The sequence below is a fragment of the Haliotis cracherodii genome, unplaced genomic scaffold (assembly GCF_022045235.1).
Source record: "Haliotis cracherodii isolate W230 unplaced genomic scaffold, xgHalCrac1.p SCAF_1, whole genome shotgun sequence".
Lineage (NCBI taxonomy): Eukaryota > Metazoa > Mollusca > Gastropoda > Lepetellida > Haliotidae > Haliotis > Haliotis cracherodii.
Genome location: NW_027266264.1, coordinates 34533277 through 34652913, shown reverse-complemented (window position 1 = coordinate 34652913; position 119637 = coordinate 34533277). Strand labels below are relative to the sequence as shown.

General features: G+C 38.9%; 3 protein-coding genes and 1 pseudogene across 11 annotated transcripts; 2 read left to right on the top strand and 2 right to left on the bottom strand.

Annotated features, from left to right (window-relative positions):
- Positions 1 to 12934: 12934 nt before the first annotated feature.
- Positions 12935 to 58474, bottom strand: LOC139476594 (protein argonaute-2-like). Of its 9 annotated transcripts, none has more exons than XM_071259425.1 (23): positions 58366 to 58474; positions 53347 to 53379; positions 51232 to 51321; positions 47991 to 48038; positions 47261 to 47471; positions 46034 to 46154; positions 44750 to 44931; positions 44332 to 44468; positions 41591 to 41725; positions 41004 to 41091; positions 40375 to 40458; positions 39710 to 39773; positions 39029 to 39100; positions 36868 to 36915; positions 35794 to 35916; positions 34431 to 34564; positions 32967 to 33151; positions 32031 to 32190; positions 30344 to 30434; positions 27999 to 28193; positions 27075 to 27311; positions 25819 to 26018; positions 12935 to 19606 (listed from the first exon to the last, which is right to left on the bottom strand). In XM_071259425.1, exons 1-23 carry the CDS (start codon positions 58385 to 58387, stop codon positions 19498 to 19500), a joined length of 2769 nt encoding a protein of 922 aa, XP_071115526.1. In that variant the 5' UTR covers positions 58388 to 58474; the 3' UTR covers positions 12935 to 19497. The 9 variants fall into 9 exon arrangements, with proteins under 9 accessions (XP_071115526.1, XP_071115527.1, XP_071115522.1 ...); XM_071259426.1 differs by lacking the exon at positions 35794 to 35916 and adding an exon at positions 35318 to 35440; XM_071259421.1 differs by lacking the exon at positions 30344 to 30434 and adding an exon at positions 30884 to 30974 and having other exon boundaries at positions 41004 to 41104; positions 41592 to 41725.
- A 4997-nt stretch (positions 58475 to 63471) lies between these two features.
- Positions 63472 to 69606, top strand: LOC139455499 (uncharacterized; annotated as a pseudogene).
- An 11482-nt stretch (positions 69607 to 81088) lies between these two features.
- Positions 81089 to 89898, top strand: LOC139455488 (solute carrier organic anion transporter family member 2A1-like). The gene is made up of 9 exons (XM_071237041.1): positions 81089 to 81815; positions 82135 to 82221; positions 83159 to 83371; positions 84834 to 84998; positions 86001 to 86184; positions 87105 to 87252; positions 88213 to 88370; positions 89258 to 89322; positions 89543 to 89898. Exons 1-9 carry the CDS (start codon positions 81089 to 81091, stop codon positions 89896 to 89898), a joined length of 2103 nt encoding a protein of 700 aa, XP_071093142.1.
- A 7487-nt stretch (positions 89899 to 97385) lies between these two features.
- On the bottom strand, positions 97386 to 111012 carry LOC139463888 (solute carrier organic anion transporter family member 2A1-like). The gene is made up of 9 exons (XM_071245306.1): positions 110286 to 111012; positions 109836 to 109922; positions 109247 to 109459; positions 106338 to 106502; positions 104778 to 104961; positions 103904 to 104051; positions 101749 to 101906; positions 98788 to 98852; positions 97386 to 97675 (listed from the first exon to the last, which is right to left on the bottom strand). The coding sequence occupies exons 1-9, from the start codon at positions 111010 to 111012 to the stop codon at positions 97386 to 97388; spliced, it is 2037 nt and encodes a 678-aa protein (XP_071101407.1).
- Positions 111013 to 119637: the final 8625 nt, after the last annotated feature.

Genomic DNA, 119637 nt, shown 5'->3' with positions numbered 1-119637 from the left:
TCTTCACTCAAGGATTGAACTATGTAATAGATGAGCTTCTGTACCTGTGGTATACTATGGGTTAGGTGGTCCAGCCGCCAATCTCATTAAAATCAGATCTAAACAAAGTTTAGCGATAGCGATAACTAAGATCTGATTTTAATGAGATTGGTCCAGTCGCCTAAGGTGCTGTCATATGGTGTGCAGAGTAGCGTCCCTTGGGCACGTCAGAAACCTTTGATTGTAGGTTCGAATCCTTATTCATACCCAATATGTTTCTAAGTTTGTCAGCTCCATACCATGCTCTGGGTTTTTTAAAAGTGGTAAATCCCTGTGACCTGCCTCACACGTTAAAATTGGCTCTAACTGGACTACTGTTCAAAACGGCGTTGAACCCATTCACTCACTGTGGTTTAGTAACGAAATATACTGCCGTTTAAGCTAATATGGTGCCAGCAAATATGAAGTGAAGTTTGAACACGGTGACATTTTGTCAGTTGGGAGTCAGTATATACTCCGAGTAGTTGTGTTCCTCGTAATAAAGAAGTTGACATCCATGAATTCTCTTCCCTATCAAAGACTGCCTTTGAGCACGGACTTGTATAACCTTTTTATAGGTCCGTGCTTTGAGTAAGTCTATATACGATTTAATAGAGCTAGACTCCCTCATATTCATAGTACGATATCATTTGTGTATCATATGAATACGAATAGAATTCTATACTACCTATCAGTAACATAAACATGTCCAGTAAAACAATCTTTCACAGATGCGTGAAGTCTCCGATATCATCGTTTTGGGCAAAATCGCGAAAACGCAGACAAGATACATTGCCCAGTCGACTGTTCAAACCTAGCCGTGTCGTGTCGTGTCGTGTGCAAATTACTGTGCAGCTTCCGGTATTTTCAACCAGTTGGGCAACAGGGATATCTGAGAGTTGTTTGGGTAAGCCTTGAAATATGAGAATTTTTTCAATTTAATAATATATCCAATCATTAATTTTACTTTGTGACATATGGTACAGTCATTATGACGTGTCTTACAATAAATTCGTCATTGATTGTATGTGTTATTCCGGCAGTGGCTGCATGATAGGCTACATTGTTGGTCGCACATGCCGTTCAGGTTAAATGTTATTTTTATCGACAAACGTCATTGCCGTTCTAACAACGACGTGAGAAGCTAATCTTCAACCACTTGCGTGTGAGTTTTATGATCAGATGATATACAACTATTTTATATACCGCCAGAACCACCTGTACAAATCCCACAACAATCACGTTCTTGCTCTTGAGTAATAATATGGCTATGCTTACAAACCTCCCTAACCATGAGCATACATGGCTTACAATGATTACCTCTTCCTATTAACTTTCAAATAAGTGAAATCACCTCAAATTGTTTTCACCAACAGTTTGTTTTTAATTCGGCCAAACGCACATGAGTAACATATAAGCATAATAAGATCATTGTGAAAAGGATCTTTCATATGTTGATAATTATGTGATGTTTTCGTTTCTTTACTGTGTAACTATTTCTGATTCAACATTAAGACATAATCAATAATTTGTATATTCAATACATTATGTACATTAAATCTAACTTGTCAATAGAACAAGTATTATGCAAATGTATAGTCATAGTGCTCTGAAGGTTCTCAGAAATAAAGCTTTTTTAAAATGAAATGCTTCCATATCTAAAGTGTCACATGAGAGGAATATTTTACCATGAAATTATTCTCTTGCACATGCCACCTAAGACTAAGAATAACAACATGAACAAAGTGTCATAATAATTATATTTGTAAGATAAATTATTTGATTACTTCAGCGTTTTGTTTACAATTTGATTGCATAATTGTGTTGAAATCATGTGTCTTAACACTTAATAACACTTACAGTTAAGGAAATAGACGATTTGGGAGTTACTTCATAGAACTTGAATATAACATGAAAAAGGTTGAAATATCCAGTAATATTTTTAAAAACTCTGAATTAGTAGTATTTTAGTGGCTCTCAGACTCTCAAACAATACAAAAGGAAGAAAGCACAAGCAACACTGTACAGTTCTGTCTTTATGTTATATTTTTTTGCTGCTCAATGTATTTTGAGTGAGTTCATAGTAAAAAAGTAAACTGCCATGTTTGTCATTTTCTTATATACAGGTTTCTAATTTTGGCATTTGAGTATTACCGTATTTGACGTAATAAGCGCCCAGGGTGCTCTCAAAATTAGAAATAGGGGGTTCTTATTAGAATATTATTTTGGTTGAAAAAAAAAACAGAGTTGAAAGATCGTAAATTTCGTGGTTTTTGCTGACAGCCTGAAATGCTACAAAAGAAAAGTCTGTGTTATATAAAGTATTATACAGGACAGATATATTTTCCAGAATTTAATTGCCCATAATAAAGGGGGCATATAACACACAAGTGTGTATTAGACACGAATAAATAAGTCTTGTGTACATTGATCAATCGGAAGGGGTGCTAATTTGGATTGTTCACTACCCAATATATATGCAAATATTGCCGTGGGTGCTTATTAGAGCAGAGCGCTAATTATGTCGAAAACGGTATGTATATGTTTGATTAATTCCATCATCGTTTTGTATACCAGCATGTCAATTAGCATATTATTGTTGTTTCATGATTATTTTAACTTGAGTTCAGTATTAACCAGAAGGCAATCTTCTTGCTGTTTCTTAGCGGATAATTGTAATACTAACCATCAAGTTACATATTATCAGTATCTATAGTAAGGCAAAACTGTCAGTAATCATGGTAATACATCCGTATATCATGTGTGATGCTATTTAAAGTTACATAGTTAAGGCAACTTCCCAGCATGCCTAGGTACGAGCATGCGCAGTAGTGTTTCAATGTCAGCCATCTTGCACATGTTTTGTAGACAATGACAAGCAATCCCACCTCCATCACCTACCCCTGTCCATGTATATCCTTGTTTTACATTTATTTCATGCTTCTGGATTCGCCCTGAAGTATTCACTTATTTGTCATGTTTGTATTGGGTTACGTATGTTGACCCCCTGCAGTCATAATTTGGGATAGGATGCATTGATGCCTGTTGTCAGAACACAGGTCATGCTTGACCTCCATGTCTTTATCATCGAATGCGTTCTATCCCTAGAATGATAGATGTGTAGTCAATTATCGAAACAGTAATTCTCTGTATCACTCTTGACAATTGATCCCAACAGCTTGGGCCTGACTGATGCTTGGCCAGGTACACAAAAGTGAGGTACATGTAGTCGATTTGCCTATGTTAACCAATGCTTGGGAAGGTTGTCAGTTGTGCAAGGCTGATGCTCAGTCATGTACATGTACCAATAGCATTTGCATTCATATATACAGTGAGATATCCCTTACGCCAAACTTTCTTATGTATGTATTATCTTGAATATGTCTCAAGTATAAAATCATTGTTGCAAGTTTTGTGTTGTATTTTCGCTATAAATCAAATATATTTGCAACAATTATCATGATCATAAAAATCATATCACCATACTATCAAACATTCATTAAATTTCATGCATATGTCACTTTATTTCACAATATGTTGTGAATGAATAGGTTTTTATAGGCATTCTGTTCTTAAAACCATGGGGGGCACGGGTGGCCCAGTCGTCTAAGGCCTTGCTGTGCAAAGCTGCATCCCTTGGGCACGCCAGAAACCTATGATTGGGGGTTCGAATCCCTGCTCGCCCCAATTATGTTTCTAGGTTTGTCAGCACCATACCCATGCTCGTGGGTTTCACTAAAGTGGTAAACGTCTGAGACCTGCATCACTTCGGGCTTTCCCATCACATTAAGCTGACATGTCGTGATATAACTGGAATACTGTTAAAAGCGGTGTTAAACCCAACTCACTCACTTAAAACCATGATAATAAGATGTGATAGCATAATTTTTATTGAGATAGTGTACATTGCAGTGATTTGGTCAATTGTTACATGTTATACAGTCTCACACACTTTTGTTTAATATGAAATATATAGTCTCAATACTCTCATGCTATTTGTCAATTAATTCTGGTGTTGCTGAACCTACACTTCTCATCTCGCTACATCAGTTTTCTCATGACAGAACTTTAAATGTGTAGATTGATGCCTTTATTAAATAAATTTGTGCATCACCATGATGTGACACAATGAAACATGGCAGGTTGGATAAGCAGGAGAAGTGAGCCAGTCCATCATGTTAACCAAAGGCATTTTCTACTGACAAAATGCCCGACGAAAGACACCATCTACGAGCACCAGAACAAGGCCATGTTCATGCTCATTGCAGAAATCAGTGCTATAACAAATATTTTTGAAGTAGTATTTAAACATGTTTTACATATTGTTCAATAGTAAATATGAGTATTAAATAAACTTTTGTTATATTTGGACATGTTAGTATCTATATGATCACCCGTTCTCCTTAAATAACTTCTATTCTGTCTCTTGTAGGTTTGACATTTATGATGATACTGGGTAATATATGGGATCAAGTACTCGAAACTTTGAATTACAGATCATGCAGATGATCAGATTTGGATGCTTAAGTCCCTTGCCACTAGCTTAATCATTAGGATGTCAAGGATTCATTCACAAATGTAACAGATGATCAGATAGTAGCTTGTTTGTTACTATCTAATGACAACGTTTAGCATTTTTAACTTATGTGTCAAACCTAACCTTACTTCCATGGGGGCGGTCGAGTAGCCTAGTGGTTAAAGCTTTCGTTCGTCACGCCAAAGACCCGGGTTCGATTCCCGACATGGGTACAATGTGTGAAGCCCATTTCTGGTGTCCCCAGCTGTGATATTGCTGGAATATTGCTAAAAGCGACGTAAAACCATACTCACTCACTCCTATACTTCCATGACCTCAGCTTGTTTCAGAGAATCATTGTACATGTTGTTCAGAAGCTTTCTAAGCTTATTGATCTTTGCCACAATGCAGTTTCTTTTCTTTTGTGTTTTGACAACAGGTGTAATATCAATGATATAATTAAACTTGTTAATGTTATTATTGATTTTGTAGGACGTGTAGGATGAGATGTTATATTCTACCAGTTGAGAATTTCAGAGTTAACTTGTGAATATTTCTAAAATGAGATGAGTAGGCAGCTCTTTGAGGGGCAAGATAATAACATGCAATCGATGCTACTTGAACATGTTCTATGACCCGATAACTGACTCAGATATTTTGATAGATGCCCAAGATCCTCTATCACTAACTGACGAAGACTAAGATCTCTTTGGATCCCTTTCTGTCATGTTGCTGAGCTCTCATATATGGCTCTAAGGGAGGGTAAGGCACACTTGCAGCCTAGATGTCATTAAAAGAACTCTTTGCTTGTTTTCACCCTGTGGGAATTCCACGTTGGAATAGATACCCTGAAACCTATGCTTGTTGTACAAAGTGAGTTAATAAATCAGTTGGTTAGACTTGGTGACTTGGTTGATAGTGTTGTTGATCCATCCCTGGTTGAAAAGAACATTGCACATGATATAAATCACTATTGTTTCTGTTTAGACCTATTTAAAGTACACCTTCAAATTGATGGACTGTTGTGGTGTGGCAAAAGAACTAACAAACATCATGTGTGCAAAAACTGATCACTGCTAGATGACTGATGAGTGATAAAAGCCGAACCAACATTTAAATACAAATCAAAAGTGCATATGTTAAGGTATTAAGATGATTTCATTGTTGAAATTTGTCACTGCTCGGCATTAGAAATTGGCATTAGTCCTGTAGTCCTTGCCAAACTGACCAACAGTTAAGGTATCATAAGGACTAGTGGATATTTGCCATTTTTATGGGTTTTGCTCTAAGTTACCATTTATAAGGACTAGTGGACTAAACATGTTTCTAATGCTGCTGCAACATAACGTTTCAGGCACAGTCAGTTTGAGGAACCATGGCTCGTGGTCAGCAGAAGATTCAGTCTCAGCAGAAGAATGCCAAGAAGCTACAGGATGCCAAAAAGGGAAGTGTTGATCAGAAGAAGGCTGCCATGAAGGCGTTGGTGCACACATGCACAGTGTGTAAGGTGGGTGGTACTGTGGCTGTAACACGGGTGGGGGATACAACCAACATAGATGGCATCAGTTTGCCATTTCCACAAGGGGGAAGGGGTAGCATTTCCATATGGGGGATTGGGTCAAGTTAGCATTTCTTCTATTGTGGAGGAGGTAATTTATTATTTCTTTGAGGGTAGAGGAGGTTAGTTTAACATTTCGCATGGGTGGAGGGAGGATGTGTTTCAAAATGTACGGTCTGTTTAAGCAACACCATAGAATGGAGGATCTGTTTATATGTAACACCACAGAAGGGAGGGTCTGTTTATATGTAACACCACAGAAGGGAGGGTCTGTTAATGAGTAACACCACAGACTGGAGGATTTGTTTATGTGTAACACCAGACTGGAGGATCTCTTTATAATTAGCACCACAGAACATGCAGAAGGGAGGGTCTGTGTGAGTGACACAATGGAATACACCAAGGAATGGAAGGTCTGTTAATGTGTAACACCACAGAAGGGAGGGTCTGTATGAGTGACCCAGTGGTATACACCAAGGAATGGAAGGTCTGTTTATGTGTAACACCACAGAAGGGAGGGTCTGTGTGAGTGACCCAATGGTATACACCAAGGAATGGAAGGTCTGTTAATGTGTAACACCACAGAAGGGAGGGTCTGTATGAGTGACACAATGGAATACACCATGGAATGGAAGGTCTGTTAATGTGTAACACCACAGAAGGGAGGGTCTGTATGAGTGACACAATGGTATACACCAAGGAATGGAAGGTCTGTTAATGTGTAACACCACAGAAGGGAGGGTCTGTGTGAGTGACACAATGGTATACACCATGGAATGGAAGGTCTGTTTATGTGTAACACCACAGAAGGGAGGGTCTGTGTGAGTGACCCAATGGTATACACCAAGGAATGGAAGGTCTGTTAATGTGTAACACCACAGAAGGGAGGGTCTGTATGAGTGACACAATGGAATACACCAAGGAATGGAAGGTCTGTTTATGAGTAACCCCACAGAAGGGAGGGTCTGTGTGAGTGACCCAATGGTATACACCATGGAATGGAAGGTCTGTTTATGTGTAACACCACAGAAGGGAGGGTCTGTGTGAGTGACCCAATGGTATACACCAAGGAATGGAAGGTCTGTTTATGTGTAACACCACAGAAGGGAGGGTCTGTGTGAGTGACCCAATGGTATACACCATGGAATGGAAGGTCTGTTTATGTGTAACCCCACAGAAGGGAGGGTCTGTGTGAGTGACCCAATGGTATACACCATGGAATGGAAGGTCTGTTTATGTGTAACACCACAGAAGGGAGGGTCTGTGTAAGTGACACAATGGAATACACCATGGAATGGAAGGTCTGTTTATGTGTAACACCACAGAAGGGAGGGTCTGTATGAGTGACACAATGGTATACACCAAGGAATGGAAGGTCTGTTTATGTGTAACACCACAGAAGGGGGGGTCTGTGTGAGTGACCCAGTGGTATACACCATGGAATGGAAGGTCTGTTTATGTGTAACACCACAGAAGGGAGGGTCTGTGTGAGTGACCTCATGATGATAGAAACAAAGTAGTGGAAACAATTGCCTTACTCTGGTCCTGATGATGATTTTCACAGATAATGTTTACATTGTAACTGACAAGCAGGTCAGCTGGTGTTGTGCATTCACTCACTCCGGTAGAACGCTTGTAGAAACCGTTTAGTGTTGTCCTGTATGATTTATGAGATTTTTGTGTTATTGGTTATTGCCCATTACAGAGGAGTTTAAATGAGCACTAACTGACATTTCAATATTTCTTTATCAACTGTGAACAGTCCAGTTGCTTTCAGCTCAGACCAGAGTATACGACAATTATGGGATTCATTGGTGGCCTTGTTGTCTTAGGCGTTGCAATGCCAAGTTGCATCACTTAGTCATGCCGGAAGCCTTTACATCATGGATTCAAATCCTTGTTTGCCCTGATCATGTTTCTAGGTTTATCAGCACCATACCAGTGCTCGTGGATATGTAAGATGTACAACAGTAGAAACAGTTTTAGTCCACTAATCCTTATAATGATAAGATAAAGCAAAACCCTTAAAAATGGCAAATTTCTACTAGTCCTTATGATACCTTAACTATTGGGCAGTTTGGCAAGGACTACAGGACTAGTGCGATTTTTCTGCTCACTTTGAGGTTTTCCTCCCATGTCAAACTGACATGCTGTGATACATTGTATAATCCAGACCTGATGATGTCCCCCTAGTTTATCAGTGACTTAACCTCCATCCACAAACCCACCCCTTCATGTAGAGCTCTACAATTAGGAAACAAACTGATTGAGATGTCTTCTTTTATTTCTAGTCCCAGATGCCAGACCCTAAGACGTATAAGCAACATTTTGAGAGCAAACATCCCAAATCTCCTCTGCCAGATGTACTAAAGGATCAATGACCTAAGGCAAGTGACAATGGCCACATGTACTGAAGGAGATAGATTGATGAACAATGTAGATGAACAATGTAGGTAGTTACACTCCAGACAAACATTGCACATTGGGCCTTGTCTGAAACAATAGTCTACTATCTATTGCTTTCTGATGTTTCAGGGCATTGTTTTGCAGTTTGGGGAAGCAGTTATTTTCCTTGATCATCCAGTGGATTTGATCTCCTTTCAATTAGGATAAATACCCTGGACCCATTTACTTCCACAGCTTCATTCAGGAAGTGACTGACATCTCTTTTAGAAGTATCTTTGGACCACCTCCGTGGTTTAGTTGTAGTGCCTGGAGAGCGGAAGGTCGGGTGTTCGATCCCCGGCCGTGTCATACCAAAAGACATTAAAAGATGGTACTTGTTGGTACCCAGCCTGGTGCTCTGTGTTAAGGGGCAAAAACAAGACTGGTCGGCTAGGCGTCAGTTTACTGTACTGTACTATACTGCAGGTCACTATGTAAGTGCAGTAGTCTCGGACGCGACGTTAAACCCCAAACCCAATTTCACCTCACCTGTTAGTAACTTTACATAAAATTTCTCTTGCTCATGAATTTAATTTGATTGGACGTCTAATTTTTGAGATTGCATATTTTGAGTATGACACAAGATGAAGCTTTATGGTTAATGGTTCCAGGGGGTTTATCATGTTGGACTGGACATTTAATTATCAAGGAGGGGGGGGGAACTAAAATCCCAATCAGTTGTACTGTTTTGCAAATCTTGGATGGTGTTCAATGGCTCGAGAGTAACATAGGTGGCCCAGTTCTCTTAGGGGCCTCAATTTGCTGTACAGAGTAGCATGCCAGAATCCAATGATCGTTGGTTCAAATCCCAGATTTTTGGTTTGTCGGCATCATACCCATGCTCACCAAAGTGGTTTATATCTTAGACCAGCATAACTTTGTGCTTCCCTTCCACATTAACTTAAGTACTTAAGTACTGTTCAAAACAGGTGTTTCAAAACCGTCATTCACTCAATGATTCTGTGTATTTTGTAGAATAATTCTGTGTTATCTTAATTCTGATAAGGATGTAACTAAGAGGCAAAACCTGCAGTGGTACATTTGATGTAGAGGGAGTTCCTTACTACAAGGAAGAAGAGGTTTATTCACTTTTTTGGTTTATCTGTCTGAGTTGTGTCCTATTTTTTCTTTCAGAGTCACCTCAAGCGGAAACAATGGATGTGGAGAGATGACATTTTGTCAGATTTAATTTTCTTTGTAGACTTTTACAACAGATTCAACACAAGCCATTTTGTCAACAGTTGTCAACATTTTCAACAACGGTTCCATAAAACTTTACTGTATCATGCACACTTGAGACAATTATGGGGACTTAATTTATGTGTACAAATAAATCATTCTTGTGACCATTGTGGTGTTGTTTACTCTTAAAGGGGCACTGATCTAACGCAATTCCCCGGACTGGTTGTTGCCTTTGTTATTGTTTTTCCCCCGTGAGTACCCGGATGATACGCAACGCAACTGAGCGTGACCAGAGACTGGGCTACCGTCTGCAAGGACAGTTAAATAAACTTGGAGGCTGGAGGCAATATTTGTTTTACACATTTTTGCATAAACACTGATTGGTTAACTGTGATCTATACAGATTTCGACAAAGGGCGCATGTTAATTAATTTCTTCAGCCTAAACAAACAGACAAAAAGAACGGCGGAGCTCATCGGATGTCGTCATTTGGAAATACCCATAATGATAACACTATTAGTTTAATACTAAAATTAGTATCCATGCAGTGAAAGCATTTTCGGATTTCGTCATTTGGAAATACCCATAATGATAACACTATTAGTTTAATACTAAAAAAAGTATCCATGCAGTGAAAGCATTTTCGGATTTCGGATTGCGTCGATAATACGATTACTACTCCCTTGTTGTCATCCACGTTTTCTCGTATAACCCTACACTTGTGTATTTGTCGTCATTCACTTGATGCTCAGTTAATGAATTTATTTACAGGTACAATTAGTGGTAGCACCACTTAGATTACCTGACAAAGGTTCCCATTTGGCATTTATTGTGTCTGGGGTAATTATTCAATCTAAATCCAGGTTTGAAGTAAGGTGAAATGTGTGTTGTGTAATATGCACGTGGCAGACCAACAAGAGGTGAATGATCAGTTGATTTACTTTTTTTTGTAAATCAACGGATCGTTCCTAGTGATCAAAGGATTAACAGAAAATACGTTGATTGATTAATCACTGTTATCTTGCACAGCGGATATGTCAAAAGTGAGTGTTTACATAGTTGTCACGTGGGCTTTCTCAGCCGACACTTGAGACTTGACACCTATGTGAAACACCTGAAACAATCCAAGTGATCAGTTGAGAAACGAACACGGGTTATAATATCCCGAAACGATATATATCTTTTAAAATATTTGATTGTTACAGAGACACTTGACATCGAATAATTTTCTTTGTACAGCTACAGACGAGTGGGATATTGTTCCTTTGTGTGAATATTCACAGATACATTCCTCGAACAGGGAAGCTGCATAAAATTTATACACATAAATTTGGTAGGTTGTAATTATGGTATTTGCTTCCTTTATTTGCTGTAGCATTGAACCGATTCGGTCTTGTTTCTCTACGCCTTGGTTGGGAAATTCTTCAATGCGCGATAGACGTTGTTTTCACAGGTCTTTTCCTTTGTAAGCGTGCATATATTATCGTCAATTTGTAAAATGTGATTCTCTCAGGCAATTTATAAAATGTGTAAATATTTCAGTCATTTTGACTAAAAAATCTGTCCAGATTGATTAAGACGATCAAAAGGGCCTACAAACATCACAACAGATTATTACCGGTATGTAGGATTAGAAGCCAAACAACATGGAAATGTATTTTTTAACGTAACATCTTCAGTCTCTTGGTGATGACATTAAACATAAAAATGTTTGGAATTCGTTATCATAATAATACAGATGGAAATGTGTTTCAGTCACTTTGTAAAATAACGGAATATTTAGGCGTTGAATAAATTTGAAAATGTTACACATTGACAGCAAAAAAAAAAAAAAACTATAAAAAAAGCTCAGGTGAAATACTTACTTTGTGTTGCAAGTCAAAATAGTGTAAACGAAAATCGCAAAATTACCAAGCAGGTGACTTATCAAGACTTCGTCACCATTACCGATGCTACCCACAAAGATACCTACATTTCCTTATTATCTCGAAAACTATTTCATTTTGTTGATCAATGTGACCATACGCCCTTATTACTACCAATAAAGTTACTAATGCGCATACGAATGGCGCTACAGAGGTCGCGAACTAGTCTAGATTTCTGCTATAAATCCGGGTACTCACTAGGAAAAAACAATAAAGGCAACAACCAGTCCCGGGGAATTGCGTTAGATCAGTGCCCCTTTAATCATGTTAATGGTGGATGTCAGCATTTATGGTATCCCAAAATCTTGTTTTACAAGCTGCATTATCAATGGACTTGATAAAGATACCAGGACCTGCACCGAATTACATTGGCTGATGGGTTTACCAAAAGGCAACCTGCTTGCAAACGCCTTTAATGTGCAGCATGTAGGGCAGCTCACCATGTTCTAACAGTTAGGTATATATTTTTTTTTAAATCTCAAAGAAATATACCGGTACGTATCAAAACAAGGTTCTTTGAATATTGACCCTTGTCTTATGAACCAGTTCAACAATTAAGACTTCAGGGTCCTTGTTTCTTTACTTATGTTCGATTATCAAATGTTTGTTCGGGTCACTATCATTGGAATTACTAAAAGGTTGTTATGCTTAATGTGGCGGTATAAGAGCTAGCACCAATGTTTTCACATGGAAATGATCTAGCATCTGATAGGCTGAGGGTCAAGATCAATATACAGGATGTAAACTTCTTAGCCAGATAGCTGGAGGAATGGCAGTAGACCCAAGTATTATAAAAAAAAAAAACCCATCTGGTCAGGGGCGGTGGGGTAGCCTAGTGGTTAAAGCGTTGGCATGTCACTCCGAAGACCCAGGTTCAATTCCCATCATGGGTACTATGTGAGAAGCCCATTTTCTGGTGTCCCCTCCTGTCGTGATATTGCTGGAATATTGAAAAAGTGACAGACCATCTCGTCAAGCATTGGGTGAAATCCATTCTGGAATCTGGCAGTGATGTCATGCTACTTCACTATTTCATTGCTGAGAGGTTAATGAAGCCAACTGACCCTGAATGCATTAGACTAGAAGCGTATTAACTTCCTTAAGGTTGGTCCTCATGCTTGTCATTGACAGGTAGACTGTTTCTTGATCAATCGTTGGATTGTACGGCCCAAACTGATTGTTTTCAGGCTGCAGTCATGTCACATTTTGCAACAAACCTAAAATGAGAGTGAGCAAAGAATGCACCTTGTCCAACCAGAATCCTTAACATGACAAGGACAAACACGATCATAGTTTATAAACATTTATTGACAATGAATAAAAGCTTCGGGTGGAGTAAGAAGCACACAAATCTACATTATCATCATAGCAACAGTCACATGATACCGCAATGGATAACGTGACCGTGCCATTAAGCAATGAAATATTAAATATGTTTTTTGCCATGGCAACAAGCATGTCACATGGCACTGTTGTCAGCAATGAGAGGCAGCACCAAGACTGGACTGTATTAAAGACTAACATAAAACAGTCAAAACCATCTTGTGAAGCACTTGATAAAATATCAAAGCTACATAAAAACATACAAAGGAGATCTGTATAAACGGAACAAATTGGGACCCTCGGTTTGCTTAATTTTCAAAAGCGCAATGTTACGCTGGTATAAAGATAGAAAAAGCTTGATTGTTGTAATAGGCCCTACGTCTACATGGAATGTGAGCAGACCTTTCAGGGGGCATTCAACAGGCACAGGTGAAAATTCAAGAGCTTGGTGATAAAGATTATTAATTAAAAATGCAAAATTGTTAGCAATATTCTCCCTTTTGGAATTCCCAAAATACATCTTAAACAGTTTATTGTACATTTTCGTATGAAATGCCTTTGATAACAGGACTGTACTAAAATAATCAAAGAATGAAACGGATGAGCTTTTGCACTTATATTATATCATATACAATAACACATTAGAACAGCTGAGAGATTTTGTAAAATGATCAGCAGAGGGGAGAACTGTTGACCGTATTTCACCATGCACCTATTGTAAACCCAGACATCCCTAATGATATGCGTAGCTGTCCTCACAACCAATCAAAATCTTCCAAACAATGTGAGAATAACAACTGGCTTTCACTACACAACCTTCTCCCGACACAAACATATTGCTAAGTCCAGATGTCATTCATTTGCTTCAAGCTCTTATAATCTTAAACTTGCTCAAAACTGAAAAACAAAGGCAAGCCATATGAAATGACTGGTTCACTTCACATTTTGATATTTTAGAAGTAAGGCATCACAAAATTATACATGGTGATGCCTACATAGGCATGAAAAGGTGAAGAAATCTCTGAACAGGTCTAGATTATAAGGCTAGTTATTCACAAAAGTGTGCAACTTGACTTTAGTGATGTTTCTGTACAATGTTTACATTCAATGCTTTAAGTATAGTTTATACATACTTCGACAAGACACAGAAGGGCATTCAAACAATACTTTCATATGTATTATGTATATATAAATATATTCAAGTTTTACAAAGGCTAACTTTGCCACAATGTTTTTGGTCATATGGAATTTGTCCTTTTTTTAGGAGTAAAATTTTGACTAAAAAATGGGTATTAAAATACTTCCTTTAAAAGCAGATTAACTTCTCAGCAACTTCAAATGAGGAAATGTGTTAAGTGGGGCACAAGATTGGCAAGTACAGCTCCCAAAAAGGATTAAACCAGATTAAATGACACCTTGAACTCCTGTTATCTTAACATCAGCTGTGATTGCATACCATTCATTGTACTTGACATCAGAGGGGGCCATCAGCTGCCACACAGTCTACATGATCTGATATGAGATAAGATATGGGGCTGATCTCAACAGCACAAGTCACACCCATAGAATTAATTTCCTTGTATATAAATATGTACAAATGATCTGGAGATATGTGCAATTACCCATTTTTATCAATACTAAGATTACATGCAAGCATGTTCTGGCAATATTGCTTGAAATTGTTCACCTTCATAATTACCGAATTACTCGTGAAAAACACTCAGTCAAATAGCTTGATCTTGATAAGAGTTGAGGCTGTCAGATCTATGCTTGTCATTTTTGAGCCGTTTTTGCATAGTACTGTATGAATTACATATCTCTAAACATTGCAAGCCAGACAGACTAAATGTTAAATGCCACCATGAACATGTCAACTGCAATCTGGAAGATACCCTTAAGGGATAACATTTATTTTAACACGACATATTTGTTCAATCTTATTCACATGCTTATTTCCCCCAGAGATTTTCAGCTATGAAACCATGACCATTCGTGTTTGCCATGAAAATGAAATGGTTCTTGCCTAAATCTACAATCACAAAAATATATCATTTTGAGGTTGTCTCCTCAAAATAAAAGTACACATTTAATCTAAATCGGCTATGATTTCATTTCTGAACATTAAACAACAATAGCAACAGATTATACCCTCCTAGAAATTTGGGTTTGAAAGCAATTTATCAATAATTTCTTAAAAAAATAGTCTAATCTATGTACATCAACATTTAACAAACCTTTCCAATATCAAATAAGTTTCAGAGCCATAACCTTCAAACAATCCTGGGAAAAGAGGGGGGTGGATTTCAGAGGCATTCTCTTGTGATAAGCGGTGGTACAGAGATTCCTTGGGACATGACAAATAGATTAGTATCAGGTGGATTAAAACATGGGATGGATGCAGATTACACTAAATAATTTCTTAAAGTTGGGCTATACACAGCAAAAGGCACTGTAAGACTAACTGGGAGCAATGCCACTATACAAAATGGCCCATGGGACATGTCAATTTCATTGGCTGTTTTCTGTCTTGGTAATCATATTTGATTGGTCAGTTTGGTGTCATGTGACTGATATGTTCAAATATCTGGCCAGTTTATATTGCACAAGACAACACACAACAAAAACAAATCAAGGAATGGTCAGAGAGAAATGCTTCCGTCATGATTATCCTGATGTTCTTATGTCATCTGAATTACCTCCCTTTGACAGACTGGGATTCCTTAATGTTTGATTCACTGATGCAGATAAAAATCAAACTTACAAATAGTCTATACACCAACACAAAACAGTCCATAAATGAACATATACAACCAAACAACATCTTAAATCAGTACCACTAGAACTTCAACAGGTACTATTAACACATTGATCTGTGTACAAAAAGTGCAGCTTACATCATTAGGTATAATGCCTACAGTACTTGTATCTCGGAATGGCAGAAATTGACTTAAGTGCATTGCTACATGGGTGAGTGATGTATTTAATGAACAGAGCGCATGTATGTTCACAATGACTCAACTTTTATTGGATATATGGTACCTCTTGTTCCCCGCTTGCCATATATCACTATTGTGACATTCTGGAAGAGCTTGAGTACATTAATGAAAAGAGACGACTCAATCTGGCACTGATTATTGCATAGATGCCCTTGCAATGTCCACTAGTCATGTGATGCATATCTCAGTCATGTGACCAGCAGTATTAGGCCAACTAAATGAGTGACTAGAAAATATGCAGGTGTTGACAAGAAGTTGACAAAACCATAAAAAGTTAGCATGTTAAGTGATGTGAACTTAGGACTAACTGAAGAAAATAATAATATAAATAAAGGTTACACATTTCACAGCAACCCTTTCCAAAGGAATAACTTGGAGCACAATGTTGGATAAATCAGAAGTGACTAATACTAGTTCTAGGGAAACTCAAACCTTACCAAGTACATTTTGGGACTAAATAACCCACATCTTCATCATTTTGCAATCGAATTTTGACACAAATCATATTATAACTTACCGTTCTAACAAATGCCTATCAAACAATTCATCAGTTTAAGGAAACTTATGAACACTACTACTTCAGGTCAATATGGAATAACGGTCGCAGGTTCTTCAAACCAACAGCAGTAATAAGCAGTTATTTTGTCTACTTGTAAAAGAATAGTCATTCAGGAGGTTTACATAACTACTTGAGATGAATAATATGTTATAATAACCATTGGGTATTTAAACCAATAGCAATAAGCAGTCATTTAGTATCAGTTCGTTGAAGAATAATCAAAGACAATCCCAGACAATGCCTGCATTGCTTTGGCGAGATCCAAATTGTCATGTTCCTCACAATGGTCATGGAGGAATGGCTACTGGAATTGTCATTGCACTAATCATGTCACAGGGACTTGTTAGCTAGTTTAAAGGTGCAAAATCATGTATGGCTTTGAGTGATACAATCAAAATTGCGATTTCAAGTTGATTATGTATGAATGAAGTTGCTACAAGCACACCTGATCTGGTGTGAAATATTTTGACAAGAGGACATTTCTCAGAACAAGGTTGTAGAGAGTTGTATTTGACATGTAAGTCTCTGATGTACCAGTTTTACAAAGTGACCTAAGTATAATGGTTTGTCTCATTTCAATTAAGAATCATTTTAAGTAGAAAACTGACTTTGGAAACTACTCAGTTGACTGACAGAATCTTGTGTTTAGCATGGGTCTAATATGCAGTTGGTTTAACTAAGATGACTTGAAGAGTTCTATAACCAGCCTCAAAATCACAGCCTTGCTATTGCAGAAAACTAATCATACTAGCCAAGCATCATTATGATATGCATATACCAAATATTGCATGCAAGAAAATCGTAGCACTTATCTGCTGAATATAATATAATTCATCTTTAATTTACAAAGCAAATGTACAATTGTGCATGGTGACAGAATTCAGTAACATCTTTGATAATCTAGGATATACATGAGATAGGTGGAAAAGAAAATACATACCTACCCACAGGGAAATGGTACTCATTAGGGACTAAGTGGATATGTGTTGATGAAAATAAAAATGCAACCTGAATTGTGAAACAAAATTTAGCATACCTTAGGGTGCATAACCATTGGTACTATACAAAATTCGGTTGAAAAAGGAAAAGAAACTGAGCAAATTCAACTGATTGTACCAGAATAATCAATCATTAACAATGCTAAATGTTAGCAAAGACATCGTATGTCTACAGCTTGATAAATGGTCAAACTCCTAGAGATGTGAACACTACAGCACCAAAATCACTTCCATCACCTAGAGAAAGGGGGCTAACTCTGTCGGCTTGTGACTAGAGACTATTTTTGCCAACACTGATAATAGGAGATTATCAAGGGTATTAGATCTTACACCATTTCCTATGTACAGATTGAAAAAAAATGATCATAATGAAACTACACATTCGTCTTGACAACTCCAATCTTTTAAAATAACGATAAAAAGAAACTCAGCTGACTTCTATTTGTTAATTTTGCATCCAGCAGTGGTGACCTAGTCAGGATGTCAATAAATGTTATTACTTGATCTTGTTTTGTTCTGTTTTACCAAAATGTCAACACACAAACATTCACCACAGGTACAAATAAGTATATGAAATATTTGTCAAATGTTCTATGGGATTTCAATAAAACAAAACAGTTCTACATACATATCAAACAATCAAGTGGAATACACAAGTTAAAAGGCTGGTCGATGAGAAATCTTGTCCACTTCAACTAGGACATTGTTTCGGTCATGCTTGGATTCTAAAATAAAGGACCTTAAAAATACCCTTGTAATGTGGGTCACTTTTGTTCAATAAATTTGCTGTATTGCTCATAATTAAGTGGCAGTTACTTCCCCCATACTGACAGATTTTCGTGGAGAAAAAGGTTTTGATTAGGTACAGAGTGTTGAAGTGTTCACCTGCATTACAATGGTTAAGAGAACTGCATTATGAAACCTGAAAGTAAACTTGAAACATAAATGCAAGGGGAGGTAACTGCACGGTGGATGCAATGGTTGGGTTTGGCTTTTGGGTGGGATGAAACCAAATTGTGATCTTGGTTAAGGTTCATATGTTCAACAAAAAGTACATAAATTGTAAGTGACGTGAAAAACAGCGTGGTTGTTGAGATACCAGCTGCTGTCACAACCTTGGCTAACTGGTATTCTATTTTGACAAACACTGATATGAAATCTTGCATTGTTGGCAGAAATGCCATTCGTAAAGGCTACATTATGGTCACGGATAGAAAAATACTGTGGTGATAACCAGTACAAAGAAGTGATATGGTTCTACGTACAAAGCTAGGAACATAATTCAAGTCGTAGCCAGTCTGGGTGTTATGATATTATATTTGATTAATACTTAATATAAATATGCAGTCGAGTATTATGTAGGATGAGGCGGCAAATACTTAATGTTGAGAAACAAATGATCTTAACTGGGAACTGAATGTGGCAAATATGAATGAATGGTTATAGTATTGATACCTATGTTTTGTGAACAAGCAGTTTTTAAGTTACATTGGAGATAACGCATGAAGATAGAGACAGATTTCACGCTAACCCAAAATTGGTTTCATGTTGACAACAGAAGAGTTCAGGGAACAGAACTGAATATGACAACACAATTATAGAAATAAAACCTTTGTAACAAACATGGTCATGACACTTTGTTAAAACAATTCCCGGCCTTAAAATATAATAATCATCATATCATCACAATATTAAATATGTGTGCATCACACGGAAGTTCAACATTTCATTATATATAAAGTCCATCCATTGAGCACGACATGAGGACTGTGGCACAATTTATACAAGTAACCATGGTAACAATATGTACACATGACTTAGATTTCTATGCCAGCGTTCTCTATCCTAGTCATTTCTGCTCGAGTTGACGTATAAATATCTTACACAAATAACATAGAAACACCAGTCCCAGACATAGTTCACAGCCTAGAAAAGAATGGTAAGAGTTGTCTCCTCTTGTGTGACTCTTCTTAATCTTCAAGCAAAGTACATAACCTTGCAAGTATCAGGATGCACTGTCACAGCACGAGCCATTGATGCTGGATTTCGGTCCTCACTGTTGTCCGAGTGTCGACTCCCTTCACCGCTGGAAGAAACAAATTTATTGCAGATGTTCAATCACAAACCCCAAAATTCAACTTATGGCAGTGTCAGGATTTACATAAGACTTTAAGTGGAGTATATTCAGGGAACGATTACATAGCTACCAAGTAGTATTCTCAGTGACATCATTGATCAATTTACACTATGCCTGGAGGAATGAGTGAATTCGGTGGAAAGGTGCTTTGAACAGTTTTTCAGTCATATCCCTGTATTTCAGTTTATTGTGAAAGGAAAGCCAATGTAACACAGGTAATATACAGGTCCAAAAGCAATGCAGCTGACATGAAGCAGAGAAATCTGTGAGTGAGCTATAATAACTGTTTGACAGTTAGGTCCTTGGTGAGAGTTGGACACATCCAAAAATCTACATAAGGAGGGGAGAAGAAAGTGACATAACAATGAGTGCTGGATGATTTCACTTACTGTATTTGACATAAGCGCCCAGGGCACTCTCAAAATTAGAAATAGAGGGCTTTAATAAGAATACCAGTATTATTTTGGTGGAAAAAAGACAGAGTTGAAAGATCGTAAAATTCTTGGTTTATACTGACAGCCTGAAATGTTTATATACGACAGGTATATTTGTCCAGGATTTAATTGCCCATAATTAGGGGTGCATATAACACATGAGTGCGTATTATATACGATTAATTAAGTCTTGTGGACATTGAGCAATCGGAAGGGGTGCTGATTGGGATTGTTCACTGGCCAATATATTTGCAAATATTGACGTGAGCGCTTAGAGCGGGGCACTTAATACGTCGAATACTGTATATTGCAATGTGCATGCACTTGTGTGTGGCTACTTGTGTCTCTTTTACAATGTCATTCCACTTGGACACTGTGTACCAACACCGAGCCAGCCAGTCCTTGTTTTATCCCATGAATGCAAAATGCCAGGCAGGACAACAATATGTATCATCTTTTATCACTTTTTGGTGTGATGTAGCCAGGAGATAGAACCTTACACTGTACACCACGGAAGTTGTCCTAAATTCATTCATTGTGGAAACAGTATTTCTATTCTTGACAACTTAACATTTCTGCCTCGGACCCAACAAGGGGAGATGAGCCATAATGTTGATCATATTCATCTGATGATATGTCTTGTAGGTGGTGTAATAGTTTGAAAACATATGACTATGAAAGAACGAACAATATTCAATATAAGAATGTCCATAATAATTCTTATATGCAACAAGATGTTGCAACCTCAAACACAAATGTTGAAAATATCAAATAAATGAATTTAAAGTGTTTGTTTTGGTGTCAACTAATACATGTATACTGGGACCCCGTGGTATCGCGGCATTTGTGATTTCAGGTAGTTTTCGCCTTTTAGCAGCTGTCTATGAATGCAAATCAGTAACCAGGAAGTACTCACTTCGTAAACAATTTCAATTTCCTCAGAATGTTCCGTCTGCTGATAGCAAGGCTTATTAACGTGTCGATACTTACTTAGTTACATCTTTTTAATATTGCCTTACCCCCATTTGTCAATGGACAACGATATGACCCGTAGTTTCCCAAATAAAATTTCTCTATTGACCTGAACTAGATCTGCATATTCATGGCGACAAATAAGGTAACGGAAATTACATAGTCTGCACAATTTTCCCCACTCTAGTATGTATTAGGAGATCAAAAGGCAGGGTTAGAATTTAATTTTTTTAGGCACAAGCAAATTTTTGCTTGTGGTTTTAAAAGTTACAAGCAAAATAAAAAATCAACAAGCAATTATTTTTTCTCAACTCAAAACTTCCAAATATATATCACAAGATTGCATGATCATGATTTATGCTGCATATAAATAATGGCTGATTATGCATGTTATGACATTCAGATAACAAAGTAATTAAATTACACTCATAAAACATTTATCAAAGAAAATATCTGCATGTGTGTAAAACATCTTTGCTACCACATATTATACACCATGCATTTCAAGTTCCAATCCTATTGTTTATAAAATATGTTATGTTTATCACATTATTTAGATAATGCATTTACAACTTAATTATGTTCGTTGTAAATAAAGAAAATGTAAGCTAACACATTCATAACGTCCAGATTAAGGACCAAGGAAGCGCAAAATTGACGATTTTCGCAAACAGAATCTATAAGATTTCATAAAAAACGCAATTGGAAAAATATTTTAAAAAGAATTGTAAATAGATCTGGTATCTGCCATCACCCATTTCCCGATATCTGCGGCTGTTCGTTCAGTAACATGAAGAGATACCTCCGTTTTCGAATAACATGGTCGTCGAATACTGCCATGTGACACATCGCTAGAAAGCTTCGATAAAATTGGTTTCTAATGACGCTTTCTTTGCCGAAATCTGCTACAAGGTTCGTGACTGGTCAAATCTGAACACGTGACCTATGTCAGCCAATCAAATTACATCTATGGTCTGATAAATTTCAGAATTTGACGAAAGACTTTTGTTAAATCATGTTATTCTGAACGTTTTAAGCAGGAAATTGCGATCTATATTAAAAATATGGAACTTCATAGATGTATCGTGCCAGGTTACGAGCTGTGACAAAGATTTTTCATGCTTATATTTTTGCATTAAACATCGTCTCCGAAACTAGGAAATTGAGACGACGAAAGCCGAGATGTCATTTGACTTACATTACACACGATCGCACGAAAAGATGGAAATAATAACTTAAATGTAAGTTCGACAACTTTAAGATATATTTTTAAAATTTTATCTATTACTTTGTATAACATATAGCTTGAAACGTCTTTACATTGCTCTTTTACATGTTCGATGTGGACCCGTTGTCGAGATTTTATTTTCAATAACATTGCGGGAAATAGTGAATAGTTTTTTAATTTATCGATAAGAAATGATAAATTGAAATGGAATACGTATTTCAGACATTATGAAATGTGATAGATTAAATAAATGAATCATAGGACAGGTAGGTTAATAAAATTATATACTATTTTGACGTGACTACGGCTTCGTCAGTCAACCGGCCTCCGGGTGTCGTCTGGGATTCGAGGATGGCATGTCATCTTAAAATATGAAACGACCTTGGGTCAATTGAATAAATTACCGATGACATAGTTTTTACGGCATTTGATTGGTCTCCCGAAAATAGACATACGTCATTTGCATAATATTAATCTCCGTGCTATATGTTCATTGGTCAAAACGAGCTCGGAATAGTCCGTGTTCACGAAAGTTGAAAAGAAGTAAAAGTTTTTCCCGGAAACGCGAATGGGGAGGTAACTCTAAATTGGAGGTAAACAAATCAAGGAAAATCTTCGCGAAATCAAATGTTATCACAGTGAATTTAGAAATTTAGGTATTTCTCAACCAATTGTTAAGCGGAAAAAAGCAAGACGCAAAAAATATCGTCTTTATTTTGATTTATAGACGCAAAATCATAAATTAAGACGCATTTTGCGTCTTAGCGTCCCTTAATTTCGAACCCTGAAAAGGGCCATAATGCCATACTTAGAAATACGTTCTTCACTAGCAGCCAAATGATAGATACATGCTTTTAGCATACCAGGCGTGCTTTTTATATTCTCAGGTTAACTTTGAACATTTTCCCATTTTTTTGGGGGGGGGGGGGGGGGGGAGAGAGGAATTATTGCCATCCAACTTTTTAAAAACATTCTTAATCACTGAAGTCTGGCATTATCATACTTAGCGGTTGATAAAATTATGTCCTCGTTTTTGTCCAATTCGGACCTCATACACAACTCTTCCCTGTAACGCTATACAATGGAGTTCTCCCCCTTGTCAAACTTAGCACGAGGCAGGCTTTTACTCGGCACAACTAATGTAAATAATGAACTTTTTTCAGTAAAATATGCATAGTTATATAAAACAAATGACATCTGATATAGAGAACACCAATAATCAAACACGTTAGTAAGTGCAATTTGTTGCGTTTAGCTTACATAATAAATACCGCGATACCTCGAGATTGCATGCTACTATGTAATTGTGTGAAATGAATATTTGCTAGAAAATGAGTGATTCTGTCAAAAGAACGTGGTGCAAACCTTTTGTTTCTATTTTGTTAGATCCTAAGAATGTGGTAATAATTGGAACAAAGTCAAATTGCGGTTTATAATAATTAAGTTCTCCCCTAACTATTCTGAATATATCTAAAATCATACAACATTCACCTATTTTTATAAGTATCTAGTCTTCCTTTAATCAAGTACTGTATAAATTGTTTTACTTCTGCAAGTCATGGTCCATATCTTAAAAAGTGTAAACTTGACCCCCACATATTTAGCCTCATGAGGAAATGACTTCATCATGACACTTACACACTGTTCTTTACAACCATAATCTACATCTGGCCAAAAAATACATGATTTTCCAGGGTTAACGGAAAACCTTTTTCTGATTGATAAACTGTTAAAAAAAAGTTTAAAATTCAATGTGTTAAAAAAATATAATTTATTGAATAAAAAAGAAAAATAGTGCCCTGATGCTGAAGCTCACCTGCATATGTAGTCAAGTCAGTCACTGAACAAAGGTTGCTGTCACCACTGATATTTAAATATTAGTAACAATAAAGTTAAACAAACTGAACTAAATATGTCATCATCATAAGGAGAAACATGCATGCCAAATTTCAGCTCCCTCAATCTGGCAATTTGAGAGTAGTTTACATAGGTAAATAAGCATTTTGAGAGAATTAAGAGCATGGTCAATAAAAGGTGAACATTTAAAATATTGCAAACAAATGTAACATGTATGTTGAGTCCCACTACTACCTAAAATGTTATTCTATTTTGAAAAACAATGGCTGAGTAATGGCCAAGAGAAAGTTCAGCTGTCTGCATGGTAGAAGCGCAAAGTTAAAAAACAAACAAAATAAAAAAATGGAAAATTAATTAAAACAATTTTTTCTTTTGACTGCACCCCTCCATATGACACAGATTATATGTACTAAGTTTGAGATGAATCCACTGAATAGTTTAAGAGAAATCGCGCGGACAAAGTTTTCAGACGGATGTTAGGGTTTGAAAAATTCATTAAAAAATGGAAAATTAATAAAAACAATTTATTTCTTGTGACTGCACCCCTCCATATGACACAGATTATATGTACTAAGTTTGAGATGAATCCACTGAATAGTTTAAGAGAAATCGCGCGGACAAAGTTTTCGGACGGACGGACGGAATCTTGGTATAACTATATACCCACGACATTTTGTCGGGGGTATAATAAATCTTGTAACATTTTCACACAAAAGATTGAGTAATGGTCATAAATGGTTTTTTTGATATGTCTGACATGGTGGCCATATTGAAAAAATAAATTCAAACCTCTAAAAGAAATTGTGGTGTCATCATTGGTGTGTGGAAGCATGTGAACTTTTAGCTTCATAAGCCTAGTGGTTTCTGAGAAGATGTTTACACCGGACACTTTGCAAACAGGCCATGACATAAGCTCATGTGACTTTCAGTCAGGTGAGCTACAAAAATGTAAAACATTTGTGTCCATATTAGTTTTCTGGTATAAAGAGGAAAGAAGTGATTTGAAGCACTGAGCCCTAATACCACATGGAGATCTTAATGCTAGAACCACAGTCAGCAAGTGTTTGTAAGTGTAGTTGTAGCAATAAGAATGCGATTCCATGTGGATCAGGCCCTATCTGTATGTGCAATTCTGAAAATATCATTCCTCACCTACAAGACCTATTTCTGTACAAAAATGGAAAATATTAATCAGATAATGATGTGTGCAACTGACATGGAATGTAAATTGTGGTTTAATGCTGCTTTGAGCAACATTCCAGACATATCATAGCACAGGCTTCATGCAATATAGCTGTGACTAACAAGAACCTTAACGACAAGGCAAAAATCAACATATTCGAACATTTAGTGTACAGTGAAGATCATGCTTAAAAGCAGCTGTGTAGAAGGCATACATAATTGCCAAGTAACTATCATCGAAACAGTTTTAGAATCATCAACATCTAAACTAATTTCATTCACTACCGTTTGATGTGCAACAACTTTAACTCACTGTTTATTGTATTAATAATGCTTATTATGGCTAATACTGCAGGAAATTTCTGAACCCTGAGAATGACATCTATCCTGTACAGACAAAACCCATTTACTCCAAAATCAACTTGCCCACAAGACCCTTTGGAAACCTGTGTGTAGTGCAAGTGTAAATACATATGTGTATAATGTACCTGTCATGTTCCTTCTCCACAAGGTGGTATCTGGCACGGAAGGCAACAAGATGTGCATAGTAGGCAGGTGCAGGGATGGACACACTACGAGTACACCGCACGTAGGTGTGGCACAGCTGGTACGTCAGAATCTGCAGTTCATCCGCAGAGAAGTGGTTGTCATCCCACAATACATGGTAGTGGGACGGTCGACTTGTACCCTAGGTAGGAAGAACAAGTACCATGTTAAAATGGAAATAAGAAACAGAACACACTTCTGAAAATGCTTTTTCCAACATGTGACATTAGAATACAAAACAAAACATCACTAACTGAAGTCTTATTACTGGGAGAAAATCAGAACATGCTTGAATATCTTCTGCGGCCATTTCTCATATTTAATTAATGTTCAAGTGCATGACCATTTTAAAACAACCTTGGTTCACATGGAACTGACCAATAATAATTTCAAAACTACCAATAGAAATATTGCAGTGATTCTGTGGCATTTGATTGGCTAAACATGCAATTATTTTAATGCTCGTTCGATTACACCCAAACAATTGAGGCCACGTTCACAAATGAGTGTGTGTGAGTTGGGTTTAACGCCGCATTTAACAGTATTCCAGTTATATCACGGCATGTCAGCTTAATGTGTGATGCAGGTCACAGACTTTTACCACTTCAGTGAAACCCACGAGCACAGGTATGGTGCTGACAAACCTAGAAACATAATCGGGGCGAACCGTGATTCGAACCCACAATCATAGGTTTCTGGCGTGCCCAAGGGACACAACTTTGTACAGCGACGCCTTACACGACTGGGCCACACGTTCCCCTGTTCACTAACGAACTACTGCTTCCTGATTGGCTTTATTGCAGTGAATGATGTCACCGATTTTATATATGTTGTCCAGTTTTTGTGTTAATGGTTAATGTCATACTTAATTACAGAAATTTATTGACATTTTTTGCTTTCGTTGCTAGATTTACAAGTGTGCCAATTACTTAAGTCAATTTTTAAATATACACATGGCGGAGAAAACAGTCATCTTGCTGGCAGTAATGAGGCATTGAACATACCCCCTTATGACCAACAACGAAGTTTCCTCGTGATCCACTCAGAAGTTGCTGAGAAGAGGTTGAGCATACAAAAGGGACATATTGCAATCTAATTATCTCAAACAATGTTTGGACCAGTAGATACTAATATCTGCATTGAAAAACATTCAACAGTTATCTTCTCATCAAGATCGTTACCTATCAGCTGGACATACCTGGATACCTGCATGACTACACAGATAGAAGTCAAACTCTGTAGGATGAGTAATGCCCACGTCCACAGTTGTTCCAGCAGGAATGTTGCCACTGCGCCCAGTCTGGTCCTTTCGGTCAGCACAGAAGAGTCTGGTATGGTGGCGTTTCTGTACCACAATGAAGGTGATGCCTGGCTGGTAACCCACCTCCAGCTTCATGCATGCTTCTCGCACTGCTCTCAGTTCATGGCTTAGCACCTGCAAAATCAACACATTCATCAAGAAAGGACCATTCAATCAGTAGTTACGCTTCCCTTACGTAACCAAATCTGCAGTGTTTAACACAAGTGATTATGACTAGAAGCCAAGTCTTGAATACCAGAATCTTGGCACCAACCTCAATGGCCTTATTTACGTTTCCCTCTTATCCTTATGCGTAGAAAGTGTTCAAAATTCAAAAGGGGTATATGTTGAAGTTTTGATTGAGACCTAGTTTTGACTTCAATGGTATTTGAAACCCATTGACTGCCTAAATCATTAACATTAGGAAGATCATGATATGACCCCACTGACTTTCATACTTAATTTTGAAAACAAGTTTGTCCAAATAATGAACTCACCACCTTGTGATACTTCATGGAGCAGATTATATTAACACTCATAATCAGACAGATTATTTATAAAATGTATGAGATAATTATACGGAAGTAATGACATAACTATGTGATTAACACTCCCCCTGCCATCTAAAATCTAACAGATTAACATGACACATGCATTAGAATGGAAACTTCCCATGGAAGAAAATTTTCATTCGTCAAAATATCATACTAAAGTACTTAACATGCCATTGGTAGCAATTACCAATTACTATGTTTTCGAGCCTTTTAGAACATTTGTTTAACTGTATAACTTCAGACTTAAGTTGATCTTTGCTGAACTAACCTGTTGGAACTGGCCTTCACTGACGCCATCTCTGTAGAAGACAATCCGAGTAGGCTTAAACCTTGTGGACCGGTAGAACTGGATGAGGAGGTCCTTCACCATTGTGGGCAGCTCCTGGATGATCTCCTGACGATGCTGCTGCACTCTCACTGCTGCCGAGTACCTGCTAGGGTGAGCATCTTGGCTCCCTACTACCTATAACATCCAATACACCAGCATATTGTTAAAACTGTTTCACAGTGAACATCAATGTGTCAGCATAAACAGAATTCATTGTGTTATATGGCATATTGTCACAAAGGGATTTATCACCATTCCCAGCCGTGAAAATCTGAATGATAGTAGAAACATAAATCATTGGGTTAAAAAGATTGTGTCTCAATAGGATTTATCACCACATGAGGCAGTGTACATCTATATGTCAATACAAACAATTCATTGTTTCAAAGTACATGTCTCTTTTGGGTTATCACTGCATAAGTTAGACTACATATGTATGTAACTTGTTAGTGGAAACAATTTATTATGTTACAATGCATGTCTCAATAGGATTTATCACCACACAAGGAAGTGAACATGTGCAACGTGTTAGTACAAACAATCCATTTTGCTACAAAGCATGTCTCAAAAGAATTAATCACCCTGAAAACATATTAAAGTCTATCAACTGCACAATCATGGCCAACATGAGGCCCTGTAGCTCACCTGAAAGCTCTGCAACACAGTAAATATTATTTTTTTCATTAAGATACTGAATCCTAATCAAAGTATGCAAGAAACTAAACAAGTTATTACACAACAGAAATACTCAGTGCATATTACATTCCATATTCCACGTGAATAAAAAATAACTTAACATTTGATCATGGCTGTTGAGGTATCCATGTTCAAAATTCAATCACAATTCTGTGGAAATGCTGGCTGGTAAAATGTGTCTACAATTTACTTTTCAAGAGAAAAAGTTGCCAAATTCAGGTGCAATACTGCCACTTAGTATCAGTAAAGAAGACACTAACCAAGACAATTTTTTGTGTTAGTGTATATTCAAAGTCTGAAATATCTATCAAAATAGTTTCTATCAAAATGGCTTACAAAATGTAACTGGGTCTAATGCAGACTCAACAGGATTGTTAATGAGGGTATTTGCCATTGTGACCAGTTGATCCCAAGTGTATTATCATCAGGAAAGACAAGTATTTGTGACAGAATCTTTGTTTTGTTTCCTAACCAGCAACTGAGAGAATGAGTCTTACACCATCTGGGTACAATGACCGAACATATTCGTGGTCACTAGAATCGAATATTTAAGAATATACAATCATGTGCATCTACATACCCTGTACCTAAAAATATCCATAAGAACATTATATGCAGAAATTTCTTTAAAGATAACACTCATATATATAATTTGACAGTATTGTGGTCACCGGTCATTGTCGTATTTGAGAAGATACTAGTACCTGGATAAATGCAGTATATAAATGTATAACATATTAATAATTATACAACCATGTCAAATAATTTATGTTGTTATTTTTCACTGAATGTAATAACTTAAAGATCATCTGCTGACTTGTTATTGTATTCGTGAATAATTATCTGTATTCATTACGCAATATTCATGATATGAATCCTATTCGCCTCATAGTGTATTCGTTGCAGCCCTACTGACCACCAAGTAGAATTTAGTCAAGCAACAGAGTGCAATAGATCTGGATTCTGAGAGGGTTCAAAACTGACCTCATATTTTGCATGTTCTGAGGTGGTTTATTCTGGAGTATCAATGAGACTGCATGCCATTCCGAAGAGTCAGCAGATTACAAAGAGAATTAGGCCTATCTTTTGATGTACCACCCAATTTGTAAGAATTCATGTTTTGTTGGCTTGGCAGAGAATCAACAAAACCATACTGACAAAATCTTTATCTTCTCTGTTTATATCTCCAGGTGTAAAGAAAACATAATGAAAGCTACAAGTTCAAGCAGAAATGTAGTCATGGTGATAGCTTTGTTGATCAACCAATCTCATTAACACATCTAAGGTTTTACCTGTGGGGAAATTGTGAACATCTGACACCTGGGATCTTGACAGACTTTACCATTAATGCTACAACTGACTAACATAGGAAGGTTAATTGAGAAAAGAGATCAACAGTCAATGAATCGAGACTGTCATCAAAATAGATATTTTAACATTTTGAAATGAAACAGTAATAGTACATGCAACTCCCTGCAACATAAGAACTTGAAGTGAGTTAACTAGGAACACCATTAGAGTGGACACACAAGTTTAGTACAAAACCCTGACAACATTGGCAGATTGTCTAGTCTACGGGGACGACTTACGGCAGCAATGGAAGGTTTCGAACAGTCTCCTGCTGGTGGGTGTGTTACATCAGCACCCAGGAAAATGATAGGCTCCCGAAACACGCTAGGGCTGAAACAAAGAGGTGCATAATTGCAATCTACTAATCGCCATCAGACACCAGCCTCATATCAAAACCGACACAGACTGCAGACACTTCTCGGCTCAGCTCTTCTGACTGTAGAATGTACATTAATTCATTCCACACTTTTCCTATCCTAAAGCTGAAACGTGAAACTAGAGGAAACATTCACCATGCTTTGCAATGAGTGTCCCCCTTAAAAATCTTATTTAGGGGAGAATACAAAGATCCATTAGGATGGTAAACCATAATTTTGAGGCATACTGCATATACAAATCCATGAGTTCTCACTGAAAAGGGGGTATGTTCTTCCTAAATTTCCTGAAGTCTTGTTCCCCAATACAGTCCTCATGCAAGCCGAGAAGATTGTTATGGTGTCTAGTGCCAGTTATTGATAGAGTTGATGTCTGATGATAAGCAGGCAAGTCATGAGACTTACTGCAGCAATGGAAGGACGTGTTCGGTCGCCCGCTGGGGGATGTGTCACACTGGCACCAACAAAAATAACCGGCTGGAGAAATACTTTGGGTCTGCAAAACAACACTCTTTAAACAAGTAGTTGTTATTAACTGCAGTGTGTTTGATGCTAACAACATGTTGTTGTTCCACGTCCAACACACTTCTGGTTAGTGACTGGAAAGTATGCTTGATAATGTTTGTCAGTGAAGAGTTGGGGCAGACAATACTTGGGCATTCACAGCTGCATGCTCATTTCATGTTCAGTTTGGGAAACGTACATGTCATCATTCACAAAGCACTGAAGTTTAGTACATATCAACAAAGGATTAGGCTGCATTTGACATAATACAGATTATAGTACAAGAACAAAACTTTATTTCAGCATTACCAGCTTTTTAGACATAGTATGTAAACATTGATAAGACATTGTGGAACTCAGCTGGTTAATTTACACAAACTTCAAAACACAAAAGTGAGAGTTGGGTTTGATGATGATTTGAACAGAATTGCAGTTATATCATGGTGTCAATCCACTGAAAAATTTAATTTTATTAATCACTTAATTTGACCTATCATTCGTTTGCGACTCACAACTACTTTCATAATATCTTTTCACAATAATTTTTTGTTTTTAAGGAGAGTGCATGTTTGATACTTCTTCAGAAGAGTGATCCAGACATGCCTGCATTGATCAGAGATTACACCATGCTGCATGAATATTTAAGCATTTAAAGAAGAACTTCTGTCCAAGAATCAATTTTTTTTTACAAATTTATCATCACAACCACACAAGACCATTCTTGGAGGTAACATATTTTTCCATATAGAAATATAAACTCAATACTGGACAGAAATTCATAGCATATGAATATCAATGTGCTGCTTCCCTTCGAATGAGTGTCATAGAAAAACTGACGACTGTCTCCTTTTGTTTGATCAATATATATCCATGCAAAGTTTATCAGTGAAAGGGGAAGCAGTACACAGAATACAACCAAATTATCCTCAGCTATATATTACTGGTCAGAATGTAAAAATAATACCACAAACTGCATGAATTAGATGTGTGTATCTTCCACTAAGGACAAGTTGATTGTAGGAAGAGGAAGTAGGAAGTCTATACTTACCGAATACTTGGCAGGAGGATACTGTTAATGCCGCCTAGTTTGACGTTGATCTTGAGGCAGAGGTTGGACAGAGTCTGGGGGGATGTCTTGTTGACATTCTTGGCTTGCACACACTGAGTTGCCAGGCCAAACAGGATGTCTCCAACACGCTTTACCTCAGCTGAAATGGGGGCCAATTGTTACAGGATTGATATCTGAACAGTCAGCATGCCAATATTAAAGATTTACTGCAGTTGTATACTTGCTCTGAATAGCCTTAGTTTATTACTTCTTGCAACATTGCTGAACAGCCACAGCAGTGCTCTAAAGTAAACAAATAAATATCTGGCTTCCCATAGATAAGCAAAAAAAAAATGCAAAAAAAAAGCTGTGACATTTTCACTGTGATTGTTTTCAATCTCTGACCTTGTTTGGGTTCATTCCCAAACAATGGCTTCAAAGACTGTACCTGCCTTAATCAACAGATGTTTATGGGAATATACTTGTTGAGGAGACCTGTGAAGATCCGGGAGGGAATAGGTCTTTAGCAACACATGCTTGCCATAAAAGGCGACTAACAGGATCGGGTGGTCAGGCTGGCCGACTTTGTTGATGCATGTCATCGTATCCCAATTGCATGGATCGATGCTTATGATGTCAATCACTATTGCCTGGTCCAGACTCGAATATTTACAGACAATCATCATATAGCTTTAATATTGCTGTGTGCGGTGTTAACAACAAAGAAAACAGGAATTAGCGGGATTGGTTTAACAGCTTTGAACAGTATTTCATGTATACCACATGAGCATGATGAGGGAGGAAAGCCCGAAGTGATGCAGTTCTGAGACAGGAGTAGGGGTATGGTGCTGGCATGCCTCTGCACAGCGAATTGAGATGCCTGAGACAACTGGGTCATTCTAAAAGTAATCAATTCAAATCTCCATCCTCACTTACCATATACAGGTGTTTTGCCTGGTAATACGACCACTATGAGCTGCAATCCCTGGTATGTGTTTTTCAGATATCGGAACATGGGTTCCACCTGGTCAGGACCAGTGGCGTACTTGCAGAAGCATGGCTGACCCATGATAGGCATTCCTGCATCATTGGATATACGCTGGAGTTGAGATGTGAAATTTCTGAAACATAAGAAATATCCATATCACTCAGGATTCGGTATTTGCACACTTCTAAACAGAAATCAAAATATTAATCAGTAGACATTAACTAATGTCAATAATTAACAGGGCCTGAACAAATAAAGTAAAACGTGATCAATACTTAGTGTACAATACACAATTTCAGTGAAAGCTGTGTGACTATATTTATATTTGGATTAGAAGAGTCCTATAAAGTTGTTGGTCAATAGAAATTTAAAAGTTCAGATAAAAAAAACCCAGGTAGACATGATCATTTTCTGAATAAATTGTATTTCCTGTTCTGACAGGCATTGTTTTATATGCAGAAATTAAGATTACCGTGTGTATTTTCTCATATTCTAAGCCGGGAGTAGCAATCAGCTGTACACACATTTCTCGGAATCTACTGGTGGTTTGGTTAATAATTACCCAATAATATAACTTTAAAGAATTTTGATACAATAATCGAAAGAATTGAATCTGAAACTATTATTTTACTTGGAATAATTTATTCCAATATCATGTAATTTTTGTACTATTTTACTACATATATTCGAAATAAATTAATAACCATAAGCATAGCACCTTGGTACAGCTGACCGCTATTGCCGGATATTTTTTTCGCATGGAACAATTTGACCAATCATCGCCGATGCTTCTGCGCTCGCAATAGTGAAAACTCTATGGCATTTATGATATATTTACCCATCCTCTATCCATTAAATTTTGTTTCAAGGTGTCAATAGCTGTAAAATAACCATGGTTGCTGTAAATAATGGTGATTTGTGCGATCTTCAGATCACTTCACAAAAAAAATTGTCGAAATGAAAATAAATAATATTGAATGAAATTTTGAATTAAATTAATAAAATAGATTACAAAGGTAAGTCCAGATATATAATGAACTGTTTTTATAACCAGACAGTGTATTTACATGATTAGTTTCCGTACTTCATTAGGGATTTGTTGACATGGTATTTCTGGTGTTACATGCTCTCAGTTATGTCTGTGTTGGAAGGAAAAACATCAAAACTCTTCAACCCTGTGTATAAGACAATGTCCCCCACCCCCTTGAAAGCCCCCTAATTCGAGGTACGAAAAACTCGCCTTATATACAGCGATATATGGTATATATAAAGCTTACATGCATATTACAAATTAAGTCCTCTTCATCAAATACGAGGTACCCAAAGATTCTTCACAAAAAAAAATAAAAAAATAACCAAACAACCAAACAACCCCAAAATTCATACGCAAATGTTCCCCTAGCAAATGTTACCTGAGGGCATCTTCTCGGACAGTTCTCTGAGGGGCAAAGCAGGCTATTGCCCAAACCCTGATTTCAATGCCACTGTAGAACTGTTTGCCCCTCATGTCCCAGACTCCCTGGTTTGGCACGGCCTGTGCCTTGGTCTGTGCAACAACAGAGCATGGGGGTTAGACTCTGTACACTAACACAGTGGAACAACAGTAAAGGTGGCTGTAGGTAGTTTTGACATAAAATTATTTCTGAGTTAGCAGGACTACTGTATTCAGAAATAAATAGTATTTCAAACTTTCAAGATCAAAAGATATTTCACAAACTTCCTATCACTTCTAAATAGCAATAATGGTTCCACCAGAAAAGCTCGGCATCAAGCTACAAGTGGAGGCCCAAAAAACTGTGCCAAAAACAAATATTTGATTATGTTTCACTTTTCTAGCCTTTTCACAAATTCCACCAACCACCTTGACATTATGTGACAACTGACTACATTAATCAATAGAACTACAAAATATTTAACAGAAAACTAATTTTCACTTTAAGCACAAAATGTTATTTTTATTTAAAAGCATTATTTTTAAACAGCATAAATACTAATCAAATTAAATACATGCAAATGATTAATTATTAATAAAGCAAATACAATGCAAACTAAATAAAGCATATATTGTCTTTATATTGCCTCCAACTGTCCAGAAAATTCTGGAATGTAAATCATTGGGTTTGATTCTAACTTTCAATTATAAAGCATATTTAATAGGATTCTGTAGGCATGTGCAAGCAATAACTGTTTATCCAGTTTGGTTGGTTGTTTCACTAGTCTGTATCTTGTGGCATGCATGCTTGGCGATAGAGAAGTCAAGATGGACTCCAGCATTCGTCATCGATGTCGTCCTCCTTACCCGGCCTCCATATTGTAATTTCGGTGGATTGAGTACTCTCCCTTGAACATCGACCATGGTGGGATTAATGTTGATGCCGAAAGTTTGAAGGTAGGTGTCAGCCATGAAATTAGCTTTCCGAACCTGAGCAATCAGATGGGGTAATAATTTTGGTAAAAAAATAGGGAGGCATTAGACAACACACGCCCTGTATAAACAACCAACAAGGACTTTACACAAACTTCATGTCCAACAGATCTTCATAAATCATAACCTTGGAGCTATGATTTGCTGGACCCATATTCCACAAAGTGGTTTTAGTGCTACAAGCAAGTTAAGTCTATGTTAAAGAATAGGCACTGAAATGATGCGGCACTAAGTTGGCTTTGTGGAATAGGATCATGATGAAGACAACAGTTGAGTTTTGACGTTTTACCCCGTTTGCATAAAGTGCTTGATGGTTCGTGTTAGGCATGTAGGGAGAAGGTTTGGCCTACCCGTCCGCCATACTGTAACTTAGGAGGCGTGAGGATGCGACCTTTGACGTCGGTCATTTCATATTGAACTGTGACCCCAAAGGTTTGTAGGTAGGGATCATTGTTGAAGTCCGCCTTATAAACCTGGTGGGAACACCGTCAGACATACATTCCCTCTATCATGCTTGGTAATGCATAAATTCATATCTCCAGCACCAATTGTGCGTTCACTTGCTTGTTTTCCAGGACATATTTTACGACTCGTCTCATTTTGCTCTGGGTGATAGTCATCAAAATGTTTGGAGATTTGAAAACATATTGAATGATAGGTTCATTACTGTCGAAATTGAGAGGCTCAATTCTAGATAACACTGCAAGAATATGATATGAGTAACATGATAGAGGGAAATTACAATCAGTAGACAATCATGCTCTCTCTCTGCAGAATAAAAACAAGAAATCATTTTCCTCCAAGATTTGTTTTTACTAATTGATGAATTTTCAATACATCTGTGGACAAGAAATAATTCTTGTCACATACATTACTTGGCCAATGCCATAGGCAGCATTTGAAAACTTGAGTTTCTTGACAATTATTATTTCAACTTGACAGAGAATTCATTTCAGTATATTTTAATGAAAAGATATAAAATACCGACATGTTGAAATCTTGACCACAATTTTATGAAATTACAAGAGATGCAGAGTTCACACACACTTTCATTCCAGAAATATAAAAAGATGAGAATTAAAACAAATACTAAGGTATTCTGAAATGAAACATGACACAAAAATGTGAAGATTTATCAAATTGAACTCATTTTCAACCTTATTGAAAACTGGATGGAACATCAAGTCCATGTTATGCTTTTCAAACATATCTTTCAAAGAGTAAGCCAAGATATTGCCTTTAGACAGTAAATTCAGCACAGAAAGATAACTGTAATGTATGAAGTAGGTATCTCAGATTCTTGTACTGATTCTTAATCATATTAATATATTTTACATACACTTGTAGACAAATCCATTTACAGTGCTGATAATTCTGATGATATGAATATACTTTACATAATGTATGCATTTAGAATAACTCACAAGACTGTTGATTTCCTTCTCCCTGTCGGGCGCAGACCGAGCTGTAGCCTGAAGGGCAACACAAACATGTTAGTGAAGAGGTAATATCATCTATATATACTCATGGAAACGAGGAAGGGAACAATGAACAATATATTGAAATTCGCTTTACTGGCAGTACATTTGAAATAGAGCGCAAACAAATTCAACATGTCACAATCAAATGTTGAGATGTGATCGTGTGCATTGTTTCCATGACAGCATATCATATTACTGTCTAAAACTAAGTGTTCCCTTATACATTTCCATCCATACATGAGTTCTATATCATATGTTACTGCCTGCATTATCAATGAATATTACTTTTTATCATATCTGATCATCATGCTGCAATGTCAATTAACTCGGATTATGGGTTACAATTGGTCCACAGATCACGGCTCATAACACCAATCATTGGCCTGTCTGGCCTAAACTTTGTTATATAAAGGTCCCCATCATATACCAGGAGCATTGTTGAGTATGGCATTAAACAGGTAATGTTAAATTACAGGATAGCAAGAAAAAAAAGAGACTCTTTTACAGAAACATTAAGGTACTGTCTTCTTCCTCAAACGTACAATCTAAGTCTGAGAACAACTCTAAATAGCATTAAATATTATTTAAATTAATATTTCAAAATCCAAAGACACACATAGCTCTTTGATGCTGTCAATATAGAACTAATAGTATAGCAGAAAACAGCAACAACAAACTATAATCTATAAACATTGATGATTTAAGGGCTTATTAATTAATATTCAGATGTCAATATTTCATAAATCACAACTAGCCACGTTTCTTGATAAAATGAAACATAGCATCAGTTGTTGGAACATATTTACAAAATTTATGATCTCAATTAAGATTACAAATTAATTCATTACTCAAAGCTACCATATTTTCTTGTGTATAGTGCGCACTAGCATAATGTGCAACCCCCCATTCTTGGGTGCAAGTTTTGGGGATAAATTGTTAGTTTGTATATAATGTGCAGTCCAAAACTAGACGGCATCGCTACAAGTGAATGAACAGGATAATGCCACAAAAGGTTGGTAGACATGATTGTTTACATTATCAGCTGTATTTATAGTTACACTAGTTTTTGCATACAGAACACTTTGAAAGGTCACCGTCTGACATGCGAGTTTCGGTTTCGTTCTACGGTCATGTCTTTCCTTTAAAAAAAAATAATCTGCTTGTATAAAGCCCCCCCCCCCCCCCCCCCCCCCTCCCCCAACACACACACCTGTAAACAAGAAAATATGGAGTTTAAACAATTTGGCACATTTGAAGGTCCTTAAAATCCAACTTAAGAACTGCTATATTAGGGAAATAAAGCAGATGAAAACAAAGGTATGAGAATGCACATACGGCCACAACAATGATTTCATGACATTCTCATTCCTATATAGCAACACACGCATGAGGCAATGAAACTCACTAGGCTGTGAAGCGAAAACAGACACACTAAGCATGTGCATCACTGACACACCTCAAAACAAACTATACAAAAATACTTATCCGAGAAAAATAATTTGGGCAAGATGGCTATCCGAGGGCCTTGAAGGGGTGGAGCTAGCATCAGGTTCAAGTAAGGTATTGCTACAAACAGCATGCCAGCTGAGGCATGAGGGGGAAGACATTTCTTTTTCAGCATGTTCAAATTGGGTATGTCCACTCTAAACATGCTAATTTGCTGCAGTAAAGGCTACAAGGCCCTGTTCGAACTTTTAGAGATGGAATGATGTGAAGATCGAGTGTCTTGCTGGAGTGGCACACAGCAATAGTTCTATGTTCTGTGCATGCTGCTGCTGCTGCTCCCCAGGACGCCTCACACACAGACTGGGTTATCAGAACCAATGGGTAGAGATTATGGAAGGTGGCTACAGAGCATGCAACAACAAATAGTACTTTTCTGATGACAATGAAAACAGGGTCATGGTAAACTATTTCAGAAAGGAATCACAGATGGATTGAGGTCACACAAAGAAAACCCTGAAACAGTTCTAAAACTTCATCATGTTGTCAAAAATAAGAAACATTTGTCAAGATACAATGAAATGACCACTGGTCGGTAACCGAGTGATGGTTGATTGCCTCATGTGTATGCTGTAGATAGACAACAACTTATTTGAGAAACCTTGATCATAGTTGAAGTCTGCAGATCAGTCAGTTTCTTGATACACCTCTGGCCACCCACGATATTGCATACCTGGAAGAGAGTGATTTCATGAAAACAACATACAAATGGGACAGTTGGCATAGCAGCCATACAAATATTAGTTTCAGATATTTGTTGCAGGATCATAACAATCCCGTTACTTGCATGACAGGGACCAACATGATCAATTTATATATCAACAATCATTGTATGCTTGGAGTTGTAGAGGGGTTGCCAAATCCTGTTTTGCTGTATGTTCATAGCACAATGCACATATGCCTTTTAGAAAGTCTGTGATGTTTTTATAAACGTGAGATTTGTGACATATTTTTCTTGATGGCTGACTAAAATTACATTGACAATTAAAACATCACATAACGAAAACAAATCGAATCTGAAACATCAGAGACAAGAAAATCTCATAGATGAATATAGATACTTGGGAGGCCAAAAACTTGATCCAAAGACATTGCAACATAGTACAATGTCATGTCTTGAATTAATGTGTTCAAAAGTGACCTTGATCTTCAGTCAGTAAAACAAATCCCACAGACAACCCATCTGTAAAAGATGTCAGATCTAATTCTACAGAAGTAATGTTTTATTCAGCTTTAAAGAGTCAGGCCTGGTTTGTACAGTCAGAACAGCAGATTAACTCACTTCTAGAGGGAGGTAGGTGTGTTTCTGTTCCTGTCCTACTTGCAGGCAAGGTAAATGGGGGTACCTGCAATGAATACATACATTTCACACATGTTCATTGAGCATGTATCTTTATAGTAACACATAGGCTGACACTCAAATTATTAAAACCATGCAGACAACTTGCAACTCTACCTAACATATTACTGTTCAATAGTCTTAAATATCTGGTAAAAGGATTGTGGTATGGATAGTGTTTGTTTCTTAACATCACAGTCTCAATTAATCACTGTGACCTGTAAGTAAGGGTCTGAAAGAGCCTGAGCATCTGATCCCCATTTTCAGTATGCTCTTACAACAAGCATCAGGTAACCAATGATGTCACAATTGTTTGCAAAGCATTGTGATGCAATTTCATTGCAGCGATATCTACAGTGTAGATATCGCTTGATCTCACCAAAGCAATATCTCCTGTGGGAGCCAGTTTTGGATGATAAAGTCTGTTAGTAATCAGCAACTCCAGAATAGTTTAGTAATTCCCTGTGCCATCCCTCACAGCTTGTGACAATTAGACAACCATGTATTGCTAAAAAATAGCATCAAAGGTAAACATGGTTCAACTAGTTGTAAATCCATGAACAACTGATCAAAGTTAAAGTGATATGTTATTGGGAATGTCCACTTACTGCAGTCTCATCTTGTATCTCTCCATGAAGTACCTGGCCACAGTACACTCAATAGTCTGTCCAGAGTCCAACTGCAGAGGGAACCTGGGATACAAGCACACACATCACACTGTACACCTACCCTCTCGTTGTATCCAACTGCCAGTATTATCATGTCACATTATTTACCCGGTCTTGCTGCACAATATTCTGTATCTGCTAACCTCACATCTGCTTAATAAATTTCCCCTTTGGTGTTCATAACTACATTACTTAATACAAAAGAAGCAGTCCCATTAGAGTGTGACAGAATGCCTTTAATTCTGAGTGGAATTTATATTCCTGATAAAACATTACCTTACCTACCAGTCTATAACATTTAAGGAAGTAATTTATGAAAAAAATAAAAAAAATAAAAAATGTTCTGAATAAACATCCTTCTCCCATAAGAATGAAAATAGCTTTGTCACTTTCAGCAATGTTCCCTCCATATCATAGCAAAACATCAAGAAAGGACTTCACACATTCTCATGTAAAAATCATTACATTGCATCATCACAATGACTTCAGAACATTCCTATAATAAAAAAGGAGCCTAACACAGAATTTCAGTTCCTCAAGTTGCCGACCTGGTAAATCTTCCGACTTACGACTGAGTCTGAGCAGGTCTTCTGGTGACATTACAGACTCTGTACTTCCTCCTCATGGTACCACAGTGGGTGATCTCCACCTTCAGACCTGTGCCAAAGCCAACAGTTTTCAATTGTAAGTTGCAGGTATATATCTCAGACTTACACAAACGATATATATTGTTCCTAACAGTACATTCTTACAGCTACTGGTTCACAAAACATATCAATGCTACTCTAACAAAAAAATTAAAAAAATTAAGAAATCTCAGTTTACCATAACATGCCTTCATGTACAAAAAGAATCTGAAAAATAATGTTCAAACAATCTACGTTCAAACATGCTAGAACAAAATTAACTGGGGTGCACAATATTGGGACAAAAACTTTCAGCATCAACAAACAGTAATTTGAAGGTAAAAGTTTCGCATAGAATGGTGGAAATCAAGTTGCAGTATTAGTAAATGTGGCATCCGGTAATGACCAACAAAATAAGTAAAACCAACTGTAGGTGCTATAAGAGTTTGATAACATTAGTATCCGTACCAGAACTGAAGAGTTGGGAACATTGAGCTTTAGCATTCCCTTTTTCAAAGATAAAGTGATACCTTTGATTTCTTTGGTGAATTTGACACGTTGTGAATCAGTGAGGGGCCTTTTTTGTTCTCCGATATCTTGAATGTCGAGCACTTCACACATGAACTCAATGACAGGTTGAGCCTTGTAGAAGGCAGTAGCAGACACTGGAAAGCAATCACCAAGTATGGTTAAACAGGTCCACATATATTGTAGTGTTGGTTTTTCAAGTAATAACATCATTAAATGTTTGTTATGATGCTATTAATAGCCTAAATAACACGTCAATCATTTCCTCTTCCAAATTACCTAAAGCCAGGATTACATTTTCCATAATAGGGCTTACCCCTATATCTAAGCAGTCATCAAAATTAGACAGTACTTGAATCTAGGGTTCCCATAAATCAATGACTCTTAACACTGGGATCATGACAAGGAGCCCTAGACTTGCATACTTAATTTTGAACACTGCTCAATAAATAACAATAGCCTTTAAAAGATGCAGAAGTTGTATATCATCCTAAAATTAGGGATAGAAAGCAGTACAAGCCCAAATACCGGTACTTGAGCAATCCTCAGGTCTAGAATTTTCCACATTTTGAGCAAGTGGACTTTAATGAAGGATTTTTCTTTACATTAAAATGGTGATAAGTACAAAAATATAAGTAGAATCTAAATATTTTTTTACATTTGCATACTTAACCAGTATTACTCCTTAATGCATCTATTGCTTACATTACAAAAAAGAAGACAGCACTTTGCGGTGGTCCTTGGTGAGAAAAAAGCGTTGTTTCCATCTCAAGTCTACTTTTTTGTAGGACCCATCGCCGCTGTCATGTGACAGATCATGACGTCACAACCAATTTACATTCCTGCTCGTCACCCGAGCTAACAAAATATTTTTTTCTGATGGGGAGGCAAGTCTGGAATGGGTGGGTCCTTAGACGGAGTAATGCAGGATAAGTTTACAAATGCAAAAAATATTTAGATTTTGCTAAAAAATATTTGTATCCTGCATTAGTCACACATCTTTATCAGACGGTATGGCATTGGGTATACCTTCAGATATCAAAAACCTCAATAATTATACACCTTTCAAATGACCAGTTGACAAGTACGGAAATGAATAGATGTTTCTACGAATGCCTAGTTTTGAGTTGGCTTATGAGGGCACAAAAGGAGTTCACCCATATTGCGATCCACAATCAGAGATTGGGGGAAGAGTGGAATGGTGAAGGACTGGTCAGATTGGTCTGGTAGTCGATTTTTCACTATGAAATCCCAGCACAACCAAAGGTGCACTGCTCTGTGCATACCATATCCTAAGCATAGGATCAAGTGGTATAGATGGGGTTGTGATCAGATGGTATCCCTCTTATAGACCCCAGCTCAGGCGAAGGCGCTACTGACATGAGGCGGTCTGCCATCCACTCAGGCACCTGCGCTTGGCTGGGGTGGGTGTTCCATTTAACAGATGAATCTCATTCCTTGCTGCCTGATACCTCTGACGAATCAGAATGGTGGTGATGCGCTCTCCTCTTAGGTGAACGACTTCCGCTGCTGTGCGTAGCTCTTACTCTCGAAGAGTGCTTAGATGAAGTGCCTGGTGAAGGTGAGCTGTGCAATTACATCCATGTATGAGCAGTGGCGCAAGCTAATGGCATACTAGATGTAGATGTTGTCTGGTGTACGACATGTGTAGGCGTAAGCACAAGCGCTTGGGTTGTCCGAGGCATAAGCATCGTTGCTGACACTAGAGTTTTGTACACTGGCGCAGGCGCCTGGTACATTTGTGCTATGGACTGCTGCAACAGGGATTGCATGAAGTTCTGCATCCAACTATTCTCCTTGTGTACATAGGTTGAACTACCAGGTAGGTTGGTGGTACAGCGTTAAGCTGTGTAGATGACATCGCAGGATACGCTGGAAGCCCTGAAGATGTCATCGTTGATGCACCGAGGAGAGCAAAAATTACATTTAATGTTTGGAGTGCATACTTGAGTGCAGTTCAAGCAATGTGGATGAGGATCTTTAAAAGATTTTTTGCCACGACAATTAGTGCATTGCACAAGAATAAGTTACGCAAACTTGAAATTGTTTTTACAGTGTGTTAAATTACAAGATCGCAACTCTATATAATGCCAATGGATAAAGGTATTTAAATATACATGAAATGTTAATACCTAGCCGAGAATTGCAAACAATAATGACTACCTCTACATGGTAGTAAACAATGTAACTCGTATTTAAAATGGTGGAAACAGGCAACGTGGCAGAGGAAAAAGACACTCTTTTTACGTGGAAAACACCAGCATATTAATACACATTAAAGTGAACATGATATGAAATGGAATACATCACCCATCGCAGACAAAATTTAGTGTAGTAGCAGAAAGTTAATCACCAAATCAAGCCAAAGTTTGAAAAGCAAAACAAAGCAAAACGTCCCTGTAGGATGACAATCAGGTATGTGAATTGGTTTTGATGTCACGATCTGTCACATGACAGTGGTGATGGGTCCTGCAGACTTGAGATAGAAACAAACACTTTTTTCTCACCCAGGACCATCGCGAACCACTGTCATCTTTGTCGCAAGGTAAGCATTAAGAAGTAATGCAGGACAAGTAAAATATTATCACATTATCTTTCACGTAATATTAACAGAGTTTGGTGTATGTGCTAAAATATCAGGTGAAACAATAAAAGCTGACATGTTGGAATGAGACTTTAAGGATATTCCTGACATCACAAAATGCATTCCCCGCCAACATACCATCTATATTGAGCATCATCTTCCAGTGTGATGGCCTTACACTCTGATGGAAGCCGAACCACACTTCCCGACCACCCCCCAGAGGGTGTTCATACCCTTCTGGTGGTGAAAAGAATGACCTTCCTACAGGTGTATATCTGTGGGACAGAAACAAAACATTCTCACTTTCAGTAGTAATTCTAATCCATAGAAAAACAACCTTCAAGCCTTGCTGGAGCTCTCAGAAGCATATTGCTGACTACACAAATAAGCAGTAACAACCCACTCACCCACCCAATATGTTCATATGCTCACAAAATGTGAAATCCCATCTAGCAAAAGTGAATTTTTAATATTCTGATTTTTTTGGCGATATGTAGTTAATACTATTGTATTCCGAAATGTTCAAATATAGCAAAACATTAAACACAGCACTCACTTCATGCTTGGTAGGTGTCTCATGACGACGTCGAGGGCCTGTATGGCATCAAGGGGTATCTGTTGTGTGCGTCCCTCCAAGGCCTCCTCCAGCAGGTAGAGACTCACTTGGGCCACCCACTTGATGGCCACCTTGAATACACGGTCTCGACCCTCACCAGGAAGCGTTACTTCTAGCTCCACCTGTGAAAAATATCGTGTTCATTCACACCTCTAAGTTGATATAATCTTAAGGAGCCATAAGGAGCCCAAAAATGTTTTTTTCCTGTGAGGAAGGAGACAATGCAAAAGAAAATATACTACTCAAAAGAAGTTAAGGATCACCCGATTCTTTCATATTGGTAATGTTAATCTGTCATGGCATGAGAGAGAGTAACTATTGTAATATGGAAGAATCAGGTGATCCTTAACTTCTTTTGAGTAGCATAACATCAGGCTTCAGGTAAATTACATTTGCCCTCATAGCAGTCAGGCAGGTGACAAGTCGAGTTTTGAAACCTAAAACCCCTTAGCGCCAAAGTATAATTTGTTTATCATATTGAACATGTTCTGGTTCAAAAGAAATTTTGAGAGTAGAAGCTGAACATAATTAGTTCAGCAATGTACATAGCTTGCAATAAGCTGCATATTTGCGTAAACATGCATCAAATAAACTAACATGCAGACAAATGAAATCCCAGCATATCAAATATGCAATAGAAACTATAAAAAATGTTATTAAACCAAAATTATTGAGTATATAACAACCATTAGATAAAAAAACAAAATTGCATATATTACACCTGTTAGATAAAATGATTGTGTATCAGCCCACCGCAAAATTCACTTAACGACAGTTACATTCGGAAAAGCTTGTGTGACGAATATACTGATAGATGCCAATTGAAAAGCACATCATGCCTAGTGTGGTGTACATGTGGTATCATAAACATTTGCATGCTAGGTTTTGCAAACAAAAATGTCTTCCCGGAGAGGGAGTCACAAGCAGACGCACACCAGCACACTACTATTCATATAGTTTTAAATGATTTAAGGGGATTCTTCCGAAACAGGTTTTCAAGTTAAAATACCCAAATGTTCAGAAACAGGTGGTTAAACAATTTTTGAATACCCTCTACAAAATCAAACCACTGTGTAAAATACCAAACTAATCAAAAGCTTTTCTATAGCTCTGAATACAAGTACAGATCATTTGCGTGCTTAGAATTGTCTCTTTTCAATAGAGAGGATAATATGCAGTATAGCACTACACTGTTCATCTCAGTTACACATGGCCTGCTTTTACCTTGTCTCTGCCAATAGGCAAAGGATCTCTGCTGTAAAGGTTTTTTCTGCCATCAAACACTGGCTTGACTCCAAGGAAGATCTTCTGACTGTAGCACTGGACCATGGTATCAATAATCTCCCTGCAAAATACACACTCATGTATTGCATGATAATCATGCTAGCAAGTAGATAATACTATAAGGGGTGTGGTAAGATAATGCTTGACTTGCTACCTGTCAGAAAAAAGCTGCTGGACAAGTAAAATTTTTTACTTGCAGTCTAGAACCAATTATATTGGCCAAAATATGCCCAAAATATGCCCATTTCAACCACATTGCATCATGGGAAATGATGCATAGTGGTTGAAATGGGCATTTTTTTGCACCCAACTGTGTTTTTTGTGAAATTTGTTTACATAACATTTTCATTCGTGTTATAAAATCCAAGAAACGGTAACAACACAGAGCTTTTGAATTAATGAAATGAGTGAAGGACAGAAATATCAGAGGTCATCATGCAAATACAAAATATTTTCAAACGACTGCAACTTGTTCCCAAGTTATATGACACACCTAACAATATAAAAAATATTGCCACAGCACTGTAGTCAACAGTCTAATAAACAAACACAGCCAAATTGAAATTCAGATACAAGTCTCTTGGAACAAACTGGGGTGCCATCATTGGTGGGATTGAGCATGTCAAGTTTTCAGCTTTAGTGCTTAAGTGGTTTCTGAGGACATGATGTTCATATGAGAGGAAATTCTTTTTGAGAGAATTAGAGTGTGGTCTCAGTGCAAAGGTCAAAAATTAACATTTAGCAAAACATGGGATATGTTGAGCCCCACTAATAAATACACATGTACCACTTTTCATCCCCCCAAAATAAATGGTTGAGAAAAGGCCATGAGATGTTCAGCTTTCAGTATGATCCAAGTGCAAAGGTCAAATCTATGTCAAACTATAAAACATTGCAAAAATGGAACATATGTTAAGCTCCATAACCAACAACATGTGAACCAAATTATTTAGTTCAGGAAAAAATTGGCAGCGTAATGGTCAAAATGATTTATTTCAAATGGCTGCCGCTGTTTTTCAGATGTGAACCTCTTCAACAAACTGTGGTGTCATCCTTGGTGGGAACAAGTACGTAAAATTTTAGCTTCAATTGTTAAGAATATGTTTAAGATGCATAACGAAACAACAGACCATTACATAAGGTCACTTTGTCATTTCATCTCCATACCTATTAACCCTTCGTGGACATTTGTCTGGTGTGATTGAGACGTCATAGTGGTGGATGAAGCCCTTCGGTACTCGAACCTGGAAGTGGTTAGCTCTCAGAAGGATGGCACGACCCTCAGACCCTACGCCTGGTCGTGGTGGGCATATGAAGTCTGATGTTATAGGAGGCTGAGCGACAGGTGGTGGAAGCTGCTGCCCTGGCGGTAAGATGGCTGCAAGAAAAGGCAACAGTGTTACAATTAGCACAGCTTGACAATACCTGCACAGCTTCATCTAAGCAATTACTTCACAGAATGCTGATTCTCTATAAGCATGAAAAAAGCACAAAATAGCAGAATAACACAAAGTCAAGAGTAAACATTTCAGGGTTCAACACATCAATTACTATGCTGGTTGGGAGACTTGTGAAAAGTGGTGAGGACTAGTAGTGTTTCCAATATAATAATGTTACTTCAGCCACAAGCATAAAATGAACAAATGTTCTTTTATGCAGCAGTTGGCAATGTTCAAGTTGTATCGCTCAAGACCTGATTGTGGACTTTTCATCAACCCATGCAGTTTACCCCAATCTTATAAACAAAAAAATAATGGCTTGCTTGTCTTATTTTGTATCTACTTTCAAAATCATAATCAATGCGTAAATGTTCTAAAGGGTCAACTTGTCACTTATAATATCAAGCACTGAAGTTCCTTAATGTATACTGCATGTCAGTACAGCGTAAATAACTTACGCTCTTGCATGGGTGGGAAAGGGAACTGGATAGGTGGTCCAGGCTGACCTGCAACAGACAAGAAGTGATCAACTCATGTCCCACACACCATTAGATCTACCATTAAGTTCCACCTCACATCCAGGGACAGCCAAATAGGTCTGAAAGAGGAACAAAACACTGTACAGTAAAACCTACCTAGGGGCGTGAAACTAAGATTGTTGAGCTGGTTGGACAGCAAACTCTGAGGGAGAACAGGCAGTGATCACATACAGACAATTTCTAAGTTTCACACATGGCAGTAATTACAACATCTGGATCATGGAACATAGTCCCACTTTTAAAATGTCATTTTAGTCTACAGTATGTAATGTATATGGATGGAGCTTTGAGTTCTAGCAGATGGTCAGCTTTCCCATTATCAGCCTGGAAAGTTATGATTTACAATGAAGAACTGATACAGACCCTTGACTTTCTTTCATCTGTCTTGCAAAGATGAGGCAATTTATCAATAAGACTTTAGCCTTAAATGTTACACAAAACCTATGTCTTGTATACTTTCAATAGTTTCTGATTCATGCTGATCAGAGACATCTGAAAGTTGATAATTGCTCTTATGTTCATGAAAATGAGCCCTGTATTCCAACAACCTGTGGCCTTGATCCTGTGAGCAAACAGGAAGACTTCATCCCAGAGATCAAAATCAAGATTGTAAACTGGTCATAATTATATCCTCTAACATGTCTAACAGACTTCTTAACACATATACTATGGATGCAAAATCAATGTACTTATTTTTGCATTTTATGAGAACATAGGACAGATATTGTTCTCTTATTCGAAAAAAGCCATGTACCAATTTTGAACCTTGTTTCTTACATCAGATAGCCTTTGATACATTGTCAAAACACATCAAGATTCAAGTTATCAAGGGAAAGGTATTCAAAATTCTTATTTACAATCACTAATCATAACCTTAAACAACCTGTTTTCCAGGAGGCTAGTTGCTTAACAATTGACATATACACAAAGAAAAAAGTTAACCACCCCTTTGCAGGCCCGATCACAACTGCAAATGTCAGTATGATTATGTCAAGAATGGTGTTCTGTTGAAATGATAGGACAGTACAATGGTGACCGACATCACATAGCAGCAAAGCATGCATGTGCACTATACCACCAATGCATTTTTCAAAATGCAGCATCTGTACACCGAAATCGTGGGTACTTAACGTCACTGTCTTGCATTGTTGAAGAATTACCTGTGACGTAAAAGTGCAAAGACATGGCCCTGCTTCAGCTAGAACGTCGTCATTTGCAACATATCTTGTTCTGAAGCGTCAATGGTTAACCAATAGACGGATGTCAACCAGAACAGTGAGGAAACTACTAAAATCGGCAAGAATGAAGTCAAGAACAATATTCAAACATCCCTTCCTAGCCGATCATCATTGGAGAATTCATTGAGCATGGTGTTTGGCCTCGAGAGCTTGGAATCTGAAGAATTGGCGAAGAGAACATTGGACTGATAAGAGCAGGTTCCTGCTCCAGGTCACTGATGCATGACTGAAGGTTTTGAGGCATAAAATATGGCCTACACACCCAGGTACACAAGACCTATGACCCTGTATGGTGGAGGTTTGGTAAAATTTGGAATTGCCTGTCACAGGATTGTAAGATGGATCTTGTCACCATCCAGGGAAACCTCAAAGGTGATAGGGCATTCATAATGTCCTGCAACCAGTTGTTGTCACGCATTTCGACAACCACCCACTTGCCACCCGACCTGTGCACATGGGTGACAATGCTGGGCCAGATCGTTCCCGAGGAATAACAGCTGATGATGCTGTGGCAACACTGCTTTGACTTGCCTTGAGTTCTGACCTGAACCCACTGGACCATATTTGGGACATCTTGGGAGTGTCATGTAGAGACTCTGGCCCAACTGGAGGCAAATCTTCATTAGGAATAGCTGTAGTTGTGCATTCAGCGGATAAGGAGACTTACTGAAGGGATAATAGGAAGGCTGGAGGCCATCATCCAGGCATGTGGTGGCTATTGATGATTTGTGTCATGAACGTAAATTTGGACTGAAAATGACATCTCCCATCATCAATGTGGAAAGGTGTCCCCGACTCTGCATCTCCATACTTATCCTGTCTGTTGTTTTGCACATATACAGTGCCTCTGAGTTTTTGTTATGATCAACCTAGATAAACCTTTTAAGTTTTCTTATTGTCAGAGGTGTCTTCTTGCAAACCACATTCGTTTTCCCAAGGTTATGTGATCAGGGTTTCAATGACAATGCTCGTACAACCAGTCATTGTAAAACATACAGCAGGTGCGTAACTTTTTTCTTTGTGTATATTTAGTTCAAACTCAATCATGAATGTTATTAGAAGACAGTCAATACAATGGTGTGCATTTGGTCACTTATATAACGACATGTTTAATGGTGAAATGAATTCGTCTGCTGCTGGTCCAAAATTTCTTTTAAACTGAAAAGGTGAAGGGAAAAGATCAATAGCCATGGCCCAAAGACAGGTTCATCAGTTACTCCTGCAACAGGAATCCATATTAAGCATACAAAAAAATTCAAGTACATACATCATATTCAAAAGGACTAGTTGCTCAAGTCCAAAGGATGAAGTATGCCCATCCTTAATGATTCTTCCAACTCCAACAGACATGCCAAATTTACATAAAATTCTACAGCATTCTTCTGTGCTGAAATCACTGACCAACACTTTTGGATTGGTAACATTCATAAATTTGGAATTAGATTCATTTCAGAAATGGTCTTTGTATTGAACTGCAAAGACATCAATTGTATTTTATTGAAAATATCACAAAAAAAATCTCTTAAAGGGTGACAAACATACCCCTGAAATGCTACCATGTAAAATGTATAACTACTACATTCCCACTCTGGACCCAGCAAAATTTCTTTTGAGTTGTTAAATTTGAAAAAATAATCCAGATAGTTAGGATTAAGCTTGGTTGAAGTTTACGTCAAAACATAAGCTCAGGCTAGTAAACATGTTAACCTAATCATTTGGCATGGACTATACAAATATATGACATTTATCTTCTTGCACTAATGTACTCAATATAAATTACTGTTTTAACAAATGACAAAATGTTCCAAAACAATAACAGAAAACAGAACATTTGTGTTACAACCCTTATTGGGATTTTGAATACAGAGCAAACTAAACCAGCACACATGTTGGCTGTGCAGAGTGCATAATATTGTTTGTACCTAGATGTGTTGGATTCCAATTTCCTTTAACATCCAATGGGTCTGGATGATCTGGGTGGGGTATTGGCGTAGATGAGAGAGACGATTGAACTGAAAGTAGCAAAGTTCACACCTACTTGTATTTCAAATTTGGAAAATCAAAACGCAAAAAATCAATTTGGGTTAATGTTACTGGGTGCTTCGAACACACATGTGCAAGACTTGGAAAATGAATCAGTTTTGCTCAATTGTCTTTTTGTGTGTGGCAAAATAGTGCAGTTAGTAAACAAAATTCACCAACATGACCAAGCTTCAGTTGAAGATGGGTGGAAATGTTTTTTGTTTTTTATAGACAAGCATTTTCCATGATTATGATATTAAATATATGAAAAACAAAATCCATAATGATAATCATCTCATGGATCCATTCATGTCATTCAAACAAACTGTAGCTGCAAATTTAAGTTTAAAGTATGAATTTAATGATATGAAATTATGTAATGATCCACAGGATGGCATTATGTGATACCAATTGTTTATATATTCTTAACAATGGAGGCTGGACTACACATGAACTACATGTATGTGAACACTCAACTGCATGCAAACATGCAAAACAAAACAGTGTGCAAAAACAGATTTAAAAGAATCTCAAATGCAAGTCAACAGAATTTTATTTTCAAATCACTGTTCTGCATAACAATATCTTTTTCAACAGGTCAATGTTGCCTAACTTTCGTCCACTTTGCAGGGTCCATTTTGCCAGTTAAAAAAGTTTCCTTCACCCTCCATCTTCTCATGTCTGCTTTCAACTGCTTTATGAACTGAGGAAATGTAAAACACTCAGGGCCTTGATCACAAAGCAATCGTAGTGCTAAGATGATCTAACTTACTTTAACATAGACCTATGACAGTAGTAGCGCTACGTTCGCTGTGTGGAACAGGGCCCAGAACAGTTACACAGACAATCACAAAAGTGATGTTGAGCACCTGAAGCTGAACATGCTGAAATGAATCTCAATTTAATCTTCAACCAAGAAGGAGTTGAGCGAGTTGGGTTTAACAACACTTTAACATTATTCCAGTTATATCACGGCGTGTCAGCTTAAAGTGGGAGGAAAGCCTGAAGTGATACGATCTCAGACATTTAACACTTCAGTGAAACCCATGAGCACGGGTATGGTGCTGACAAACCTGAAAACATAATTGGGGCGAACCGGGATTCGAACCCACAATCACAGGTTTCTGGCGTGCCCAAGAGACGCAACTCTGCACAGCAAATAACGGCACCTTAGCCAACTGGGCCACCCGTGCCCCCAGAAGGACTTGAGACTGATGTATACATCTATAGGTAAATTGACTGATTAACTAGAAAAATTATGAGCCAGTGTTCGGAAACATGGGCAGTAGACCAACGGTTGAGAAATGGAGGACCATCTCAGCAATAGAAATTGGCACTCGTCCTATAGTCCTTGCAGAACTGCCCAATAGTTTAGGTATAAGGACCAGTAACAATTTGCCAAGTATAAGGGTTTTGCTATATGTAATCACAATAAGGACTAGTTGACTTCTACTGCTGCTGTATTTTTCTGGGGGGGCGCAATGACACAGGCCCATGGTTATCTGTTTGACTGCAAAATAAACAAATCCTCCAACTGAATAATAGGAACAAGCTTAGTGATACTGTGATACCATTATGTTGATGGTAACACTGTGCAGGCAAGCTTGTCGGCAAAGTCACTCTCAAAAGGACTTCTAAGTAGGAAGCTATTAGAAGTAAAATATGCCAGTTGACAAACAACACAGATAACAATGGATAAGCATGTCTCAATCAAACAGTTAATGCAACAACTAAAAGCAACAATGAATGAACCAAACATGGCAACTAAAGTGAATTGAATAAAACATATTGACATCATGCATTTCATTAAGCACATTTGGAACCCATTAAGTGGTGGACCACCACAAAATGGCAGAACTCATATCATAATAGTTCATACTATATAACCATCTATATTCTTTCAGATTCTTTGTAAAAAAATGTCACAATTACATGTGCTACAAACTTCACATACACACACTAAACTAACTGAGGTAATCGACCCAAATTTTTCAATGAACAAAACAGATACCTACCGTTGAGCTGTGGACTCAGAAAAGGAGAAACACCTTTAAAAAAATAAAAATAAAGAGAATCAAACTTTGTTCGATTTGATAGAGAAGGGGGATGTTGTCTTCATAAAACTCCCAGGGCCTATATAATGGGTAATTGCTTTCCATTCGTAATTTCAATCAATAATTAGTTCCATGAATAGTTTTCAGAGTTCAGAAAAAGTGGTCAAATAGGTCAAGAAGGTAACAAGGGAAGTAACTCTAAAAACTTTCATGAGTTCTGCCATGCAGTGAAGTCACATGACATTAGTGATTGATTTATTACTACTTCAAAATTAACACTACAGTTAGATGTCCGAAGCCTAAAGCACACTTACACATGCCAATGCAAGCTGAAGAAGCATTAATATGTCTGCAACTCTCCTGGATAAAGCCTACTGGTATCAGTGAAAGAGCAGTGGTTCGGGGTGATGCAGTTTCAGCAGTAAGCATACAATGATGGTGAAATGTATGAAAACATAATATTACTGAATCAACTATATGCAACACTTGTCTCAAAATGTCTCTTTAATCCACTGGTCTATCAGCATTACACAACAACTTATACTTTACATCTAACATCACACAGTCCCAAAGAATTTACTTAAGTGATGCCCATGTGTGTGACATTTTCCACAAATATTTGATTGTACAAATCAAATTTCATCCACATGAACTAAAATCATGTTAACTTTTGATTTTAACTTTCAGAGTCAACTAAAGTGTGAACAGTAATGTGAACGTGGATATGAAGAATGATGTGAGATGGATACAGGTGATATGTAAATATAATAAGATGACAAAACGACACACGTACATGATGATGTGATGTTCTCACAAATATTTCTGTTTGACTTCAACACCGATTCCACAAAGTGGCCATTGCACTATGACTGTCGGCATTAAGTATGAGTTGTGACCATCCTTGCAGTAAAATAACTTTGTGGAAATGGGACAAACCTGTTTAACTTTGTGAAAAATGTAGTGAAAATAATTTTGAAGGACATGTTGGGCTAGTATGTGAAAAGGTTCTGCATAGAGCGTACCTGGTTGATACATAAGTTTTTTAGATAAAAAAACCAACTTGACTGTACCTGGACATTGATGAAACTAAAAACATTCATTTCAAAGGAAATTATACTTTCGCTTAAAAAATTAAATCTCAAGCCTAAAAGAAATGGATAACAATCATGTTTTATTTCAAAGTGGAAACTGGTAGTCACCAACAGTATATATACATCAGATTGTATTAGAGACAAGCATCAATGAAAAAGCATGACAAGCAGACATGGTTTTACTACAGAAGAAGCTGAAAAGTAAACATTGCAGGGGTAGAAATCAGTTCCCATGAGTTTTCAACAGAAAGATTACAGAGTCAATGACAGGTGAATAATATAAGATAAGTTCTGAGTCGGTAAAGCAAAAATTTCATTGCATAAACTAAAGAAAGATTGGTGTATTGCATTTGCGTCTGAAAAAGAGGTGCAGTGTACACACCATTTTCGTGTGCTGCACAACTGTAGCAATTAGTTTGTTTTCACATGAGAATCCTTACTCTGTGGTTGAGATCTCCATGGTTTTTTTAAGAGGTGAAATGGGGTTTAATGTCGCATCCAAGATTATTGCACTTACATAGCAAAGGCAAGATGTTGGGCATGAAAACTTTGCATTTAAAGTTGCATACCTGCAGTAACAAGTATCATACTCATACTCAGCAACCACATCACACCTCCTTGATAAGGACAGCAGCACAATGTCATCCGATGATATCTTACTGTCACTTTGACACAAGACACCATACTTAAAACAATAATCATGCACATTGTGCTGGTATCATCTTAATCTGGATTAAAAAGTGTTAGATATGCCAGAACTGGTTGGAGCATGCCGTTGGTATAAATAGACACTAATACATCATGGTAATCAGTGATAATGTCCAGGCCAAAGCAAATATCTATTTGATTTTATAGAAAGACGTCATATATAAGTGTGTCAGTAAGGATATAGCAACATGTTCCTTGAAGATGTTGAAAAGGGTGGCTGTGAAAACAAATTACACAATGTCTGTTCTAAAGACATGCATTGCTAAATGCAACAGCAAATAACTTATTTTCTGAATACCTAACCTGATTTCAACCCATGCACTATGTTGCGAGTTTTGTTAGAATACATACAAGAATTTACGTTAGCATGGTTAGAAAGAGAACTAAATTATTAGTTTCAGCTTGATCAACAGTTTAAAAGAATGTAATGCATTACACAAGATACACCTTAGGCTGTCAAAAAATTTATCACATGGAATGAAAATGTGAGAAATTGTTAAAAATAGTTTACCCTGCAGGCCAAAAAATGTTTTACTATATGCATTTGCATCGACAAAAATGGGACTACTTATTTCATACATGTGCACCATCATGATGCATGATGTTCCTTTAATCACATTTAAAATGAAAAATTGTGTTGATTAAACAAACCTCTAGCCATTACTCTGCCATTCTTAATGTTGAAAATGCTACCACAAGGTTGTTGAAATAGGAATGTTTTGGTGGAAAGGATAGATGTCCATGAAGGCAATCCAGTATAGAAGTCTGCATACCCGCATCTTTCTGATCAGAGGATCTCCTCTGATTTGATGCAGTTCCTAATTATAGCGAGCAAAGTCTACGGAGATTTGAATGTCAGATGGCTTTTGAATCACTCATTGTTTCTGAAATTGCACTCATTTCCTTTCCATAAGTCAATTTCTTTTGACAGGACTGCACATAAACATTCAACATGTAAAATGTAGTGCCCACGAGACTACAAAAGGCAAACGTGTGAAGGAAAACTTAATTTCCTTGCAAAAGAATTGAACCTTAGTTTGATAAATAGTTGTGAAATGTAACTGGCGTTCCTACAAAGTTACAAAAAAAAGGGGTATCAGTCGTGGCAATTGTAATTGCAAAATGTTTTTAAGCTTCCCATAGCCATCTCATACAAAAATACAAACAGTATATGGAAAACAAGTATGATGTAAGGACTGCAGTGCAAGACAGTCGGGCACTTAATGAAATAGTATCGGCTGGATATCAGTTTGACCTGTACAACTGGACCCTGTTATATTTCACTTGCTCCATTAACATGATAAATACCAAAATGCATTAACATGTTACTATATGAGGGTCTTAGAATAAGAATGAAATATTGTTTCTTTGAAAAGTAACAAGAAACACCATCTATGGAAATGTGATTGATGGAAATTGTGCGAATTTGAAGGATTAATGTAACACACAATTGTGTGATGAATTTGGATTGAAATCTGGATAGTACCCAACAGTATGTGACTAGCCTTGGCTACCGAGATAGCAACAGGAGCTGCACCCTTTTCAACATCTTTCAACAATATTTTCCTTATCATAATTGTACACCAAAGAGAGACGTCTATCTTTCTGTTTTACCCAAGATGATCAATGCAACATGAATGACAAGAAAATTTCAAATGTAAATGTGTCTAGATACAATCAACCAGTGTGGGCAATTGGTTGTAATTATCACTGACAGTTACTATTTTTCTCTCATTGCATTGATACTGGGTAAGAGATTAGTCACCAATCATTGGAATATTCCCACAATAGTTTATTCAAATCTACAAGATGATCCCTTCAGGGATTTCATCAGGATTCCAAACAAAGTGCCTAAGGCAGACAATCTTGAAAAAAAGAAGTTATTTAGCTGGTGAGTGAAATGATAGTCACTTCTACCAGGCCATAACATTAGTTATTACTATTTGGTTCTGCATGAGGAAGTACTTGCCATGACCTTACTTAGTGGAAGACCATTCCCACAAAGGAATTCAGAAACATGTGGAAAATTGCCATACCTTCAACATTTGACATGAACAATTAAAGTTATTTCCAGCCGAGCCTTTTTGTGAAAAAAAGGTGAGAACCTCAGCTTAAGTAGAAACATATATCCCCATCATACCTATGTTAAATATTCATGAGTTCAGTGTTGTGACGGGATACACCCAACTTGCCTAAAATCTGACTCGCCTAAAAAGATTTTGACCAGACTCTCCTAAAAAATATTTGAGCAAACTACGGTCGTTTTTTTGAATTTTAGAATAAGTATGTAACTATCAGAAATACATAGTAATGCATTTTATACACATAATGTACCTAAATGTTAGTGTTGTAGTCTCGGTCCCAATAGCGTAACCGGCTGGGCTCTGACTCACTGACTCAACATGAAGTGCAGATGTAAATATGACAGAAGACAAATTCTATGGATGATACATTATCCATAATATAATTTCCATATTATATATATTATTTCCATACTTGTGTATAAATATACTACTAATTGTGATCATTAGGCCTAAGCTAAGTTACATTTGCCAAACGCATACCAAAGTATTATATATATTTCTTAGGCGAGTCGGGTCAGATTGTTTTAGGCGAGTCGGGTGCAACTCGTTGCGACACGGAGAACATAGTACTGACTTCTAAAGAGTACCACCTTAGTCCTAGTCCACCCCCTCTAAACCCCTGCAAAAAGGGCCACGATTTCACCGTCGTTGATTGGTTTGGCATTTTGTATTCGTTGCTAGTTCAACTGCAAAAGCAATATTCGTCGTTTCACTTGTGGCAGACGGTTCGCTTTATATATTTACTTCAAAGTTCAGCTTTCAGCATCGGCACCCACACCTTTGTTGCGAATGTGATGATGCATGCCACTTGGTTCATGTGTGAGCACGTTTCGGAAAAAGGACTGTTTATCTGACTTTAAACGAATTTAAAATTTGCATTAATATCGTTATTGATAAATGTAATGGTCCATGAATAATACACAACTAGCACAGATGTGTAGCAGTCGATATGCGAACCATAAAGAAATATGAGGAGTAGCCTAATCGTTTGTGTTTTCCGTGAGTAGTGGGAAAGCGAGGACGCGAAAAACATAAATTCTGCTCCATATTCATTTATTAAATACTTTTCATACGTTACAACATATCTGAGAGCTTACCCTGTGGTGGTATGGGAAACATCTTTGCATGCTATGACCCAGTTCGCCGTGTATCGTTGTTAATTATCTCAGATATCACCTCACCAACACCGGAATAGAAACAACATGGCGGCGGGACGAGTGCGAGATTCTGAGAGGTCACGAGCCTCGTTTTGAGCTCGTGGCAAGCGCTTCCGCGTTTACAACTCGAATAACACAGGCGTGACTAATACCTTGAGTACCCCCAAGCGCTGACCACGTGTGATTACTGGGAAGAATAAACAAATTATGAAATCATCATTGCTAAGGAATACGAAAGAAAACTACCCCTAAATATTGATTTATGAAGTAAAATCCTGTGTGAGTAGGATCTTTTATTTCTTTGAATTTCTACACAAAGGGGTTTAGCTCCCCTGCCCATTTTAACGGGCGGTCGCGGATATCCTATAATGACTACAATGATGACACATGTTCATGACATAATATATGATTAGCGAATAGAATCGTTATCTATTTAAGTCGCCCCCGAGGCTACGTGCTCATTTCGTGGAGTTGATAATCGAATACGATAAGAAAACAATTATTCCGCAACCGTCCTTATCTTTAAAAACAAAATAAACTTTTCTCTTGAAAATAAAGTCATTTTAACTTTAAATCATATATTTGACACGTGAAGATCCGGGGTAGAATAGGTCTTCAGTAACCCATGCTAACTGTAAAAGGCGACTATGCTTCTTTGATAGGCATTTAGAAGTTGGAGTACTAAGTAAGGATAAGAATTTATGGATGAACAACTTCTTTATTACAATTAAGAGCGACTATGCTTGTCGTAAGAGGCGACTTACGGAATCGGATGGTCAGACTCGCTGACTTGGTTTGATGCATATCATCGATCCCAATTGCGTGGATCGATGCTCATGATATTAATCACTGGGTTATCTTGTCCTGACTCGATTATTACAGACCGCCGTCATTTAGCTGGAATATTGCTAGGTGCGGTGTTAAACAACAAACAAACAAAACAATCTATTATATATTTGAATAGCCGGGGCGTCGTGTAAATGGTTTAGAGTGAGTGAGTGAGTGAGTATGTTTTTACGCCGCTTTTAGCAATATTCCAGCAATTTCACGGCGGGGACACCATAAATGGGCTTCGCACATTGTACCCATGTCGGGATTCGAACCCAGGTCTTCGGCGTGACGAGCGAACGCTTTAACCACTAGGCTACCCGACCGCCCGTAACTTGTTTAGATGTTAGACTTTAGTGACTTCATGAACATGAACAGACTTCTTTATATATCTGGAATATTGTTGAGTGCGGCGTCAACCAGTACTTGCTGTATCGCCTCAATGCTGTACGACAGGCAGGGTAACAAAAGTACAATCTTTTAACCACTAATGGTATGACGCGGCAGGGGATCGAACTACCGACTTTCCGCAGTCCAGGCAGACGCTCTATCCACTATACACAATAGTAAAAGCTGATGCACTTATTTACGCTCCAGGACCACAATAAATAATTCGTTCCTTTATTTTCTGACCACCCGAAAAGATCCGGGTTGGTATTGGCCTTCACCAATCCATGCATGTCGTAGGAGGCGGCTAACGGGTTCAGGTGGTCCGGTGATATTAGGTTCGAATCCCCGATAACCGAACACAATGACCGTTAGTCTATTAACACAAAGGCTCGATGTTCATGATGTCAGTCGGGGGCACGGGTGGCCCAGTCGTCTAAGGCGCCGCGATTCGCTGTGCACAGTTGCGTCCCTTGGGACAAACCTATGATTGTGGGTTCGAATCCCGGTTCGCCCCAATTATGTTTCTAGGTTTGTCAGCACCATACCCGAGCTCATGGGTTTCACAGAAGTGTTAAACGTCTGAGACCTGCATCACTTCGGGCTTTCCTCCCACATTAAGCTGACACGCCGTGATATAACTGGAATACTGCGGCGTAAACCCAACTCACTCACTCACTCATGATGTCAGTCACTGGAATGTCTGACCCAGAAGCGATTATTTACAGACCCCTGTCATATAGCTGGGATATTGTTGAAAGTAACGTAACAGTAACTCTGGCTGTGTGGTTCGAATCCCGGACGGGACTCAACCCCAAAAAGTGCGAGAATCTATACTATACTCAGAAAGTGTTATCCCAAATATAACATTTGTTACATTTGACCATTTTCTAAATGGCATTGTGTGTTTTCCTAGTTTTCGGTCACTGGAACCGTGCCAATTTACACTTGTCAGAGGGGTACACAAAGTACGTGATCTAGACTACAGGTTGTCGGACTTGTCGGATTGGTTACGTTTAACAACAAACAAACACAATTTTCTGTCGGTAGAATGCATATAACTGACAACCGAAAACGGTGAGGTGAAGTGAAATTGGGTTTAACGTCGCGTCAAAGATAATTGCACTTATATAGCGACGTGTGTGTGTGTGTGTGTGTGTGTGTGTGTGTGTGTCTGCTTGTAGCAGTCCGTACTGATGCCGATTTATAGTGTTAGCACACAGAGATACCATGCCGCAGTTTAACATGAATACCCCACTCAGACACAGTATACTGACTCCGAGCCGACCAGTCCTTGTTTTAGCCCCTTAATACCGAGCGCCGGACAGGGTAACAACAAGTACCATCTTTTAACGTCCTTTGATATGACGCGACCGGGGATCGAACCCTCGACCTTCCGCTCTCCGGGCGGACGCTCTACCACAAAACCACGGAGGCGGTCCACACTTAAAACACTAAGATACGTTGTTAATTTGTAAAGACAGAACAACTACAGTAGAAACATAAGTGAGTGAGTGATTATTGTTTTACGACGCAATCAGCGATGTTCCATGTATTTACCCTGGCCCAGGCACACCAGTGGCTCATAGCATGGTTTACTGTCCACGTCGTCGAGGGACGGTGACACAATCAAGCAGATCACAAATGTTTAATTCCACACAATTCTTATTTTTGTGGGCTCTTACGATCATTGTGGGGATCTATTCTGACCCCGAAATCCTTGGAAAGATTAGATTTGCCTGTATATAAGAGTAAATGTATTAAATGCTCACAGTGACAGTGCCCCGACAAAGACATACTTTCATTAGGTTTGAGATACTGTTGATACCGCTGTCACACTATTAACAAATAAATCAACAATACGGAGTTTACCAGCATGTGATAATTATTGCCATGGAATCATATTTTTCATCAAAGTCAAGCTGGTGTCACTGTTGTATCCGTAAAGTCTAAGTGAAATACCTTCACGCTTTCTCATAAAGTTACATGGAGCTACGATCCTGATCCAGTCGTAAACGTTCTTGTTATGGTCATATATATACATGGGGTTTAACGGCGCGATCAAGATTATTATCCCCCGCCACGAAGCGGAAGGGGGATATAGGAATGCGTCTTTCCGTCCTTCCGTCCGTCACATTTCGTTTCCGGAAATGAACCCAAAAACCATGAGAGATATCTTCACCAAACGTGACACTTAGTTAGGTCTAGTGGTGAACTGGCGCCTTTTGATAGTTTGGGATTTTTGAAAAAAAATATTTTTCGAGTTTCCATGGCAACGACTTTGACTTAGACTGAAAAATGGCGGTAGTCGTCGATTCCGGAGCAGATCTTGAAAACCGTACAATATTTCGTCACCAAACGTGGCACATAGATAGGTCTAGTTGTGAACTGGTGCCTTTAGATAGTTTGGGATTTTTGAAAAAAATATTTTTCGTGTTTCCATGGCAACGACTTTGACTTAGACTGAAAATGGCGGTAGTCCTCGTTTCCGGAGAAGATCTTGAAAACCGTACTTCATCAAACTTGGCACATAATGTCATCTCACAGTATTGAATACATTTCCTTTCTTGTCGGTAAGTTCTGCATTGCTTAAGTGTATGTTCATCCAAAAGTGTCATGGACACAGTTGTTGCATTCACTGACTAACTTCATACAGAAACACAACTCATTACAAATAAAACAGTGTAACTGATCTTTAACCTACTAAACTGTATAAACAATATATATTCTTGTCAACCATACTCTGTACTTCACTTGCTTGATAATGGTGTTAGAACCTACACCGAAACCATCGCTCCGAATTGTAATAAAGAAGTTGTTCGTCCATATGTCTCATCCTTACTCATTACAAATTCAGTTACATATTCTATCATAAACTGCAGATGGAAAAACAACACCAGTAATAACCTTTAGTTAGTGTTGCAATTAGGCCATTTACAAAAAGGCCCAGTGAACATAGTTCACAGGAGCTAATGCATTGCACACACCCGACATGTCATACTGGCGGGGGATGTGAGTATTTCATGCTTGTTTAAATTTGTTACAGAAAAATATATTATTTAATTTGACGTTATGAGAAACTTTCAGTTGGAATGGTTAGTGTGCTGAGTTCAATGTTCATTTTCATAGTGCTAATATTTGCGTTACCCTACTGTATTTCCTTTGTATATCGAGCCTTTATATATAAAACCCCTTCCTACCTTGATTTTTTTTAAAATTGATAGCCAGGGCTAAGGAGCAAATTAACCTTATTTACATGCCAATGCGATATCTGAATTTCCAATGTTACAAAATGTATCCAGTTCTGCAAAGTTGTACTTAACCATGATGATACTTGCACTTTATAAGCTGAATCTGAGGGTAATGTTTTTTAATTGAGCTACGCTCTATAATAAGGGCTGGGTGAACAATAGCCAGGGCCGTGAATGTGTCTGACTAGCTGAGAGCTCTGTTGGGACCCAATTAACATGCAAGACAGTAACATACTGACTAGGCTACTGTTGAACCTCATCACTCATGTCAGCTACAGGCAATGATTTCTCCCCACTGCATTTGAATACCATACATTTTACCAAACTCAGCTAATCCCTATCCCTTCCTGTCACAGATGTGAACAGAATAAGGGTAGGATTGCTAATTCTATTTAAGAGCCAACCTCTAATTGGCTGCTTTTCACTACTGTATAACCATGTTCCCTTGGGATTCTTCAAAGCCGGGGACATTACCATGGTTACAAATAGAACTAGAAGTCACCTCATTGAAAATCAACATGAGGATGTAGAATAGAAAAGTGCATTCCATGCATATCTGCTTTGGTCTGTCATCTTTAACATGTTCAACACAATCTTCTTTCTTGCATTAGGTCTTGATGCTGCTGGAAAAACAACCATTCTGTACGTCCTAGCGCAAGGAGAAGTGGTGACAACCATTCTTACAATTGGTATGTCTGTATGTTTGGATATGTGTTTTGTGCCCCGACCTAAAAGGGCGGGGGTATATTGTTATATCAAGGAATTTCTTCACTCCTTCTGAGGACATTTTTGTGTGTGACCTATAACCATGATAACTTGAAAACTACTTCATAAATGTTTTTCAATTTTGGTGAACACTTTTTATACCTATAGGAGAGGTGCAGCTTTTAATTCATTTTTTTACTTGCACATTTATGTGATCCATAACTAGAAAACTGCAGCATGGATTTTTTTCAAATTTAGTTATCAGTTTCCATACTAATAGAAGAGATGCAGTGCAAAGTTTGATTTTGATATGTGTATTTTCTGAAAAAAATATGATTCTTTACCAGTGTTTGCATGTTTTGAAATTAAAATATTTTCTTTACTTTTACATTTATGCAAGCTATAACTTAAAAAATACTTCATGGATTCTTTTCAATTGGGGATACAGTTTCTATGCCAATAGGAGAGGTGCAGTGCAAAGTTTGATTTCATGTTTTGAACTCAGAAATATGTTGGAATCGAAGTCGAGGGTATTAGCGAGCCCTGCTCAGTTTTTGTCTTGTTTGTTTAGTATTTTGATAGGTAAGTAGCAGCAGAGATATTAATTAACTCAACTTTTAACTTGACTTTTGTCTCAGAATATCAACACTCTAACAGTAGGCAAGTACAAGGCTGTTTATTGTGTAAATATAATCATGATAATGCTATGTAGATGACTTTGGTTATGTTGGAGAGTGAGTTTGGTTTAATCATGTTAATGTTTGGTGTTTAATGCCACATTCGGATATATTCTATCTATATGACGGTGGTCTGTAAATCATCCAGCCTGGACCTGACAATCCAGTGATTGATACTATGAGCATCGATCCACGCAATTGGGACATGATAAAATGCAGCAACCAAGTCAGCGAGTCTGATTACCCAGTCCCTTCAGTCGCCTCTTACAACAAGCATGGGTTTCTGAAGACCAATTCGAATCTTCACGGGTCATGATGACTCTGGGTCAGAAAAGCAGATCCTAACAGAGCATCTACACAGCATGTTCTATTGTGACGCCCATGTTATCTTGTACATATTGTATGTTGACATGATCAGTGATGATAGGTATTAGTGCTATTTATTGCATGTCATGTAAGAACCCATGACATAACCATGCAAATTTATAAGCTGTGTTTTATTTCAGGTTTTAATGTGGAGCATTTTACACATAAGAATATCAGTATAGCAGCGTGGGATGTTGGCGGGAGGGACAAAGCTGTAAGTAGTTTTAATAACATCGCTCTGGACAATTGTCAAACACGTTTACCATGTAAAAAGTTTGCTTTTCAGGAATGTGTAGATTGTTGAATGAATTAGGTTTTCACTGTAATCCATTTTGACAAGGCAGTTGTTTGTTTCATTGCCTAAAGTGAAAGACTTGATGGTTTCACTGTCAAGGTTACTGATTTCTGATAGGGCTGGGACGAGTCCAGATTTACTACCTAGGTACCCAACCCCCTATTACCAATCCCTACCCGGGTACCTTCTGCAGGTTTCAAGAGTTGGGAACAAAATGTCTGATTGGGAATTGTTTTTACTGCAGCCCTGGCCAAAACTATTTAGATACTTTCCTGTTCGCAAAACTGTCCAGATTTACAGTGTCAAGTATAGGGGTGCCACGATAAATCAAAATATCGATAAATTGCTATTGGTAAGGACTTAAAGTCAATAAATCGATTGTTAAATCAGTTTCCGATCAATTGTATCGATTTCAGTTAGGAATATTGATAGTTTTGATTGTACATGCAATGCTGTTCAATTGTTTTCCCTTTTGATTATGAGTGCTAGTAATTTACACATGATAATGTTGAAGTTTCTTTTTCTTAAATTATTAGGGTAAAGAAAAACCAAATCATTCATATCTCAAACTTTACTTTTTATTTGTTGTTATGGTTATCACATTCAAAGGAAACTACAGTTCCAAGGTTTAATTCAACTCTTAAATCCATCTAGAATGATACACTGAAAACTATCAATATTGCTTGCAATATCAATAGTTATCGCAATAGTTTCTTTCAATATCAATAGTAGGGGGCACGGGTGGCCCAGTCGTCTAAGGCGCCGCGATTCACTGTGCAGAGTTGCGTCCCTTGGGCACGCCAGAAACCTGTGATTGTGGGTTCGAATCCCGGTTTGCCCCAATTATGTTTCTAGGCTTGTCAGCACCATACCCGTGCTCGTGGGTTTCACCGAAGTGGTAAATGTCTGAGACCTGCATCACTTCGGGCTTTCCTCTCACATTAAGCTGACACGCCGTGATATAACTGGAATACTGTTAAAAGCGGCGTTAAACCCAACTCACTTACTCACTCAATATCAATAGTTATCGCAATAGTGATTTCCAGACCAATATTCACCCCTAATCAAGTATGGTCCTTGTCTGAAGATACCAAAGAAGCAGTTGTTTGTTCAATCCTCCTCATTTCCTCTTTTCCAGCGGAGTTTGTAGCGACACTACTTCCCAGGAGCATCAGCACTCATGTTCAGGACAGGCTTGAAGAGATGGCTGATGAGGTGAGGAGATTGGTGATGGACCCAGAGCTGGGAGAGACTGTGATTCTGCTCCCGGCCAACAAGCAGGACAAGGGCTCGGCCATGAGTGTGGAGGAAATCAAGGAAAAAATGAACTACAACGAATTATGTGAGCAAAGACATTCTGGGAAAAGTGAGTCTGTTTTAGTTTTATTCAAGATCTGCTGGCAATGTCAGCTTAGCTTATGTCATGGGTTTCTGTTGGTTGTGATATGAACAGAATGAGCTGATGTCATGGGTCTGTCTGTCCATTGTCATATAATGAGCTTATGTCATTGGTCTAAGCCTGAAGGTTATCTTACAAGCAATGTGGGGTGATGTCATGGATCTAAGTCTGAAGGTTATTTTACGAGCAGTATGAGCTTATGTCATTGGTCTAAGCCGGAGGGTTATCTTACAAGCAGTGTGGGGTGATGTCATGGGTCTAAGTCTGATTGTTATCTTACAAGCAGTATGAGCTGATGTCAGGGATCTAAGTCTGTTCGTTGTCATAGAAGCAGTATGAGCTTACATCAGGGATCCAAGCCTGATGGTTATCTTACAAGCAGTATGAGCTTATGTCAGGGATCTAAGTCTGTTCGTTGTCATAGAAGCAATATGAGCTTACATCGGGGATCCAAGCCTGATGGTTATCTTACAAGCAGTTTGAGCTTATGTCAGGGATCTAAGTCTGTTCGTTGTCATAGAAGCAGTATGAGCTTACATCAGGGATCCAAGCCTGATGGTTATCTTACAAGCAGTATGAGCTTATGTCAGGGATCTAAGTCTGTTCGTTGTCATAAAAGCAGTATGAGCTTACATCAGGGATCCAAGCCTGATGGTTATCTTACAAGCAGTATGAGCTTATGTCAGGGATCTAAGTCTGTTCGTTGTCATAGAAGCAGTATGAGCTTACATCATGGGTCTAAGCCTGATGGTTATCTTACAAGCAGTGTGGGGTGATGTCATGGGTCTAAGCCTGATAGTTATCTTACAAGCAGTGTGGGGTGATGTCATGGGTCTAAGCCTTATGGTTATCTTACAAACAGTGTGGGGTGATGTCATGGGTCTAAGCCTGATGGTTATCTTACAAGCAGTGTGGGGTGATGTCATGGGTCTAAGCCTTATGGTTATCTTACAAGCAGTGTGGGGTGATGTCATGGGTCTAAGTCTGATTGTTATCTTACAAGCAGTATGAGCTGATGTCAGGGATCTAAGTCTGTTCGTTGTCATAGAAGCAGTATGAGCTTACATCAGGGATCCAAGCCTGATGGTTATCTTACAAGCAGTATGAGCTTATGTCAGGGATCTAAGTCTGTTCGTTGTCATAGAAGCAATATGAGCTTACATCGGGGATCCAAGCCTGATGGTTATCTTACAAGCAGTTTGAGCTTATGTCAGGGATCTAAGTCTGTTCGTTGTCATAGAAGCAGTATGAGCTTACATCAGGGATCCAAGCCTGATGGTTATCTTACAAGCAGTATGAGCTTATGTCAGGGATCTAAGTCTGTTCGTTGTCATAAAAGCAGTATGAGCTTACATCAGGGATCCAAGCCTGATGGTTATCTTACAAGCAGTATGAGCTTATGTCAGGGATCTAAGTCTGTTCGTTGTCATAGAAGCAGTATGAGCTTACATCATGGGTCTAAGCCTGATGGTTATCTTACAAGCAGTGTGGGGTGATGTCATGGGTCTAAGCCTGATAGTTATCTTACAAGCAGTGTGGGGTGATGTCATGGGTCTAAGCCTTATGGTTATCTTACAAACAGTGTGGGGTGATGTCATGGGTCTAAGCCTGATGGTTATCTTACAAGCAGTGTGGGGTGATGTCATGGGTCTAAGCCTTATGGTTATCTTACAAGCAGTGTGGGGTGATGTCATGGGTCTAAGCCTTATGGTTATCTTACAAGCAGTGTGGGGTGATGTCATGGGTCTAAGCCTTATGGTTATCTTACAAGCATTGTGGGGTGATGTCATGGGTCTAAGCCTTATGGCTACTTACAAGCATTGTGGGGTGATGTCATGGGTCTAAGCCTTATGGCTACTTACAAGCAGTGTGGGGTGATGTCATGGGTCTAAGCCTTATGGTTATCTTACAAGCAGTGTGGGGTGATGTCATGGGTCTAAGCCTGATGGTTATCTTACAAGCAGTGTGGGGTGATGTCATTGGTCTAAGCCTTATGGTATCTTACAAGCAGTATGAGCCTATGTCATGGCTCTGAGCCTCATGGTTATCTTGCAGTGCGGGGTGATGTCATTGGTCTAAGCCTTATGGTATCTTACAAGCAGCATGAGCCTATGTCATGGCTCTAAGCCTCATGGTTTTCTTGCAGTGAGGGATGATGTCATGGGTCTAAGCCTGATGGTTATCTTACAAGCAGTGTGGGGTAATGTCTAAGTCTGTTAGTTGTGATACAAGCAGTATGATGTCATGGGCCATGAATGAAAACGGCGCCAGTGTTCTGTTTACTATGACTTTGCTGCATTGAGACCTTGTTAGCTGACATCATAGCTCTGAGACGTCTTCATTAGAATGTCGCCTTAATATTAGAAATTGGGGGAAGTATGTATTAAATGCACACATGTTCATCGCTTTGATTAAACATGTGCACACTAACTGAGAAATTAAGTTTTACTCATATGCTGTCAAAATGTCAACGGTGAGTGTTTGCTCTACGTGTCTCCATAGTAAATTGTGAATTTGGAGTGAATTTTCTACCCTGGTGACCCAAGGGAGACAAGCTTTTGGCACTGTGAACCTATTCTTCCCCAGAATCTAGGGTGGTCATTGATTTGAAATATTAGTATTGACATAAAAGTATAACGATATAGCAATTAATAAAAAAGTTATATTTTGGATGTGTATATATAAAAATTATCTACATGTATGTAGATCTGGAATTAGTCAATGTAGTGCTAAATATGATCTACCCTGAGCCGTTAAATGTTTAAAATTGAATATTCTGCCTTCTTAGTGTCCATTTTGTCTCTTGTACAATGTGCAAGTATCCACGGGTACTTGGGGCCCTAGAAATCTAACTGGAATAACCATTATTAAGAGGCAAACATACTGCTTCTGTCCTAAATGCTTATGACAAATAGTGATCATGACAACAATGACAATTATGTCCATGCTGACTGAATGTCATATTTTGGTCTATATTGACGGAAAAGTGACATTTCTCTTTCAGAAATGAACATATTTGGATGTTCAGCAGTGACGCCTGAGGGTCAAGGTGACGTGCTTAAGGCACTGGATTGGCTGAGTGAAGAATTGGTGCCAAAGTCTGGCTACTGGTTCCAGTCCTGGTATTCATCTGAAACTGGGAAAACGAAGGACAAAACTGATAAGGCTCCATCCCAGGATGGCTCAGATAGTGACAAGAAACCCTGGACATTCTCATCTTATGTGAAGGGGACGGTTACAACTTTCAAAAGCTTGCTGCCAAGATTGTGGTAGATCTTCATTTGATAAAGAACTTTCTGTGATATGACTCTGGGTATTCCAGTTTAGAATTGAAACCTACGCTAGTCGTAAGAAGTGATTAAATGAACTGATTGCTCAGACTCGGTGACTTGATTGATAGCGTGTCAGTGTGTTCCCGATGGTGTGAATTGTTTCTCATCATGTCAATCACGGGTTTGTCTGGCCTAGACCACTGACATTATTGTTCTGCAAGTGGGGTTGAGTGATGTGTAAACTATGGTTAAAGGAATAAGATTTTGTGATGTATATTTTATGTGCATTTCAGTTACTTTTACTGTCTTCAGTAGTGATACGTAAATATCAATCGGCCAACCTCGCCCCTTTCCTGAACGGCAAAGAAAGGTCTATTTTCAGCAGAGTGACCTAAACATCACTAGGCATAGCTTATTAATGTATATTAGCATGCCATCAAGCAAGACATATACGTTTGTCATACACCTTTTCGTTTATTAGAGCTATGCCAGTAGAAGCCGGAGCACCTACCATAACCAAACGAAAAACCTATCAGTGTCATGTGGGTCAAATTCTGAAAGAAGGCCCAATATACTTCATTGCATATAATTTCCTTGCTGTGTCCAACTGTGATATTGTTTGATGTTTATGGATACAATTGTATTTGGATATTGATTGAACATTTGTTGCTGTTGTTGAATATCATATTTTATATCAGGGTGTTTTATGAGATGAAAACTATAACCATGTAATAAAAGAATATGTTTTATGCACTGTCTTGCAGTTGTGACTAAGTCTGACTAAATCTTGTGTGCCAGAAAAAGGAGTGTTACTGGATCGAGTTCCTGTCATTTACCCATCAGATGACAGAATATATACTACTCAAAAGAAATTAGAGAACACCTGATTCTTTCCAATTTGTAGTTAATCTGCCATGGGTGTTCTTTAACTTCAATTGAGTATATTTGTAATTACCAAAGTGTCTGTGTGTATTTTTCTCCTAATGGGGGATTTTTTTTCTTCTAAAAAACAAATCAGGCCCCTTTTTTTAACTCATTTCATTTTACCTATGCCATGGTTTGTAGGAAACATAAAGTGACCTTTTCTTGTGGGCAATATTTTGTCCCAATAATACAGTTCATTATTATACCCGCCACGAAGTGGGAGGGCGATACAGGAATTGGGTCTGTCTGTCCGTCTGTCCATCCGTCACGTTTCATTTCCGAAGCATTACTCAGAAGCATTAAATATTATATTATGAAACTTTGCATATGTATTAAACACATGCTGAACTGGTGCCTTTTGATGTTTTGGAGTTTCTATAAATAATAACCATGTTTTCTTGTTTCTATATAGCTTAAACAATTGAGCACCTGTTTATGTTTGAGCTATTAAACATTGAAAACAATTTGATCTCAAACTAACGACCCTTTTAACCCACACCGCGCGCACGTACGCACACATGCACCCAACAAGCTCCTTATAGTTATACCGAGATGGTTGACGGCCTCCGTGGTCTAGTGGTAGAGCGTCAGCCCAGCGAGAGGAAGGTCGGGGGTTCGATATGGGTCGCCTCATACCAAAAGATATTAAAAGATGGTACTTGTTGTTACCCAGTGTTGCGCTCGAAAATAAGGAGCGGTATACTGTCTCTGCATGAGTGGGGTATTCATGTTAAACTGCCGCATGGTATTTCAGTGGGTTAGCACTATAACATTGACATTTGTCGGGACTAGTACTAGCGCATGCACGCCCGCACGCACGCAGCTATAGAGACAACTTACGTTCACAGAGCTCAAACGTAGGTGTCATTCGCTGAACAAACTCCTTCCCAGTGCGTGATACCTTCGTTACACTCTCGGTAGTATAGACAGTAGACTGGTTCCCGTTCCCGTTAGTTCCTACGACAGACTGGAAAGCAGAGCAAGAGCAGCGACACCAAACGAAGGATCCGTGAACGGAAAGAGCTCCGTCAAGTTCCTTCCCAGCGCGTGACACCTTTGTTACTTACGGGCTCTTGCTGTGAGGAGCTTGAGGGCTCCTCCAAGCTCTTTCCCAGCGCGTGACACCTTCGTTACACTCACCGTAACATCGCTGCCACCAGTCAAAACTCCCCACTGTGAATAGGTGGCCCCAACCATGCTTGGAGTTGAACTCGCACCCGAATGACCGTTATGTTTACTTAAGAATTGACCTTCACTTTGTGTGAGTTCATTGGAGTATGAACCTTCAATCAATGAGGGCCAAACTGTATGAACGTCGGAGCTTGCGACGACGTTCATACAATGTTTGGCCCTGACTCTATGAAGGTTCATACTCCAATGAACTCACACAAAGTGAAAGTCAATTCTTATAATTTTTTCATCAATATTTCTTACCTCAATGGATGTAGGCCAAAATCTAAACACAATTTTATTTAGTACGTGTGACTTCATGTCATATTGCGGAATAAAATAGTTCCTCAAAAAGAGAGGTGATATGAGCGTATGGATGCTACGCAAGCTCTGACGTTCATACAGTTTCGCCCTCACTCTATGAAGGTTCATACTCCAATGAACTCACACAAAGTGAAGGTCAATTCTTAAGTGAACGTCGATTTCGCGGACATGTGACCGACCTCTCGTCCAATGGAAAAGCCGTATATCGTGTAAACTTCAAATAAAAATATTATAAACAAGTGACGACTGTCGTGACGCCGAATACACTAGTAGCTTATCCCTGCTAAATTACTTTTTTCGATTGTCAATTTGAATTTCTGTTTAATTAAAACATTCGTGTTGGTGATATAGTAAGAATGTAAGGGAGAAGTTGGTTGATTTTCCGTTAGTCTGCAATCTCGAAGCAATCTGATTATTAAAACAACAAAGTAAATTCATCTGGAAAATATGGTCAGTCGTAAACCTTTTCAAAATGAAATATGATGGCATCCCCAAAGACATAAACAAAAGTATCAACGTTCCTACATTTGGGGTTAGAGGGCAAATTTCAAGATTCTTGTAATGGCCGCGCCCACACTAGTGGCAGCGATCACTTTTATCCACTGAAAATAGCACCCAGTACCCACTCTATGATGATTCTGTCCCCTCTGCCCCCGATAGTTTAAACCATCCCATCTCTGAACAAGAAGTGTTATCCCACATCAAAAATCTACCTAACAACAAATCCCCTGGTCCAGATGGCATACCAAATGAATTTATTAAATCCTGCAGTAACCTTCTTGCACCTATTCTCACCAAGATTTTTAATCAAATATTCTTTACTGGATCCTTCCCATCTTCATGGGGTAAGAGAATAATCTGTCCATTACATAAATCTGGTGATAAATCAAATACAGACAACTACAGAGGAATATCTCTTATAGATACAGTATGCAAGGTTTTTACATCTACCCTAAACAGCAGATTACAGCAATGGTGTGACACCAATAACATCCTCAGTGAAGCTTAGGCTGGTTTTAGAACTGACTATTCTATTATTGACCATATTTTTACATTACAAGCTATTACAACAAAATATTCTGGCAAAAAGAAGGGAAGATTTTATTGCCTCTTTATTGATTTTTCGAAAGCTTTCGACACTGTAAAACATGATGTTCTGAGAGATTCAATAAAGAAAGTAGGTATATCGGGTCCCATTAATAATGTCCTAGTTTCCATGTACAGTGTTTTATCAGCCTGTGTAAGATCAGCCAAAGGTTTATCTCAAGTGTTTCCATGTAAGGTAGGTACTCACCAAGGCTGTGTCTTAAGCCCACAAATGTTCTTAATTTGTATTAATAATTTGTCAAACAAATTTGAGGAATTAGGTGGTAAAGGTATACATACTTCTCCTGATATAGATAATTTATGTGCTCTTCTTTTTGCTGATGATGTTTCTGCTCTCTCAGATAGTAGTACCCAGCTTCAAAAGAAAATTAATGCCTTGGAAATATTTTGTAATAAAACAGGCATGCAAATTAACTTAAAAAAACAAAAGTAATTGTATTTAGGCAAGGTGGCCATCTTCGCAGTTATGAAAAGTGGTTTTATCATGGTGAACCTATTGAAACTGTTTCAAGTTATAGATATCTTGGCTTAATGTTTACAACTAAGCTTGTATGGAGTAAGGCACAAACTACTCTAGCAGCCCAAGCCACCAAAGCAATTTTAGCAATTTACTCTTTTCAAAGGAAATTTGGGAATATTACTTGTACAGATCTGTTTAAGGTTTTTGACTCTATGGTCACCCCCACCTGAACCTATGGCTCTGAAATTTGGGGTACTCGCTATTGTAAAAAAATCAAATCTGTCCAAATCGCCACTTGTAAGCATTATCTAAAAGTAAACAAATCAACCTGCTCAAATATGGTTTTAGAGGAATGTGGGAGGTTTCCTTTACAACTCACTTACATGACTAAAGTAATTTAATATTGGTGAAGGCTCCTACATCTTCAACCCCACAGATTACCTTCTAAATGCTATTTAATGCTTAAATCTTTAGATGATGTTGGGCGGGTAACTTGGGCGACTAAAGTTAGAAATATTTTATTCCAATTTGGGTTTGGTTTTGTATGGCTCAATCAAGAGGTGGGCGACTCTAAAGCTTTTATTCTCCATTTTAAGCAAAGGCTCAAAGATAATTTACAGCAATTCTGGAGTGCTTCTGTAAACTCTTCTTCAAACTGTGATCTTTATAAGCATTTTAAATCCATGTTAAATGTTGAAAGGTACTTGTCATGTCCACTCCCTACCCATTTAAGAATTGTTTTTACTAAATTCAGAGGTTCAAATTTTAAAAAAGCTTTAGAAACTGGCAGATATAGTAAAACAGACCGTTCACTCAGATTTTGTAACTATTGTAGTAGTAAGGGAGTTAATGTCATTGAGGATGAATTTCATGTACTCTTTAATTGTAATTTATATTCTGCCCTAAGACAAAAATACCTTGTTAATCTTCCTATGCCTACTCATTACAGTAATTCTCATGTAATAAATATTCTTAGTAATTATTATGAGCAAACATTATTTCTAGTTTGTAAGTTCTTATACTATGCTCACAAAATAATTAATGATAAATTCTGTGCCCTGTAAATGTCATGCTCACATGTCTGTATTTTGGGCCATTGGCCTTTTACTGAATAAACATGTCTGTCTGTCTGTCTGTCTGTCTGTCTGTCGATCTTACCAAGAGTGTAACGAAGGTGTCATGCGCTGGGAAGGAGCTTGGTAAAGAGACAAGTCTATTGAAGTGCCAGACAAAGGCACGCGGGCTAGTTAAAAATAAGCAACACGCTAAATTACCGGCATGTATACTGTTCACTGTGGCATTGGATATATACTCTCACTCGGCAGCCCATTTTATAATTTGTCTGTTGGAGACTCATTGATTTACAGACTGCTGGCATAAAATTACTATGTCTGGCGTAAATGATAACCTCACGAGCCCACTCACGAGCCCACTCGTATAGACAGACAGACTTTATTCAGTATTTTAGGCCCAAAGCCAATAATAAAAAGAAGACGGAAAATAATTAATGATATTTACATTCTGAACAAACGGCTGGAATGCAGTACACTTTGTTCCAGGTATATATGATCTGCTTCTGATCTTTAGTCCTTGACAAAGGTATTTAATCAAACATTTAATAATATGGATATTGTCGATGAAGAGTATATTCTGACTATGCTGAGTGTCATCCAACTGATTGTCGCTACACCCACCATTTTCGAGTGTTTTACGTCAATCAGCAAATACAGCTTATCCACAACGGCCTGTCAGCTCAATGTAGGAGGAAAGCCCGAAGCAGTGCAGGTCTTACACGTTTACCACTTTGGTGAAACCCAAGAGCACGGGTACCGTGCTGATAAACCCAGAAACCTAATCGGGTCGAACCGGGATTCGAACACACAAACCACAGGGTTTTTGGCGTGCCCAAGGGACACAACATTGCACAGCGAATTGCAGCGCCTTAGACGACTGGGCCACCCGTGCCCCCATGAAAGTAAAAATCTGGCCAGGCTAACGAGGGTCCAGTTGCTTAAACCGATCTTAGCGATACGACAAGTATAAGTCTATGTTAGAGTATGGGAGTTACCATCGTCGTAGCACTAAGATCGCTTTGTGCATGTGTACCCAGAGGTTGAAAGAATGGGCATCAACCTACACCTTCGTGGCACGATGGCACACGGCCAGGTCACACCATCCGATCCCTTTGTTCCACATCTTGCGACAAGAACTGGCTACTATAGGGATATTTCATCCCCACAATCCCAAAGGAGAATCATGCAGGGATTCTGTGATGACTGCTTCTTGTGTAAGACTTGCATGATTTGTTTACGGTGCGTGGGCCTTTGACACAGAACGCACAAAAACACTGTTATCGTTTTCCATGTGCAGATATGACCTGAAACACACTGCACATCTACAAATTCTTTATTAAACGGATTTACCTTGGGATATTTCAAAAATATATTTTTTATTGTTTAATCAAGCATCGGATAAATTATAGAACTTTTTTGTATTTATTGAGAATTACCTAATTCATTGCGGTATTACTCGTGGTATTTGTTTTTGTTGTTTAACACTGCACTCCACAATATTCCAGCTGTATGACGGTTATTATTTAAAGCACATGATGAGTATTATGTTCGATTTCTAAATCAATGAAACGATACCCTAGTAATTGTCTGAAATGTAATATTTTGATTTATATGTATCCCCTTTATAAAGAGGTTCATGCATTTACATATCCGCGTTCAGGGAACAGTCAGCAATAGGTCGAAGACAAAGACAGATCCAAAGGATAAAACTACTGTTTTCTTGGCAGTTGACCATAGCGGGAAATTGTCTCAGAAACTCGAACCAAAGAAGAAGAAGAAGGAAGTCTATCGCCGCTCATGCATGCAGTCTGTGATGGCTGACCCCAAGTCTCTGAAACTGACGCCCTTCGGCTTCTCACGTCGTGATGTCATGCCACCAATAGAGAAAGAGGAGGAGGTTGAGGTCACTGTGGTGTACACAGTTTGGGACAGCCAGATTATCATCGTCCATGACCACGTGTCCCGAGACGATGGATTCCTTGTCGTCGAGAGGACGTTCCTGGTGCCAAAGTCTGACAAATCGGCTCGCAGGATCGTCATTGGCCTGAGCGTTGTTGCAGAGGAGGACGCTATGTGGAAGAGGAGGGAGAAGGCGGAGAAGAGGAACGAGGAGGAGGAGGCAAAGTCCGACTGAAGATCACACAAGGAGTGCGCCAGATCTTGTGCAATAAACAAAAGTGCACAATGGAGCATCATTTTGTGATCTGGCCTAATAAATACTGCATTATCTACAGCATCCTCTAAATTAACTAACTTGGCCTCTCTGTGTGTAATTGGAAATGGAACTACCATGTAGGAAATAAGACTGTGAAAGGACACAAAACAATACCTGCTCCAGAAGTGATTTTTTTACCATTATATGCCCTCTTTACACATGAGAAAATGGACCTCTTACTTAGTGCTAGGCTGATATTCATCTTGAAACAATTACACTATCTTGAGATCTTGTGAAAGACATACTCGTTAATTTTAGTTTTCCTGTACAGATGAGGAAATGGTCCACCTATTTGTTGATGAGATCGATATATTGAAATAGAATATTAAAGGTATCTTCAACACTTGTGAAAAGACAACCCAAGCGAAGGACACTAACACGAGTTGTGTCCCCTACACAAGGAAACATGCATGCTTGTGTTCGTTTGAGGTGACCTACATATGAATGTTGGTAAGCAGTAAGCATATGTTTGTAGCATTAGGAACTGTGAAATGACACTTTCAACTTGAACTTTCAGATTTGGATCCGTCTGAAGTTCCACGTGATAAATGTACAATGTATATGTAAGCTATGTCTTTATAGTATCACTGAGATTTGACAAGGTTAACATGTGTAAATCTTGAATCTCTGTTAAAGAGGAGATGGATCTTTTCTGTTGTGATCCTACTATGATAAATGTAAAGTGAGGATTAATTGCTCATTTGTAATTAACCCGAAGAAAATGAGGTACAGGCGACATTTAGCATCTGATGATATGGACACCCAAGGTTACGCGACGGATGCTATTTGTGTTCAAGCAGTGTAGGCATCTCTTGAAATGTTGCTTGGGTCAGTCAGTCTGTTTCGCCTCTGGATGAATTCAGTTTCAGGATTTTGACAAAGATCCTTCGAGATAGAACCAAGCATGATATAGATAATACCAATAGTATTTTGTTGTGAAACACTTTATGGGTTTATGTCGTGTGTAGCTCTGGTAAATGAGAAAATGGGGTAAGTGTGCGGCATGTTGAACCATTACTGAATATACATTTACCGGATTCAATTTGAAACTATGAAAAGAATAACAAAATAATATAAATACAGTTTTAGGTTTATGTAACTTACTTTTAGTGTTCTATTACGGGTTGTATTTCTTTCCACAAAAAAAGGAAAAAATTTATACGATATTAAAAAATATAATTTGTAAAACATGTACATTTTTCAGCATGTCTAAAAAATAATATGTTTCCCAATGGTAAACAATATTTATACCGTTATATGTATGTCTTGCTTCAAATAAAACCACCTTGGACTATACCGTTGTGCCATGTGTTTCCCTGAAATGCCCTCCAATGAAGAAACAGGAGGTTTTGTTTATGGCTCTCTAACAAATGGAAAAAAAACTGTCAAGCGTTCTCCGGTGTCTCTAGTTCTAACATCGTATTTTTCACAATTAAAGCAAATATTAACATAGGTTGGAAAATAATAGCCTATTGCAAGAATCATATAACTGATTTAGTCAACGGCTCGCGCGACTTCAAAAGTATTGGATTAGGGACCGACCATTTGATATTCGGGAGGTGTGGTGGGTGAGGTGGTGTGGAGGTGGGGTGGTGTGGAGGTGGGGTGTGGGTGTGGAGGTGGGGTGGTGGGCTGGGATTTTTCAGCTACAGCTGCAAAACCAGATATCTTTTTAAACTGTTTAATTTAATTAAAACTATGCGCCATAATATTTGTTTCAAAAAAAGCCCCACACATTTCAGCAATGTAATTTGTGTGGCAGTATCAATATGAATATCAAATGGTCGGCCTCTTTTTAGACATTGACACATTAATGTTCAGACTTTTCCTTGAGAAAATAATTTGCTGAGTTTTTAGTATATGAAAGCAATGTCAGTTGGGTGACGGCAAAACGGCAGTTAATTGATAGTACCATAAATATAATATGTCACACACACAGAGAACATTAATTTTGTCAGTTGATATGAAGACCGGGAAAGAAGGCAAAATGTGCCGGGTATGTTGATTACCTCGCCTTGTTGGGTGTCCCCTGCTGTGATATATATATAACTTTTATATATATATATATATATATATATATATATATATATATATATATATATGTGTGTGTGTGTGTGTGTGTGTGTGTGTGTGTGTGTGTGTGTGTGTGTGTGTGTGTGTGTGTGTGTGTGTGATATAGCATGTCACAGTTTAACATGAATACCCCACACAAACACTTCAAGCCGACCAGTCCTTGTTTTAGCCCCTTAATGCCGAGCGCCAGAAAGGGTAACATAAAGTACCATCTTTTAACGTCCTTTGGTATGACGCGACCGGGGATCGAACTCCGACCTTCCGCTCTCTACCAGTAGACCACGGAAGCGGTCGTTTCTTTGTACAATGAATTTCAAGTGATGTTTTTCAAGATCAGCCGTTGGAGCGGGTTCGATTCCTCACCTAGTTAGTCTTATTCTGCATGTGATACCACATTCAGCGGGGACAGGCATTATAAACTACCAGACAAAAGAAAGTTTACGCTTGAAAATTGGATTAGACCCCCAAAATACAAACGTTATCAAATCGGGACTTGGCTGAAGACAGTCGTGGAAACACTGCAAACGTTAGGTCCAAAACACATCTATGATACCCGTATCAAATACACCACAATCGAATAACCATTTCTTGTTTGTTTCAATTTTAGTCACCATCAAACATGGGCGTATACCTGTTTTTGCCCGGCAGTTTACTATCAACTGAACTGATACTTGCTACGCACTTGACAGATAAAACAATAGAGGAATACGCATCGTGCTGAAAAAATCATGACAAGTGACCCAATTAAGATTTCCTTGATCACTTTAGTTTTCATCTTTGACGTTCTCTTGAATATATCGAAAAGGTTTTCTCTCTCAATAAATTGATCAGTCTACTCTATCCCCACATGCAGCATCACAGGTACGATACGCATGTCAAAATGGCCACGAGTAATTATTTCTTTGTCACGTAGTCAGTAGTTCTAACTAGATGTCACATGACCCTGTACCGTTTACAGGTAAGTACTCCTATAAACCGGCAGTCTGAATATAATCGGCTTTGAGGATCATCTGCGTTCTCCTCGCTGCATTGTTTCCCAGGTAAACAACATATTGTTCTTTTAGAGTGAATGATGTTTTCTATGTTGTTTAACGCCACAAAATTCCAGCTGCATGACGTCGATCTGTATATAATAGTCTGGGCCACGCAATCCAGTGATTGATACAATCGACCCATGCTATTGGGATATGATGACATGCAATCATCCAAGTCAGATTTCTTATGGTTTGGGAAATATGATTTCTCCCTCTTATTTATTGTTATTCAAGCTTCCAACATTGGTGCAAAGGAAAATTGAACACTCGTATGATTCTAAAGCCAGAAACCGGGTTGCTTGGAGGCCCCAACCACCTCCCCTTGATATTTACTCTAGAAATAATAGAGAGCAGATCACCTCATCTGTTTCATATTTAGACCTATGCATACAGATTCAGAGTGACCAAAAGAAATCTATCCACAAGACTGTAACTCTCAAGAGGTAAGTGGTAAGCAAAATGTAGCAACTGCTTAGCAAAATGTAGCAACTGCGCAAAAGAATGCAAGCACACGCTCACACAGCATGCACACACCCACACAGCGCTCACGCACATACAACATGCACACACACAACACAACACCCAAAGCATTTTCAGGGCTTGGACCTGGTCCAGGTTGGGGTGATGCCGTACCTCCAGTGTCTATACTACTACTGGTATAGACGATTGGGGGTACAACGGCACCCCACCAGGACATCAATCAAGGCAGCGTTTTATCCAGGGGCCTCCCGTGACCTCATTTTCTTCCCAATTAAACAACACCCTAGACACAATGCTCTTCAATCTTGGTATGCAAATACACACAGAATCATGATTAGGCATTAATACGTGACATGCTGTGCCATGACTATAGAACACGTATGACACTGCGAAGTGGACACAATGTGAATTCAAAACTAAAGTACATAGTGGACCTTGCAGCACCTTGAACTTTGATTGTCGGGACCTTGTTACTTCGAACACGTGTTTGGTCTGGACATTGCTTTACCTTTGGATGTCGTAAGTGCGTGAATATGTTTTACGTTGCGATATTTCAGTAATGTCTCGGCAACCATTCACGTACTACTGTCATATTTCCACAGATTTCTGACTGATACGGCAACATGTCGGAAGGAAAGGACAATGAGATATCCCTTTTGGATGGCCAGGAAAGTCAGAAGACCAATGCCGGCCATCTTGTTTTGGTGGAGGACGACGACCCAGAGACCCAGTGCGGGATAGGATCGTGCAAGCCACGCGCCTTTCAGGTGTTTGCCAACATTACCGCCTTCGCTGGCTTCTGCAGCATAACAAGCCTTCTGTCATCAACGTTGTTGGCATACGTTAATTCCCAAGTCACCACATTGGAGCGACAGTTTGGCTTTACTAGTTCAGAAACTGGAATAATAATGGCCAGTAACGACATTGGCTATTTGCTTATTGTCGTTTTTGTTGCCCAATTTGCCCACCGATCTCATATTCCAAGAGTAATGTCTGCAAGTGTCATGCTTTTTGGCATTTCCGGTCTGATATGCTGCTTACCTCACTTCCTGTTTGGAACGGAGCAGTCACCTAATGAGGAATACGTAGTTAGTAATGTGACGTCTCAGTCACGAGCGTATGACCTGTGTTCGTTAGCAAATGACTCACTTATGAATTTTTGTGAAGAATCAGACGCTCCTGATAAACCGGAAGTGTTGTCAAGGAGACCACGTGATCATGCAGCTGCGGCGCTTGGGATCATCGTCATGGGAATGGCTCTACAAGGCGTAGCAAAGGCCCCAAGAAACGCGTTTACGATCACATATGTAGATGGAAATGTGGAAAAGTCCAAAACAGGATATTATATGGGTAAAGTAGTTTCAGTATCCTATTGATCTCTAACTGTCAGAGTACGTTAGCTCTTGAGTCACATGGGGATCTAACGCTTCGTCTATAATTAGTATCAGAATAAGTATACACGTACTTTGCAAAATTGGGCCCTGACAATAATATGAATCGAATACTGTCTGTGTTATGAATCGCACCAGCATATAACTTGACAATATTGTTTTTTGCATAAAGGGCTTTATTCATTCCTATTCTTCTGCATGCTAGAATATATATATGTATGTTACTTTTTTAACCTCAAATTCCTTTACGTGGGATAAACTCTCCCCCTTTCTTTCAGGCATCATCATCAGCATGAGCATCTTCGGACCAGCCATTGCCTTCAGCCTCGGCAGCTACTTCACCAGAATATATGTCACGCTGGAAGGTATGTACGTGGTCACAATCTACTGCTATGAAACACCACAGCAATGTTCACGTTGGAAGGTTATGTACATGGCCACGATCTACTTCTGACATACCACCACAGCAATGTTAACGTTGAAAGGTATGTACGTGGTCACAATCTACTTCAGCCATACCACCAGAGCAATATTAACGTTGGAAGGTATGTACATGGCCACGATCTACTTCTGACATACCACCACAGCAATGTTAACTTTGGAAGGTATGTACATGGCCACGATCTACTTCTGACATACCACCACAGCAATGTTAACGTTGGAAGGTATGTACGTGGTCACAATCTACCTCTGACATACCACCACAACAATGTTAACGTTGGAAGTTATGTACATGGCCACGATCTACTTCAGTCATACCACTACACTTCCTGTTCATGTTTAGGAGGGCGGTCAGTTGGCCTAGTGGTTAAAGCGTTCGCTCGTCACCCCGAAGACCCGGGTTTGATTCCCGACATGGGTACAATGTGTGAAGCCCATTTCTGGCGTCCCCCGCCTTGATATTGCTGGAATATTGCTAAAAGCGGCTTAAAACAATACTCACTCATGTTTAGGCTAGCATGTCTTTACAAGGTTAAACCTTTTTAAATTTATTTCAAAGCATTCGATGTTTCATTCGTCACCGTTTTTGTAACTCTGCTACAACCGGTTGGGAATCCGGAACTTATCCTTGTCGTAAGGCGACAAGAAAGATCGACTGTCAGGCTCGTTGACATTAAGTGAATGTCATCGTATCCCGACGGCATATGGATGTTTGCTCATACTATCAATCCCTGATTCGTCTTTTCCCGACTTGATTGTTCACAGGCTGCCGATTGGGTTATTCATTCTTTGTTCCGCCCATAACACATTCGCGAATAACGTATGTCCAATCTGCCTGTCATGACACAATGGCTATTTCAGACACAGACCTGTACCCCCGTCACCCTCGATGGATCGGCGCTTGGTGGCTGGGCTACCTCGTGTTCGGGTCTGCAGCTGTTATCATGAGCGGGTCTCTCTTCTTCTTCCCGCGCAGGCTGAAGAGTGCTCCGCCCAGTGATGTCCTGGACGATCTAAAGAAGAAGAAAAAGGAACTGAATAACCTCACAGCAAAACTTATTTTGGAGGCGAAAGGTAAAGTTCATATAAGTGACGCTTTTTATCTTATGTGTAATGTCAGCATCTATAAATTTGCTCTTCAAATTCGGCGACCGGCACCTTTGTCCTCACTTTGACAGTGATGAACGTTCCTCGTGGCTCCAGGAGTGGAGTGTCTGTTGCGTGAAAAATCAACTTACTGGCGCTTTGTCAGCACTCAAGAAATACTTCTAAATGTTTTATGTTTTTATTTTCAATTTTATAATAATACACAACTTATGATAGGTCTTACACATCTTACCTTACACATCTTACCTTTGAAAATCAGTAAATGAGCTTTATGCGCAAATTTACCACATTTTAAATATGATATTTCTTACCCCAATCTTTTTTGAAACAATATATTTGTCCACAAAATTACCCAGCCAAAGATTAATATTTTACAAACTGTTTCCAAACATAATCCAATTTAATCCAAATTTTTAATTGCATCATAAATAAATTTGGTATACATTTTTTGTCCCTCAGTTTATCTAGATGAAATGAAAAGCTTCATATGCATTAAAATAAGAAACTTCCAACAAAGCCAAGAAAGTGAAGTCATTCTTTATATCCAGTATTTACTTCCTACACCTACACATCATACTTGTCTGTTCAGTCTAACGTGCACGTGTCTCCTTTCTATTACAACAAAACTACCGGGGACCATTCGCCACCTTAGCTTCATTTTGAGACCGGTTGGAATGAATAATAGATGTAGACTTTTTCTTACCCTCCCCTCTCGTATTACTCAGGAAGCATCGGTTTTCTTATTCGATTAAATACATGGAGGTCACACTCGGACGAGTTCGCGTATTTAAATGTAGATCTATGCCGAGCTCGGGTTCAGGAGAGGCGTAATATAATTAGAGAATAACCAACGAGCTTAGAAGAATATAAGGTGTTAATCCCGATCTTATTTGATATAGTACTCATTGACATTTTAAGAGAGAAAATGAAGAAAAAGAACCCATAACCTAGTTTCTACCCTTGCCACACCAAGGCCACTTTTCTTGGCTCGACTCTCGCGCCACCTCGCGTAGATCACGAGTCCAATCCAATCCAATCCAATCAGATCGCTGTTCTTATCTCATATAGCTTCACAAGAATGGCGACTACCATAGGCGACGACCTCGCCGATAAGATAAAGAAAACATTCACGATTTCATCCCTGACACAAAACATAGGCAATTTGGGGGTTTAGAAGATGAAAAAGACATAATTGTGTCAACAAAGACAGTCAGCGGTAAATCACTTTCATACGAAGGTGTACCAGTCGTGGATGTTGATTTTGTGAAACGTTCTCTGATTGGAACATCGATATGTGCGATAGACCAATCATATGTAGCACAGGAAACAAGACTTTGATAAAAAGGCTAGTGGACGCTCTTGCCTCGGGAAGATGCCTCTCTGAAAGCCCTCTCCATCTCTCTCAGTGTCTGTTTTTTTTTATTCACAGATTACATAAAGGTATTGGTAGGTATCTTGACCAACCCTCTCTACGCCACTCTGGTTCTGGCCAGTGTGTGTCACCTGTTCTCTATTGGGGGAGCGCACGCCTTTATGCCCAAGTACATGGAGAACCAGTTCGGTCTACCAGCTTGGAAAGCCAACCTTCTCATGGGTAACGTATTCAGATAGACCAGTTTTATTTCTTCAATATACCAAAATACAGAGGGTAAATGAACTGAATGGACTTCGATTAAGAAGAAACAAATAATGAATAATTTTGAAAATAGTTAAAATGTGCATTTCTATGTTCGCAATGTTAAGTAAACAGCCGGGCAAAAGAAAGAAAACACGTGAAAATTCACGCTTCACTCTGCTCATTACTGTGCACTGTGAAATTGCGACTCCCATGGAAGGCATGTGCACGTCACCTGTTGTGAGATTCACATTGATCGCCGATGATACTCGTATCAAATACATCACCATCGAAAAACCATGTCTTGCTTGTTATAATTTAACTAATTTGACGTCAATGTATAAGCTTTTAGTGCATGTATTTCACATAAATGCAGTCATTAGGTGGTAGAAAATTGATGCAATGTTACTTTCACTCGTTGAAATAGACATCTTATCTTTCGGATACAAAACACTTGTGATCTCTAACACGTGAGTGAGTGAGTATGGTTTTACGCCGTATTTAGCAATATTCAAGCAATATCACACCAGAAATGGGCTGCACACATTTTTTCATGTCGGTAATCGAACCCGGCTCTTCGGCGTGACGAGCGAACGCTTTGACCACTAGGCTACACGCCCGCCACGATCTCTTACACGACGCACTAATCTGTTTTTACCAATCTGAATTTACATGGAGTTCCTTCTGTCTTACATATCGAGTTTCATCTGCAGTCTTTCATTGTATATGTGCCCACTATGTTTCTCAGTACCGAAGAAGCGGTGCATATACAGCCGTCGAAGGGACCTTCGTAAATACTTCGAGTTATCCGAGGTTCGGCATAACCGATAATGATGAATAAAGAATAAATACGCTGAGACCAAGCTTTTACTTCGAGACAACCATAAGTTCGACACAACAGCGTTTGACTTTATATTGATAATGACTTAGACAGGTTCCACTGCTTTGTTCATCAGTGTATCTATGATTTATTCATTCCAGCTGGTCTGAGTATGCCGATGGCGTCACTGGGAACGTTTGTCGGTGGTTGGTTGACCAAAAAGTTTAAAATGAGCCCCATAACAGGGCTGAAGTTTGTCAACGTCTTCACATTTGTCACAGTCATAATTGTCTCCCTTGGATATGTGTTTGGCTGTCCACAACCAAAGATACTGAACCAACCCGGGTAAGTGAATTTATTATTTAACGTCACGCGGTACAATTTCAATAAAATATGAAAGTGATATAAGTAGCGCACATAAAACTATAATACACAACAAAATAATAGGTTTTGAATACATTAATTGAGAACAAAGTAAGATCCATTTCTTTTTATATGAAATGTGAGAGATATTGTCTAATATTTGCTAAAAATAGTCTTAATACCATTAACAGTGAAACAATATTGGTGAAAAGATTAGCTTATTTTATACGTGAACATTGAGAAGATGGTACATATGAACGACATTTTTGCAATTTATCAATAGGTAATCAGTAACAAAGTTTATAATTATCGCCCGAATTATTGAAGGATTGGCTTAAGCATAATGCTTTCAATAAGCACAACTCCACAATCATCCCACCACCCCACCTCAAAACACTACATCAACACAACACACCGCACCACAGCACACCATACCAACACGCCATGCAACACCTTTACACTACGACCCACCACACAAATACATAGCACCGCGAACTACACTGACGTTAGAAGGTGACTCTTAAATTATTCTTATCAAATATCGATAGTCTTTTCCGAAAAAAATCCCATCAACTCCAAGAAATTGAAAAAAACCAAAACTATATAGATACAATCAATTGTAATCGTCTTTCGACATTTTGCAAAAGAGAAGATGTACCCTTTTAAGCCCTCAAAACCGTCCATAGCACCTGCCGGATGTCCTGAAAGACAACGAGTTGTGAGTCATAATAATTATTCGGCTTAATATATTGTATTTCTTGAAACTTTGACTGAAAAAACAATCTGTCTTGAACAAAATTGCCCCCATCACACACCCCATCCATACAAGAATATTAGATGGTTGGTCCCTTCGTAAATGACAACATTTCAGATTTCACGTTACCGTCGCGCTTTCCAAATAGGACGACGGTATCATCGACGGCTGACCAAGGCGACTGCGGCAGTTCCACCTGCCACTGCAACGACAACGACTACTTCCCCATCTGTGGCTACGACAACAACAACTATTACTCACCTTGCCACGCGGGATGCCTTGCCAAGAACGGACCGGTAATAGAAAACACTGGCTATGTTTCAAAACAATGAGCAATACTACAGACAACTTCGCCACTCGTGTCCAACAACTAATGGCCCCTCGTGTCCGCCAATTAACAAGTGTATCCAACAGGAAGGGTGTAGTAGAACCATCTGTTGTTGTTGTAGTAGGAGTATAAGCAGTAGGAGTGTTAATGGTGGGGTAGCTGTAAGCAGCAGTAGTTACAACTGATACAGTGTTTGTTTTTTGTTTGTTTGTTGTTTAACGTCTCACTCAGCAATATTCCAGCTATATGACAGCAGTCTGTAAATAATCGAGTTTGGACAAGACAATCCAGTGACTGATATCATAAAAATCGATCCACGCAATTGGGGGTACGATGACATGCATCAACCAAGTCAGCTGAGCCTGACCACCGTTAGTGGCCTCTTACGACAAGCACAGTCGCCTTTTACATCAAGCATGGTGTTGCTGAAGGCCTATTCTACCCCGGATCTTCACGACTCCAAACTTACTAAAATGCCTTATTTTTTGGAAGTATAATCCATATGGTGGTTTCTATAAGAGGTATTGAATATATACTCCAAAACGTGACATTTCCCTATTCATAAGAAATCTCTACTGAGGAGTCTATTTACGATCCTGACTATATCATAAGCATGCGTTTATAAATCACTCTCAAAGAGTGACGATACCAGGTGTTCGAGAAATGGTGAACGTATCCTGCCCAACCGGTGGCACCCGTCAAAAACTGCAAAGTCATTTTCCAAAGCTGGTATTTTTGATGGGTCATAAATGAAAAAAAGATAATGATCCTTCAATAAGGTGAAGCAGAGCGGTAACAGTGTTGGAAGGAGAAGACACAGTTATGATAAGAGTCGTACTGGTGGTATCAGTTGTGGCAATGTTGGTACAGTAGTTGTCTAACCAGCAGCATTGAGACAGCTCAAGCGAGAGTTTTGTTTCTTCCACAGAGTTATACGAACTGCACGTGCATACCGAACGGTGGTAAGGCGAGCCCGGGTCTCTGTGACTTCGACTGTCCCTTCCTGTATCCCTACGCTGTGAGCCTTGCCGTCTCAGCCTTCCTCAGCACTATGCTCATTATGCCGAAGATCATCATAAAGATCAGGTGAGATCCCATTTACTGATTACCTGACACGTACAGCTTCTGTTTGTGGGAAACAAATTTAAACTTTTACAACGTTTGGATGGAGGTCATCTTTAGATGTTAACAATGTTATTAGAGCAAACAAAAAAATGTCGTTAACATCTTTTCAACTGACAAGCAGATCAGAACACAAACAATTAAAATCCTCTTATGTTCTACGTTTTCATTTTTCCATGTGTTCTATATTTTTATTTTATCGTATTGTAATGTGTTCTATATTCTATCTGATATCTTTTTAACGTGTTCTATATTTTGATTTGTCTATTTTAATGCGCTCTATATTTTCATTTGTGTCCATTTTAATGTGTTCTATATTTTCATTTACATAGGATCTACATTTCATAGACGTTCATTTACATTGGGTCTACGTTTTCATTCAATTTGATTTTTTGGGTTCTACTTTTTTCATTTGATTTCATTTTAATGTGCTCTATATTTTAATTTAATTTCATTTACATGGGTTTTTTATTTTCATTTAATTTGATTTTCACGCGTTCTATATTTGCACTTAATTTTATTGTAATGGGTTGTATATTTTCAATTGATTTTGAATTTGTTCTATATTTTAATTTTAATTTCATTTACATGTCCATAGGGGTCTACACTTGAATCTAATCTAATTTACACGGGGTCTACATTTACAGTTGATTTTATTTTCATGTGTTCTTTATTTTTATTTAATTTAATTTTAATGTATTCTACATTTTCATTTGATTTAATTTTAATGCGTGCTATATTTTCATTTTATTTAATTTACATGGCCATGGGGTCTACACTTTAAATTCATTTTATTTACATGGTGTCTACATTATCATTAATTTCATTCACATGGGGGTCTTCATTTTCAGGAGCGTCACGGAGAAGGAGAAACCGATTGCTATTGCGTTTTCGTCGTTTATGACATCAATGTTTGGTAAGAAATTCAACAGGGTAGGGGAACTGCATATACTATTCTGTCCTATCTTAAAATGTAGATTCGGATCAAGGAATTTCTAAAGATTAGGAAATGGTAGTCCAAGCCATTTCCATCTTTATTTCTTAGATTACATGTATATGTGTTTCCAAAACGTATGTTCCATCTTATTGTTCATATATGCATGATATACCGATGCTTTATTTTCATATTACTTCAGGCTTTCTTCTTGGACCAATCATATACGGACGCGTCATAGACTCCACCTGCCTCATTTGGGATTCGCCTTGTGGTGAAAGAGGAGCATGCGCATTATACGATATCGTCGACTTTCGTCAGAAAATCCACGGGTTCTTCGTAGTATCACGTAGTGTAACCTGCGTCTGTTTGGTCGCTGCACTCTTAATAGCCATTAAGACGAAAAAATTTGAAACTCTCAACCCCACCAAAGAAAAAGAATTGGAAACTCTCAACCCGACCAAAGAAAAAGAATTGGAAACTCTCAACCCCACCAAAGAAAAAGAATTGGAAACTCTCAACCCGACCAAAGAAAAAGATGAGAAGGTCATCCAATAAAACAAAAATAGTGACATATCATTAAAGTGAGTGTTACCAGCCCTTTAATCACTCCTAACACGTTCCCTTTTATCACTTACAAACGTTTTGATTTTCGTAATCGTATCAAATCTGAAAGGCATGGTCTTGTTGCTGAGAGGATGAGATTCACAATGGTTTTGTTTTATTGTTTTCTTTATGCCGCTTTAAGCATTATTTTATCAATATCATTGCGAGGATATGGGTTTCATTTATGTAGCTATCGTTGAGGTGTACACCTACAATACCGTGGCGTTGCGACCCTTGAAGATTCGGGGTAGAATAGGTCTTCAGCAACCAATGCTTGCCGTAAAAGGTGACTATGTTTGTCGTAAAAGGCGACTAAAGGCGACTAACGGGATAGGATGGCCAGATGCATGTCATCGACCCCAGTTGCGTGGATCGACACTCATGACTTTAATCACTGGATTGTCTGGTCCAGACTCGATTATTTACAGACCGCCGTCATATAGCTGGAATATTGCTGAGTGCGGCGTTAAACAACCAACCAACCAACCAACCGTGGCGTTGCATCTGAATGCAACATCTAATCCCAATGAAATTTCGCATCATGCATGAACAGAACGTGATGCGCGTGCACACAGAAGCCAACGTTTAAGAATTTAAACGCATGCTTAGGGTATAATCGGCAAAGTACAACCGACTTTTAGCAGAGATTAGATATGATTACGGAAAAGATTTTGTTGGTTTTATTTCTCTTTATTGAAACTCACGAATACAGTACAGTGTTGACCAAAGGATTAAAGCTGATGGCGGCGAATCTGTGATTCTCACTCACGACTGAGGGAAGCAATGTACTCGGTGAATCGCTTTGCATTAAACTTTCAAATCACGAGGTCACACTTTGCCCTCAAGAACATTATACATAATTTATACTTATATTATTTAATGTATTGGTGTAATATGAGATTATTTAAATTGTGTTTAATACGTTTTCGTTAATACGCAGTACTCTAGGATTGTGTGATACAACTGCTATCTGGACATATATCATAATCTGGTTCCAATGTGCACATATATATGCTATAAATAACATATGGAAAATAATGATCTTTGTAATGATTTTTATATTATTACAAAACAATAAATGTTTCTCCAAACTTCAGTTTACAGGATATTTTATACCACAACAACGAATTAGCATACTATAACCCCTGTATAGCATACCAGAACTTAATTCAACATACCCCACCATCATAATAGCCAAACACAACCTCTATGTATAGCCTAGAACGTAGTTAGTGAGTGAGTATGGTTTTAGCAATATTCCAGCAATATCGCGGCGGGGGTCACCAGAAATGGGCTTCACACATTGTACCCATGTCGGGAATCGAACCCGGGTCTTCGGCGTGACGAGCGAACGCTTTAACCACTAGGCTACCCGACCGACCCGCCTAGAACGTAACTAATACAGCATACCATGCCCCCGTGTAACTATTTATAACACACACACCGCTACCTATATAGCCTCCAACAGGACATGTATAGCACGAGATAGCCCCTATGCCTATAGTGTTCGTTTGAATTTAAGAATATGGCAATGTGATCACGTCCACGTGTAAGTATGCTGCATATGTGTATGTGATCAACATAATGTAAATGTATGTATTTTTTTAAATTTTACATACAATAAATATAATTTTGTGAATAAAAGTGTTTCCCCTTTCCTTTCCACCCTGGACCTGGATCTATAAATTATGGACGGGTATTAGGGTACTAGTACCACATTCTTAAAAAAAATTCACCTACGTAGATGATCATCTACGCATTTGATATCATAACCTATGTTGAAGAAAGTGTCGTCGACTATCAACTTTTGTAGCAATATTTTCTCGAGTAATCAACAATAGTTCCAGGTTAGTTATACATAACATCAGGCATAATTAATAATAAGGTACTATATGACCATTTTATAAAGTAAATCTCAATTTCAATGTGTCGAAGTTACTGAAAATGACACACTCCGCACTTTCGTATAACCGTGATAAGGTGAAATGGGGTTTAACGTCGAGTCCAAGATTATATATAACTGAAGAGCTGTCACGAGACAGCGAAAGTACTATGTCTGAAACTGATATAAAGAAGATGATGGACTAACGTGGACTTATTTTATTATATATATTATTATTAACCAGCTAACATATTTATTATTTATATTTTTATGCGTGCGTGCGTGCGTGCGTGCGTGTGTGTGTGTGTGTGTGTTGCTGCTTATACTAGTCCGGACAGATTCCGATTTACAGTGCTACCCTACTAATATACCATGTCGCAGTTTAACATGAATACCCTACTCAGACACAGTATACAGACTCCGATTCCCTTAATGCCGAGCACCAGACAGGGTAACAACAAGCACCATCTTTTAACGTCTTTTGGTATGACGCGGCCAGGAATCGAGTCACGGACCTTCCGCTCTCCCGGCGGACGCTTTACCACTAGACCACGGAGGCGGTCTTATAACCGTAATACAGAGAGGAGAGCACGAAATGTTCTCCAAACTACAAACAAACAAACAAACAACTACAGGTCATTATTCAAACTTTTAGCGAAATTATATGTCAACCATATCACGGTATAAGTCCGAGAAATTACTCGAATATTTTGATTTTCATGATTTCTCCATTACAGAAATTAGGTTTAAGAGGTAAAACGTGGATATTAACAGGTGAGAATCACTTAAACTATAAAAAAACCTATTTCAAATAAATAATTAAAGCGACAAAACCCTTTCCATATCCAATAGAAATCTCTGCATACATAAAGCAGAGTCGAAACAATACTCGTCACCATCATATGAAGCACTTAGGGCGCAATTCTGCAGTTTGTGTTTTTATTTTAGCACTGATAGTTTGAATGATCTCAGTAAATGGTGAAGAACGGAATAGGCGAAATGAAAATAAACGACAAAAATAAACTAGTATCCAACTAGGGTCGCAACTTCCCAAAACTTTATCACTGTCTGATTAACGATACCTACGACAATTATATCACATACGTAGATGAAAGTATCATCTACGCAGACAATAATTTTTTAAAAACGTGGCACTAATACGATTCTATAATAAATCATTATATCTATGGTTGTATACCGTGGGGAGTCTCAACACGTCCGCAATGCCCAAATGCCCAACGCGTGTCTATCAGTGCCAAATACGTAATATTATACACATCGGCTAGTGGGAATCGGACGGTTACAACGCGTGTCTATCAGTGTCAAGTACATATGCACATCGGCTAGTGGGAATCGGACGGTTACAACGCGTGTCTATCAGTGTCAAGTACATATGCACATCGGCTAGTGGGAATCGGACGGTTACAACGCGTGTCTATCAGTGTCAAGTACATATGCACATCGGCTAGTGGGAATCGGACGGTTACAACGCGTGTCTATCAGTGTCAAGTACATATACTCATCGGCTAGTGGGAATCGGACGGTTACAACGCGTGTCTTTCAGTGTCAAGTACATATACACATCGGCTAGTGGGAATCGGACTGTTACAACGCGTGTCTTTCAGTGTCAAGTACATATACACATCGGCTAGTGGGAATCGGACGGTTACAACGCGTGTCTTTCAGTGTCAAGTACATATACACATCGGCTAGTGGGAATCGGACTGTTACAACGCGTGCCTATCCGTGTCAAGTACATATACACATCGGCCAGTGGGAATCGGACGGTTACAATGCGTGCCAAGTACATATACATGGATGAATGAAAATCGGGAAAATCTAGTGGGAATTGGGCGGTCATATTGTCATAAAGTGTGCCTACCGCTGTCAAGTGTACACAGATAGCTACCATTAATTGCCATTGTAAACTGACGGGAAACCCGCGATCATCGGGCTCCTTTTACACCGGCCACGAGAGTAGCTCTATCATATTATGTCTGAGTGGGGGTCGGTTTCATGTCTACAAAATAATAATAGTTTATAGGTATTGTCAATCTGTATGTTTTGTAGCACTGATTAAAAACGCAGTTTACATACATAAATTCCTGGGCCTGTTACTTAGGGACCGACAACATATAGTAGACACATTTATTTTTTAAATGTAAACCTCAAACTGTGTATTTCAATATAATGTATTGATTATTCATTGGTCCTGTGTGATCAAATACTGATTTCACAATTCAGTTCTGCACGAACCGATTTCTGGAATAATCTTTGCGTTACACAAGGCCAGGACTGTTTGTCCGGCAAAAGGGGAAAGGAACGACGGCAACTTAACTGCATTTACTCATAGCCCATGGTTAATGTGGCCTCAATTAATATTTATGTTAATATAACCCGCCAACCTCCATTCCTTCAAGGGTTTTGCATGCAGATCACGTCAGCATCCGGGAAAATACATTGTTCTCACCCGAAACGCGTAAACACAATCATCCCTCAGCTCTGTGTGTATGCGTGTGTGTGATTCGCCTGTTTGTTGTTTAACGCAATATTCCAGCTATATGACGGCGGTCTGTAAATAACCAGACAATCCAGTTATTGACATCATGAGCATCGATCTACGCAATTGAGATCGATGACATGCATCAACCAAGTCAGTGAGCATGACCACCTGATCCCGTTAGTCACCTCTAACGACAAGCATAGTCGCCTTTCACGACAAGCATGGGTTGCTGAAGATCTATTCTAGCCCGGATCTTCACGGGTCGCATGTTTGTGACAATACTGTATGTTTTACTTTGAATGATTTATAAATGAAAATGACATAGTATACTCCGAGCCGACCAGTCCTTGTTTTAACCTCTTAATGCCCAGCGTCAGGCAGGGTAGCAACAAGTTCCACCTTTGGACGCGGCCGGGGATCGAGCACCGGACCTTTCGCTCTCCGGGCAGACGCTCTAACACAAGTTCACGGCGGCGGTCCATCAAGAATGGTTTGTTGCTTTGTTGTTTAACGCCGTACTCAGCAATATTCCAGCTATATGACGCGGGCTGTAAATAATCGAGTCTGGACCAGACAATCCAGTGGTTAATAACATGAGCATCGATCCACGCAATTGGGATCGATGACATGCATCAACCAAGTCAGCGAGCATGACCACCCCATCCCGTTAGTCGCCACTTACGACAAACATAGTTGCCTTTTACGGCAAGAATGGGTTGCTGAAGACCTATTCTACCCCGGATCTTCACGGGTCCATACACATGTACACATTGGAACCAGATCTATGTCCAGTTGACTCTTGGATAACACCATCCTTGGGTAGTATATAAACAGAAGTGATGCGTTATGCCATAAGCATATTTAGGGGAACGGGTGCCCTAAAGGTGACCGAGAATAGCCCACATAGTTCAGCACCGGTCAGCACCATACAGTGCTCATGGGCTTCATAACGTGGTGAACGACTATGACAAGCGACACATTGGTTTTCTCTCCCACATGAAGCTGATATATGACTGAACTACGACTGAGTGAGTGAGTGAGTTTGATTTAACGCCTCTTTTAACATTATTCCATTATTATGTCAGCTTATTGTGGGAAAAATGCCCGAAATGACGCAGGTCTGAGACGTTTACCACTTCGGTGAAACCCAAGGGTATGGTGCTGACAAAAATAGAAACATAATCGGGGCGAACCGTGATTCGAACCCACAATCATAAGTTTCCAAGGGACGAAACTCTGCACAGCGAATCGCGACCCCCTGAACTACGACTGAAAACTAAGTTACTCATTCACTCATTCATTGTTGTTTATGCATGGACACTGATAAAGAAGAATACAGATAACGTGTCTGTTTTTTAGTTAATGTCTACATCATTCCAATGCCATTACTTCAATACCTAGGATACACTTAAAGATGAAATCGTGCACCAAGTGATGCGTTTACACATCTATATGAACTAGGTTACTGTCCCCACCGTTATCTAGTCACAAAGGATCGATTATTGATGGGTGGTGGTAATTCTAGTTAACAAAACTAATTGTTCCAGAAAATACTTGAAAAAATAATATTGCCTCAGGTTTTAGAATACAAAATTACTTACTGCAAGATAAAACAACCACAAATCATTAACCGGATTTTTGAGAAAAAACAACCTATAGACATGTGATTAAAATTTAAAGTAGTCTTGCGGAGGAAAGTAAATCCTGAACAACACTGTCTGTCAGCAAATGAAGGAGCATTATTCTATATCACTAAGCTAGGAATTGAAGGAGTATTTTTTCATTTTAGAGAAACTAGTTTTATTCGACTAGGGTCAGTAATGTACCCGGGTTCTATTCCCCAAAGTGCGAAGCTCATGTCCCTCGCCATGGTATGAATCAAATGATGCTGAAATCGGCCTAAAACAACACTGAACAGAACCAGTTTGATTCTATTCCTCTCAACAACAAGACCATACATTCTTTTCTGATTTAATTTATTTTACGAAAAGCAAAACGTTTGTAAGCGCAAAATCAAAAACATTCCGAGAACAGGCATCCACTTTTCTTGAAAATACTTGGATAAATATAGAGGCCAAAAATACATGGGGGAAACATAGGGGATAGTTTGACTTAAAACTAAGGATGCAGCTGTATAATGGAACTTTGTCCTTACCCAGACACGGGTTTCCTAAAGGCCAATGTACGAGGGACGTTCAATACGTTTTGCAACTTCAATATAATACCAAGTCGCAGAATATCTTTTGCACTTTTATTTTTCAATAAGTCTAGGCTGTACAGTTAAATCACCCACCCTACAGCCCAGACTAAGCACCTAGTGACAATTTCCTGTTCCGGCAAATGAAATCTGCCGTACGTGGAAGACGCTTCCAGGATGACGAGGACATAAAGGCTGCCCCACAGGCGTGGTTAGAGGCCTAATCTGCGGATTTCTATAAAAGTGGTCTTAAAAGCTTGAAGGACAAATGGAATAAGTGTATTGAGGTCAATGGAGATTGTATTGAAAAATAAAGTGCCAACAATATTCAGCGACTTGGTCTTATATTGAAGTTGCAAAACTTATTGAACGCCCCTCGGACATGCTCTATCTTTCCTGACATTTGTCTGCACTGGAAGTACCCTTATGAGCAATATCATTCCTTAAGTCCTAATCTTGCTTCTTAATGAATGTCAGACGGTGGGTGATGAACTTGATGTGGGTGATATAGCTGGATACCAAAGTTCAGTGCAGAGAAATGATAGGAACGCATTACAAGCTTTTCCTTTTGCAAAACAATATTTGAGGAACAGATTTCTAGGAAGTCAGTATGGCATAAAACTAAAAGAATGACAGGAGACGTTTAACATTTAGGAATTTCTAGGAATTATAGGAAAGCTGGAATGCCTGCAAGAACCGAAACTTAACAATCCTGATAGGTCTGTAAGGGCGATCATTTGGTGGTATATATGCACATATTGTATTATCCATCTAAATGGTCCTGTGTTAAACATTATTTGAAGGCGGGTACTACTCTTTTGTAAAGACGGCTTTAATGATATTTCACCATTTGTTTATCATAGGATCCCTTTCTCTTCTTTTTCTTTGGTGGGGTTGAGAGTTTCCAATTCTTTTTCTTTGGTCGGGTTGGGAGTTTCGAATTTTTTCGTCTTAATGGCTATTAAGAGTGCAGCGAGCAAACAGACGCAGGTTATACTACGTGATACTACGTAGAATCCGTGGATTTTCAAACGCAAGTCGACGATATCGTATAATGCGCATGCTCCTCTTTCACCACATGGCGAATCCCAAATGAGGCAGGTAGAGTCTATGACGCGTCCGTATATGATTGGTCCAAGAAGCCAACCTGAAGTAATATGTAAATAAAACATCGTTACACACGACCAATAACTGGGACATGCTGTTTTCGAAACACACGTACATGTAATCAAGGAAGTAAAAAGGGGAATGACTGTCCTTCTAGTTTCAGTTATCGGTACATGTAATTTTGTAATCAACAAACTTTGATTTGATTTTAAGATTTGATGACATGACATTTGTTATAAAACTGAATTGGGTCGACATACAATCAAGGTATAATCGATCATGCTCTTTCTATGAAATTCCGAAGAACGTCATACGATTCTTACTCAAAGAATCAAGGATTGTTTGATCAAGGCATCTAAGGCCAGCATAAAGAGAGGAGGACTTTGCCAAATTTGACGCCTCAGTGACAAGAATGATATCTGATGCAATTCCCTATTTTGACTTATATGGTCAATAGTCATTTTCAGGTGAACAGTAGACTTGCTTTTGCAAGTGTTTGGATACACTCATCTATTCGAGAACACCTGGTATCATCACTATTTGATAGTGATTCATAAACACATGCTCATGATACAGTCGGAATCGTACAATCGACTCTGCTTTTAGGTGATGCAGGTCTCAGACGTTTACCTCACGAAACCTAAGAGCACGGATATGGTGCCGACAAATCCAGAAACATAATGCGGACGAACCAGGATTCGAACCCACGATCTTATGCTTCTGGTGTGCCCCAGAGCGTGCACAGCGAATTGTGTCGCCTTAGACGACTAGGCCACTCCTCGCCCCCTAACCCCACTTCAACCACCACCACCTCCACTACATACACACAGCCCCCCCCCCCCCCCCCCCCCCCCCCAACACACACACACACAAACACCCGACATGCATTGACCAAAAAATATGCCTATCCTCCATTTCAGTTAAACTAAAAAAATTCCCAAGCCCCAAGCCCCCCAACCCCTATACTCATGGGACAGATAATTGAACGGACGTAATTACCTGCTCACAATTTCGAACACTTAATAATCTATATCATTACTTAAATCTGCATACCCCTGCCTCCTTATTTTAAGATAATCCTTGAGGCGAATTTATCTTTCGGATTGGACAAAATAGTATATGCAGTTCCCCAAACCCTATTGAATTCCTTACCAAACAATGACGTCATACACGAGGAAAACGCAACAGCCATCGGTTTCTCCTTTTCTGTGACACTCCTGAAAATGTAGAATCCATGAAAATGAATATATACTCTTCAAAAAAAGGAATGCAAAACGGATATTTTGGGCCATTTTTTTGGTTATGGTGTCAGTGACAAAATTCCATGGATCAAAATGATCACAACAAGGACATGCAAACACTTAGTCGGGAAACATGTACGATTCGGAAAAACGCACCTAGTGCATTAACAAAAGGGCCATGGAGCTGCACGTACTGCACGTACTGCACGTGCAGCTGGACTATAAATGGTATCAAAGTGCAGGGTTTTTGATTGCCTGGCATCTGCGTCAATCGAACAGTGGCAGTTCAACAACATGTCAAGATTCACAGAAGTGCAAAGAAACAACGTCATAAGCCGCTTGCAGACAGGGGAACCCCGACCAGCTGAAGCCAGGGTTTTCAATGTAGTGCCCAGCACAATCACAAGTCTATGGGATCGGTTTCAACACGTGATCGGCTAAGGTCGGGACGACCAAGAGTAACCGCATCCCAAATACCCGGACTGCGCAGAATCTCAGACCGTTTAAGAGCAGCAGGTCTACGAGCAAGACGTCCTGCTCGACGCATCATATTGAGTCGACAACATCGTCAACAACGACTGAATTGGTTACGTCAACACAGGGTATGGCCTCAACTGCGATGGAGAGATGTCTGGTTGAGCGACGAATCAAGATTTCTCCTCCGTCTAGGGGATGGAGGAGCACGGGTCTACAGACGTCGGGGAGAACCTTACACCTTACAGGAAGTGGAAAGGTCTTGAGGGGGTGCTATATGATGTGGGCGGCTATCTCTCATCATGGCAAGACAAGTTTGGTTCATATCCAGGGCAACCTTACGGCTCAACGATACACCAACAAAATTCTCCTACCACACGTCCTCCCAATTGCAGCCAATGGCAATGGTATATTCCAGTAGGACAACGCTAGACCGCCTACAGCACTGATCACAAGAACCTGTCTACACAACAACAACGTTGATGTTTTCCCCTGGCCCTCCAGATCCCCGGATTTGAACCCGATAGAGCACCTGTGGGATGTATTGGATAGACGGCTACGCCGACGTCAACCAATACCCTAGAGCAGCAGTTGGCTTTTGAGTTGCAGGCCGAGTGGGCTACCATTCCCCAGGATGTGATTCACATACTCGTCTCTTCCATGGGCAGGAGACATCAGGCCGCTATCGATTCCAATGGGGGACATACGCGTTATTGATGGTATGGTTCCACGTATAAATGTAGTTTCCTACCTCACACAAATTTGGCTTGGCTTTTCTATTTTTGAAGAAGTTAAGTGAAAACATTGACCATAAGAAAAGAAAGTAAATGAAAAGGTAAAACCTTTGGAAAAAAATAAAGAGAATGTAGAACCAGTGAAAGAGAATTGTTTGATGAGCATTCCTTAGAAGTTGACGGATGACAAGAAGACACAATCTATGGATAACCACTTCTTTATTCTACTGTAAAAGCCACTTTTGGGTATAGATCCTTATATAGTTGTTAAGCAAGACTGAATAATGAGCATGGTATAAAATTATCCACAGTTAGTGAAGGATTAAGGATAACAACGAAGTGCATACATGAGAGAGATTAGGTTGATGGGCACCTTCACCTGGGGGGACGAGTACTACGAAAAACTCCTACAACATATAAATCAATAACATTCCCGAGTACAGTTCACCATTGAAACAGAAAAGAACTACCCTTCCTAGATGTCGTTGTCTTCAGATCCCCAGACAACATAATCCAAACCAGTATCTACAGAAAGACTACCAACACCGATCAATACATCCACTTCAACTCCAACCGTCCCATTAGAACAAAAACTGGGATCATCTCTAAACTCCCGAAACGAGCCATTAACATTTCCTCTGCTGACCCCAGCTTGAGATCAAGCACTTCCGGGAGCGGTTGGGTAGCCTAGTGACTAAAGCGTTCACTCGTCACGCCGAAGACCCGGGTTCAATTCCCGACATGGGTACAATGTATGATGCCCATTTCTGGTGTTCCCCGCCATGATATTGCTGGAATATTGCTAAAAGCAGCGTAAAACCATACTCACTCACTCATTGATCACTTGATTGTCTGGTTTGTTTACAGGCTGACGTCGCATGGCAAGGATACTGCTGTGCGGCGTCAGGCAATAACGACTTCCTTTTTCATACAAATTGTGTGAATGGCGTGTGCAACCGGTAGGGCAGGACATGCTTACCTTTCTGGTGAACACCTGGTGTCATCACTGATTTTCAGTGGTCCATTCATATAATTTTCACAGCTGTTTTGACCTTTACGCAAAATTTTAATCTGTTTCGGCGGATAATCTAGACTGGTTATTCTCTTGCAGTGTCAATATATATTCACTAACAGAAAACTAGCAAAAGCAGTGCAGATTCGCCGCCACAAGCCATCAATCAACAGAGATCACGACTGTTCATTCCATCAGCCGACTATGAACTCATTAAGCTATAGTTTTTCCAATCTTCGCACTTATGTATACTTATTTAGTCTACTTGCTTTCCTGTTTCATTGGCTTCATCGTGGATAATTTTGTACCAGGTTCATTATTAAGTCTTGCTTGACAACGGTTTAGGTTCATATACCGAAACGTCGCTATTACTGTATAATAAAACGTTGTTATCAATAGATTGTGTCTACTTTGTCAATAAAAGAAATCAAATGAAAAAATACACATGTGAAACACGTGAAACTGAAATGAAAAAAAGAACACTGGAAAGTGTAAACGATTGAAAATGCAGAACAAGAAACATGTTGAACTCAAACGATTTGACATTCCTCCCAACAACGTCAACTTTTGACAAATGCGCGTTTGCACAATTGCAAATCGTGGAGATAAATTTCCAAAAAACGATGAAACTACAAGGTAAATGGGATCTCACCTGATCTTTATGATGATCTTCGGCATAATGAGCATAGTGCTGAGGAAGGCCGAGACAGCAAGGGTTACAGCGTAGGGATACAGGAAGGGACAGTCGAAGTCACAGAGACCCGGGCTCGCCTTACCACCGTTCGGTATGCATGTGCAGTTCGTATAACTCTGTGGAAGAAACAGATGCAGTGTTTCCACATCACTCTCGTTCAACGTCTCAGCTGTCTCAATGCTGCTGGTTAGACAACTACTGTGCCAATATTGCCACAACTGATACCACCAGGACGACTCTTTTCATAACTGTGTCTTCTCCTTCCAACACCCGCACCAGCACTGTTACCGCTCTGATTCGGGTAATTGAAATTAAGGCATTTTCCAGTAAGAAGAATTAATTTATATTTTTTATTTTTTACATTTATATTTTTAAAGAAATCATGGTATACTCGGTGATAATACTGCAGTATTGTTAAAAGCGTGTCAAACCTCACCCACTCTTCAGTGAAACCACTGCTGCTTACTGCTACCCCCATCAGCAATACCCTAATGCTTACACGTCTTCAACAACAACAGCAACCAATTCTACTATACTGAACCAAATTAAAACACTTCACAATCCTAAAATTTTAACATTTTGACCAGTTATCATTGTGGGCCCTTATTGTGTATTTAAACAGTAATGGCCGCGTATTATCTTCAGATAACACCCGTTTTTAGTGCCGGTGAATCGATCAAAATCATGTGCACAGCACTATAGTGGCAAAAGTGGTTTTTCACGTGCAACTGGTCACGTGGCCATAATACCGCACGTGTTTTCAGCCATATTTGGCTAGCAGTCATTAACAAAAAAAGAAAAACACAAAAAAACCAAAAGTCTTTACGGCCATTTGTCATGCCACGCCTTTCAAATGTACAACGTGAACGTGCCATCAGCATGTTGCAGACGGGAACGTCCGTAGCTGAAGTCGCAAGGACGATGGGTTGTGGTCGACGGACTGTTTATGATTTACAGACGCGGTTACAGCAATCGGGTACCACCGCTCATCGCCCTCGGCCAGGTCGGCCACGTGTGACGTCACATGCAGAGGATCGTCAGATTGTCTTACGTCACCTCCGTAACCGATTTTTGACGGCTACATCAACCAGAAATGAACTGTTTAGGGGTAGACTGTGTGCGCAAACTGTTCGAAACCATCTGAGAACTGCTCACCTTCAAGCACGACGGCCATACTGCGGGCCGATTCTGACTCAATTACACAGACGTCAACGTCAATTGAGGGCACAGCGACACTTACGATGGAGACTGGAATCAAGTCGTCTTCAGTGATGAATCCCGATTTAATCTTCGATTTGCTGATGGTAGGGCGAGGGTGTTGAGGCGCCGTCATGAACGTTACGCCCAGTGTTGTGTACAGGAAGTTGACAGATTTCGAGGCGGAAGTGTGATGGTGTGGGGTGCTTTCTGTGGCAATGCCCGTTCCAGGCTTCTTGTCATCCGTGGCAACCTCAACGCTGCTGCTTACCTCGACCAGGTACTGGCATCAGAACTTCTGCCTTTTATGGCAGCGCATGGACCCGGTTTGATCTTCCAACACGACAATGCCAGACCCCACACAGCAATTTTGACAAGGAATTTCCTTCACAATGCGGGAGTCAACGTCATGGACTGGCCATCCAGGTCTCCCGACCTCAATCCCATCGAACACGTCTGGGATGCTCTTGGCAGAGATCTGCGCACTCTCCAGAACCAACCACAGAATTTGCAGAAATTCACAAGTATCACAAGGTCCATGCGGAGGCGTTGTGTGGCAGTTGTCAACGCACATGGTGGCCATACACGCTACTGAACCTGTGTGCCATCAGATTCTCGTGCTTGGGACTTATAATTTAAACTGTCGATGTTATTACCGAATACCGTAGGTGCTTGGAACAAATTATGGTTATCGCCGTTAATTAAAATCCTTCTTTGGACATTAATGATTAAAAATTACCTTCTCTGATACATTTGTCCGTTGTATATCATATATAGGATTACTTTTAAAAATGTGCATTTCTTAATTTGACTAAGTATATTTTAGATTCCTGTTGGATGCATATGGCAATTGTAGGACACCCACATGTATGTGGTATTGCTCATTGTATTGAACATAGCCAGAGTTTTCTATTACCGGTCCATTCTTGGCAAGGCATCCCGCGTGGCAGGGTGAGTAATAGTTGTTGTTGTCGGAGCCACAGATGGGGAAGTAGTCGTTGTCGTTGCAGTGGCAGGTGGAACTGCCGCAGTCGCCTTGGTCAGCCGTCGATGATACCATCGTCCTATTTGGAAAGTGCCACGATAATGTGAAATGTTGTCATTTATGAAGGGACTAACCATTTAAAATTCTGGGAGGGTGGGGTGGGGTGGGGTTGGGGCTGGGGTGGGGTGTGGGATTTTTGTGTCAGACAAAGAATTTGTATTGGCCCACACCACAACATTTTCCTTTTCAAGGACAGTCCTGTGAAAGGTTTTCTTCTCTTTTTTGTGTGTGTGTGTGTGTGTGTGTGTGTGTGTGTGTGTGTGTGTGTGTGTGTGTGTGTGTGTGTGTGTGTGTGTGTGTGTGTGTAGGGGGGAATAAGTGGAGTGAAACAATTACGTATGCTTTGATTTACAATTTAACGTTTTAACTTGGTTACTTACTACGAACTGAGAGATTGCAATGTTAATCAATTACTACTTTATCCAGGTATGAACGAAGACAATTTATCATGCAATAATGTTACAGTGAAAACTATATGTCTCACATATGTACGTGTGAATAAAAAATACTGTGTGTACATATTGATGTAGACCTACACGTATATATCATTCAATTTCACATACCATGTAACCAGATACTATTTTTTTTGGTATTCTTATCTAAAACCTTATCATGATGTTATTTCAAAAATACATAACAGCTTTACTGTTTTAATTGGTCTCAAGACATTTAGCTAGGAACTACTTTTAACTTTCATATTTGAGGGAAAATGCACATCATGACGTTAAATAATAAATTCACATACCCGGGTTGATTCAGTATCTTTGGTTGTGGACAGCCAAAAACATATCCAAGGGCCATAACTAGGATTGCAACAAATGTGAAAACGTTGACAAACTTCAGCCCTGTTATGGGGCTCATTTTAAACTTTTTGGTTAACCAACCACCGACAAACGTTCCCAGTGACGCCATCGGCATACTCAGACCAGCTGGAATGAATAAATCATAAATACACTGAACAGTGGAACGTGCCTAAACCAGACTCCACATCTACTTTAATACGAATACATGTATATATTTTTAATATGTAATTAGTAAATGACAATCTCATTAAAATCAGATCTTAGTTTTCGCTACCGATAAACAAAGATCTGAGGACATCCCATGACGGGTTACGTCAGAACGACCTTTCGCGAATTTTGACCGACCAATGAAATGACTGACAAGAAATCGACATTGGCCAATCAGATGGCAGCTTTCTCGATCTTTAAGACACTAGTTTCAAACTGGCGACTACGCTTCGAAACATATTTTGACGTATTCTCGATTAAAAAGTTTAAAACTGATAAGAGGAACATGCTGGAATGGCTTATAGATTGGCCTAGATTGTATGGATATAATCATAAAACCCGTAACTGTCGTTCTGAATAGCCCGTGTTAAATATATTGTGGTTGCATGATTAGAAAACACATTTCGACTGTCACTTTCATGATCTGGTAAGCGACGCTCTGATTGATTGGATGAAAGGTCGTTCTGACGTGACCCGTAATGGGATGTCCTCAGATCTTTGTTTAGCGATAGCGAGAACTAAGATCTGATTTTAATGAGATTGAGCAAATGATGAACTTGCATCAAAGACAGTTAATCCTCTTTGATTAAGAATATTGGCGAAAAGTTCATCTCCTAGAGAGTGGAGGATCAGGTCATTCGAAACTATGTTAAAAGCTAGTTATTGTTGTTACCCTGCCTGGTGCTCAGCATTTAGGGGCTAAAACAAGGATTGGCCGGCTCGGAGTCAGTATACTCTGTCTGAGTTGGGTATTCATGTTAAACTGTGGCATGGTATCTTAGTGGACAAACACCTTAAAACTGTCTTTAGTCTGGAATAGTACAAGCAGCCACACGCACACACGTTCATACACACACCATGCACGTCGCGATATAAGTGCAATAATCTTGAACGCGACGTCAAACCCCTTTTCATCTGACCTCAAGCCAATTCAATTACCTCCTGCATCTCGTCACAGACGAAACTAAGTTTTTAAAACTATGAGTGAGTGAGTGAGTTGGGTTTAACGCCGCTTTTAACATTATTCCAGTTATATCGCGGCGTGTCAGCTTAATGTGGGAGGAAAGCCCGAAGTGATGCAGGTCACAGACGTTTACCACTTGGGTGGAACCCACGAGCACGGGTATGGTGCTGACAAACCTAGAAACATAATCGGGGCGAACCGGGATTCGAACCCACAATCATAGGCCCAAGGGATGCATCTCTGCACAGCGAATCGCGGCGCCTTAGACGACTGTGCTACCCGTGCCCCCTTTAAAACTAAGAAATAAAAGTGGTCTATCTGAATACGTTACCCATGAGAAGGTTGGCTTTCCAAGCTGGTAGACCGAACTGGTTCTCCATGTACTTGGGCATAAAGGCGTGCGCTCCCCCAACAGAGAACAGGTGACACACACTGGCCAGAACCAGAGTGGCGTAGAGAGGATTGGTCAAGATACCCACCAACACCTTTATGTAATCTGAGAATAGAAAACCAGACACTGTTCGAGAAAGTTTCAGAATGAAGGTCGGATGTTGTGGCCAAATGCCATGTTATTGATACGCTTCAAAATGTAGTTTCATTCTAGCATTTCTTGCAATAACCTGGTCTCATCACTGTTATTGGTCAACAATTCACATACTTTTCAAAGCTATTTTGCATTTAAGCCCATTGAAATCTGTTTTGTTCGATTATCAAGGTTATTCTCTGGCGTTAATCATTTTTTTTAAACAATTGAATATCTGCCCATTATAGAACATGACCCTCAGAAGAAGGCGTTTTTTCATTACTAAACCCTTGGACCTTTTGGGAGACCTTCTGTCGAGTTTCTCTGGTTAAAGCTATAATGTAGTCCAACATGTTTGCAAGTGCCCTTTGTCAGAGCTTAAACTATGCCTGGTTAGTGAGTTCGTTCACGTTGCATTCAACAATATTGAAGTTGTATAATGACGTGCAATTGTTCTACAGTCAGTGCGCTATCATGTCACTTCATGTTCTGGTGTTTCACTTGAATGTCTGTTTTTTTTTCAGGCTGCTGTCACAGTATAGGAAGCACAAGTGTGTAAGTGGTGGGTGCTACCGGTGGTAGGATCTGCTTACCCCTTTCACGAACATCTGGTTTCATCACTGATTTTCAGTCATCCCTTCATATTATTTTCACTGCTATTTTTATTTTTACGCACAGTGGAATCTGTTTCGGCGGATATTCTGGACTGGTTATTCTCTGGCGCTGTTTTATATTTATTTATCCATGTCGATGTGTCTGCTTGTGGACTATAGACTCAGTAGCATTTACTGATCATGGTGAGTCAACCACAAAATATATGTTTGGCTTAAACAATAATACAGCCCCCACTGTTTTCTAACTGCTTAAAAAACTTAAGTCAGTCTCAATAGATAGTCTCGACCACAACATGGCCATCCTCATCAATAGAGAATATTTCGTGTGCAAAGCCATAATCTTTGACAGAGATACAATATGCCAGTAACCCTTATTTACTAAATTATTAATAATCATTTCAAACTTCCATTTCAAGAAGCCATAACAGTTGTTGACTGTGATAGGAAATGACCACTAAACATAATATACCCTTACATAGAAACTGACGAACAAAGGAAACGTTACCAATTAACATTGTTTGTTCCTAAATACAATACAGGAAGATACTTGTATGGTCAAAAGGCATGAATTAACAACATCATTCCAAGTTATGTCACCAGAATCAAGTTGGCCTGAATGTACCCAATTGCAGTTTGAGATGCAGTTGTGAGGAAGAAGGGTTTGTTTTTGTCGGGATATGCAAACGTGGGCGCTGTTGTAAGGTCATGACTTTCGATTGCCTGTTGGCATTTTGCTGGACCATTCGCAAGACAGAAGTTTTTCAGATGGTTTTAAAGAGGTGAGGCGATGTCATAAAGGCTTGCTACAAATCTGTGATAATGTGAGACCAAATCTAAGAAATGACACACGTCAAGGACACTTTAGAGGGTGGGATTTGTGTGAAGGAATCTATTTTTGAAGTATATCGACATGCCATCGATCAAGTATATGCCATAAGTTGGTGACATGTTTTGTTGCAACTTCACATTTGCTTGGTTTTAGAGTGAGTCCTGCTTATTTGATCTTTTCGAATACTGCCTTGATGTGACTCAAACGTCCCAAAAGTGTTTTAGAAAATATAATGTCATCTACTACATTAGTATGTAACACCATTTCATTTCTTAATTGCCTCTGAAATCGTTTGCAGAAATGCCATAGGAGCATTTTTGAGACCAAAAAGGGAGGCAATTCTACCCAAGAACACCATGGGGTGTAATTTAGGCCGACTTGTGTTTTGCATCTGGATGGAGTGGTATTTGACAAGAGCCACTAGCAAAATGGTTTGGGTGTGAATGAACAGTACATCGTTCCTTTTATATCCCTATCTTTGGTTGGCTGGTATGCTACAACTGCAGCAAAAGTTTCACTTCAAATTCAAGTTCCACTGATCTGGGTAATGTTGCATGTATATTACTCAGCAAACTGTTGTGGTTGTGTTAGGGAGATTGATTCTCAACCCTTTTGTAACACGATTCGTGGTTTGAACCCAATGTGTCCAACTCTCGGTTTGGTGTTGTTGCTTTTTTTCGTCAGTTTACATCAAAACTTATGCAACTTACGTCAGTCATCCACATCATCTTAGTAATTGAAGGGTGGTCAGGTAGCCTTAGTTGTTAAAGCGTTCACACGACACGCCGAATACCTGGGTTCGATTCCCAACATGGATGAAGCCCATTTCTGGTGTCGCCTGCCATGGTGTTGCTGGAATATTGCTAAAAGCAGCGTAAAACCATACTCACTCACTCTCTCACTCACACCTAGTAATTGAAAAGTACATTCCTCCAGTAGATGTGAGTACAAACATGTCAAGTTGACTGGGTTTTGCTACACATGGTGTTGTAAAAAATGGTCTTTTATTCATTATTTGATAAAATGCTTTGTTATACTGCTATTTTCATTGTTCTGTTTCAAAATCACCTGCATATGTACAGTTATTATGTTTTAGTGAACAGTGATTTTTTTTAAATTTTCTGTCCATAGGTTGAATTTTAAATGTGCCGTAAAAATTATCTCAGCTCTCTTTTCAGAAGAAAGAAATCTCAGCCCCTAAAAAGAAAAAAAACCTAACATGATCCGAAAAAACCCGTCACCATCACCTAAATATCAAATGACCCGTGCCTCACCTTTCACCTCCAAAATAAGTTTGGCTGTGAGGTTATTCAGTTCCTTTTTCTTCTTCTTTAGATCGTCCAGGACATCACTGGGCGGGGCATTCTTCAATCTGCGCGGGAAGAAGAAGAGAGGCACGCTCATGATAACGGCTGCAGACCCGAACACGAGGTAGCCCAGCCACCAAGCGCCGATCCATCGAGGGTGACGGGGGTACAGGTCTGTGTCTGAAATAGCCATTGTGTCATGACAGGCAGACTGGACATACGTTATTCGCGAATGTGTATAACATTTAACAACAAACCAAAACCAGAACCATACCATCTTGGTTTGATGACACACTATCAAGTCAACCAGTTAGACTACCGGGTCCTTTTTGTTGCCTTTTGAGATAAGCATATGTTTCATGGGACGTATTGTAAACCGGAATCCCCAGGTTTGACAAAGGTGAACATGACATGACAAGATGTTACCTTGTGCATATCTTCCAACGTGAACATTGCTGTGGTGGTATGATAGTAATAGATTGTAGCCATGTACATACCCTCCAACTTGAACATTGCTGTGGTATTTCATAGAAGTAGATTGTGACCACGTACATACCTTCCAACGTGACATATATTCTGGTGAAGTAGCTGCCGAGGCTGAAGGCAATGGCTGGTCCGAAGATGGTCACACTAATTATGATTCCTGCAGGAAGAAAGAGGAAGATTGAATACAAGAGAGTCGATGATAAATTTAAGTGATAAGTGGTATGTTTTTGTGTTTTCCCCCGTAAAGAAACCCAGCAAATTATGTTTCTATAGAGAAAAAGAGGAAGAATAGAGTACAATTTGTCTATTTTACAAATACAGTAAATTATCTATCATGTCAGCTAATAAGTTCATATTATTCGAAACCTGACCCATTAGCTCAGGGACACTCACTGAGTCAGTGATATTGTCTTCGGAAGGAAGCATATAAATAAAAAAAAACTACGAAAATTTGACGTACCCCAAGTTCAGCTGAAGATAAAGATGATTATAAGGTAATTCTGTATGATTAATAAATTACCCATATAATATCCTGTTTTTGCTTTTTCCACATTTCCATCTACATATGTGATCAAGAATGGGTTTCTTGGGGCCTTTGCTACGCCTTGTAGCGCCATCCCGATGACGATGATCCCAAGCGCTGCTGCTGCATGATCACGTGGTCTCCTTGATAACACTTCCGGTTTGTCGGGAGTGTCTGATTTTTCACAAAAATTCATCAGTGAATCATTAGCAAATGAACACAGGTCATATGCTCGTGACTGAGACGTCATATTACTTACTACGTATTCCTCATGAGGTGACTGCACCGTTCCAAACAGGAAGTGAGGTAAGCAGCATATCAGACCGGAAATGCCAAAAAGCATGACACTCGCTGACATAAACCGGGGAATATGAGATCGGTGGGCAAAGTGGGCAATGAAAACGACAATAAGCATATAGCCAATGTCGTTACTGGCCATTATTATTCCAGTTTCTGAACTAGTAAAGCCAAACTGTCGCTCCAGTGTGGTGATTTGGGAATTGACGTACGTCAACAACGTTGCCGTTAAGAGGCTTGTTATGCCGTAGAAGCCTGTGAAGGCGGTAATATTGGCAAACACCTGAAAGGCGCGTGGCTTGCACGATCCTATCCCGCACTGGGTCTCTGGGTCGTCTTCCACCGACAAACCAAGATGCCCGGTATTGGTCTTCTCATTGTCTGGGCTGTCCAAAAGGGACATCTCATTGTCCTTTTTCTCCGTCATTTTTCCGTATCAGTCAGAAATCTGTGAAAAAAAGGTATTTATAAAAGAATTATTAATGTTTTACGTATCAGTCAGCAATATTCCAGCTATATCACGACGTCCTGATCCTGGTTCAATGAAACCAATGTTTGATAACATGAGCGACAATCTGATGATGCAAAACATGGCCTTCTCTTCCATAACGACGATAAAGATGGTTCTTTTTTGTTACCCTGCCTGGAACTCGGCATTAATCGGATAAAACATGGAGTCCGTACGCAGTGATTTATCTATGGTAAACTGCAGTATGGCATCTCTGTGGGCAAGCCTATAAAAAAGCGTCGTAAGTCCGAACCAATATACAAGCAGCCATACACACACATGCAAGCGCGTCGATAGATAAGTGCAATAATATTGAACGCGTCGTTAAAGCCCTCTTTATTTCATCCAATCTTACTTGGAATACTTAAAATGTTAAGATGTTCTAAAACGCCAACGTGCGCCGTGACAATATGTTACAGTCGCGGCGAAAACCAATACTCGCTCATCGCAATTACTCTTTTAAGCGAAAGGAACGATGTGGGACGAATTTTCGAGTGAGATTATAACAGCTACCGGAATAAGCCCCTTTAGTCTAATAAGGGTTCCGGTTGAATAAACAACGTATAAATCAAACAATGTCCGGACTAAACAGATTTTCGGAGTAACAAGGTCCCGACAAACAAGGTTCCAGGGGCTCCAAGGTCCAATATCTACTTATGTTTTGAATCCACATATCCACATAGAGAGAGAGGGGAGATCTTTACGTTTAAGGTTGCTATATCTCAGAGTTACCCCCAACCGGGTTTTAACTTTACGTGGGAGAAATGGCCGAAGTTACGCAATCTTTCAACCACATTGTCGCAAGGGAAGAATATTGACGTGATGATAAACCGTGGGATAAAAGTGAATCTGGGATTGAGAGAGAAAGAGAGTTTTATATTTGGTCGAACTGATACTTGCTACGCACTTGACGCATAATATACATATATGTATATTATGCGTCAAGTGCGTAGCATAATATATATATATATATATATATATATATATATATATATATATATATATATATATATATATATATATATATATATATTATGCGTCAAGTGCGTAGCAAGTATCAGTATATATAATGTTCACTTGTACCATACCGAACCCCATACCCACGACTGGTCTTGAAAACAATCACTTGTAATCCCTTAACCAAAGAAAATGTCTGTCCTCAATTTCAGTAAGTTTAGTAAGCTTGAATTCGATAAACACCATAAATCCCCCTCGCTCCTTAACCCTTCAATATAAAACTCCCTGGCGCATGGAGCGTTGTCAAAATCCATATTATCGGTTAACCCTTTGAACAAAGTATGTTGTTTTTCAGATTATATATTTATGAAAATTTGCGTTTCTTCCTATGCTGCAGTTATATAAAATGTAAATACAGTTTACTACACATAACTAAAGTCGATAACGCATTTAGTGCATATTTGGGGGACACGGGTACCAAGTCATCTAAAGCTGTGCAGAGTAGAGTAGTATAGGTAATGGGGGTTCTGGACCACTTCCACTGGAGCGGGATTCATATACCTATACTGCTACTACAGGTAGCATTTTTTATGTGTAAATGACTATGCGATTCAACGATAGTCATGAGATTCAGCTAAATTGACTCCAGCTCACCAATACCTGGGGCCAATCATTGCTTTAGATGAGTCTAAATGGTAATAAAAATATTCTTCATTATTTTTATCGATAAAGCGATATTCAACATTTTTATTAAGTTCTTCCTTCATTTTACTAGGAGACCAGACTATATAACTACACTCTTTTTGTAAATTGATAAGAAACAATTGATTACCGTATTTGGTTGGTTTGACATCACTGATATAATAAAAACCTTGTGGTAATTCTCTCCATTTAATAGTTTTTTCCATTATTATATATTTATGTAAGCATTTGTCTAAATGTAATCACACGATAGTAAGCAATTTATTTTTAATCTCCAACCAGTTCTTTGGTTTTGGCACGGAATAATTGACGCGCTTGTTGCCTCCCCTGTTCTATGAACTTTTTTTTCTCGTCTTCGCTAATACCATTGGTCTTACGAGATTTTGATCGAATCTCCTGCTTCATTTCATTGTATTTGGTGAGTTCTGACAACACTAAACGAAACTCATCCTCGGATATCTTACAATCGACCATTGCTGTCGAAATATGATCCTCAATGCTGTTCAACTTTGCTTCGGCGAGTATTCAAATACTATCGTGTTTTAATGCTTTCTTTTGCAACCTACGAGAAATGAATTTTATCGCTATTCCTGTCAGTCCCGAGACTCCGGCGGCTATTTCCATGCCGAGCACGATAGGCGCGGCGATTATAGTTGATAGTAAACCGACACCGGCTACACCGAGTCCCATGCCAGCCACTACAAGAGCGGTGTCAACTCCGTCCAGAGCATTCACGGCTCTGTGATACTTTTTATACAATCCAAGTCTCAACTCCCTATCCTTTTCTATTCGATGTTTTATGTCGCTTATTTGATGTAATCGAAATCCATCAACAGTTTCCATCTTTTCATCGAGCGCTGGATATAAACTCATAGTGTATATTACGAATATATAATAGTCTTTAATTGGTCTTGCTTAAATGTTTTGAGAGTATACATCAACCTTATCAAATGTATATTATACGGTAAGAATATCTTAGAAAGAGAAATTCTGTCACTTTTAATAATTTGAACCCCCTCGAGGGTTGTAACGGGTGATGCTCCGACATGAATAATACTGCAACGTTGACGCTCATGTTTCTTGAGCCATTTAATCGATAGACCTGGTAATATTTCGAAGGCATCTACCGGTGCATCTCCGAACAAGACTTCAATAATAAGCGTAGAAATATTAGGTATTGCACTCAAGTTCTGTTTAATATCATCGAATTCTGTAACCAAATTTAAACTAACATTTTGGATTGCTGGACGACTATATAACATATGACCTGGTTTTTCTGGCAGGGGAGTGACTAACACACTTTTTCGTTTTGACGGGATATAGGCTGCGAGTACGATGCCACTATTTATTATCTTAGTTAAATTATGTCCCTTACCCATCATCGCATAAGGTGGGGTAATGGCGATATTCAGCAGCCACTTGATGTTTGCTTCGACCATAGTCCATTTATTCTCACTGTTGTAAATGATATTGTACGGAGTGGTTTTAAGGAGTCTACTAACGTCGACATCGCTTAAATCTTCTAGATTACCCGTGAATGTAACTTCTTTCCGCTTGTATACATTATCGTGTAAGTGTAAAGCGTATAACTTACCATTGGTACCGGGTTTACCGAATCCTTCCGTGTCTCCGAGATCGGAAAGCGCAATTGTATTACATTGTCTTATCGTTCCAGGGCCTGATGCATCAACCATTATTTATAATATGGAGTGTTACACTTAAGTATCCTATATGTACAGGTTGGTGTTTTACATCTAATACAGAAATTTTAAGGCCTGAAATAATACCCCGCTTTAATTTTTTATATTGTAATGTTGAAAAAGATTCCGTTCTACCGCTATTGTATTTTTCATCTTTCACTGGAACACTTCTGAGTAGAGTTGAAGGACTTTCTTGTTGAATATTATCCGTTGTACTGATTTGATCAAGATGGATGCACAGCTCTTTATAGGGAACTAAATCGGGTAAATAGAGTCCCTGATCTGATGTCTTGATTACTGTTATTTCTCCTCCCCATCCAAGTGTGTATGCTAAGTTACTGTAAAGCTTTACATCCTTTTTTCCAGCGTTTAAAATCAGTAACCCATTTGACTCATTTTGTGTTAGACTAATTCCATTAGGCTTAAAAAATTCATCATTGAGTGAGCATACGCTGTAATACCCATCAGGTATAATGTATTTTTGACCATTTATTTCTGTCTCATTATTATAACCTCTCGTAGCATTTATATTGGTCCACCGTGGGTAATACGTTACATCGCATAGAGCTACTTCGAGTTGTCCATCCGAGTTATCGATAGTACGAAGCAGTTGAATAGACTGACTATTTGTTATTCCCAGGAGTGTAACATACATATCAAATATACAATGATACTATATCATAACTTAAATATGGAATCAACCATTATTTATAATATGGAGTGTTACACTTAAGTATCCTATATGTACAGGTTGGTGTTTTACATCTAATACAGAAATTTTAAGGTCTGAAATAATACCCCGCTTTAATTTTTTTATATTGTAATAACGAGAAAGATTCCGTTCTACCACTATTATATTTTTCATCTTTCACTGGAACACTTCTGAGCAGAGTTGAAGGACTTTCTAGTTGAATATTATCCGTCGTGCTTATTTGATCAAGATGGATGCACAGCTCTTTATAGGGAACTAAATCAGGTAATTTAGATCCCTCATTTGATGAATCGACTATTATATTAACATCGGTTGCAAATCCAAGTGTAATTCTTAAGTTCCCGGTAGGAACTACACCATTTGCTCCAGGGGATAATTTCAGTCTCCCAGTCGCCTCATTTTGTGTGAGACTAGCTCCCATAGGCTTAAAAAATTCATCATTGATTGAGCATACGCTGTAATACCCATCAGGTATAGCAATAATTCTACCTTTGTCATGTAATATCATTATCTCATTATTTCCTCTCGCAGCACTTATATTGTTCCACCGTGGGTAATACGTTACATCGCATAGAGCTACTTCGAGCTGTTCATCCGAGTTATCGATTGTATGAAGCAGTTCAATAGACTGACCATTTGTTATTCCCGGGAGTGTAACATACATATTAAATATACAATGATACTATATCATAACTTAAATATGAAATCGAGATACATTACTAATCAATCGATTATAGTAACTGCCTCTGGTGCTGAATTTTTAGTTAAATTCCACGATATCTTTGAAAAATACAGTTTCAAGGCAACTAACGATAAAATGGTGAACGATTGGTTTCACAATCTGATGCAATCTTGGCAGAATCAGTTAAACTTTGCCGTATGGTGTGCCACAACGGGATGTGGCGTATCTGTTAATGCCCCAGGATTTAAACTATATAAGTCTGTTATATTATTTCACGTGTACTATCAGATTAGACGTATACTTAAAGAAATTAATGCTCCATTACCGCTGGATCCAGCATGGTGAGGTGAGGTGAAATTGGGTTTAACTTCGCGTCCAAGATTATTGCACTTATATAACGACGTGCATGTACGTGTGTGTGTTTGTGTGGCTGCTTGTACTAGTCCGGACTGATGCCGATTTATAGTGCTAGCCCACTGAGATATCATGCCGCAGTTTAACATGAATACCCCACTCAGACACAGTATACTGACTCCGAGCCGACCAGTCCTTGTTTTAGCCCCTTAATGCCGAGCGTCAGACAGGGTAACAACAAGTACCATCTTTTTACGTCTTTTGGTATGACGCTGCCGGGGATCGAACCCCGAACCTTCCGCTCTCCGGGCGGACGCTCTACCACTAGACCACGGAGGCGGTCTGGATCCAGCATGGAATCATGCCAATAATATTTATGATAAGAGGGCCTTCGAACGTATTTGTAATGAATTTAATGTTTCTACGAGTAAAGATTGGCGCATTAAAGGACCTAGCCATGGTCTAGGTATTCCGTACTCTGGACAAAGAACTATTAAAGATAAAAGCGATTATTTAATTAAAGAGGGTGTGATCCCTTCAAGCTTTGCACTCTCGGATAAACAGTTTAGAGCAGATCGTATGAACTTTGAGAGTGGCATTCCTTATATTATAACAAAGTTTGTGCATCCAAACGATACAACAGACGCTTGGAATGAATTTCTTAATGATAGAACGGAAAATAATTTTACTAACCCAGGATTTGAAAGAGTTAATGAATCGATAAGAACTTATGTATGGGCAATTCTCGGTGCACAATCGCAAACACGAACGTCCATTATCGGTACTGGGACGGCGTTCGATGCGCAAAAACAGTTTGTCGCAAACGTGGAGGACGCCATTAATTCACCAGTTGACATACCATCGTCTATAAAGCGTTTTCAAGATGCATTACAGTTCGCTCAATCCAAAGTGGACTTTGTTTATGCACCGGGACTATACATGTCTCCGAGTAATATGGAACTTAAGATCGGTCAAGTGATAGGCTATAATAATAAAATTGTTATCGCTACCGATCAACAAAAACCAGGTATAAATTCAGATATGAACGTCGAATTAATAACGCAAACGATCACGGGAGAAAAGGGAATAGTCAAGCCACAAACATCAACTATCGCTCAACCATCTACTGATGCGCAAGTGTCACCACATATTGCGGCTAAAAATCAACAACATATCGATGAAAAAACAGCGCTTGTAGTGGGTGGAGTCTCGGTTGGCTTACTCATGATTTGGTTAAATAGTTCTTAGCGAACTGATTTGGTTAAATAGTCTTTAGCGAATACGTACAACAACCCTGCAATTGCTACGATCAACCCCCACAAGTTTTGACTAAGCCAAGTGGTGGTCTTAGCTAATAAATTCAATAGCCAGGAAACAACACTCCCTATTATACTGGGAAGTGCGGCCGCGGCTTTCTCAGCTAGCTTTCCCAGTGCTGAACCTAATGCTTTTAAATGCTTTTTTATCCACTCTTTTATACCGTTTTTATCGTTAGGCGGTGTACTACCACCTGTACCACCACCTGTTAACGAGAGAGTCAAAGTCGATATAATAAACCCCAACGCGGTTAAAATACTGTCAATTGTTATTCCCTGTTCTCTGAACAATGTTTTAATTTTATCGGCCAGTGTAGTGTCATCGTTGAGGACTTGATCGATAGTTTCTCGAATACGACTGATTTGCGAACGAAGTGCCTTTCTATTACTGGAAGCTGCTTCGAGGCGGGCCAATCTTTCCTCTTCTAGGTTACGCAATCTTTCAGCAACGCGGCGTCTACTGAACTCATCGCCCGCCTGTTCGAGTTTTGTTTTCTCTTGAGCTATATGTTTGTCAATTTCGGATAGCTTGGCTGTATTATTGATCAGTTCTCCCCGCATAGTTTGCATTGCCTTGTCAAGACCTCGTAATTCCCTAATACTGAACTCTGAATGTGGTACACTGGCCGTGGAATTATCGTAGTAGGTATCTAAGATTTCTCCGAGTCCGTTCGAGGCCACCATCGAGGCTGCTTCCAAATCATCTGTATTAACGAGTTCTTTCCTCATAGTCTGAAGAGCCTTAGTAGTCTTCGCGGAAAGTCGTTGACAGTCTACAAAACCTAATTCATCACGAACAAAGCCGATGGCTTTTTTAGCGGCTATCGTAGACAAGGCTAGGGGCTTACGAGTATGAGAATGCATAAGATCAATATCCGGAGCGCCACGCAGTCGCAATATTCCTTTACTATCTATCTCAAACTTTGAATATTCACGACCTATTGGAATAACATAATTTTTATCATCTTTTAATGCATCGTAATAATCATTGACAGTTGATTGTAAAAGTTCATCGTTAAGATTCGTGCCACCAAAGTCAGTATCTTCGATTGGGTTATCAAAGTCACCAAAGGTACTTAGATCAAAGTCATTAATATCAAAATTAGTCATTTTTATATTAAAGATAGGGTACATGTTTTCAATATAACAATGTCTTCGCAATACGGACGCAAGTTAAACCCACAACGTAGACTTCGAGATCCATTAGGGGTCAAGGCAATTCGTCAGTCTGTTACTATAACTAATAACCCTAGTACCATCGATCAGAATCAAACGCTTCTGGTTCGCTTTCCTAATCTTGGCGCACACGATGTGTTAGTTCCGGGAACTGTCCGACTAGCATTTACGATTGTTTTGAATTCTACCGACGTTAACAGGGAGCCCATTCAGAACTTAGGTCATGCTATCGTTAAGAAAATCGCCATTAAAATTAGCGGTAATGATGTTTTGAGTATCGACGATAGCGATGTATACTATTGTTACATGGATCTCTGGAGAACGGATAAAGAGCGGGAAAACTTACAGTACCAAGGTATTTGTAATAAGAACACATTGAGACTGCGCGTAGATGCTTCTAGTGGTGATGGTACTGTCGTAAAAGATCAGGCCGTTGCCGACGCATTAGGTAACAGATTCTATATTCCCCTAGACTTTGAATTACTAGATTCACACATGCCTTTTTATCAAGCATCCCTAGGCGATAGGTTAGAATACGAACTCACTTTTAACGACTACGGTAGAGTAATCAGATCCGCTGAAGATGCTAGCTATTCCATTGACAATATCTCGCTCGAGTACAATATGATAACGGATCCCGAATTAGCCAGACAAATTCGTAACCAGTATTCGGGAAGTTTAGCCATTTTGTACGATCGCGTGCTTCGACATCGAAAGATCACGAGGGACAAAAAAGATACGATGTGGAATATCAATATAAACGTCCCCACGAGGTCGTTGAAGGGTATTTTAATGTTGTTCGAGGACCCCTCCGATGCGTTTAAAAGAAATACCGAGAAGTTCTACAATCCCAAGATTACAAAAGTAGAATTGGCTATCGAGGGCGTTCCTAATCAACTATATAGCCAAGGAATGCTAGCGTATCACCAGTGGGATGAGATTAAA

What these genes read in the sequence shown, in the direction of transcription:
- LOC139455488 (XM_071237041.1), top strand. Translation starts at nt 81,089, where the DNA reads ATGTCGGAAGGAAAGGACAATGAGATATCCCTTTTGGATGGCCAGGAA. An exon ending in AATATATGTCACGCTGGAAG is followed by an intron (nt 82,222 to 83,158) that starts GTATGTACGTGG and finishes TGGCTATTTCAG; the next exon opens with ACACAGACCTGTACCCCCGT. An exon ending in GTTTATGACATCAATGTTTG is followed by an intron (nt 89,323 to 89,542) that starts GTAAGAAATTCA and finishes ATATTACTTCAG; the next exon opens with GCTTTCTTCTTGGACCAATC.
- LOC139476594 (XM_071259421.1), bottom strand. Translation starts at nt 58,387, where the DNA reads ATGTTTCCCATACCACCACAGG. An exon ending in ATCCTCCTGCCAAGTATTCG is followed by an intron (nt 30,975 to 32,030) that starts GTAAGTATAGAC and finishes GTTGTTTTGCAG; the next exon opens with ACCCAAAGTATTTCTCCAGC. An exon ending in CACGTCCTTCCATTGCTGCA is followed by an intron (nt 28,194 to 30,883) that starts GTAAGTCTCATG and finishes TGGATGTTATAG; the next exon opens with GTAGTAGGGAGCCAAGATGC.
- LOC139463888 (XM_071245306.1), bottom strand. Translation starts at nt 111,012, where the DNA reads ATGACGGAGAAAAAGGACAATGAGATGTCCCTTTTGGACAGCCCAGAC. An exon ending in AATATATGTCACGTTGGAAG is followed by an intron (nt 109,460 to 109,835) that starts GTATGTACGTGG and finishes TGGCTATTTCAG; the next exon opens with ACACAGACCTGTACCCCCGT. An exon ending in GAAAGCCAACCTTCTCATGG is followed by an intron (nt 104,962 to 106,337) that starts GTAACGTATTCA and finishes TATTCATTCCAG; the next exon opens with CTGGTCTGAGTATGCCGATG.